The following is a 144,179-nucleotide window of genomic DNA, read 5'->3' on the forward strand; positions in this document are numbered from 1 at the left end:
TTTGAGTTTCACTTGGTCTTCATTGAGAGCTCTGTCTAGCAACATGTTGTCTGAAAGTTAAATGCTAAAAGGTGGCTGAGCATGACTTCTGTCCACCTTGAGAGCCAGACAGGGTGGCTCTCTCCAGGCAGTCTCTGAAGGCCTGGTAGAATGTGGTGGGGGCAGCTATTCCATGTCAGCTTCACCACAGATTCACTCCACTGTGGGTGTGGGGTTGTCTCCTGTCATATTAGTTCAAGCCTACTGGTCTATGCACTGTCCTTTTTAATGTCCAGATTGCCTCCAACCCCAGAGCAGCAAATTCATATCAATATTTTGCTTCATTTCCAATGATGAATTCTTGCTTTATTCTAGCACTAACCTGCTATGTGATACTGGGCAAAATATATTTTATATATATATATATTGTCTTGTGAAGACAATCACAACTATCCCACAGTGCTATAGAGCAGTTAGGCACTATCCTTCAACCAGCATTACAAAGGTGTCATTCCCTGTTCCTTCAGAAACATTTCTAAGATGCCTACTCGATTGGAATGATAACATCTGCACTACCTATCTCATCAGGTTATCTGGGGGTTGAAATAAGCTAATTCATGTCAAAGGCTTTTGAAAAAGTTAAAATTACTACACAACATCAAAATAAGACATATTTTTGACACTACCATTTTCAAAAGGATAAGTTTTTTCACACTTTCTAGAGATATTTAAATGGTATTACTTTGAACTATCTCTGAATATTTGACTGTCACAAAAGAAAACTTGATAAATGAAACCTCCTATTTATTTCTCTCTACAAAACTAAAAACTGTAAATACTGAGATGAAAATTAATGATGTGAAGATATTTGACTTTTAAATCCTTGATAGCAGGAATTGTCTTACATTGTCTTTGTCTCCCCAGGATCTAGCAAAGTGATGACCGCATAGAAATTACAACACCTTTACTGGCTTATTACCCCTGGTAACAGGTGGTCCAGTGCAGCGTGAAGGCCACCCCCAGGACAAAAAGAGCCAGAACCCACAATTTCTGGATCCTGAGAGCTAACTGATTGAGACCTTATGCCACTGCCAATGGCCTTGCTTTCTTCAGTGGAGTGGCCATGCACTACTCTTGTGGGCACAGAATCCTGCCACAGCTCCAGCAAACCTGCCAAGAGCCACTCACTCCAGCTGAGAAGCTGGAAAGCACCTCTGTACTTCTCTCAGATGCACATGTTTGCACTGTTTGCAGATGCAGTGAGTCAGCTCAGGGCCACCTGCCCCAGTTGGGGTGCTGCCAAGCTTTCCAGCATCTCTCTAAGGGGCACAGAGTCCTGCCCACAACCCCTACAATTTTGCCTGAAGTGGCAAACTTCAGCTGAGGAGCTACAAAGCAGCCCAGTGTCTCTCTTGGGGATGCAGGGCCCCACCCTAAACCCCAGTGACATTGCACAGAGTGGCAATGTCTCTCAAGCTGAGAGGCTGCAGAGTTACCCAGAATCTCTCATGAGGGCACAGGGCCCTGCCAGTGATTCCAGCAACCTCACTCAGAGTAGCCCACTCCAGATGAGGAGCTGCAGAACAACAGCGTCTCTCATTGAGGTCCATGACCCTAGACACCTCACCCAAAATCACTTACTCTAGCTGAGGAGCTGCAGACTGCCCTTTCATCCCTCTTGGGGGTACTGGGTTCCACCCAAGTTACCAACAGCCTTGCCCAGTGTTGCCCACTTCAGCTTAGGAGCTGCATTTCTCACAGGAGTCAGAGAGCCCAGCAGTGGCCCTATCTATCTCATCCGGGGTCACCAACTCCAGTTGGGAAGCTCCAGAAAGCTGCAGGGCCTCTCCTGGGGGTGCAGTGCCCCCAAAAGCCACAGTGATCCCATCCAGAGTCACCCACTTCAGCTGAGAAGCTGATGAGCACTTCACAGTTTTTCTTGAATTCCAAAGTCCTGGCCACAGCCCTAGAAATCCTGCCCAGAATCACCCATTTAAGCTGAGGAGCTGCAGAGCACCACAGAGCCGCTCTTGGGGTCACAGAATCCTGCTGCAGCAACAGTGAGCCCACCTAGGACCACCCACCCTGGCTGAGGAGCTATAGAACACCCCAATACTTCTCCCAAGATCCCATGAACTCATCCACAATCCTAGCACCCCAATCCAGTGTTGCCTTTCCCAGCTGAGAAGCCACAGAAGTCCCAGCACTTCTCTGGAGAGTCCGAGGTTCTGGCTGCAGCTCCAGTGATGTCCCCCTGGGTTGACCACTGTACCTGAGGAGCTTCAGAATGCCCCAGTTCTTCTCCCACAGGTCTGCAGTACCACCGTTATTCTGGCGACACCACCCTCTTTAACAAAGGAAGTGTCGATGTGTAAAAAAATCAATTAATGGAATACACTATATTAACAGAATAAAAGATAAAAAACAAAACAAAACAAAAATATTTAATCTTGTCCAAAGAGGTCTGGCTTTTCTTTGTTTTTGCTCTTAGTAATCTCTAAGTCCTTGGTATATTCTGCCTGATGAGAATGTTCTTTATCTGGGGGCTTTGGACCATATGAGAAAGTCTAACAAACTCATTTATTGTGGAGACTTTGCGATATCAGCTTTACCTCCACAGGGGCTGGAGACTGAGGTCTGCTATATGGGAAATTAATTGTGATATCTCAATAAAAAATTCTGGACCAAGCCTTGAGTGAGCCTTCCCGGTTGGCACTACACCATGCATCTTGTCATGCATCATTGCTGGGAGGGGTTGACATTGCCAGTGACTCCACAGGGAGAGGACAACTGGAATCTCCATTTTTAGAACCCTCCTCAACTTTGCCCCATGTGTATCTTCTCTTTGCAGATTTACAGATTTTGATCTGTATCCTTTCCCTGTAATAAACATGAGCGTAACAGCTTTAAGTGAGTTCTGTGAGACTTTTTAGCAAATTATCATATCTGAGGGTAGTCTTGGGACCCCATAAAATCTGCAGTTGGTGCTAGAAGTATGGGCAGTTTTGCAGACTGTCCTTTTAACTCTGTATGTCTAATTACATACATACTCGGTATGTAATTAGACAATTACCCTGTCTAATTTTGTATGTTTAAAATTTTCCATAATAAAAATTTTTAAAATATATTTTTAAAAATCTCTTATCTTACAGAGGTCAATTCAAATATATGATAATATTGTGGATGGGTGGTTTCTTACTGATGTGAATGAGATTGTTGTATCAGACTCACTAGTGAAGTTGAACTTTGTTCTCCAAAATTACATATGTCCAAATAATGTGTGTATATGTGTTTGGGTGTGCACATGCTTGTAATGTATGAAGGGCATCAAATACTAACAATGACTGGGACACTGTTCCAGATAAAGTTATTATCCTCACACCCTAATGTGTTCTCTTGAGTGAAAAATAGTCAGTAAAACAGTTCTTCAGGGATTAGAAATCACTAGGTATGCTTTTAGGAGTGAATGTCCCATCACTACCAAAATATCTTTGAGGTCTGCCATAGAATTTCTTCCTCCCATACCCGTTTCATTTCTACAGGGCCAAGTAACCATTGCTAAATTTCTCCACCATTGCTAAGACTTCCTTCTTGAGATTCCAAGAACTGCTGCAAAAATCAGGAAACTAGGCTGAGTAATCCCACCTTAAAGTTGTACTACCTAAACTCTAAACTTAGCCTTGATTCATTTCCAACCGATTCCTTACCATTTATTCCTATCTCAAACCTTTTCTGTCTTTTCAGTTGAAACTTCTTATCCCTTGGTTTCTTTTTGACCTTCTATTTACTTATAACAAAATACCTGGCCAGAATTAATCTCAACCTCTCTCCCCTCTCCATCAACATTTTCTTAAATTTTCTCTCCTACTTTCCTTCTCTCCAGGTTCAGAGGATGATATGTCTCTTTTAGTTAAAACTCTTGTCCTTGACAAATAATTATCTTCGATAAAAAGTCGCTTTTAAGAGGAAAAATATTTCAAGACATGGCAGGAACCAAGAGACATAAACTGGAAATAGGAATACAGGCCCAAGAATGAAAGCTCCAACTATTCCATGAGGAATTTTTTCATTGTTTGAGAGTTAATTTAGATGGTGCAAATGGTTCAGAATAGAATAATGGGCTGTGAAGTGGGACAGGTGAGTTGGTAATGGAAGCACAGCACTGGAAGTTTAGTGGTTTAAGAGTGTGGACCTCAGTTGGAATCTGCCTTTGCTATTTACTAGCCGTGGACCTTGGACAAATCACTTACTTCCTCCATGCCTCTATTTGTTCTTGTGTAAAGCAGAAATTACAATGATACCTACCTTTTAAGATTATGGATCCTCATGAAGATTAAATGAGTTAATTTACATTAAGAGTTTCAAACAGTGTCTATAATGAAGAAAGTACTAAATAAGTGTTGGCTGTTATTATTAATATTTTAGGTACCTGTAATGATCTCAGCAATGGACTATTGAAGTTTTGGTAATCATCCAAGGCAGAGCTGGTCTTTGTTTTTTTTTTACTTAAACTGGTGTGGTGCTATGGACAAGAGAGCGATTGAAAGCCCACTGCTAATTTGAAAGGAGAAATGCTCATAGAACATTGTCTTGAATTTAGAGGGTGGGTATATACAGTGCTCCTCAAATCTGGAATTCTCCACTTAACTGCAACTGGAATGTAGCATATGCAATGGACATACAAGTTGGAATATGTGACTAGACCATGACGATTATTGATTTTATCACTTGTGGGGAACAATATGTCCTAAAGAAAAAGGAGTTCATATTTTCTGATTACATTTTGGAAGAACTCAATAATACTGATAATGAGTAATATAGATTTGAGTAGGAAGAACTGAGAGCAAAAAAGAACCATTAGAAGACTATTGCAGTTCTAGATTGAGAGGCAATTAGCATCTCAAAAAATACTTTGATATTGACCATGAGGAATATGAGTTCATGTAACAAAACTATTAACTTCCATTCTTATTTTTATCAGGACTGAAATGATGAAGAGTGTACTATTTAATTTTTTACAGTTATAAATGTTAAATTTTAAAAAAGGATATCCAGAAGTTTGCCCTACATATTGCCCTCTCTTTTGCACCCTTGCTGGTTTTATTTTCCTGGCTCGCTCACTGAACTCAAGAGAATGCTCAAGTCTCACCTTCTTAGAAAAAAAATTTTTTCTGAAACAAGTCCCTATTCACACTCATACTACTGTCTGATTATAACTACCTCGCCTTTCAAGGCTACTCCTCCACCCACATTTCCTACAATCACCTACACTCAAAAGCTCATGTCCTTGTTTCATATAGGCAACAATTGTCTTTATAATTCACCTTCACAACCTCTGGAATTCACTTTTTCTTTTCCATTGCTACTATTCTAGTCTAGTCCCTGTTTACTATGAAGGCCTTCTAACTGATCTCCTGGTCTCCAATTTCATTCTATTAGGAACTGGCTGTAGAAAATGTCATCAATAATTTAATGCTTGCAAACTGCAAAATCTTAGCTTTTGCATTCTCTAATAATATGACCAATGTATAAGTCAATCTCAGTGTAGGCAGTATTTGATCAGCAAAAAAAAAAAAAAAAAAAAAAATTGAGTTAGAACTGGAAAGAAATGAATTAAAAAAAAAAAACTTCAACGTTTTTATCTTGCAAGAAGTTAGTAACCTGATAAACAAACAAAAATGTTCAAAAAGCTATAAGGCGTTATTTTAAAATGGTTTCACCATTTTGTTTCGTTTTGTTTTTTTTAGACTTAGAGTTGTTTCTTTCTGCTTTTATAATTTTCGTTTCCTGACTTACAGGGTCTAATTTTGTCACATAAACCTTCCAATTTTTGCCTTAACTCACAGCTTACTAATAAAATACCAGATTTACAATTTCCTCTACCCACAGGACAGGACTTTTTAAAATTATTATCACCTTAACTTGAATTACTTAGATAATTTGCCCCATTCAGAGGAGAAATGTGTAAGGAGACATCTAATCACTTGAGACTGAACTCTTGGTTCTAAGATCCAGGTTTCAATATCCCAGGCCTTTGACCATGATGTACCCGAAAAATATAAATTAACTAGACTACAATTCCAAGAAACATCAGATAAAATGTCTGTTTTAATATTTATATTCATAATGTCCTGAAAATACACACAAAGTTTCTGTGGCAGGGACAGATTTAATTATTACTTACTTATAGTAACTACACTGGTTCCCTACACCCCAATTCTCACCTGTGGGGTGACCAGTAAGAGCCAGACCAATAAGAGCTTATCAGACTGATAAGAGCCTACATCTACTGGAGTTTGTATCTTAGGTGAGGAACCTCCAAAATATGAATTTAGCTGGTTATATAGGACAGCTGTACAGAAGCCCTCCTCTCCTCTAGAGAAAAAGAAATGTTGTCTCCTTAGTGTAAATATATTCTCCTTGGAAAGGATCTTACCCTTTGGAATATAAACATGTCTCTAGGCGGAAGACAAGACTAGTGTCTCCAGATTTACAACCCAAAGATGTCTCCCAGTTCCCATGTCTCATCCTCCCTTGAAACGTTCATATTGGAGAAGTAAATATCTGTGTAATGGATTGAATTGTCCCCTCAAAATTCATCTGTTGAAGCCCTAACCCATACTATGACTGTATTTGAGATGGGGCCTTTAAGGAGGTAATTAAGATTAAGTCATAAAGGTAGGACCCTAATCTGACAGGACTGGTGTGCTTATAAGAGGAAGAAATACCAGGAATGAGTGCACACAGAGAAAGAGCCAAACAATAAACTCTGAATGGTTTCTCACTATCTATTCAGTCATAATTTAACTTCAAAGGCTTCTCTGTTGGCACAGGTCCCAAATTTCAGTAAAATTTGTTCAGAATGCTTTAACTGTACAGAAACATAAAATATTTTCTCCATAGTTCCACACTGTCCTTTAAAGAAATTCTTTGAAATTGTCATCACTGAAGAGGCCAATACCCAAATACAAAGGTTTCAAAAACGAGATTTTGTAATAAAAATTACCAGTGAAATTATTTATAATCCCAAACTATCCATATATCCTCTTAAAGGGAAAATGTCATGCCTCTACCTGCCCTCCCTTTTGCCCAGGTAACTACTAAAAGATACAAACAATAATTAGAGATGGCTTCATAAAAAAAGAAAAAGGTTTAGTAGAAAGTGTATGTCATTTGAAATTACTGTAACTGATTCTAATTATATAATGCCAATCTATTGTAATTTTAACAGGTGATTTGAAAGTAAGTTTGGATATTACTTCAAGATATTTCATTAATGTTTCATTTTTTAGAGATCAATTGTGTAACAATCATTTTGAGCATTTAATAATCCTTTATGTAAAAATCTAGAGAATTTATTTTAAATATATTCCAAATACTTTTATCATTGCATAAATATCAAGGTTTAACGCACATCTTTTAATAAATTAACCAAATAGAGTAGTCCCTCAGTATCCATGGGGGACTGGTTCCAGGATACCCATTGGATACCAAAATACATGGATGCTCAAGTCCCTTATATAAACTAGTATAGTACTTGCATATAACCTATTCACATCCTCCCGTATCTTTAAATCACCTCTAGATTACTTATAATACCCAAACAATGTAAATGCTATGTAAATAGTTGTTATATTCTATTACTTAGGGAATAATGACAAGAAAAAAAGTCTGTACATGTTAAGTACAGATGTAGCCATCTTCCCCACCCCCCCCTCGCTCGCCAAAATATTTTTGATCTGATCTGCAGTTGGTTGAATCCATGGATGCGGAACCCACAGATACGGAGGGCCAATATAAAACTAAACATTTCACATATGAGGGGTCTTCAAAAAGTTTATGGAAAGATTCGTATTGTCTCTTTTTCTTGTTTTTTTTTTTGTTTTGTTTTTGGCTCATAGGGGGATCTGAACCCTTGATCTTAGTGCTATAACACTATGCTCTAACCAACTGAGCTAACCAGCCAGCCTCATGTTATCTTTTAACTCTATTTTTCCAAGAACTTTTTGAAGTACCCTAATAATCTTCAAACACTTAAACAATGTGAAACTATCAAGGCTAATGCTAGATCTTCCAAAAATGACAATAGAAATGATTGTGTTGTGCGTTTTTAATTCAAACCTGTACATAAGTGCAATAATTTCATAAATAACAATGACAGCTTTCGACATTGAGTATCTTTTCAATTTTACATTAATTCTTGCAAAGACAGTATCTGAGAACAATAGATATATATTTACCAATATAACTTAACTGTGGTAACTTATCAATATACCAAATATGCCACGCTAACTTTTTAAAATATTAAATTTTGTTCCAATTTTATATTTTCCAAGTTATATAGATGAATGTGATAAAAAAATTTCAATTTCGTTAACTATGCCTATAAAATTAAACTTTTCCAACATTCAAGGAAAATAGGAATAGGCTTTAATATTTATATTTTATATTAGTGACTGATTGTGACTAGGGTACTACATTTTAGAAAGTAAGGACAATCCCTATGAATTATATTGGTACCTTGACCTTGTTCATTTGTCATGCTATTTAATCATTATTCTTTACACAAAATTGTTATAAAGTCGTATTGTCCATATTAACAATAAAAAATTATTAGAATGTAGTAACCTTTTTCTAAATGATTCAAGACTTCATATGAACTATGCAAATTAATATTGCTGATAATATGATCTCTTTGATTATACACTTCAGCAAAATTTTTTTAGAGTATGACTAATCATAGAATTTTCATTCGGCTACATAAAACTAGTTTCTCCTACAAAATGTCCACTCCACCCCCAATAAAACAAATAACCCTCCTTAAAAGCAATCTTTGTAATCCAATAGTCAAATAAAAGTTTCTATTCATTTAAGGAAAAAGCATGACTCCTGTACATTAAATTAGTCTGCTCTGATGTGGGACCTCTCTCCACCAAAATGGAAATCCAGGAAGGAAAATCAGCTGTCCATGACCATTTTACCTTAAGTTAGGGGAGTAAAAAGTAAAATGAACTCTCTAATAGCAGTTCTGCCTGGTAGGAAATGGAAGGGCTCTCAGTCCCAAACTAAAGGTGATTACATTAAAAATTTGGCACTGTCAAATCAGGCAGATATAAGATGAAGTGAAAAAGTACATGGTCTATAATAAGTATTTTAAAACGTCTAAGAGAAAATAAAATAATTATGCCTTGCTATCAACCAAAGACATTAGTTAAAAAGTCACAGCAGTTACAATGTACAATATCACCTTTCCTTCTGTAACTAAAATAGTTATTAAACATATTAATCTTAGTTGTAATGGAATTATTTTTATAAGTTTATTTTCTTTCTCTAATACTAAGATAAAATACATTTTTGAAATTTAAATGGAATGTTCCCAACAAATTGTTTATTTTTAGCAGGGTTTGTGTTATATAGCTTTGCTTGTTCTTTCAACTACTTGGAAAAACATGATCCCTCAAAATACAAAAACAAATTTTGTCATCTGTAATATTAAATAATCTCAGCCATTTTATACAAAACAACACACTTTCTTTGGTTTCTGTTAACAAGGCAAAATAAGTCATCCATACAGAAAAAAGGGTTAATTGACTCTGATATGATTTTTGTGGAATATAATTCACTCTTATGGTTTCTCTTCTACTGGTAATGTCTTACCTACTCTAATTCCTTCAAGGTTCAAATTCAATGACACAAATGCAGAGATTTTCCAGTTTTCATAATAGACTTTTCTTTTAACATTGCTTTCAGGTTGCTTTAAACAATTAATTTTGTAACTATTATTTCACATTTATGATTATGATTCATATAGCACAGCCCACATTCAAGGCCATGGATTTTACACTTTTTTGGATCACAACTCTTTCAAGATTTTAACAAGAGCTCTGTCCAGAAAAACAAAAAACTACATATACAGAATTTTGCAAGCAATTCAGGGGTTTCCAGGGCACACTGACATCTGTTTAGGATAAAAACCCTAGCAATAAAGGGATGAAATCCAACAATAGCTTTAGATGGTATATTTAGATTCCAAAGGTTTAATACTTGTATAAAAAATTCTAGAGAAATCTATTTAAGTTGTTGAATAAACTTTTTATGATTAATCAGGTGAAATTAAAATATTTATAATGGAGAGTCTGGGGTTTTAATTTTAGCTAATCTTATAAGAACTTTTCAAACTTGAATGTATACATGTTGCAACCAATGTGCATGTGAAGATACTGACATCAAGACACAAAGGTTCAATCTAATACTAGCCAGTGAATATATAATGCATTAACTGGAGGAGTTAATGTCCATTCTTGAAGGTAGAGTTTAATTTATCAGGATCAATCAATCAAGAAAAACACTCACACACAAAAATAGGGCAGTACTTTTTAGTATTACTTATTTACTATGAACTCAGATTCAGGTAGATCAGTTTTAAATGTCATAAGTGATCAATGTGTGCAACACAGTTGTACACAGCTATTATCAATTAAATTTTGGTATGCATTAAAACGTACTCAAATTACCAATGACTGCAATTCAAAATAATTTTTTGTTCATTTTTATACTTTTTTTTTTTTTTCTGGCATCTGGCCTATCCGGTTGTCTGAACCCTTCACTTTGGTGTTGTTAGCGCCACACTCTAACCAACTGAGCTAACTTACCAGCCCCAGTTTTTTGTTCATTTTTAGAGCAAATGCAATTAATGGCTTTCACTTTATTGTTAAAGGCTTTAAATATGTTGTAAAACTTCAAGTCATTAAAGATGTTCAGACTTGAAATTATGTTTGAAAATATAATTTGTAATATTATGAATGGGAAGAAATATAAGATTATGGCAATCTGAGCTTCTTAATCCCAAAATTAAAAAGTCAAAATACATTTCAGATATGAGAGTTATGTGGGTTTTTTCTTTATTCAAGTAAACATTTTGATTGTAATACATGATGATGGAAAACCTTGTGACAGAGTATTGTAGTCTCTTGTTTGGTGTAGCCTCCTTGCCTCTAGGACAGTTATCTTTCCAGGTGATTCTTCAGGATCTGACATCAATGCCCAACACATGCTTTCCAACGGCAATACATGAGTTCTAGAGGCCACTGCCCCATCTTTCTTCATATGCTGTGTGCCATTTTCTCCCACCCATTTTATCCTCCATTACTTATAAATACCCGACTCTAAAATTGAACCTATGTTATAAAATTAACAAAATCAGGAATTAGTATATATTTTCCCACAAAGATAAAATTATTAAGACTCATAACTTAATTCCTCTTTTTCTCTAACTTTTGAAAGATTTATATAATATCTGAAGAGTCAGTAATTCATAACACAAAATATGTAAAGAATCTTATTACCGGGTATACATAATATGCTGAAAATTGCTAAAATACTCAAAAGCTTAATTCTCCTAGAATAGCAATTTTCCACTGGAAACTATAGCTTATAAACAGAAGGTTGTGTTATAATAATGGAAATATAGTACCTGATTTGGCATAAAGTGATTGTGAGAGTTTTCCACCAGTAAAGTGCTTAATTAAAAAACATCCTTCTACCACATAATTTGTCAAAGGCATAAAATGTCTTTTGTTGTTCTCTTTAAAATATTAGTTTTTAAAATTATGATATTCCTCATTTAAATTTTACTTTAATCAGAAAGCTTTTCTGTTTCTTTCTCTTGGTAATTAAAAAAACACTACTTGTGGCTCACTCAGGAGAGTGTGGCGCTGGGAGCGCCGAGGCCGCAGGTTCGGATCCTATATAGGGATGGCCGGTGTGCTCACTGGCTGAGCGTGGTGCGGACGACACCAAGCCAAGGGTTTCAATCCCCTTGCCAGTCACAAAAAACAAAAAAACACTACTTGAAGAATAAAATTTAATTTTTATTTTCAAAACTTTTCCATGAACATACATACAGTACTAAATTTGATCCCTTTGTTAGCTGTCTGTGTGCGATGAAGCACTTGTGACAAAAACCAAAGGTAAGCTTTAAGGTAATAAAAGTTAACAAGGAATCAAAATATCTTCCAGAAAAAAGGAGGTAGGATGGGGGAAATCAATAAATTAAAAATCACAGCTTTCATTTTATAAAAAATAGTTTGAATAATCTTCTTATAAATCTTTAATACTTACAAAAGCAGGAAATACATTTATTTTTTATTTTTTATTTTTTTTTAGGAAATACATTTAAAATAGTCTTTTTAAAACAGATTCAATGTGGTTATGGTCAGAAAAACAACTAAAATGACATTTCAGTAGTCTACATTCTCTTTTCAGCAAATTCCACATAAAATTTAACCAATTTACAATTCAAAATAAGGTTTTAACTGCCAACAAGGTCAGCCTATCTGTAGTTAGTACCTGAATATCAAGCTCTCTACCATTTAATATACTGTACAAAAATTTTAAATACAGCTTAATTATAGGTAGATAACAATACTTGACTGCATGGTTACCACCAATGACTACTGCATTGCAGCTTAAAACATGCTTTGGTCAGTAAGTTAAAAAGATATAAATCAAATAACAAGGCCAGAAAAGTTGTTTTAGAAACAATTTCCTGACCTTAAGTAAACTTTAAATACATGGGCAAGGCAAGGAAAAATATGATCAAATGTACAGATTGAAAAATGTATTTTTCAATCATTTGGCATTTTTTATTAATAAACTCCTTGTTTAAAATAATATTTTATACTCCTGTTCACTGATTATCATAGATCTCTGAATTAAAACTAAACTAGTTACCTTTCTAGAATGTCAGGTAGTATATGCATTAATTGCTCCTTCTGCACTTCCATGAAGATGATCCTTCATCCTGTAACTTTTTAAATTTTGGACCAAGAAAGAACCACCAACCAAATCCAATAAAAACACAAATAATGGACTCCACATAATAACCATCCAGTGCTGTAACACACGAACCACCAAGTTTTTTGCAAAGCTGTAAAAATAAAATTATAATAAATATTTCACAATTTCAAAATGGAAGTATTCAGCAATTAACATGTTTCTACTTTGTTATTTAAAGGATTAATCAAGGGCCGAGCCCGTGGCACACTTGGGAGAGTGCGGCGCTGGGAGCGCAGCAACGCTCCCGCCGCGGGTTCGGATCCTATATAGGAATGGCTGGTGCAATGCCGGTGCACTCACTGGCTGAGTGCCGGTCACGAAAATGACAAAAAAAAAAAAAAAAAGGATTAATCAAAATATATTTTTGTTAAAACATTTCCACATTTCACTCACTTCCAATGGCAAAATACGTTAATGTATCAATCTCTCTAATGCTACTAAAAGGATTAAAAACAATTTTCAGCTCTGGCTATAAATAATGCTCATTTTCAAAATGCAGCATTTCATATCTGGAAATGTGAAGAAACTACTCTAGAAGTAGACTAGTGTTACTTTTAAATAATTACCAAAAAACCCACTCAACATTCAGTTTTAACTATAATTGTTAACTAGCCAAAGGAATTTCTCCTTTTCTATCATTATAAAACTTAGTTATTAATTATGCATTTATTCAGTGCCTACTGTGTAGGACAGTGATACTCAAGATGGGAGAGAAAGAGATTGCTCCTCCTTTGCTGAGAAGCACTTTAAAAGTGAACTAGTCTTCCTGACTTGAATGTGTTATAATCCTCAGTTATGATAGGAAAAAAAGAGATTTCTACACTAGAAACTATGGGAAAATATGATTTTAAAAAAGGATACAGTACTTCTAGAGGTGAAAGAAGGAAATTAATATGTTAATGTTAGCTTAATGTTATCTAAAATAAAAACATACCTCAACAGCATCAGGTGCTTGACAATTCTGGTTTGATGCTCCTACACATTCTTTCACTGTGAGGGGGTCTACCAACCAAAGAGCTACTGTAGAAGGCCAGTTTCCTCCCAGATTGGACACGGTATTTAAGAGAGTCATGTATGTTCCTCCAATAAGCGGGTCACTAACCTTTGCATTGAAAGCCATTATAGAAACATACATGCTGTACAATGTAACCTACAGGGAAAATGTAAAACATTTTCAGTATGACTAGAACTATAAAGTTATAGTCTAAATTAAGAACTATGAAATCATAAACCTGAAAATTAATTTTCATAATCTTTACTGAATTCAATTCAACAAACACTTATCGAGCACCTACTAAAGGCCAGACTTTAAGATCATGGCAATACAAAGATGAATGAGAAACAATCCCTTTGTGTCCTTGAAGAATTTATTCTAGGCTGGGAAAATAGGGAATAAGTAATTATGATAAAATGTAGTAAAGTGTACACATCGTGCTACTGGAGCATAAATAAATGAAAGACTGATTCTACCCTGAGGAGTCAGGAAGTCTCAATAGAGAAAGTGATAGATGAAGGATGCATATAGCAAAACGCAAAACCTCATATTTGTACTGTAACTAAATATATGTCATGAATTACGTGTATACATATTTATATGTATGTATGCATTATATATGTAAGCACTGAAATATTCAAACAAAAATATAAAATTACATTTTTTATTCTATATATACAGAAAAAAAATTTGACAAACTGAGGAGAAAAACCTCCTTAAGAGACAAAAAGTACTTAGGAGGCAAGAATTAACCCTCAATTTTGGAGTATGGGAAACAAATTGTGTTTCCAAAATAGCATTCCTTTGAGTACTTTTCCATGCGGTGTTCACAGAAAAAAGTTTCAAAGTTAAATAAGACTGAAAGACATTAAATTACACAAGATGTAAAAGATTCTTTTAACTGTAGGCCTTCTGAAAATCTTTAGTATATGAACTCCTTGTGGGCAGGGATTTTGGCATGATTTATTCAATTATACTTCAGTACTCAGAATGGTTTCTGGCATGGAACAGGTATTCATTTAATATTTATCAAAGGAATGATTATGGTGCTACTTACAGAGGAGTTATGTCATGTATCACTTGTGAAATTTACTTAGCCTTGTACCTTTTTCCCATAAACCATCTGGTTGTCTGAGTTTCACTGACTACACTTTGAGAAATTCTCTAATGAAATCTAAAGCCAAACAAATAATTTTTAGACTCTGACATCGTAATTTTTCTTTACCTACACAGACCGTGAAGCACTGATTAAGCTAAACCACTTCTTTCAACTTCTATTATGTGCCTAGCATTAAGTATGTTTGAAACAGAAAAAAAAAAAAAAAAAAAATTTTGACACCCTGGCCTCAATGATTTTTACAAATATATCATTTGGTCCAACATGAGCCACTACAAAATTCTCCTAAATAATTTGTCTGCAAAACACTATTGAGATTACCTGGCAGCCATATTTTTAAGTTTCAGTTAAAAACTAAGAAGTTAGTAAATATAATTTCTAAAGGGTTTAGACTAGGTTCCAGAGAAAAATCCAAAGTGACTCTGAAATATGCATTAGCAATAATTACAGTTGAGTCCCAAAGGTTATTGCTGGGCCTCTGCCATTTACTTGAATCCCTCTGCAACAGCAGCTTAGGTGAGGCTAGAGCAAAGTGGTGATCACTTTTTTTAGAGATTACAAACATATTTAACAAAGAAAGAAATACCAGCTTAATTAATACACAGCTTCCAAAATTATGAAGAGTAAGTCGTAACTTCCAATAGCTAATCTAAGCCAGAAACCTTGGATCTCTGATTCAGTAGCTGTTATCACATCACAATACTTTCAGAAAGAAAAGCTACTAGGAATTGAAGAAAGAAAGAACCCAAATCTAAGACAGGCTGAGGAATACTTAGAAAGAGTAGAATGGCTTTGGAATCAATTCTGAAATGTAACAAGACACTTGTTAAATGAATTGGGAAAAAAAAAAAAAAAATGAATGAGTGAGTAAGGAAACTTCTTTCCGTGAAGAGAACTCATTAAATCAAAAAGCCACAAGGTTTAAAGTTCATCATCAAATAATTTCCTCAGTGTCAGATTCATGCTTAAATCTCAAAATTTATTATTATTATTTTAAGGCAACTGTAGAAATTTTTTTCCTTATTTTACACAGAACAGTTTACTTCCTAAGAAAACCATGGCAAGCTTACCTGATGTAATGCATAACTCAGAAGCACTATAATATAGTAGTATATAGGGAATCCCCCTTGATGTTCTACTTTAGGAGTCCACCAAACCAGTAGGGCATATTCTAATCCAAGCAATAATCTATAGAAAAAGAAAGGAATGTTGAATTGACTTCCATCTTAGGTTAAAGAACAACAATAAAAACAGAAATCTATGTGCCTGCTATATAAAAGAAGCCTGTATCTAAAACCTGTTAAGAGGTTAAAAAGAGATAAAAGTGCATATAAATGATACTGAAATTAAAGATGATTTTCAAGCCTTTTTCTACACTGAGATATTAGTGAAACTGATGAATGTTCCTATTTTAACCTTTCTTATTTAGTAATGTTTAATTTTGTTTTTACCTGTAGGGCATGGCTTTGTAAAATATGTTTAGTGGCTGGGGACCTGCAGTGTATTTGCTGATAATCAGAGGCAATATTATCTGCAAAGGAACCATTGGAACTGCCAATAAGGCTAAGTGTTCTTTGGGTACTCCCTCTTCTATCAATTTCAGTCCTGTTACTGCATCTGCTGCTGAAAAACCAATCTGCAATTAAAAACAAAAAAGTATTTTAATTTGTGACTTACGAAATATTTTCTTCCAAGCATATTTAAGTTTTTCAAGAATCTCAATATCATTATTGACCCATGACAGTTATAAGTATCATATTATTATATCTGGCACAACAACCAAGCTATAGAAGGCACACTTTGCCCCCTATGGCTTACTAACAGTAATTAGTGGAAACAATGAAAAATCCAACTTGTAAGAACTGTGAATGGCTCTAATTACAACTACGCTTCAACTTCATAAAAGTCCAATCTGTTAAAATAAACAGTGTCAAAAATCCAAAATTTTAAGTTTCTGAGAAAAGCCTTCAATTGACCCCAAATTAATCTGGTTAAAATGAAGTATCACTACCATACATATACATTTTTGATGATTTCTGATTGACTATAATAAAATTTCCTAAAGTCATCTAATGTTTTAAAAGTAATTCTGAGAAAACATTACATTTGAGAGGATTAATGAAATGAGGGGGAAGAAAAAGTATAGTTAGATTGTTTCTTAAAAACAACAAAAAATGTCAGGACGCTAAAAGTAGTGGGTAAAAGTTTAAAGCAAAATAAGATATTTAAATAGTCTCAAAGTATCTCCCCATTAGTTTTCTTTGTTTTTTTGGCAGCTGGCCTGTACATGGATCCAAAGCCTTGACCTTGGTGTTGCCAGCACCACACTCACCCCAACCCTTCTCCCCATTAATTTTTAATTACAAAAGGAAAAATACTAACTTTACAATGAATTAACAAAGTAACAAAGTTAAAAACAATAGTTAAGGGGATAAAGAGATATGACGTAACTCCTGATATAATTCCCTGAAGACATCAAAATATTATATCTGTGATATTCCTACCTTATATGTGTAACCTGAACCCAACCAAACATGAACAAGGGACAAACCTAAATGGAAGGTCATTCTACAGAATAGGCCTGTATTCAAAAAGGTCAAGGTTATGAAGACAAAGAAAGGCTCATACCAACTAAATGCAATGTATGATCCTGGATTGGACCCCTGACCAGAAAAAAATAAAGTTATAAAGGCTATTATTGCAACAACTGGTAAAATACGGATGTGGACTGTGATGAGATAACATTGTATCAGTTTTAAATTTCCTGATTTTTTATTGAGTTGTGGTTCTGTAACAGAAAGTCTTGTTCTTAGAAGATACATAAATACATACTTAAGGTATTAATGGATAAAGGTGCATGATAGGTACAAATTGCTCTCAAATACTTTAGACAAAATATGTAATAGATATATACAGAAAGAGCAAATCTACAGAATAAAGAAAGTAGAGTTAAATGTTAACAATTAGAGAATCTGGATAAATTACAGGAGTTCTTTCTACTAGTAAATTTTCAATAAGTGTGAAATTATATCACATAAATACTTTTTTTTTTTTTTTGGTTTTTTTTTTTTTTTGGCAGCTGGCCAGTATTGGGATCTGAATCCTTGACCTTGGGGTTATCAGCACCATGCTCTAACCAAGTGAGTTAACTGACCAGCCCAACATAAATGTTTTTTAAAAAAGGAATTATAAATAGTGTATGCTTTAATTTCTTGGAATGGAGCCAAAGAGTATATTTCACCATAGAAAAATTAAGTCAAAAATATTTCACTTACATTTTATCCATTCTCTCTGTAAAAATGAGATATACAAACTGACTTCAACATTTACTCTTTGCTAAAAGTTGTATAGTGGTAGATATTTGTAATAAACATATCTAACTAAATATGTGTATGTAATACACATATCTAACTCATATCCAGAATATATAAAAAACAAAAACTTTACAAATTTAAAGCAAAAGGCAACTCTGGATATTCAAATGGCCAATAACCATATGAAAAGATGCTCAACTTGTTTAGTTATGAGTTACACAAATTATAACCCTAACAAGATGCCACTACACCTCCACCAGAAAGGCTAAAATGATAAAGTTGATTAATGTGTTTTCAAGGATGTACAACAATTAAAACTCTCCTACACAGCTGGTGATAGGGAAAATTGGAACAACCACTTTGGAAAACTCTTTGGCAGCATATACTATGCATTTCCTATAACTCCTACCTATTTAACCATCAGAAATGTGCACCTATGGTCACCAAAAGTCATGTACATGAATGTTCGTAGAAGCACTATTCCTAATAGCTCTGAACATCTGTTGACAGGTAAATAAATTGTAGCATTTTCACACAATGGAATATTATATAGCAACGAGATGAACAAACTATTGCTATTAAATATCAATATGGATAAATTGCACAAATATATTGTTGAGCTAAAGAATACAAGCACCAGACATAAAAATACATATTGTATAGTCGTCCACTTATATAAAACTCAAAAGCAAGGAAAATTAATTTATAGTATTAAAACCTGGTAGAGAAAGGTGGTGCTTTTGGGGAGGTTTACTTTAAAGACAACACAGGATTATGGACTGTTGAAGCACCTCCTTATACATTGCTGCAGACAGTATAAATCAGTATAGTCTACAGAAAAGCAATTTAGCAATCACATTCACTGATCCACTAATTGTCCATTTAAGAATATATTGGAAGGAAATACTCAGAACATTAAAGAAAGACTTATGTGCAAAAATGTTCACTAGTGCATATTTATAATTAAAAAACATGAGCAAATTATATACACAACAGAAAAATGACTGAGTAGATTGTGGCAAATTTACACACTATGATTATTATGTAGCTATTAAAAAGTGTGCTTTCAAATATTATTTAAAGATACAGGAATATGTTTGGAATAATAAAAGATAAAAATTATATACAGTTTGATCTAATTCCATTTTTAAAGTGTATGTGTAAATATATATACACACAAAGTATATGTATATACACATATAAGCACACACACACATATATATATATACATAGGGAAGAAAAGGAAGCTTGAGGGAAATGTACCAAAAATATCACTGTTTATTTCTAAAAGATATAATTTCATGATAATATTATCTTGCTTGAACTTTTCAGCATTTTCTGAACTTTCCCTTCTTATCATTAAAGATAAAGAAAAACTCAGTATTCAAAATGAAAACAACGTGATTCTAATGTTTCCTTCAGGGATGTCAAAAGGTAGCTATAAATAGTTTATGTAGATAAGTTTAAATAAATAAAATGAAAATCCTGTAAGATTCTAGATTTTAGGAATATTGCACTAACATTAGAAATAGCTCACTGTAACAAAATATACTTACCTTTATTCTAGCATAATGTCTTAAAAATGTTTTAGAACTATAATTGGAATATCTCTTTTTTTTTTTGGCGGCTGGCCAGTACAGGGATCCAAATCCTTGAGCCTGCTGTTACAATACTGTGTTCTAACCAACTGAGCTAAATGGCCAGCCCATGGAACATCCAAACACAGAAAAAGTACCAGCAATCCCCTTTGTTTTATGGCATATTTTTCTTCAGCGTTTAAAAAAATAATTCAATGGATTTTTAAATAGACTACTAATACTAATATACTTCCATATCTTTGTAAACTACATTCTAAATAAATAACTTTACTACCCCAACATTAAATGTATACTCATTATAACTGTAGAGAGCTATTATTTTTTCAAGGCACTCATTTCCATTCCGCACATTAATATCATTAATTAAACAAAATTTCACATTTATTAGCAGTTCTTCAAATTGACATAATTCTTTTCAAGATTGCAAGACATTTAGCTTACTTCAAAATTATAGTTGACATCACCACACTTTTTTAAATACATTTTTGTGTGTGTATGTGGCTAGCCAGTTTGAAAATCCAAACCCTTGACCTTGGTGTTATCAGCACCATGATCTAACTGAGTGAAATAACCTATCAGCCCCTTAAAATACATTTAGTAAACAGAAAATATTGTTTTTCATTGTTAAATTCTAATGGTAGTGGAAAGAGACTTGTGATATGAAAAGGCATTGAAAGTATTCCATGATATTGGTAATTATAACAGAATGGTAAATTTGCTTTATAAATTTCTTACCTTTGCAGTTAGAATTAGAAGGCAAAATGTCAGAACTGCTGGCATTTTTATAATGGCAAAAAGAAGCTTGTAAGTATCTGTGATTCCTTGTGTTTCTTCTTTTACTACTGATACTTCTTTGTTTTCTTTTTTCAGAAGGGCAACTAATGTCGTTGTTATTAAAAATACAGTTCCCCAGAAAAAAAGGAAATCTGAAATTAAGAATGTTTTAAATTTATTGTTAACTTTTGAAATGACATAAGTTCATTGATACTAAATAATTCTGTATACAGCTTCTCCTCAACTAAAATCTGTTATAAAAAAGAAAACCAACATTTAGGTGCCTATTATGTCCCAGGCACCATACAAGGCACAGCAGATGAACAAAACAGTCCTGACTGTGTTAAACATACATTATACATATCCAAATAGAAAGTGATACTTAACAAGAAAAAAAGGCTTATAGACATTTAGTGTACAATTGAGCTGAATGAAAGAAAAGCCTGTCACATCTTCTTATTCAAGCAAAGTGCTAGGGGCAGGAGATGATTTTTCGTATCCCATAAGATCCACAAGCTACACTTCTTTATGTACCCAAGCCATTTCAGTTCTTTATTAAATTAGGACAGCTTAGACAACAAACAGACAACTATTTTCATTAGATTTTCCACCTTTTATTTTTAAACTTTCTAATGTTTTTAATGCTTAAGAATGAACTTTTCTTTTAAATACTGTGATATAGAAGCAATTTCCTTACTCATGGGTGCAGAATGGCTACACATGAAGAATATTGTTTGGGTTTTTGCAGTGAAAGATAACTGGCCCATTTGTTATTACAAAAACAAATTTAGTGGTGGGAGTGAATAATGGCCTGGAAGATTCAGCTTAACAGCAAAAAATAACAGTAATAATAGAGGCATCATTATTGAGTTGCACATCATGTGCCATAAATGTGCTAAGCATCTTACCCATATCATCTCCTTTACTGTGACACCCCAATAGGTTATGTTATCACTAGCCCCAATTTACACATGAAGAAACTGAGGCTTATACAGAGGTTAAATTGCCCGAAGTTACATTCCAAGTCAGTGATAAATTGTGATTGGCGCCTTATACAACTAATATCAAAACCTATATCTCATTAACCACTACAGTGCTGTTTAGTTTTGCCACTACAAAATTAAATGGATAAGACACATGGGAGGCATTTCTCAAATGAAGACATATAAATGACCAACAGACGCATGAAAAAATGTTCATCATCACTAAGCATCAGGAAAATGCAAATGAAAACCACATTGAGATATCATCTCGCCCCAGTTAGATTGGCTATTACCAAAAGGACAGAGAATAACAAATGATGGTGAGGATGTGGAGAAAGGGGAACCCTCCTACACTGTTGGTGGAACTTAAATTGGTGCAGCCATTATGGAAAATGGTATGGAGCTTCCCCAAATAACTACAGATAGAACTGCCATATGACCCAGCAATCCCACTACTGGGTATATAATCAAAGGAATGGAAATCATCATGTCTAAGGGATATATGCACTCCTATGTTTATCACAGCTCTATTTACAATAGCCAACAGTTGGAACGAACCTAAATGTCCATCACTGGATGATTAGATAAGGAAAATGTGGTATATTTACACAATAGAATACTACTCTGTCATAAAAAAGAATGAAATTCTGCCATTTGCAGTAACATGGATGAAATTAACAAAAATTATGTTAAGTAAATAAGCCAGGAACAGAAAGAGAGATAACGCATGTCCTCACTCCTAAGTGGAGCTAAAAAAATAAATAAAAGAAAGAAAGAAAGATACAAAATAATCACAATAACATGTTGAACTTTCAAAAGGTGAGAACAGAACTGAGGTGACCAGAGGTGGGAAAGGGGGAAGGAGAGAGGGTTTGGGAGGAATTGGTAATGGGCCTGGAAAAATGCTTACACTGTATAATGTTGAATACACTAATTATCCTGATTTGAGCATTACAAACAGCGTTATGATATATAAATGTATAATCAAGATGTAAATGCCAATGTTTAAGTTTCAGAAACATGATTTTTGAGCAAAGACCTAAAAAACAGACTAAATATTCTGAAGTGGCTACAAGAAATTGTCCAGTGCTCCATGAATACAGAAATTAAGAGCATGTAACAATTCACCAGTAACCAATAAAGATATAATAGCCAGCACCTGAGTGCTGGTTATGGCCTATTATAAGCCCATGCAAAAACAAAGAACATTTCATAATCTCAAATCACTCTCTAAAATAGGCATTATTATTCCTACTTTACATACAATGAAACATGATCACAAGAGAGAAAGTGCCAGAAGTGAGATTCAAACTCAGTTCTGGTTCTAAGCAAGAATGTTTTCTACTATATTATCCAGATATTCAGATACATCCACAGCAAGTTGACTCTCTATTCTATCAACTAGACATACCTGAGAAAAAAGGTTCAACATATTTTAGCTCCAACCATGAGGTCTGGAACATAGACACCTGACCATACTTTTTAAAACTGGCTACTTGTATTCTCCATTTCCCCCTCCATTTCCCCCATGGTGATACGCCAATGGTTCGCAAACCAATAAGATAAACAAACTTAGTGCAACTTCTTCAAGAATTCACTTTACTCAATTTAAATGAGAATAAATACATGGTAAAGAAGGCAAAATTTCCCAAAATTTTAAAGATAAAATATTAGACTTCCAAAAAAATCAAGCTTTAAAGGCTTTCGTCTGGGCATTCAAACCCTTTTATGTTGGAGGTTCACTTTCTTCCACCATAGGAAGAGGTAAAAAAAAAAATAACCAAACATTAAGAAGCACTGCCTGATACAATCATCCAGGGCTCAGGTCAGATTCTCTCTCCCTCTAGCTCTCTCTCACAGTTTGGAAATTAACTTTAATCCTTTAGAAGTCAATGGCAGGGAAAACAAATTGTTACATTTTCTGTTCTAAATAACTATCAGGCCTTCCTTTCACTTTCTTGTTTTTGGCACAGTACTTTTACTTCACAAGTTAGAGCATGAAGGGACTTTAGACACCCACCATTTAGTCCTAGGCTTTTGCTTTCAGCACCACACTCTTCCGAGTGAGCCACGGGCCGGCCCTCCTAGGCTTTTGCTTTCAGAGAAGGAAACTACAACAGTAATATTATGTGTCTGGCCCTGGGTCACCAGCTGATTGTTAGCAGAAACAGACTTTTGTTCTATTCCACAGATTTCTCCCTTAAACATTTGCTCAAAATATCCAAGCTGTTGAAACTCCCAGAAAATTCTGTTTTGATTATGCATTGTAGTCATATCTTATTTGGGGATTAGGTTTTTAAAAAACAGCATATAATGCAAAAATAGAGTAAATATGAAGTTAATTTTGAAATCTTCCTAATTCCTTATTTTTTCTATCCCCTTAGGAAGGTGTCACGTTTGAGATCACATACCATTTCATGAACTCCAATAATGTCAAGTTTTCCTCCAGGGGTAGAAAAGACTGCTGTTCCTTCAATCAAGCACCAGATGAAGAAGCTGGCTTGTTATTATTAAGGGTCATGGCTGCCCCCAAACACTAGGCTCAAACTTAGCCCAACACACAAGACTGACGATAAGAAGCCAACAGATTCAGTACTCCCATCTCACACTAATTCTGGGGCTTATATCACTGAATAGATGGAAGTGAACTACTCTTTTTATTTTTTTAATACGTTCTGGCAAGGCACAAAGTTCCTTTTAATTAAACACATATGACATATTTCCATCCTGATGGGATGATAGGAGGTTCCTGCATTCAACTTTTGTACAACCTATATCCAGACACCCTCATATCTCCTTTTTTAAGCTGAATTCAGACTTTTATAAAACGGTTGACAATGAACATTCCAAACTATCACATGAAGATGCAAGGTACAAGCCACAAGGTGCATTTCAGCAAATTCCAACTTCTTTGTATAGTAGTATTCATATAATTATTCCAATACATTATCATAATTTATATTATGCTGAGTGAAAAAAGGCAATCTTCAAAGATATATACTGCATTATTCCATTTATGTAACATTTCTGAAATAACATAATTATAAGGATGGAAAATAGGTGAGTAGCTGTTTAGGGATGGAGAGGAAGAGATAGGTATAGCTATAGTGGCAACACAAAGGAATCTTATAGTAATGGTACAGTTGAGTACCCTTGATTGTGGTGCTGGTAATGAAAAGATACACGTGATGAAATTACATTGAACCACACACACACACACACACACACACACACACACACACACACACACGTACATGTATAACTGGTGAAATCTGAATAAGCTATATGGATTATACCTGCATCAATTTTTTGGTTTTGATATTATACTATAGTTATATAAGATGTTGACAATGAGAGGCTGGAAGAAGGGTACACGGGACTTCACAACATTTCCTTGCAATCTCCTGTTAATCTATAACCATTTTAAATAAAAAGTTCAAATAAATTAAAGAGAAATTTAAAAATGCAAAAGTTCTAAAATTGTGCTAGAATAAAAAATGTAGCCCTGAAACAGAAGATAGTACTACAAGAAAATCAAAAAAGTCAGAAATCTTTAGGCATGTTGGAATCACCTATTCTGTAGGTGATGACCACTGTACTTCAGCCACAGTGACAGAGTGCTCAACAGTGAAAATAAAGAATAAAATTAAAGAACATGTATAAAACGCAAGATTTATCTACAATTGTGTCTAAAAGAGCAGGTGAAATCAGGAATTTTATATTTTTATTTTTAATTCTCTAGGAACAGAATTGGCAATTAGGATAGGTTTCAGGTACTCTATAAGTCTGTTCTGCTTTCTCACATCATAGATTTTAGAAACATACTTGAAATGAAACTACTTATCATCAGTGAAGCTCTATGATTATCCCACTGATAACTTTACATAGTAAAAGCTAATACAAGGGTACTTCCAGAAGTTAGTGAAAAGATTCATATTATCTTTCAATTCTATTTTTCCATGAACTTTTTGAAGTACCCACATTCAACTGGCCTCTAAATAAATCTCAACAAAGTTAGAAGTGCAATTCAGAATAAGATATATGCCCAATAAAATCAAAAATAATTTTTAAGTGTATGGTGTATTTTGTAAATTGACTTTCCACATAAAAGCACTTCCACAGTTCCTTACTTGACAAAGAAAGCACATTTCTTTTTTTGTTTTGTTTTTAGAAAGAAAAAAGGCATTTATCTAATTCCCCTGAATCTACTAGTCCCAGTAGTTTCCCATTTACCTCACTTTACTACTGGGGCCCTGACACTTAAAAATTAAGTTCAAATTTGCTCCAATTTTCTATATTGATATATAAGATCCACCAGACTTATTAACTTATTCCATTTAAGGCAAAAGGGTAGCTAAACTCAAGGGTTTTACATCATATACTTTGAATCATATTTGTCCGGAGATTCGCTTTTAAGGTAATGAATTAGGTTTTTAAAAAAATTTTTTATAAATTTTACTTTTAAATTGTTATATGGTGAAACTGAATTTTTTTGGTGTACGGTTGTATGAATTTTAATGCATTTTAAATCACTACCAATATAATCAAGATACAGAAGAGTTTTATCACTCCCCACAAAACTCCCTCCTGCAATTCATTTATATCTCACTACCCACAACCCCTAGCAACTTCCAATCTGTTCTCCACCTCTATAGTTTTGTTTTTTTGAGAATGTAATGTTAATGTCTGAAACCTAGATATGGATGCTAAAGAATGTATCATAGCCTACATAAGAATAACTGGTCTATCTAGAAATGGGTCAATCAGTCCTGCCCAAACTCTAAAAAGAATTTCTAGTCACATAAAATGTTAATGAGTGCCTCTTCTGAAAACAAGACAGAAATTTATCACTAAGTAGGAATTAATGTTTTTATTACACAAGTTTGATCAGATTCATACTTAAAGCATCAGTTTTTTCAAAGCAATATTTCCTTTTTCTCTGACTCCTATAAAGGTATGCCTATCTATAAACAAACTGATTTATAAGCTCTAATATCTGTAGCTCTCTTCTCTGGTGGTCAGACTGTTCTCCCTGCCCCCAAATCCAAATATGCTTGCTCCTTATCCCAATTACTTTCTCTAATCATTATTATTACTGCTACTTCTAGAGGAGAGGGTCTTAATGACCAGTTCACAGGCTGGATCTGGCCAAAAGACATATTTTATATGAACCTAATAAGTGTTTTTAATGTTAGGAAATAAACAAAAGAGGAATCTCCAGCTTCTCTTGAATACTTATAAGATCCAGCAATCCTGGTATCCTATTGCCACAAGACAACTTATTGGAGTTGAAGCTCCTTGACTTTAGAGGGGCATGGATTTCTCAGGTCATCACTGTCCCCTCCAATTCCTACAGTCTTGCACCTACACAGTTCAGTTGTTTACATTATCCATCTACCCACTTCATTGTTTTGGTTTGTAAATCTCTATTATAGACTATAAGTTCCTTGGGAGCAGGGAATTTCCAGGTCTTATTACTTAAATCATAACACCTATCACATGGCTAGCACCAAATAGGCATTCAATGCTGAGTAAATGAATGGCACGGGTCAATTAAAAAATTAAAAGAACAGAAAAAAAACTTCAGTTTGTCACTTCTGGGAATCAGGCATTCCAGGAGTGGGCTGATGTTTTTTAGGCATCAGCAGTCACCGTGCTACTTTTCTCTGGCAGAAAAACCCAATTAGCACTTCAACAAAGCTGTAGGTTTTACTTCTTCTAACTAGTAGAAGTTTGACCTTCATTTGACCTCAGTTACCTCATCTATAAGAATGAAGAAGTAGAAATATATGATATTTTCAAGTAATAAAACTTTGTATTCTAATCTTTATGGCCTTCTGGGTTACTTTCATCATTTCTTGCAGCTTAAAAGGTCTCTCTTTGCTACTAGAGATCCTTGAAAAATAAAGAGGTCGAAAACAGAAAAAGTCTACTTCTGAGTTCACCAGTATCCTGAATACCTGAAGGTACCAAAAAGCCAACCTCAGCATGATCAAGGTTCTGTTTCTAATGGATTCTAGTCTCATCCCATCCTTCCTGTTCTACTTTTACTATTTCGATTACTGATTTCTAAATACCTAAAACTGTTCTTTCTCAATATATTCATCTCCACTTATCTGTAACACTCAAAACAGTGTCCATCACAGAACATATTTTAAAATCTTTAAAAATAATTATTCCTCATTTTCATACTGAGTTTTAAAGATTGCCTTGGTGTTTAGCTCCTCTTCAATTACCTTAAGCAACAGTATTTCCTTCACATGATTCTTTCTGTGCTCTTTAAATTCCTTGAAACCAGTGGTTTATTTCAGTTATACCAAGTTCCAGAAAGTACAGGGCTATAAATGTGATGTGTGCAGAAGGAGAGTGAAAACTCAGGAACTCTTTAACTCTCAGCTAAAATATTTGACCCCCAAACAGCAGTCCATTACAGATATGAAAAGTCACATAAAAAATTAAGCTATTTTTAGTTTCCTGGAGAACAAAGTTCAAATTCCACAGAAAAAACAACTGATCAAAATAACAAATCAGTCTAAATAAAAATCCAGTGGCATAATTTTGATCCATAGGGGAACAGTTGTGGGTAAGGGCATATAAATGTAATTATAATACCTCATAATGGTGTTCTTTGGAATGATGTTTTATCAATCACTCATATTACAGTTAAGAGAAAGCTCTAATTTACCTAATTTAGTTTCCATAGCCTCTTAGATCTTAATTTCTTGGAAACTTTCCCATCCTAAGTAACACATCATCTCATTTATCCTCCTTGGTGATATGAATAGCAGTTCCAGGACAAAATGAAAAGCAGACACATAAAAAGTAACCAGCTGCCAACAGTACGTATTCACAAAGTGTTTCTAGGCAGAGAATTATCTGCAGAGAAGCAGGAGTGGAAACCCAAAACATTCAGAGACAAATCTGCTGAAGTGCATGGCAATATCAGTCAGCTATTTTTTGACCTGAACAAAAAGAAGAAAAGTATAACCATCATTTCATTAGTAATAGTGGTTCACTAGTAGTTTGAGGAGGTAGACAAGTGTTAGGCATGTATGAGGATGTCTAAAATTCCAGGAGATGGATAGTACAGTTGTCACTGCCACCCCCCTCCCTTCCTGCCATATAACTTCCCTCACCACACACATCTCCCTAACATTTACCCTGCTGGGAATCTCCAAGACAGTACAGAAGCTGAGAGGAAGTTTAGCTGCTTAAATTTCAAAACAGAATCACCTAAATTCATTATCACTCACAGAATGAAGAATTCTACAATGTCCCTAATGTTGTTATTCCTGATTTTGGCCATTTCACTTTTGTTTCCCAGTTGTTAGGAAAGTTAAAACTAAACAAAAAAAGCCCTCAGAAAACCTTACATGTATTTAACTCATGCAGAGAAAAAGGGAAATTTTGTAGAACTTGCCCCAATTTCTTACAGGATGAGTTTTAATTTCCTTCCCATAGCAATTAAAGGAAATCATAGTAATTTGGTCACAACCTTTCTTTCAGCACCATTTCCTAAACCCAGTTCCACAATTAGTGCTTCAAGCACTTTGAGCATTATAGGCAATGTCCTGTACCTTTTTGTATTTTCCTGCCTCAGTGCATTTTCAGCTGGTGTTGTGCATTCTGAAATGCCACTTCTCCTACTGATGGAATGTTATCATTAAGAGCAAAGTCAAATGTTTTTTGTAATGTGAAGCCTAACTCCCTCAAGCAGTTAATGGCTGGCAACTCTGAGATCCCCTAAAATGTTCATCTCCCCCACTTCTTGTGAGCAGGACTCCACCTTATGCAAAGGAGGGCCTTAGGATCTTGTCACTTAGCTGACTCTACAAGTTTGAATAAATTAACCCTGTTCCATTCACCAGAAGGCTATGAGGACTCTTGGCATAAGAGTAGGGGTAGAAATGGATCAAAAAGCATGGAGCTAGAAATCTCAATCTGACAAAAGACAAAAAGAAAAATGTGAACCACGTGAGCCAGATTTTTTAAAAATGTGCATCTCTATATTAAGCAAGTGCCGAAGGATTCCTTGACTCAGTTTTGTTATCTGATAGGTTGCCTCTCCCTCTTCACTGCGGAGTACTGATCAATTATGACTGCTCTAATGTAGTCATTCTGGCTTTAATAACACTTCAAAGAAGCCCACGTCAACCAAAAAGAAAACTTGCCTCGGGTTATCTACTATAAAACGATTTCCAGTAAATTAAATAATGTGCTTCCCTCCAACTTCGCACATTCTGTCAAAAGGATTCGTAAACATAAAAAAAGCCCAACAGCATAATAGATTAAATATACTACCTGAAAGAGTAATGATTCCCCCGGGTTGAGGCTGAAACCGCAAATATTTGTTACAAAAGTCTGCAGATTCAAGGGCCAAAAACAAAACATTGCCCAAAAAGTAGCCCGCTGTCTGGCCCACCGAATTGCATGTAGAAGCATAACCCACATTTTCCCGGGATAACATAGTTAACGCCCAACCATCCACAGCGATGTCCTGAGTGGCGGCCAGGAATTCAAACAAAAAGAATGTCACAGTGAGAGCAACCACATCGGGTGCTCTGCCATCCGTATTCCCTAGCATACGGTCTACTTGTGTAGATAAATAGATCATGAAGAATCCTAGTACATACTGCGTAGGGACAAGCCAAGATTTGCGACGACCGAAGTTCTTAAAGTAGACCGCATCAACCAACGGTGCCCAGAGCAATTTGAGACTGAATGGCCAAAAAACAAAACTGAAGAAAGCTTGGTCAGTATAGCTAACATTTCTGCTCTGCAAAATGAGTGGGATGCTTCCCGCCAAGCCCAACGGAATGCCCTGAAGTACATAAAGGAAGAGCAGCAGCAAAATGCTGCTTATTTCGGCCCGGAAGCTCCGTGGGGCTTTGGAAAAGTCACCAGTGCTGGTATCACTCAGAAGAGCTTCCTGGTCCCCTTCCCTGCCCACCGGGTCCGGATGATTGTCATCCCAGCTGCCCGGCGGCAAAGGACCGCTCTTCATATCCAGAGAGTGGTTAAAAGTCCCTGGTCGCCGTTGCCGACTGCTGTCCTTGTGTGAGACAGTGGGTGACATGGAGACGATGCAAAGCCCCGTTTGTGGGGGACCGGGACTGAGCGTTTTGGATTCGTGAAATCCCAGGTCCAAGGCTGTCGCTCTGGACCAGGGTCTCTGTGGCTCAGGGAGGGGGGCAGGGCGCAGGACGACAAGGGCACTTCTTACTGCGGCTGGGAGTGCTGAAGCCGGGAGCCAGTCCTCTGGCTAGAGGCCCAGGCGATGCCTGGGTAGGCGCCTCTTGGAGCGGCGTCAAGGAGCCTGAAGGAGCCCCCCGAGCAGCCGCACCGGGCTCGGGGCTTGAGGAGGGGGCCGTGGTGCCGCGATGGAAACGAGCTCCTCGCTGCGGCGGTTCTGAACAGCCAGTCTCCCGACCCACCTCCAGCTCTCCCTACTACCAGTGCAGAGACAGCACTTCACAGGACTACGGAGTATCGGGTAACTTCCGGCCTCACACGTCAGGAAGTGGTCCCAGTCTCAAATAGGTCTCTTCCCGTTTCTAGAGCAAACCAATCACGACACGCTCCCGTGGCCGAGTTCAGGAAACAACGTTCGGTGGGAACCCGCAACCCGGCGGCCGGGACCTCGGGGGAGGATTAACTCCGGCGCACCCGGAGGCCGGGGCGGGGCGACGCAACAGGTCCGGCTCTGTGAGCGCATGCGGCCGTCTGGAAAGCGTGGGCCTGGGTCATTGGGCCCTTGCGGCCACGTGACCGCAGGTTGCGCCAGACCGTGCGAACTGTCGAGTGACCCTACGGTGCGGCTTCTGAAGCCGCAGTGGTTACGGGAATGCTTGTCGTCGTGCTGGGGGAGGGCGATACCCAAACTTCAGGCTGGGAATTGACCGATGCTGCTGCTTTCCTGGGACGGACAGAAACTGGGAGAAGGATTGAAGTTTCCGTATTGGGAGGCAAGGTCGCTTTGTGTCCCCAAAAGGCTAGGAGAACACCTGGCTAAGTGGAGGCGCGCGTGCATTACGGTGCCTACTATTTGTAGAACGAATGAAAATGCTGAAGAGGTGCTAGGTTTCTCTGCAGTCCTTTTTCCCAATGTGATGGGAAAACGCGTAGGGTAACTTGGTAACTAACTAGTTATATTGGGTGGATTGGATGAATTGTACAACTCAGTACATCTCTCTATTGTTGTTCTACTGTAAAAGGTCTTGTAAGCCACCATTCTGCTGGCATCATCGTTTTATTCATTTTAAGTGGGTCTCAGTGTTCTTGGCAACGTATTGCAAGCTCTCGGAGCTGGAAGTGCTGAGAAATCAGATGTTAATATTTCAGTGATGCTCACGAGAGGTTTTCCAAGAATTTTATAGAATCCCAGATTGCGTAGTGTTTTCAGGCATCACTGCTAACATGTTATGATATTAATAATAACACTTTTTTTCCCCTCCACTTAAAAAAAACCCTTGAATTTTGCCTTGATGATTGTTACTCTATGCTTAGGCTGCATTCATATTTACACTTCTTTCCACAGGGATTCCTCTAACCATTTCCCCATTTCCCTCCACAGGAATTTGAGAATCTGATCAGTTTTTTTTCCCTCTCAATCAGAAGACAGTTTAATCCCCAGAAAGTATTCTGGGTGAAATTCCCAAGAAGGGACATTCAGAGTAATGAATAGTGACTTAGGGGTGGAGGTACAAAATTACAACACTAGGCACTAACTGGTTGGGTGACCCTGGGACAATTTTATTACATTATCCCTGAACCTCAGTTGCCTCATCTATAAGATGGGGATAATTGCACACATTTCAATATTAAGATTAAATACATTAATGCAGGGAAAACACTTTAGTATGTGCTTAGCACATGCTAATCACCTAGCACATGTTAATTACTGTTATTTACACATGCTGATGTCTTCAGACAGGGATGCAATGTTTCACCTGGACAATGGTAGGTTTTAACCACTCGCTCTCTTGGCTCATGAAACATGAGCTACCCCCACCCCAGTTCGTCCAAGCCCATCAAGATAGTTGTCCTTAATCTTCACAGGTGTGTGGTTGGAGACAACTGTCGGGTGGGTGTCATCTCCACAACTGAATAAAAAAAGCAATTTTGACTGTTGTGGGGAAGAGGAGACTAGAGTTTAATCTTCCAACTTGATTGACTTGGAATGGTTCCTGTCGATATAAAAGATTTTGTCTGGGGCAGTAAAGAAGCTGAGGCTGGTCCCTCGGTTATACTTCCAGCTTGTGGCACGGTTGTAGTCCTGCTGTAGGTTTTGCTGCAGTGTGTCGGCTGCCGCCTTGTTGAGGGCCACTTTGGGCTTCCAGTCATGAGAGGGAGGAGGCTGAACAAAGGGGAGAGATTTTTAAAGCCGCCCATAAGTTTGAGAAATTTCAGTTTCTGTTCCTTGTTTTCAAAACCAGCAGCATTCCACTGGCCAAACCAGGTTCCTGTCCACTTCCTGCTTTCAGAAGCCTCCGTTTTGCCTGATTTATGATCTCTTCTTGCAAGGTCTTTGCCTCACTTGGGCTATGAGTACCTCCTGCATGTTGCCTTTCTTTTCCAATACCACCTCTAAGCTGTGTCTGGCTCCTCCTTCGAAGGGTCTCCTGCTACCCTGCTCTCGTTCCTCTTCTTCTTTTTCTTCCTTTTTAGAGCCAGTTCCTCAATGACTGGCTGCTCGACCTTTTATTGGACTTCATTTTCTTCTTCACTGGGGCTTTAGGGCCATCTGCAATTGGGATGTATTCTGGAGCCTCAACTTTGACGGCTTCTTTTTACTTCCTTTCCTAGGGCTGCTGTCCATGGGCCTAGAGAGCTTGGAGAAGCCTGGGAGGGTGTCTCCCTCATGGATTTTCTTCTTTTTCTTCATCTTCACACTGTGTTCCCTGGGGCTCCCCTGCTTCTGTTTCTGCCCCAAAGCTGCCTGCTCCTTGCCTTCCTTCCTCACTGAACAAGTGTACAGAGCATCCTTGGTCTCACAGAACCAAGGGTCCTGGACTGAAAAGGCTGCAGTGTCCTGGGCCTTTTTTCCTTCTTATGTTTTTTGAGCTTCTTGCCAGCTCTGGCCACCTCCTCACCCTGTCTGGGGAAATCTTCACCCCTGAACCATAAGACATGGTCAGAGATAACAGAGACTTTCTCTTCATTTTCTTCTCGCTGCTGAGGTACAGTGAGTGACCAACGACCTGCTTCCTGGGGCTGGGTGAATTTTCTGTCCCTCTGACACACAATGTGGTCTCAAATTCTAAGTGTTCCTCATAAAGGGTGCTGTGGCCCTTCTTTTTCTTCTTTTTCTTCAACAGAAGCATCTCAGATGCCTTCCCTTGGACTACATTCTTAGTAGAGGATGGGGCTTTTATAGGAGAAGCATCAGTGAAATAATCATCATTTCACTACTTAAATCATGGTTTAAAATTGAGTGTTGAATCTCTGGTTCTTTGAACACCTTCTTCTGCTTTTTTCCTCCAGGATCCCAAGGCCCAGGTCTACTTTGTGGGTCTTGGTGACCATTTCTGCAGGCCAAACTTCTCATTTTTTAAAAACAATGGAAAATGGCAACTGTAAAGTCCTCTAGTCTTTGTTAAAGAAAAGAATAGCTTACAGGAAAGAACAGTATCAGATAAGTGAGGCCAGTCAGGATTCAATCAAAACACCCAGGAGTGAGATTTAGATTGTCCTGGATTCAAACCCTGGCTCTAACAGTTGTGCCTTGGACAAATTAACCTAAGCCTCAATATCAATGAGTGTAAAATAGAGTTTATAACATCTATTTCAGAGAGTTGTGAGGGTTAAAGGAAGCAACCTATAAGGCCAGGCACAGTCAGTAGGTATTTGTACTTGTTGGATTTTACAGGACAGAACCATAGAGCTATTTACGATTGTTCTCTTTCTTCATTCCTTTCTTCACTACATGGCTGTCCAGAGCTGACATTCAATTGATAATAGTCCATCAAAAAGAGACCAAATTCCTGTTAGTTTATCTTCTTTAGGAGCTGAATTTTGACCAAAACTGGTTGGGGGTGAGGTATGGGTTGGGAAATTCTGATGTGGAATATGGTACAATCTTGGTTTAATTAAGGCACAGGTGGCAATATAATGTACTGCCAGAAATGTTATAGACAGTGAGCAAGGCAGTCATACATAATGTGTATTCCACATCTAAACTCTCAAGGCTTTTTAGAGAATCTATAAATAACTGAAATTGTCTTCCCTGAACTTGGTGTGGCAGTTTTAAACATGGCTCCTGATGTAGTTTGGATGTTTGCTCTCCAAAGCTCATGTTAAAATGAGATCCCCAGTGTGGCAGTGTTGGGATGTGTTTGGGTCATGGGGACAGATCCCTCATGAATAGATTAGTGCCCTCCCTGGGGGTAGGGGGTCTTGTGAGTAAGTTCTCGCTCTTTTAGTTCCCACAAGATCTGGTTGTTAGAAGGAGCCAGGCACTTCCCCTCCTTCTCTCTCTTGCTTCCTCACTCACTATGTGATCTCTCTGCACCCACTGGGTGCCTGCCACGAGTAGAAGCAGCCTGAGGCTCATGCTAGAGTCAGCTGTCCTAGAATTGTGAGCCAAATAAAGCTCTTTTCTTTATAAACTACCCAGTCTCAGGTATTTCTGTTATAGTAACACAAAAACAGACTAATACAGCTCCCAAAATCTTTATCACTTCTCCCTTTGGAAAGTGGAATCCATGCCCCTTCCCTTAATCTAGGCTTTATGACTGGCTAATAAAATACAGCTGAGGTGAGGTGATGCTGGGATAATTTCCAGGCCCAAGTCTTATGAAGTTTGCAGTTTCCACTCCCTGTCTATTGAGACACTCACTCTTGGAACTGAGTCCTATCCACTAAGGGGAGGACTGTCTGGAAAAGAACTAATGCCAGCAGCTCTCAGCACTGGCTGAACTCCCAGTCAACAGCAAAATTGCCAGCCATGTGTGTGAACTATCTTGGAACTGAGTCCTCCAGCAGTCCCAAGTTCAGCCACCATGACTGATGCCACATGAAAGAAAGCAGAGACAAGTGTTCACTGCTAAACCATGACAAAATTGCTGCTGCCTCCTCAGAAGACCTCGTGGTAATTTTCTTCTGAGACAGATTGATACTTTTCTACAACCTGGAAGCCCATCCCTACCAGGCCCTCAGAGTTCCTCAGCAAATGTGGAACAACTGTCATAACCACGGTGAAAACAAGACAGATACTGAATGGGGCCTTCAGCCAGTACTGTCATGCACAGCTGTTCTTTTTGCATATTCATGGCCCCTTACTCACTTCTTCGGTCAATATCATTCTTCCTTTTCTTCAATAAGCTGGTCTTCCCTAATTGATGTGTTCTAGTGTAGCTGGTGAAACTGCCAAACATAAAACCCTCCTGGTGGTAGCCACGATCCCATCTTGCTTTCAACTGCCTCACCCCCTACTCTCCCTGTCCTCTATTGTTCATACCTTATGAATGACCATAAGTATGAACACAGGGTCCACGTTTACCTACCAGTCTGTAGGGAAAGTGAAGATAAATGATCAGTGTCCCTCAGATGTCCAGAATCTTGCTGAGCATTTGATGTAAATATGCATGTGTGCCCAGGTGTCCCTTGGTTATTGTCTAATGTTATTGTGCATATGCACACAGGTGTCCTCGATTATCAGACTTAAGCATAAAGGACAAGTGACTCTGATCCATGGTCCCCCCTCTGTCCCCTGGGATACCCCCAGGGGGGCCACAGGGAGGCTGCTACTGCTGCTGGAGGCTGTTGCTGCAAGCTATTGCTGCCAGGGCCACTTGGACACCTGGGCCCTGGGAGGTCACTGCCTCTGCTGCTGGAGGCTGCCATAAGCTGCTGCTGAGGAAGTTGAGGACTGAGCTCGTGTTGTCTGCCAACAGCTCCCGGGATCTTTCCCAATTATCTAGCTCATGTACTTGTGTGTGAGGGGTCTGGTGGCCCAGCCAGGCATATGAGGGGTCTGGGGGCCAAGTCTGTAAATGAGGGGGTCTGTGAACCAGTCTGTACAATGGGTTTGAAAAGTCTGTGGGCCCTAGCCCTAGCAAGACAATTGCCCCAACCAAATAATTAGCATAACCCTACACAGTCCTATATGGATGCCCATTAAAGTTCTTTTTAGTTTAATGGTTGGTTTGTTTTGGCAGTGTATATAGAGAGATATCTGTATCTATATATATGGAATTGCTGAGTGAAGTGTACATTTAAAATGTGATATTAACAAAGAGCCCTCCAAAAAATTTTGTACCAATTTATACTTTCTTTAACTATGATAAGCTGCATCTGCTTGCACCTCATCACCCTTTGTATTAACAACTTGTTAGTCTACAACAATATGACAGGTAAGAGATGCGGTGTTGTTTTAATTTGTATTCCTTTAATGAGGACATATATTCATATTTATGATATATATGTTTAAAATTTTTTTCCTCTTCTTGTGACTTGAGACTATAGCTCTCAAAAATAAGATATGAATTATATCAAAGTTACTTATTATAATATGATTACTTAATATCAATCCAAATTTTGTTCCTTTGCAGATATCCTGTCCTTCCCATTTGGAAGCTTGTGAAATTTTGCTTTATCCTTGGAGTTCAGAATTTTCACCAGGATGAATGATGGTATGTACTTGTATATTTTTCTATTAATCTTATTCAATATTTATTAGGTCTTTTTGAACAAAGTTCCAAACTTTCTTAAACTTAAGGAAATTTTCTTTTATAATATATTTGATTTTTCTTTTCTTTCCTCTTCATTAAATCCTGGAAACCCTAGTAAACTTATATTTTGTTTCCTAGTTTACCTCCTAAGCTGCTTTCTCTCATAATTTTCTTTTTTCTTTTTGCTCTGTGTTCTTGGAAACTTCCAGACTAGGTCAAAAAAAAAAAAAATTGGAATTGTGCAGTTAAAATTTATGCATTTAAAAATACATAAGAGTTTTATCTCAAAAAATAAAGAAGTGTAAAAAACTATTTGCATGGGGGTTGGGGGTTGTGGAGTTCAGATGAAATAAGAATGGCAGTGATTCTGATTCTGTGATTGCTGAAGCTGGTGATGGGTTCAACAATCACTGGTAATTGTTCAGTGGGGGTTCATTATACCATTCTGCTTATTTTGTACATGTTCAAAATTCTACGTAATAGAAAATAACAACAACAACAACAAAAAATTTGGTTAATAGCCACTATTAGTTCTACTACAGTGTGTTTCAGAAACAAAACAAAAACAAAAATAGAGAGAATTTTACTGGAAGGATATCGATGGTTTCCCAAAATCAGTGGAAGGCTGGGACACCTAGCTTAGCAAAAACACGGAAACAAAGGCTGCTCAAGGCGAGGCAGCAGGAGTTACAGCAATAAACTTACAGAAAATTTTCTAAAAGACTATTGTACTGCCAGGCCTGTGGTCTTTGAGCTTCAGGTTTTTTTTTGTGGGCTCTATTACAAAAGTTAATACTACCATCTAGTGGTTCCTTCCTATACCTCTGTCTGATTGTAGATTTCTTCACTGGTTTTCCAGTCAGTTCCCTATCATCTGAACTGTATCTTCTATGTATTCCCCAACATTTTGAAATTTTTTGAGGGGGTCAGGGAGGTCAGGTTTATTGAGGTATAATTTATATCCAGTAAAATTGACTCTTTTTAGTGTATAGTTCTATGAGTTTTAACAAATGCGTCGTTGTGTAGCCACCACCACAATCAAGATAAGGAACAGTTCTATCACTCCAAAACATCCCTTGTGCCCATTTGAAGTTAGCCTCTCCACCTGTCCCCCAGCCTCTGGCAACCACAGATCTGTTTTCTCTCCAGCTATATACATCTTTACCTTTTTTAAATGCTGTGTAAAATGCTTACAAAATGTAGCCTTTGAGTGTGGCTCCTTGTAGTCAGCATAATGCATTGAGATGCATCCACACAGTTGTATGTACTGCTAGTTTGCCCCCTCCCCCTGCCTTTTTTTTCCCCTCAGGAGTAGCACATCCATTGTGTGAATGTACGAGTGTGTGTTATCCAGTCACCAGCTGAAGGGTATTTGGATTGTTTCCAGTTTCTGGTACATACAGGTTTTTGTATAAAAGTAACTTTTCATTTCTCTTGGGCAAATACCTAGAAGTAGGATTGGTGGATCTCATGGTATGTGTATATTAAACTTTAAAAGAAACTATCAAAATGTTTTCTAAAGTGGTTGTACTATTTTACACTCCCACCAGGAACATTTTCCTCTGCTTATGGCATCTACCTGGTTTTCCAATATTGCCATGTTTTACTTTTTAATTTTTTTCTGTCATTTCATGGGATTTCAGACAGTTGGGAAAATGACACCAAAATATTTTAAGTGGTATATCATGTTTATTAACTATTTGTATTGCCTAATTTGTGAATTTTATCTCCCCCTCTCTCTGTTGAGGTCTTGCTGGGTTTTTAAATTATTATTATAATGTGCTCCATATGTTCCAGAGATTAACATACCTATTCTTTTGCTGTAAAATTTTCCCTATCTCTTGTTATTTTCTAATATACATGGTTTTAATTTTAATTTTTTAATTTTTAAAAATTTGTTTTTGTCGGCTGCTCAGTACAGGAATCGAACCCTGGACCTTTATGTCCTAATTAAAATGGTTTCAAAAATAAGGACAGAATTCATAATGATTTACTAAGTCATTTGACAACCATATGTTGGGTACCCACAGTGTGCTGGTCATTGGATTACATTCTAAAAATTACTAATACGTTGTATAGTGCTTTATCATTGTATTAGTCAGGGTTTTCCAGAGAGACAGAATCAATAGGGTGTGTTATAATTATATGAGAGGGATTTATTAGGGGAATTAGCTCATGTGATTATGAGGAAAAGTTCCACGATAGGCCATCTATAAATTGGATGCAGGTAGCGTGGCTCAGTCCAAGTCCAAAAGCCAGGGAAGGTGATGGTGTCCTTGGTGTAAGTCCTGGAACCCAAAAGCTGTAGAGTCTCAAGCTCTGATGTCCACAGACAGGAGAGAAGAGTGTATCCCAGCTCCAGCGGATCGAGAGAGAGCTTCACCTCTTTCCTCTGTCTTTTGTTCTCTCCAGACCCCCAGTGGATTGGATGTTTCCCACCCACAGTGAGGGTGGGTCTTTCACACCCAGTCCACTCAGACTCTCTTACTAATCTCTGCTGGAAACACCTTCATGGACACACTTGAAAAGGTAGCTTTATCAGGTTTCTTAGCATTCCTTCATCTGAACAAGTTGACATCTAGAATTAACCTTCACAATCATTTACAAAGTATTTTCATATATATTATTTAATTCAATATAAGTTAAAAACACATACCCACAACTATCCACAACCATTCTTTTGATATATATATATGTTGTGGACAGTTAAAGAGCAGAGAGAAATATGAGAATGAGTTATAGAGGGATAGACAAAAGAAGATGTGTTGAGTTGGCTGAGAGACGGAGAAAGTTGGAGAAAGAAGAAACAAATGTGAGTGGTAGACTGGGAAGTAGAGAAAGGAATGGCATTCAGTGAGTGTTAGGAAAACATGTTTGTCCTTCCTGAAATTTCCTTGGGTATTTTCACAATTACAGTTTCATATTTTTTAATAGCGTTTTGAAATGCTAAATAACTGCTTACGTGCATCTTTCAACAAGTTCCCAGAGAAGGAATTTTTCTTCTAGTAACTAAAAAACACCACTAGGGAAAGAAATCTTAGATAAAATGGGAGTAAGTTTGGAAAAGCAGACTTTGTGAAGTTTCTCCTTTCAGAAAAAGCATTTAGTCTTGTAACAGTTCCTAAGTTAAGTTGTGTCATGCTACTGTTTTTTATCCCACTCAAATTGGTGGCATCTTGATTAAACTGAGGCTGTCTGAACACAGAGCTCATTACTAGGAAGATGTTGAAATTTAAAAACATCAAGCAATTGGTTACAAATTGAGCCCTGTACTTGTGTAAGTATTATGATGTCTATTGCCAAAATGCTAGATTCGTGGACATTATGTGAAGATAAGTGATTTTAATATATAAAAACAGCTTACATTCGTAAGTTTTAAAATTTCATATAAAATGTAATTATTACTCATACAAGAAGAGAAAGCATACTACATTTCAAAACCTAGGAAGCTTTGTTTTCTTCACCTTCACTGTAAGCTTTTTTTTATGAGTTATGTTTCATTCTTATACCTTCTGTTTTTAATTTTTTTTTTTTTTTTTTTAAGATGACCAGTAAGGGGATCTTAACCCTTGGCTTGCTGTTGTTAGCACCACACTCCCAAAGTGAGCTAATCAGCCATCTCTATATAGGGATCCGAACCTGTGGCCTTGGTGTTATCAGCACCACACTCTTCCAAGTGAGCCATGGGTTGGCCCTTGTTTTTAATATTTGAGCACCCCAATAGCAGCATTATTTACAGTGAGGTAGAAGCAACCCAAATGTCCACTGACAGATGAATGGATAAACAAAATGTGGTGTGTAGGTGTGTATATATGTATGTGTATACACATATAAGTATATAAAATGGAATATTGTTCAGCCTTAAAAGAAAATCCTGTCACATGCTACCATGTGGATAAAAGTTGAGGACATTATGCCAAATGAAATAAGCCAGTTACAAAAAGACAAATACAGTATTATTCCACTTATAAGATATCTAAAGTAGTCAAATTCACAGAAAAAGAAAATAGAATGGTGGTTACCAGGAGCTGTGGAGTGGTGAAAATAAGGAGTTGCTGTTTGATGGCTATAGAGTTTCGTTTTGCAAAATGAAAAAGTTAAGGAGATCTGTTGCACAACATGTTGATATACTTAACACTACTTAACTGTATACTTAAAGATGGTTAAGATGGTAAATTTTGTGTTTTAACCACAATTAAATACATACATACATATATATGGACATTATATTAAGATTAAGAGCACTTGAAAGAGTTCATGGAAATATTTGTAATTATCTTTCAATTCTACTTTTCCATGTGTGTGTGAATTTGTGCTGAGTTTTGTCAAGGATAACTTGGGAAAATAGAATAATTTAATCAGGCCCCCTCACCTTAGGTCTGCTTAGGGGTGGTGTGGCATATTCTTTGTAAGCAAATTGTGTGTGGGGGGGGTGGAGTTAGTGTGCATGCATGGTGCTGTGACTTGGCTGGCATCAACTGCCTCAGGTGTCTGCCCTGCGCAGCCATGCTCTCAGACCTATGGCTCCAAGGACCTTTCTGCTGCTTACCTAGCTCACAGACTTGCGTGTGAGGGGTCTGGGGACCCAGCCTGGTGTGTGAAGGGTTTGTGACCCAGTCTGGACAATGGGCTTGAGGGGTCTGTGATCTCCAGACCCAGCCCTAGCTCGACAATAACCAATTCAAAAGTCCATCAAAGTCATAGCACTGTCAACATACAGAAGAGACAATGGTAATAGGACAATAGCTCTGCTTTAAAATGTGCCCAGTGATACTTGTGCCTTTAGAGATTGTTTGGCAAAGTATATTTGGAATGTTTAATAAACTATTAAAAGTCTAGAGCCAGTTGGCCTGGTTTGAGTCTCAGTTCTGTGGGTTATTGGCTTTATGGCCTTAGGCTCGTTAATTTCTCTCTTTTCTCAATCCTAAAAGGATGACAAGAGGATAACAATAGTGTCAATCTCACAGGACTGTTGTGAGAATTAAATAAGTTAATATATGTAAAAAATTTAGAGAAGTGCTGTAAAGCTAGGGCTTACAGACTCCTCCGGTCTGTTGCACAGATTGGGTTACAAACTCTCCACATGCAGGTCTGTGAGCTAGTAATAGAAAAAAAAGGTTCTGGGAGCTGTAGGTATAGAAAAATGAATGGGTTTTAACCAGATCTAGGAGCAACTGTCCTAGTGGCTTCTCTTAAAGTTCTGAGAAGCACTATGGATCAGAGCTGTTAGTCTTTTATACTTAAGTCCACAACCCTGGGCACCTGGGTGCCCATAAGCAACTTACATTAAGCAGTAACAAGGAACACCTGAGGATATTTATAGCAACTGCTCAGCAAGTTTCTGAACATCGGAGGGGCCCTGACATTTTCCTATTTTTCCCAACAAGTGCCTTAGAAGATCAAATGCTATATAAGGTTTACTGCTACTGTTACTGCTACTGTTACTACCACTATCATCACTACTACCACCACCACGACTATTTCTATCATTGTTATTAAGGAATTTACATGTTATTAGGTTTATAAACTTTTCAAAGACAAGACACCAAAAATTGTATCCCTCTTTTTCCTAGATATGGCAAAGGGACTGGATTTGGCTGAATCATTTCTCACCAAGAGGATGTCAATTTGGCTCTAAGAGAAGGTGACCAAAATTTAAGAGCATAGTTAGGATAAAGCATACAACAGAGATAATCATTGAAAATATAATAATGTATAATAATGATGATAATATCCTGTGGTCTTCTACTTTAATAAAACATGATATTAAAATATGAATGCATCATATATGAAACTTGGCATGTCTTACACAACCATCTATTGCTTTCTGAAAGGATTAACCATAAGATTTTTAAACAATGAGCTTTTATGATTTATTTTTTAAATTTTGAAGTGATTTCAAACTTATAGCAGTTGCAATAACAATACAAACAGCTCCCATATACCCTTCACCTACAAAAGCCATTCAGATTTTTGCCTTATAGCAAAAGGATACAATCCAGAGTCGTGTACTTAACCCAGCTGTCATGCCTCTAGTCTCCTTTAATCTGGAATGGTTCCTCTGTCCTCTTTTGACCTTCAGGTTTTGAGATTACTGTAGCTAATTGTATTTTCCAAGCATTGAACCACACTTTCAGTTTCACATGTTTTTCCAGAGCCCTCTTCTTGAATCTGGGTGAGTTTTGTGATTCATTCAGTGAGTAGAATGCAGGGAAGTAAACCCATGTGATTTCTAAGCATAGATTAGAAAAGGCCATACTGGCTCTTGCTCTCCTGTAGGGAAAATACAGGAAAATGCTCAGGGCCCCTCAGATGTTCAGAATCTTGCCGAGTATTTCATATAATATGCACGTGCACCCAGGTGTTCCTTGGCTATTGACTAATGTAATTGCGTATGTGTGCCCAGGTATCCTGGGTTATGTATTTAAGTATACAGGACGAATGGCTCTGATCCATGGGGTCCCCCACTCCCGGGGGGAGGGCATGGGGAGGTCACTCTGCTGCTGGAGGCTGTTGCTGCCAGTGCCCCGGGGATGCCCCGAGAGGCCACTGCCAATGCCGCTGCTGCTGTAAGCTGCTGTTGCTGAGGACTGAGCTCGGGTCGTCTGCCAGTGGCACCCGGATCTTTCCCAATTACCTATAGCTTGTGGACCTGCATGTGACGGGTCTGGTAACCCAGCCTGGCATGTGAGGGGTTTGTGACCCAGTCTGTCCAGTGGATTTGAAGGCTCTGAGCCCTAGCCCTGACAATACAATGGAAACTTAGTATATATAACTAAAATAGTGAAATGTTTTGGCTTTAGTTATAAATTGCTTAACCAGACAATTAGCATAGTCATGTAGCTTTACATTTCCCATCGCCCACTCATTCCCTCTCCCTCATTCTCTCCCTGTCCTGCTCCCCTGGGAATCCTGAGCTGACATGTAGGAAATCAACTTATCCTGAAGCAGCTATGATAGACCACATAGAGGTATAGATGCCAGAAGGGCCACAGCTGTCCTAGTCCTTAGCTGTTTCAGTCACCCAGCCCAGGTGTCAGAGATGTGAGAAAGCCTTCAGATGATTTCAGCTCTCAGGCTTAGAGCCATTGTAGCTGAGACCTAGTGGTGCCTGGTTTGGGGCTGTAGCAGCTGACACAATAGGGCAGAGAAAAGTTGCCCTAGCTGAACCCTGTCCAAATTGCACCAAAATGAACAGGTGGTTGTTTTAAGCCACTAGGTTTTGGGGAGCTTGTTCCATAGCAATAGACTACTGGAACAATTATAGACCAGTTATTTTGTGGAATGTGCCTCCATTTGGGTTTCTCTGTTTATTCGAGATTAGATTCAGGTTATGCATTTTAGGCAGGATACCACTAAAGTAACACTGGCTTATCTCACTGCATCTAACAGGTGACAGGTGATATTGATTTATTACATCACTGGTGATGTTAACTTTCATCACTTGAGTGAGGTGGTGTCTTCAGGTTTCTCCAATTGTAAAGTTATTTTTTTCTTATATAATAATTTTGTGGGGAGATACTTTGAGACAATATAAATAAAACCTGTTCCTTATTCAACTTTCACCCACTAATTTTACTATTCATTGTTTCTTGACTGAATTTACTATTTTATGATGGTTGCAAAATGATTTTCTAATTTAATTATTCCTTATATCTTTATTAGTTAACATTCCATTATAAGAAACCTTTTTCTTATCACCATTTAATCATTCATTTATTTATATTGGCATAGACTGATGGATTCCTAATTGATTCAGTGTATACAATGTTTACTATCACTGTTTATTTCAAAATACTGTCCCAGATTTGACCAGTAAAAGCTCTTTCAAGCTAACTTCTGTGTCCTTCTGACATGTCTCCTTCAGTCCTTGAGCACTTCTTTACTTCCTAGTACAAGATGTTCCTTGTCCTCTTGTCGTTGCCTTGGTCCTGAAATCAGCCATTTCTCCAAGAAGTCCTGGTTCCTCTTACTGGAGAATGGTATTTAGAAATCAGTATCTGGGTGCTGTGTTTGCTTGTTTTTACCGGGGTAATACTGCTTCCAGGGCCTTTGTAGGTAAAATACAGGAAAATGGTCAGGGCCCCTGAGATGTTCAGAATCTTGCTGAGTATTTGATGTAAATTACACATGCACCCAGGTGTTCCTTGGTTATTGTCTAATGTAATTGCACATGTGTGCCCAAGTGTTCCTAGGCTGTCTGACTCGCACCCAGGTGTCCTGGGTTATCAGACTTAAGTATAAAGGACGAGTGGCTCTGATCCACAGTTCCCCCCCTCCCACCCATGCCTCTGGGTGGTGGGGGTCATGGAGAGGAGGCGGCTGCGGCGGCTGCGTCCGTGTTGTCTGCCAGTGGCTCCCGGGATCTTTCCCAATTACCTAGCTTGTTGACCTGTGTGTGAGGGGTCTGTGACCCAGTCTTTACAATGGGTTTGAAGAGTCTGTGAGCCCTAACCTGACAATACAATTGGAAAAGTTAGTGTAACTAAAATAATGAAACATTTTGGCTTTAGTTATGAACTTACCTAACCATACAATATTTAGAAACTAAATAACATGCTTTTAGGTAACCCATGGGTCAAAGAAGAAATCAAGTGGGAAATCAGACACTATTTTGAACTCAATGAAAATGAAAATAAAATATATCAGAATTTGTGGGATGTTGCTAAAGCAGTAGAGGGAAATTTATAGAGGTAAGTACCTATATTAGAACAGAAGAAAGGTCTCAAGTCAATGATATCAGATTCTAACTTAAAAAGAAGAGCAAATTAAGCACAAAGAAGAAAGGAAATAATAATTATCAAAGTGGAAATAAATGAAAAAGAAAGCAGAAAAATATAGAAAATGAATGAAACTAAAAGCTTATTCTTTGAGAACATCAATAAAATTGGTAAAAGTATAGCCAGAGTGATAAAGAATAGAGAGAAAACAGAAATGACCAATATCATAAATGAGAAAGTTGACATCACTTCAGATTCTAGATATTGAAAGAATGATAAAGGAATATTATGAACAACTTTATGCCTATGAATTAAAAAACATAGGTGAAACGGACAAATTCCTTAAAAGACAAATAGCCAAAGCTCACTGAAGAAAAAATAGATAACCTGAATAGCCCTATATTTATTTTCAAAAATGGAACTCAAAAACTTTAACATAAAGAAAACTCCAGGACCAGATAACCTCACTGGTAAATTCTACCAAATATTTAAAGAAGAAGTAAAACCAATTCTATACAAATACTTCTGGAAGTAATAACAATTCTACATAAGTTCTCAATTTATTCTTTGAGGGCAGCATTACCCTGATACCAAAACCAGTCAAAGAACAAGAAAATTACAAAGCAATACTCCTCATGAACATAGGATGCCAAAATTCAAAACCAAAATTTTAGCAAATTGAATTCAATATATAAAAAGGAACATACATCATGGTTACTTGAGGTTATCCCAAGAATGCAAGGCTGGTTTAGCATTCAACAATTAATCAATATAATTACCACATTAAGAAACTGAAAAAAGATGACATTGTCATCTCAATAGCCTCAGAAAAAGCATTTGATAAAACTCTCAGCAAAACAGGAATAGAAAGGAATTTCCTCAACTTTTAAAAGGTGTCTATGAAAAACATTTAGGTTACTGGTGAAAGGCTGAATGTTTTTCCCCCTAATATCACAGTGCCAATGAGATTGGGCACAGAAGCTTAGGAGAAAAAGTTTTGGACGTGTTGAGTTTGAAGCCCAACATGACATTGAACATATAATTGGGTTTATGCATAGTTATATGGATCTGGAGCTCAGAAGAGAGCTGTCAGGACATATAGCCTATTAAGGGTACTTTTGAAACAAGTATCTATTTTTGAAAAAATTCCCCAGAAGAGGGTTAGGGATGGAACTGAAGAAACCCAACACCTAAAACTCTTAAAGAATAGTTCTAGGAAAATGAACAAGCCAAAGCAACCAAAAGCAATCATAGATGAAAAGACATCTCTATGGTGAATTGTAAGGGAAATTCAGTTTCCAGAAAGAGGGAGGGGTCAAGAGAGTCAACAGCTGAAAAGGAACTTGCAATATAAGGATCCCTCTATCTAATATAAATGGGACTTAGCCAGTTCTTAAGGCCAGTACATCATATTTCATTCCATTCCATCACTAGGGAATGTTTATGCAAATTGAGGCTCTCCTATTGGTTACTACGCTCTTCCCTGGATTGTTCACACAGACCTACCAAGAGAATCCAGTATCCATGGCTGTGGAAAGTTCAAGTATTGATTTTTCAGCTCAAAAAAAGGTATGGGTAAGTAAAACACTTTGAGTCCCAGGCCCTATTTTACTAATGAACTGTCTCTTCTTTCCCAGACTGGGTAGCCCTAGAGGCACATTATTTCACTGAGCCTTAATTTCCTCATTTGTAAAAAATGGATAAGAACGTCAATAGTACACTCCTTTCATGAAGTTGGAATAAATAGGGTTTCTGGAAGTTAGGGTTGTCTCACTCTGGCTGCTTAATATCTGAACTAGAGCCTGACCCATAGCATAAGCGCCCCAAATGCTGGCTGCGTTATGATAACTGAATATTTGCTGAAAGGCTTTGTTAACCGGAAGTCGTTCTGTTATTTACTCTCCATTCCCGACTAAGGCCCCCAAATGGAGGTAACAAATTCAAAGTAATACTTCATCTTGACGGGTGCCAAAGTGTAGGTAGCCGGAGGGGCTGCAGTCCTTCCCCACGAACAATCCAAATGAAAACAGTTTGCTGTGCAAATAGAGCTTCACGACCAGTCTCTTGGCCCAGCTGCCCACCAGATTGCTGGTCCCAAACTCCCTTCTTTTTGGAAATATTGCACCCGCTCTACAACTTTTGAGGCACCTAAGTAATCAAATCCCATATTCACGTCCCTTGAGATGTGACAACAAAACTGTTCAAAGCAGCCTGGCTTTTCCTATGTCCCGCAGGCTGAGATAAGGCCCCGCCACAGACTAAGAGTTGCCGCAGGGGCCCAGCTCTGGGGAAGCCGTCCCCTCGGTGCCTCCAGCCTGGCGCAGCCGTCATAGCCCGCAGACAGGCCAACAGCAAGCAGCCCCAGCTTCGGGGTTTCTCGGGGCGGGCCTTAGCGGCGGGGGTGTGGCCGGGCGCCGCGAGCCCCTCTTCCCTGCGCGGGCTGCTCGGTGAGAGGCGTGCCCGGCGGAGCCAGGCTGAGTACTGCGGGCCCCTCCTTCCGAGGGCGGGCCGCCGGAGACCCGGGGGTTTCTTCGGCCGGGGGTGGACCTGCGGGGGCGGGCCTAGGAGCGGCGGCCCCTCCTCCCGAGGGCGGGCTGGCCGTGGCGGTGGCTCCGGGGTTATCTGCGGCTCCGCTGCCGAGCAGCGCGGGCTCTGGCTCCTCCCAGTGGCCGGCCGGGGCGGAAGCAGGAGGAGGGGGCAGCGTGCGCGCTGCTGGTCTCCTCTGCCAAGGCGCTGGGGCCCGCGCTCTGTGGCTGCAGCTCGGTTCGGCGCTTCGTAGGCGGTCGGCTTCTCTCTGCACCGTGTGCTCCGCGATCAGGCCTCCCTCTCAGCCTCGGCCCACGGCGCCGACCCTTCCGGCACCCTCCCGCCCCGTCTCGTACTCTCGCCGCCACCGCCGTGGCCCCGGTCCCGATGGCTCTGTGCAATGGAGACTCCAAGGTCAATCTCTGGCGTGGGGGTCCCTACTTCCCCGCCTCCCCGAGGAGGCGAGGCCCCGGGGTCGGGGAGCCACCGCGCGGGGCCCTTTCCCGCCCCCTTCCCCCAGTCCGTCCGCGCAGCCCTGCGGCCCGGGCTGAGGCTCGTCGGAGAGTCCCCGGTCGGGGCCTGTGGCGTGTTTTCTCCTCGGGAGCTGCGGTGCTTTGTTGATTTTTGTCTGCGTGTCGAGGTCCGGGCGTCGGGGAAGGCGTCAGCTGGCCGCGGCCGCCCGCTGGCCCCGGCCTCCCCCGCGCCGCTGTGGGGCGCAGAGCCCGCGGAGCGCGGCCCGCCGCGGGGGTGGACACCGAGCGGGTTTGTGTGGGGCTTCCTCGGCACTCACCGCCCCTTCGGGAGGCTGGGGGCCTGTTGTGGAGACCCCGGGGCCCACCGAAGGCAGGGCAGGGTGGGAGCTTCGCGTGCGGCGTTCGAGTCGGGCCGAGCTCTGGGCTTCTTCCCGCCACTCGGTTTCCCGCCTGTCCTCGGTGAGGCCCGCTCCGTTCCCCCCACGCCGACGTTGGGGTCCGCGGCGCCTGGGCCGGTTCTCGGCTCGACCCGCGTGGGTGCATCCCTTTTCCCCCTGCCCCCGGTCAGCCTCCCATCCGGGCCGGTGGCCCCTGGGTGACTCACTCCTTCCCTCCCCCCATCTTTCCTGGAGGGTACAGGGTGTAAGTGCGTCCAGGTCCCGCCCCCATCCAGCTTGCTCCTTGTTCTACGTGCTGGTTTGCGGGGGGACCCGCCTCCTGGCCATTGGGGTTCGTCCCCGGGGTACCGCCCGCTGCCGGCACGCCCGAGGGCTTGGGAGTCGGGAGTCCCGGGGTGCTGGGAAAGTGGCCACCTCGATGTGCCTGGCGGGGAGAGCACGCAGGGCCGCTGCCGCGCTCCTCCTCGCTTCCAACTCACATTTTTCTTTAGAAACCTCCTTCTTTCGTTCTGCTTCTGAATTGGGCACCTTTGCTTTCACTTCCGTTTTAAAATTTTCATTGGCCTGGTGCTTTTAGACCCTCACAAATTCACTTTTGTCCGCGGGAACTGCACAGCTTTGAATTGGGATTTACTTAAGCAAGATGTACCTCCTTCTATACGCTGTTTATGGCCTAGCTTTAGGAAATTACTTAATGAAGTTTCAATTGGGTGAGTGGAATTCCAACTTTGGGTGGGAATTAGTAGTAGTAACTTATTCGGGCATGATTTTAATATTCTCTTACAAAAGTGATGCCTGAAGTGTCACATCTTAATGGGTCCTCTGTATAAGTGGTAGCTTAGTGCCTAGTAATCATTCAAAAAGTATTTGTTGAACAAATGAGTAAAGATTGTAAAGTAGGTGATATAGTCTCTTAAACTAAGGCACCTGTGGTACTCAGATCAGCAGGAGCTCTGTCTCAGAATTGCAAAGCTGAAGACACTCAAACCTGTAGTTTTTGACCTCTGAAGTTAGTGTGAATTAGTGTACAGCTCTTTCCCGTATACGAGTTGACTTGCAAAACGTTTTTCTTTAATTTTGAACCTTACAACTCATTGGAAAGATTTGTCTGTATGCTAGTAGATGAAGCAACTGTGGTACTGGAAGGACTCAAGCCCAATTTACAGGCTTTGAAAAATACATAGTGCTTTGAGAAAAGTATGTTCACAAAATTGAAAGTAGAAAGTTCAAGATTTAGTTTCCAAGTTACTTTATCTGTCTCAGGAGTATATAATAATGGTTTTTTCTCCTTAACTGGTATGTTTTTTTGTTTTGTTCAACTTGGAATTTTAAAGAGAATCTTGATGTGTTATATTTGAGCCTAAGGTGAACTAATTTTTATTTAACAGTTCTTTTTGTTTTATAGCATAATTATTTTTAAAAACTACATTAACAATTAGATGTGGACCAAATTTGAAGCATTTTTAAGAGGAGCAATCCAGGGAATTAACATTCCATCAGATCTGTGATTGTTTTATATACTCCTAATGGGGAGAAAAAAACCCTGACAATTAAACCATGACATACCATTGCTCATAAGAAACATTTAAAGTAAAGAAATATTTAAATATGGGGAAACATGCATAGTAAAGTAGGTGAAGATATTTCTGAGAGGTACACCTGGAAATCTGAATAGGAGTCTTTTCCAAAGCCTGCCATGGAACTCTCTCTCCCTCAGGTGTAAAAACAAGTGTTGTACGTAGGCTTCCTTTGTACTTTGATTGTGCTCTGACTGTTGTGTGTAAATCCTAGTTCATAAACTAAAAGTTGGGAAAGAGATCGTTTTGATTTCTATTTCTGGTACATAGGAGTTATCAGGGTTTTCTAAAATGGCATTTTTGCATGATAGAAACTGGGGAGGGGCCTAAAAGCTGTTCGGGCTATCTTCATTAGTTTTATACACAGCATTTTAGAGCTGGAAAAGACCTTTATGTGTTCTAGCTTCCTAAACCAAAAAAAAAAAAAAAAAAAAAAAAAAAAAACCACATACCTGGGGTTTCTTTCTTTCCTTTTTTTCTTTCATGCTACTTTGTTTAAACATCTAAGGGAGAGACTGTTTTCTTAGTTAAGGAGTTGATGGGATATTATTTCAAGATTTTATTTAATATAAACTGAATCATTGATGATCACCTTTTCTTTAAAAACTTTTTACAACTATGGCAAGGTTGTATTTGATATAATAACTTGAAAAAAATTTTTTTAAAGGCAGCATTATCAGAATGTTGTTCTCTGGGTGGCTTGTCAAGATTCCCAGAGTTTATCCCTATCTAAGCTCAGAATGTTTTGATTGGAGTAGAAGTGGTACTTGTCCCACAGCCTTCAGAGACATGTTATGACTAGAGTATATCATACTTGGATTAAAGGTGTTTTATAAATACTCAGTTATTGATTGCATGTGATATAGAATTTTCTTTTTTTTTTGGTAGTTGGCTGGTAAGGGGATCTGAACACTTGACCTTGGTTATCAATCCTGTACTCTAATCAACTGAGCTAACCAGCCAGTCCTGATATCGAATCTTTAATGGCATCTAATAATGTTACTTTTAAATTTGGAATTCTGAAATTTAAGGTTTTTAATCGAATGGGAATATAACCTGGGATTTATATCTGGGATGCATTGAGAATTAAACAAGTAACTGTCAACTTTTGTAATAACTTAGTAAATTTTTTTCAAAGGTCAAAGATGGATTTTTTTCCTTCAGATTTTATTCCATCTGTTGAGATATTCAGCTAGAATAGAAAAGCTGCAACAGACAAAAGGAATGGTTTTCATTGTAGTATGTTCTTAGACTTGAAAGGTTTTGAAATTCCTGTAGGAACTTCAGATGACATTGCCTTTAGTGTGGGCCAGTTTGTCACTTAAGGAAAATAATTCAGTCTTTTAAGAATTTTTTAAAAGTATAGACTTGTCCTATACTTGTTCAAGAGTATTTGATACTTTTTTAAAGGTTAATGAGTTATGTATTCCAAAGGATGCTGTTTGAAGTAATAAAGAATTATTTGCTATCCAGAATGGTAAAATGTTCTTCTACTATGATACTTAAACTGTTTTCATGCCTCTTTCTAACCTAAATTCTGTTTAGATGTTTAAAATGAATGAAGGCTTCAGAGTTAATACATAATTCTGAAGTACTTTGTGAGTCAACAGAAAAGTAATTGTTTTATATAATTCTGGGTTGTGTAGGATATTCTTTTTTCTTTTTTTACTGTGGAATAGAGATGTTTATTTGCTCAAGAATCATAGTGTTTAAAAAAGAGCTTTACTATAGTAATAACTTGATAGTTGACATTCTTATTGGGGGAGACTTGCCATGGTTTCAGGGTTGTGGTTTTGAGGACCCAGGAGATACTTTATCTTTGAGGTGGTCCGTTATAGTAATGTGATAAGGAATAAGGTGTTTGATTATAGTAGTGACCATTTATTCTCTTTGTTCAAACTGGTGCACTTGAGCATAAAAGGAGTTGTGCAAAATAATTTACATTTAAAATTATTTTTAAAATTTAATTTAAAAATAATTTAAATTATATAAAAAGAAGATGCAAAATAAAATGTTACCAAACAAAATAAATTGTTGTTTTACACAATACAGAAAATGAGTGAATGACAAAATTCCTGTAACAAGGGTGTTCAGATTACTCTCTTCTGTACATTATGTATGATTCTTTTTTTTTTTGGTGGCGGGCTGGTTCAACCCTTGACCTTGGCGTTGCAAGGTGGCACTCTAACTAAGCTCTTCTGTACTTTATGCCCAGAAACACACAGCATCTCTCTTCTGCATCTATTTCACAAATACCTTACATTTTTCACTGACCCAGCTTATGATGGCCTGGAGGCTTTGTCCATCTTGCAAGCTGAGGAATGGATCTGGCACAGCTGGCTGGTACAAGTGGCTGGCAGGAATAGCAACTTCTGATATTTCTTTCATCATCACCCAAGACTGGATATCATTAACTATCGCTAGTTGCCAGTGTCCACGTGTATTTCATATTATAAGGAAAGGGTCAAGAAAGAGAGATGTGCTATCAGTGTTTTGCTTTTAGATTGAGTTAGAAGTTAAAGTGAGAGCTCTGTTCACTGCACCTGCCACTGTAGGCAAAGCCATGGCAGAACGTGGAAATATAAAGTGAAAAATCTAACAAACCCATCTTAACTTTAATGCAGTTACTCATAATAATACATTGTTAAATAAATGAAAAACCTGAGACAAATGTTAAGCTAGATGGGACACCAGAACAACAGATGTAAATCAGGACAGTCCTGGACAAACTGGGCCATATAGTCACTCCACTTAAAGAGCACATATTGTTCTAAGTTTGGATCTGATTTCTATAGTGATGTGTATTTAAAACTTCGCTAAAATACAAACCTAATGTATATACTTTAGAATTATTTTTCTCAGCTAATAACTATGCTGATGAGTTATTCTAAAATTTCTTTAACTGAGTGTCATAAATTACTTGTTTTTTAAAAGTCAAGAACCAGCAATGTTGAAACTAACCGAAAGGTAAAATAATCTGCTCTAATCTGCCGTAACATTTGCGCGGCATGTTTCCCAAACCTTTAAAGCTGTCTGGGTGTGTAAAGTAATCTGTTATTACTTGTTTGTCACTGGGAAAACAGAGCATTTTTATCTCTCAAAACTGATAGAGACCCATGTAATTTAAATTACCTCCACCTTTTCTGTAATTTGGAGAACTATTCTCAGTAATTCTCCTCTGGGTCTCATTATGAATGTACATCTAGAATGTCATATTTCTAAAGTTCTGCTTTGTTAAGGTCTTGGGTTCGATGCCTATACCAGCCAGCTGCCAAGGGAAACAAAAAATTCTGCTTTGGACAAATTTTAGATGAAGAATCCCTAATTAACTTGGGAAATTTTAGATGAGCAAGAATACTTGTAGATCGATCATTGTTTTGACATTATTGATAATGGATTTTTTTATGTGGTTTTTTTTTTTTTGGCAATCAAGTTATAAGAAATCTTAGTACCCATGTTTACCACCTAGATTCTACTGTTCACTTTTCTTAAATATTTATTGTTATAACAGCTTTATTGAGGTATAATTCACAAACCATGTGCACTTTGCCTATTTAAATTGTAAATTCAACAGTATGGGGAACCGGACCTATGATCTTGGCTGTGCTCTAACCAACCAACTAACCGGCCAGCCAATGGTTTTTAGTATATTCACCACAGCTATCACCACAGCCAATTTTAAAACATTCTCATCGTGCCAGAAAGAAACTCCATACCCTTTAACAATCAGTCTCATTTTCCTTCAGCCACTCCTCCCTCCCAACTTTAGGCAACCACAAACTTATTTTCTGTCTTCATAGACTTGCCTATTGTCTTAGTCCTTTGGGGCTGCTATAACAAAATACCGTAAACTGGTGGCATATAAACAACAAATTTATTTCTCACAATTCTGGAGACTGGGAAGTTCATGATCAAGGTACCAGCAGATTTGCTGTCTGGTAAGGGCCCACTTCCTGGTTCATAGAACAGCTTCTTGCTGTGTCCCCACCTTGGTGGAAGGAGCAAAACAGTGTTTGGGGCCTCTTTGGTAAGCACACTGATCTCATTCTTGTGGGTTCTACCCTTATGACTTAATCATCTCCTAGAGATGCCCACCTCCTACTATCATCACATTGGTGATTAGGTTTCAATCTATGAATTTGTTGGAGGGGCAGGCAGAAATATTCAGACCGTGGCACCTATTTTGCCTGTTTTGGATATTTCATGACTAGGATCTTACAATATGTAGTCTTTTGTGACTTTCACTTAGCAAAATGCTTTCAAAACTCATTTATCTTGCAGCATGTATAGATACTTTATTCCTTTTTATTTACTGAATAGTATTACATTGTATGTATACCACCTTTTGTGTATCCATTCATCAGTTGATGTACATTGGGTTTCACTTTGGATATTATGAATGCTGCAGCTATGAACATTTCTGTATAGTTCTCGTTTAGATACAAATTTTCTTTTGCGTGTGTACCTAGGAGTGGAATGGTGGATCATATAGTAACTGTGTTTAACCTTTTGGTGAACTATCAGACTGTTTTCCAAAGTAGCTGCAACATTTTACATCTTTTTCAGTAGTGGATAAGTGTATGAGTCAGGGTTCTCTAGAGAAACAATAGGGTATGTATAGATATATCAATATATGAGAGAGGATTTATTAGAGGAATTGGCTTACACAATTATGGCAGCTGAGAAATCCCACAATAGACCACCTGCAGGCTGGAGAACCAGGGAATCTGGTAGCATGGGTGGCTCTGTCCAAGTCTGAAGGTCTGAGAGCCAGGGGAGCTGGTGGTGTAATCATCAATTCAAGGTTGAGAGCCTGAGAATCTGGGGGGCTGCTGGGGCAAGTTCTGGAGTCTAAAGGCTGGAGAACCTGGAGTTCCGATCTCTAATGGTAGGTGAAGACGGGTGTCCGAGCTCCAGCAGAGAGAGGGAATTTGCCTTTCCTCTGCCTTTTTGTTTTATCTGGGCCCTCAGCCGAGTGAATGGTGTCCCACCCAATTGGGTGAGGGCAGATCTTCCTAATCCAGTGTTCAAATGCCAGTCTCTTCTGGAATCCCCTTTACTGACATACCGAGAAATAATGCGTTGCCAGCTATCTGAGTATCCCTTAATCTACTTAAGTTGACACCTGAAATTAACCATCACAGTGAGGTTCCAATTTCTCCACATCCTTGCCAACACTTGTCTTTTTTATTTTAGCTATCATAATAGTTGTGAAGTGGTATCTTATTCTGGTTTTGATTTGCGTTTCCCTAGTGACTGATGTTGTGCATGTTTTTATGTGCTAGTTAGCCATTCATGTATTTTCTTTGGAGAAATGTCTATTATAGTCTTCTGCCTTTTAAAAAATGTTTTAATTAAGAGTTTTGTTAGTCTAGAGACAAGTCTCTTACAGATGGCTTCCAAAGCCATTCTGAGGATTGTCTTTTTCACTTTTTTAATGGTGTCCTTTGAAGCACAAACAGCTTTTAATTTTGGAGTTTGATTTATCTGTTTCTTCTTTTGTCACTTGTGTTTTTGATGTCATAGCTAAGAAACCATTGCCTGATTCAAGATCACAAAGATTTGTGTAATTGTCTGTTTTCTTCTAAGAGTTTTAGCTCTTATATTTAGAACTTTATTCCATTTTAATGTAATTTTTTGTATATGCTGTAAGGTAAGGATCTAATTTCATTCTTTTGCATGTGGCTATTCAGTTATACTAGCACCATTTGTTGAAAAGACTATTATTTCCCTTTGAATGGTCTTGGCACTCTTGTTGGAAATCATTTTATTTTTGATCTCTTAATTTTATTCTGTTGATGTGTATGTCCATCCTTATGCCAGTACCACATTATTTTGATTCTGTAGCTTTGTAGTAAGTTTTGAGATAGGGAAGTTTAAGTACTCCAACTTTGTTCTTTTCCAAGATTGTTTTGGTTATTCTGGGTCCCTTGAATTTCTATGTGAAGCTTATCAATTTCTGCAAAGGAGCCAGCTGGGATTTTGATAGGGATTGTGTGGAATCTGTTGAGTAGTCTTGAGAATCTGGGGAGTAGTGTCATTTTAACAATTTTAAGTTTTCTGACCCATAAACATGGAATGTATTCCCATTTAACTCTTTACCTTTTAACAGTGTTAAGTAGCTTTTCAAATATAGATTTTGCACTTCTTTTGTTAAATTTATTCCTGTGTTATTCTTTTTGATGCTATTGTGAATGGAATCATCTTAATTTCTTACTTGGATTGTTAATTTCAGGTGTATAAAGATACAATTAATTATTATGTATTTATCTTGTATCATGTACCTTGCTGAACTTGTTTGTCAGCTCTAATAGTATTTTAGTGGAGCCTTTAGGATTTTCTTTATATATGACCATGTCATCTGCAAATAGAGTTTTCCTTTTTTCCCCCCTCTCTGGATGCCTTTTGTTTCATTTTCTTGTCTAATTGCCCTAGCTAATGCCTCTAGAACAATGTTGAATAGAAGTGCCTAGGGGAGAAATCCTTGTTCCTGATCTTGGAGGAAAAGCATTCAGTCTTTCACCATTAAGTATGATGATGTTATTGTGGGCTTTTTGTAGATGTCCTCTATTGGGTTGAAGAAGTTCCTTTCTGGGCTGGCCCCATGGCTCACTCGGGAGAGTCTGGCGCTGATAGTGCTGAGGCTGCAGGTTCAGATCCTATATAGGGATGGCCAGTGTGCTCACTGGCTGAGCGTGGTGCAGACAACACTAAGCCAGAGGTTATGATACCCTTACCAGTCACCAAAAAAAAAAAAAAAGTTTCTATTTCTAGTTTGAGTGTTTTTATTGTGAAAGAGTTTTGGATTTTGTCAGATGCTTTTTTCTACATTTATTCAGATGATTATGTGGTTTGTGTCCTTTATTCTACTGATTATATGGTATATTTTACTTTTTATTTATCTTTATTTTTCTTGCAGCTGTTTGGTAAGGGGATCTGAACCCTTGACCTTGGTGTTTTTGGCACTGCACTCTAAGTGAGTTAACTGGCCAGCTCCTGATTAATTGATTTTTGAATGTTAAACCAACCTTGCATTTCTGGGATAAATCTCACTTGGCCATGGTATATAATCTTTTTTATATGTTGCTGGATTTGGTTTGTTAGCAGTTCTGTTAAGGAGGTTTGTGTCTGTATTCATAAGAGATATTAGCTTTTTTTCTTGTTTTTAGTTTTCGTGTCAGGACCATACTGACCTCATAGAGTGAGTTGGGACACCATTCACTTTTCACTATACCTGTTTTATGTGATCAGTTTTAGTGTGAGACCCTAAGTTACATTTTGGTAGACCATGTTTATATTGCTGTATTGTTGTAATGAACTGTGAATTATGTTTCAACTCCAATATCTGGTTGGGTGAAATAGGGTAAAAACATAGCATTAGGCTGAGAAAGTAACTCTTTGCTAAAGGTAATTGGTATACTTTGAGTGGATATAGCTTGAGTTACACTGAAAATTCTTAGAGATAAAAGTTTAAGCTTTCTTAAAAGTGGATTTAACCTGATTTGTAGTTTTGTACAGACAGGCTCTTAGATCTGGGTGAGTGTTGGCCTTGTAATTGACACTGTGGCAGACCAGGGATTGACCATCCAGTGTCCTTGAAGGCTGAAGGTAACAGTTGCTCCTTGTGGCAGTATCTTATCTTTCAGTTTGTGGGGAGAGGTGGTAGCTTGAAAAAGTTCACTAATGGGTGTTTTGTTTTGCTTGTTTTTTTTTTTTTTTGAGGCAAAAAGTACATGTAGTGACGTGCACAGACCTTTAAGTGTACAGTTTGTTGGACACATATATGTACCCATGTAACCACCATCCCAGTCAAGTTGTAGACCATTTCCATCATTCCCAGAATTCCTTCATGCCCCTTGGCAGTCAATCCTTCCACCTTCCCAGTAGCAACCACTGTTTTGATTTCTATAACCATAGATTAGCTTTGCCTGTTTTTGAACTTCATATTATCATACAGTGATTCTGGCTTCTTTCACTTGACATAATGTTTTAGAGATTTATCTGTGTTATTGTATGTATTAGTAGTGCCATCTTATTACTGAGTGGTGTTGCAGTGTATAGATATACCAGAATTTGTTTATAGGTTTTAGTATTTCCCATTTTGGATTATTGATTACTTGATGCCTGGAACAGACAGATCTTGGTATAGTAAAACAAACTTTTAAAAAAAGGTTGCATTATAGTATTTTATCAATAAGGATATTTGTAAAAACACCTAATTCAGCTATATTTTAATGGAAGCAGTTTGTAGCTAAACAGGCTACTTTTAGATTGGCTTTATAAACAAAAACATGTACCAGCAGAAATGAGCCACTTTATTTGATAGCAGTCTGAATTAATTAAGTTAAAAAAATAATTTGACAATAAAGTTGATGAAAAATAGAATCAGAAACACTGTGGATTTAACAGGGTTGGGTTTCTAAAAAATGAAAACTTGGTATTAGTGTTGAATTGTCAAAAGCTACTTTCAGCTATTTAATAAGGAAATTTCTATCAGTTTGTCTGTTAGACGCATTGTCCTGTCTAATGTGGCACATCTTGGGTTTACCAGGCCTGGCTCTCTAGAGGTTAACTAGTAGTGCTTCTAAGTGATTTCTGTTCTCTAATATCTGTCTTTCATTAGTTACTCCTTATTTTTTTTAAAAAAGTGTGCATTTATATTTTAATATCTAAAGCAAAAGAATTAACGTGTATCATAAAGATAAGGTCACAGAGCTAACCATAATTATAGCCATTTTGTACAATTTGACTTATACATTCTTATATATTTCTGCTACATGTGTCCAGGGAAAGTAGAATCAAAAGTATATTATTATTTTATTGTATATATTTATGGGGTACAATGTGATGTTTTGACAAAATGTTATTGATACAGAACCTGCTATGGAGATTTGGTACTGTTTTTATTTAATGTACTTTAACTGGTGGTAGAAGCAGCTTCATAAAGTCATGTGATACTACTTTTTAAAATTTCACTATGGTAGATCAGTTAGCTATTGTTGCAGTAATGCTAATTAACAGTCACAAAATGTAAGTGGCATACAACCATGAGCATTTATTTCTTGCTCATGAGTTTGTGGGTCAGCTGGCATTGCTCAGTTCCAATTGGCATCATCCTTTTCCTGAGACTAGTAGGCTCATGATGTACTCATGATGATGGCGGAAGCACAGGAAGCAAGTGGAAACATCAAGACTGCTTAAGGCGTGGCGCACTGTCACTTCTGCTATCATTGTATCGGCCAAAGCAAGTTTCATGCTTGAGCCCAATGTCAAAAGTGAGGAAATATATTCTACCTATAGTAGGACCAATTGCAAAGTCAAATGACAAAAGACCTGGTTACAGTAGTCCACCCTTATCTGTGCATGATATGTTCCAAGACCCACAGTAGATGCCTGAAACTGTAGATAGTACCAAACCCTATATACTGTATACTGTGTTTTTCCCTATTACATAGATATCTATGGTAGAGTTTAATTTATAAATTTGGCATAGTAAGAGATTAACGATAACCAATAATTAGAGCATTATGACAGTATATTGTAATAAAAATTATGTGAATGTGGTCTCTTTTTCTCTCTCTCAAAATATCTTCTTGTACTGTACTCACCCTTTTGATTATTTGCGATGACACACCTTTGAAATCTGAAAAGGGTAACTGAAATCTTGGAAAGTGAAAGCACATATAAGGGGGTACTCCTGTACAGGGAATGGTGAAGAATTAGGGCCAGTGATACAGCCTCTTATGAATGGAAAGTTGAAAACATACACAAGTAGAGCAAGAATATAATGATCCCTCATGTCCCTATTATCCAGCTCCGCAGTTATCAATACGAGGTCACTCTTTCATTTATGTTTATTTAGTGCATCACACTAAGAGTTACATATGTCTGATTGTCTCTCTTTTTGTATGTTAAGCTCGACTAGTTGATTCAGGTGTTGCCAACTTATTCATCCATTAAGTTTCTCATCAGCCTTTCACCTAATGGTTTTAATAGCCAGTGTTTAGTGCTTCTCACACATCTGCAGTGAAGAACCAGTTTGTTTTTAAAATTTCCATCCCACTGGGGTCTGCTGCTTCTATAAAATACACTAAATTTCTAGACAAATGAAACTTAAAATCTAAGACATAAAAATAAAAATTGGGGGCTTTGTGGGGTTGGCCTGTGGCTCACTTGGGAGAGTGTGGTGCTGATAACACCAAGGCCATGGGTTCGGATCCCTATATAGGGATGGCTGGTTAGCTCACTTGGGAGAGCATGGTGCTGACAACACCAAGTCAAGGGTTAAGATCCCCTTACCAGTCATCTTTAAAAAAAAAAAAAAAAAAGATAATGGGGGCCTTTACTTTTTTTAAAAAATAGATTTAACAGAAATAAAATTACTTTGTCTTGTTACACAAGTTTCTGAATGCTTATGTAAAATTTATGTACTTATCATGAACTGGTAACAGTTTATAGATCACCAGTAGTCCTTTTGTGGACCATAGTAGCTTAGATACATTATTTCGTTAGGGATTGCCAAATTGTGAGACTCTAATTCTATTCTCTCTCTCTCTCTCTTTTTTTTTTTGGATGGCTGACTGGTAACAGGGATCATAGGGATTGAACCCTGGACTTTAGCGTTATGCACGCTAACCAACTGAGCTAATAGGCGAGCCCAAATTCTACTATTCTTTCTGGAATTGTTTTATAAAGAATTTTCCCCTTATCAACTATATGGTTACCCTGTGGTAAAGTTTGTACTAGAAAGGCAGATTGCATACTTGATTCCTTCCCATTATTATTACATTTTTAAAACCAATTTCATAAATAGTTTAAAAACTGTCATTTTATTAGTTCATTTCCAACAGAGTATAAATCAGGCATGCACTGTAGTAGAAAGGGCCACATGTAGAAAAGAGATTGGGTTTATGAAGTATAATAGTAACATCTTGGAAGATGGATCACATGCTAATAAAAACCCGTTAAATTGTAACATTCTGCTTAAAGTTTTCAGTTTTTCAAAAGGAGGAAATGTATATGTCTAAGCTAAAATTGTCTTAAAAGTATTTTAGGAATAGTGATCATATAAAAGGCAAAATTGAGACTATTCATAAACTCAGTATATTTAGGAAGACATAGCCTCACTGCTTCGTGAAAAGTGTCTCGTTTCTTGAGGTCATCTTTAGTATGCTGATAGTACAAGAAGATGAACTGGAGAGAGGAAGTGAAAATTTGGTTATAAATCTACTGTTTCTATTTCTTTGCTTGTTTTTGCAAACAGGCTACTCACATGTGCACACACTTGAAATTATCTTCAAAAGAAGTATTTGTTAACAATAGATTTCAGTCTGAGGAATGCAGAGTCAGTCAGGATAATAAGGGTCAACCTAAGAAAACTTGATGAATTTAATTGAATAGAACTAATCAGACTGAATATAGTCTAGAACTTTTCCTTCCAATATTTTAATAGTATGGCAACAGTTATTACTGACTGTTCAGCTTTTTTTATATGTATGCTGCCAACTTTTAGAAATAAGCAGGTTTATTTAGGCTGATTGATACAGGTTAAAATTTACCCAGAGATAACCTTGTTCCTAAGTTGGCCAGTGCTTATTACTGAATAGAAAAATGAGCTATAATAAACGTTTTAGGGATTTAAAAACCATGAAGCAAAGGACAGTGTAGTTTGATTTAAGCCAACAATGCCATATTTCCTTATTTAATTTAGAACTGGCACCATAAATATAGTTTATTGTGTCAACAAAATAATATTGCCTTAACTTTCTGGAAAGACATGTTTTAAGATAATTGAAACCTAAGGGGAAACTAGGTTGGTGAGTTCAGAAAGTTTAAAAATCAGATAATAAATTGTAACCCTGGGCTAACTTTCAATTTTCACTCAAAGTAGAAGGGAAAGATGATAGAATTGTAGTTTATTTTTTTTTTTTTTACCTAGTGTTCATAATGTATAGATTATACTTATTAGAACTGAGAAGATGGAATTCCTCAACCAATTTCATGGTTAGGGTTGTGTGTATGGAGGCCTGCATGTCTTTGTGTGGGTGCTAGAGCTAGTATCTGAATCAAAGCTAAACTGCTTTTTAATTCATTGTGTTAGATAGTACATTCAGACTGAGTTTTATACTCAGAAATGGAGCCCAAGTGAACGTGAAAGGAACTGTTGGCATTTTATAGGTAGGGTAGAAGAGGTTTGGATGACTTTTAATATCCAGAAGACATGGTTAGGCAAAAGAAGATGAAGCTCTAATCAAAAATACAGATTGGTTCCGTTAAGGAGGAAAAATAATTGAATTGGGTACAAAATGGAGATTGGTGGGTTGGTCCCACATAACGTGTAGAAACTAAGTAGGAGTCTTTCATGAATACCTACTGGCTTGAAATCTCATTAGAGAAAAGAATTTTCTCAGTGTATGAATTATTAACAAACCAAGAGCAATGAAAGTCTAGGATAATACTATACAGGTATGTCACTGAGAATGATATCTCCCAATCCTATTAAACTCTGAAAACTTAAACATAGTAATTTATTAAAGGAATTCCAATAGAAGCCTGTGTGTTGTGTACTCAGATTAAAAGAGAGAAAAAGGAACTAGGATGAATTGATAAAAATTTTTGTTTATAGTGTTTAATATCTACAAATGTTTTAAATTTTTAAGACAAATGGAAGAAAAGTCAGTAATTTAGGCAACATGAAACAGTTAATGATTGGTAAGCATTACTTATATGACTAAATATAGATCCAGTATTATTGCATTATGGGATGTCTCACGACTTCTAGATTTTTCTCAGGTATAAACAATATTTGCTAAAGGCCTTTTATACATTTATTATATGAAATGAACAACTGCGTAACTCAACTACACCTAGAATTTTTATACATATATATATAAGACTTATGTAGACAGACTTTTGAGTCATATTCCACATACATAGATTTAACCACTATGATGTCAACATTGCCATAGTCAGCCATTTCTTCTATAACTCCATTTACGTTGGATTCAAATTTTACCTCCAGCATAATCACTTTTCATTTCTTTGCTGCACTTTAATCTTTGTTGGCCAGTTTCCTCTTTGGATTATCCATATTTATTAAATGTTTTGTGGGTTTATCATGGGCGACAAAGAGGCAGCACAACTGCACTCTTGGCTCTTGTGGTACAGTGACCAATCACCAACAGACTCTGAAAGAAGGGATGTGATTGGTCACTGATCATATGTTGTTCATCTGTTATTTAGATGGTGATTTGTGGATTGAAGAGCTGGCCGTGAAGTTTGTACTTTACGTAATTACTCAGAGTTAATATATGATAACTGAAATTTGAGCCATGTTGGGGGCTGGTGTTAATTAATTAAACCTTGATATAAACCATGGTAATTGAATTTTGAGCATATTAGAACCTTGCAAAGATTGAGCTCTGCCTGTAATGTCAAAAAAACAAACAAAAAAAACCAGGTTGTACTTGTATTTGGTAAAAATTGCGAAGGTGGGGCCGGCCCCCGTGGCTCACTCCGGAGAGTGCGGCACTGGTAGCACTGAGGCCGCTGGTTCGGATCCTATATAGGGATGGTTGGTGCGCTCACTGGCTGAGCGTGGTGCGGAAGACACCAGGCCAAGGGTTGCGATCCCCTTACCGGTCAAAGAAAGAAAGAAAAAAAAAATTGCGAAGGTGGTAATGGGACTAACACTGAGAAATTTATACAATAACAGTGGTCATTCAAAAGTACTTTGTTCTTTAAAATTCCTTAATCTTTTTTTTTAAAGAGACGTTTCTTAAGGGGTGTGTCTGTATGCACCAAGTCTGTGGGTAAAGGTCTGAAAGGAAAAGTTTTAGCTTGTTTCTGTGATCTTAATTTTTCTACATTGATGAGTATTCATGTGATTAAAACCTTCATTTTTGTGACCTGAATAATTCTTTCTGGCCTATGGTTAGGTTCCTCTGACAAATCATCCTCTGTAGATAGCTGTGACTTCCTTTTTTATTAGTGCAGCAGAAAGGATAGTGATGTTGTAGGTGGAATCTGCGTTTATTTTTCACAGGTAAATGGACCATGAGGAGGGGTGAAAAGGGTTACAGAAGTGATTAAAGGACTGGCTTTTTTTTTTTTTTCTTAATGTGCAAATCGTACAACTGGGGGGGGGATAACTCCCAAAATATGTTTATTGCAAACATTTAGAGCATATTGAAGAATATAGAAAATTTTAAAATCACTTCCAGTTCCGTCATTAAGATATAACTTCCGTTAATATTTTGGTGTATATCCATTCATGCTTTTCTTTTTCATACATGCACACATATTTTTGCAGTTTTACATAAAATATATTAAATTGGGATTATATTGTATATGCTTCCCTTAAGTGGATTTCCAGGATACACAAACATTTTTAAAGCTTTTTGTTATGTAAAATTTAAAATATACAAAAAGAGAGGATAGAGACTAGGTTAGTACAGTGAACTTAATGTATCCATCACTGAACTTCAGTGATTTCAGTACTCTGGGCAATCCTGTTTCATCCATACTCATCTACTTTTGCATTATTTTGAAGCCAATTCTAGATAAATATTTCAGCACACATAATTAACAATTTTATGTTTTGCCAAACTGCTTATCAGAAAAAGTTAACTAATGTATATTTGACAGAGATAAGATTTTTAAAACCCCTTTTAGTGTTATGAGTTAGATACATATCATTTTCCTCAGGTAATACAAAAAAATCAAAGTGAATTTGGTTGTGCTAATACTTTAGCAGCAAAATTTTAGTTTCCTCATCAGTATATCTCTCAAGGGAATGCTGTGACTATTTAGAGTGACCAAATAATTTATTGTCCAAATTGAGATACTTGAGATTGAGAGGAGTCACTATTAATAATAATGCCACTATAATGGGCACTAACCAGGACTATATTTTGGCACAGCTGGACTGTATATTCATCTTACTATTAAATAATGCACGTAAGGTGTATATACATAAAGCACCTATGTCACATAGACGGGTAGCTTTTATTAAATCAAAGTGTTTGTGCATGCCTGTGTCTGGACATGTATTAAAGTCTTCCCTTTGAAAGAAGTGTTTTGAATTGGCAACTCAAAAAGTCGTAAGTTAACAGTTTTCATTTCTATGTGTTTTTGGAGCTGACAGTAATCTGCTGTCTTTTTTTTTTTTAAGTAGATCTAATTTTTTTTAAATTGTAAACTTTATTTTAATTTTTGGCTACAAAAGTCTTAGCACATTTAAAAAGACTAAGATCACAGAAAATATGTTATCACAATAACAGAATAAAATTTAGAAAATTCACAAATGTGTGGAAATTAAACAACACTCTCCTAAATAAACAAAAGGTAAAAAGAAAAGTAACAGGGAAATTAGAGAGTACTTTGAGATAAAAATCAAAGTGTAACATATCATGAGCCTGTAAGTGCCTAGAGGAAAATTTATACTTGTGAACACCTACATTAAAAATAAGAAAAATTTGGGCTGGCCCCGTGGCTCACTCGGGAGAGTGCAGCGTTGGTAATGCCGAGGCCGCGAGTTCGGATCCTATATGGGGATGGCCAGTGCGCTCACTGGCTGAGCGTGGTGCAGACAACACCAAGCCAAGGGTTAAAATCCCCTTACCGGTCAAAAAAAAAAAAAAAAAAAAGAAAAATCTCACATTAGTTATGCAAACTTCTACCTTAAGAAAAATAGAAAAAGAGCAAACTAAACCAAAAGCAAATATAAATAGGACATAAGAAGATAACAACAGAAATATATGAAATAGGGAATTAAAAACCAAAGGTTGTATCTTCAAAAAAAAAAATCAACAAAATTCATAAACCTTTATATAGACTGACAAGAAAAAAGAGGACAGAAATTACTAAAATCAGAAATAAAGCAGAGGCATTATTACATTGTCATTATGGTTTTTTGAGGTGGTGAGATTTAGTTTCTTTCTCTTTCTTGTTTGCATTTTTTGTTCTACCAGTGGGTTTTTTTCTTTCTTGTGTATTTGTGGTAGTGATTACCATTTTTGGATTCTAGATGCAGGACTCCCTTGAGGATATCTAGTAGGGCTGGTCCTGTGGTGGTGAACTTCCACAGTTTTTGTTTGTCTGGGAAAGATACTATTTTTCTCTCATTTCTGAAGGATAGCCTTGCTGGGTATAGTAATCTTGGCTGTCAGCTTTTTTCTTTAGTGTTTTGAATGTATCATCCCCTTCTCTTCTGGCCTTTAGAGTTTCTTTTGAGAAACTGTTAGACTGATAGGGGTTCCATTATAGGTACTTGATGCTTTTCTTTTAAGATTCTCTCTTTGTCTTTGAGCTTTACCAGTTTAATTAACTATAATATGTCTTGGAAAGGATATTTTTGGGTTGAATCTGGGGATCTTTGAACCTCTTGGAACTGAAGGTCCATGTCTCTTCCTACACTTGGGAAGTTTTCCATTATTATTTTGTCGAATAGGTTTTTCCATGCCTTTTCCTTTCTCCTCCCCTTCTGGAATACCCATAATTCGAATGTTTTTATGCTTAAGGTTGTCTGTTAGCTCTCTTAGATTTTCTTCATTTAAAAATTCTTTTCCTTTTTATTGTCCACCTGGATTATTTCAAAAAGACTGTCTTCAGGATCGGAAGTTATTTCTTCTGCTTGCTCCTAGCCTGCTGCTTCAGCTATCAGTTGTGTTTTTTTATTTTGTTGAGTGAATCTTTCAGTTCCTTGAGTTCTGCTATATTCTTTTTTAAGGTATTAATCTCTTTGTAAATTTCCTCCTTCATATCCTGGATCTTTTTTTCTCTTTTCATTATTATGTTGTCTGAATCTTCTTGTATCTCTCAGTAACTTTCTTTAAGATTGTTGCTTGGAATTCTTTTTCAGTCATTTCAAGGGTTTCCTGCTTTGTAGGGTCTGGTGTTTGATAATTACTGTATTATTTTGGTGGTGTCATGTTTTCTTGGGTTTTTGTATTTCTAGTATCTCTATGGTGATGTCTGGTCATCTGGTAGAGCAGTTGCTTTTTCTCTTATTCTAGAGTGGGCTTTGAGGAGACAGCCAGCCTCTTTTTTCATTCTTCTCTGGAGACTCACCTTGTGTCAGTACAGTAGAGTGGTGGGCCACCTCCTGGATGGTGGGTGGGGCTACTGCTGTGGTGTGAAGCTGCTTTTGCAACAGCCATGGCTGTGGTGGGCCACTTGGATGGAAGCAGTGTTTTTGGCATGCTCTCTTGCCTGCTTCTGGGCAGAGCTACCCTCAGCTCCGGCTTAGGACCCTGGGCCTACTCTCTTGCTTGTTTCCAGGTGGAACAGGCTGTCTTTGGCTCCTGCCCAGGACCCCGGGTATGTTCTCTTGCCTGTTTCTGGGTGGAGAGGGCTGCCCTTGGCTCCTCAGTAGCCCTAATTTTCATAATTAAGAATATGTTTTTGAAATAATATTTGTTTTAATCTTTGCAGCTAGAGAGTGCTGGAGGAGACCTTAAGGATGGCTGCCACCATGAAGGAGCCGTTGTCATTCTGGATGCTGGTGCTCAGTACGGGAAAGTCATAGACCGAAGAGTGAGGGAACTATTCGTGCAGTCTGAAATCTTCCCCTTGGAAACACCAGCATTTGCCATAAAAGAACAAGGATTCCGGTAGACTTTTCTCTAGTATTTTTATGAGGAGATTGGGCTTAGGTTGTGGAATATTTTATTATTAATTTACTTGGACACTGAATTTTTCTGTGAAAATAAGATATTAATGGAATGGTTTCACAAGATGTTCCCAAGGCTTTGATTGTGGAGGGGGGGAATTTAAGTTTCAGTTAAAATATTAATTTTAATTTTAATTTCACAGTTAAAAGAACTTATTATTTGAATATTTTATGTTTCTTTGGATTTGTGGGTCAGAGTTAGATGTAGCTATAATGGTAATTTATTTATTCATCCTAAATTATTCAAATCAGAGGAAAATACATAGGAAGGTGGATGGGATACTCCCAAGAGAAGAAATATGTGTACTATAAGTCTCTTTTGCTTCCTATCTCGAGACTAGTTTCTAAAGTATGAAAAAGATTTCTTAAGTCTAATATAAGTGCGGATTCCAATAACTTGTACTCTTAAAACTAGTCAAAACAACAGCCAATATGTATACAATTTCTTCCTTCAACAGCTACTTCTGTTTAATGCTATGCTTTTTCTCATGGAATTAATGTTCTTTATTAAGAGTTTTATCCAGAAGCAAAGCACCTTCAGTTTATGGCTTCGATTGGCTCTTGAGTCTTAATATTAGACAAACTATACTTCTCCCCAAATGTTTTATTTTTCTTAACCATTTTCTCATTGGAAAAAAAATGCCTCTAAAAGAACTTTTAAAGACGGCATAGACATGTGTACATTATCCTGTGATTTCTTGGTTCTGAAGTAGAGTGAATTGGAAATTAGAAAAGGTAGTTTTAAGTTGACCTCTGTTGTAATCTTAGGATACAAATTAAAAACAGCTGTAAACTAGAATTTGTACAGTTAAAAACTGTAGAATTTTAGAGTAAGAAAGGATTCTTGAGTTTGTCTAATTCAGCTGTCTTGATTTATCAGCAAAAACTAGTTTTAAAGGGGATCAAAAAACTGTGATATCTGAATAGCTCTCTGTCAAATCCAAGTTCCACCATTCCCCTCACCCAAAACAACCTCCTCAAACTAACCCAGACTAAATGTTTTAGAATAGAGTAGTCAGATTCTTGGCAATAGAATCTAATTGTGTTTCCTGTCACTTGATCATAATAAACACTTGCTAGGTCTAGCTTGTGCCTAGTACTTCTTTTCTGTAGTAGGGGAATAGAAACTGTGGCACTATAGCTTTTATTACTGTATTTTTTTCTGCCGAAATATCTATTTGACCATCCATTTTTTAGAATAAATGTTTTGTGACATGAGAGATATCTTAATGCACCTGTTTTATAACCTTTACCTGCCTGATACATAAAATTGGTATTTGGAATGACTTATGGCTTATTGGGTCTTGTGATTGCAAGTTAGTTTCAAAATAATGGGATAGAAATAGAAGACTCCGAGTGATTAGCTCTTCTCAAGGTTGATTGAGATAAGACTTTTCATAATTGGTTTAAGTACTACTTGAGTTTTATCCTTGACTAAGTCCATTATATGTATATTTTAATAGCACTAAGAATCTTATAACCTCAAGTCGTTTAGCAGATTAGTAAGGGAAGCTGGGCAGTCAGTCCCATGGTGGTTATTCTTTATAAAACTAAATATAACATACTGAGATTCTACAGGCCTTGATTATTGAGTATGTTTTATAGAATTTTAGCTTCTGTATTTTTAAGGAGCTGGGTTACAGTTCTGCCCTCAGGGCTAACCCCACACCTCTTTAGAATCATTATTGTAAAGATGTCACATTTATCTTTTGAGTAGGTTGTCTTCCGTCTCTCTTGCTGGAGATAGGCAAACAGACATTGAATACCATGTCTCATATACCCATACAAAGTTCAAAGGGTGCTTTTGAGCTCACTAAAATTATTGATATGTTTTTAAAAAAATTCCCTAACTTGCTGAGTGGTTTTTGTGAATTTGACTTTTGTTACATTATTCTTCTGGACATATTATAAGCCTAGCAATATATTTTATATATATTTTTACATGGCAGGCAGCCACTAATTAAAAAGTAAATTGTAACATAAATTTGTTCATAAGTACATTTTAGTTAGGTATTGGAAAGTATTTTGCTTTTAAATATAAACAGATTTATCTGCAGTTTCAAACTTAAAATGAGTTTGAGGGTACCTTAAACTGAGCAAAGGGCATAAGTATGCCTTATTGTGTGAGTGAGCATGTTAAGCAAACTGCAGAGCATGTGCATGCAGTCTGAAGGTACAAGCCTATCTCTATAGCCGTGTGGGAGTGAATGCCCAGTGCTGCCAAATTTTTTTCTTTTTTCTTCAAGAAAATACAGAAGTCTGAATTTTTATGTGAAATTCCTAAATTAAAATGTTTTAAGTTTTTTCAGTGAATGCTGAGGGCCAAATTAGTTGTGTCAGTGGCCAGGTGAACAGCATAGTTTGTAGTTCTCCTTTATATAATAGTAGTTCAAGTCCTGGGTTAACTCATGGAATGCTCTGCAAACTGTAATGTAGCTCAATTACAGTATTGGCCTGAGTTCTGAGAGCAAGGCATCTGGGGCAAAATTGGTGTTTGGTTGCTCTCTTGAATCTCGGAAAATTGTTGGGGATGTTGGACGGATTTTGAACAAGGAAAGGTAATCCATATTTCATATTCTGCAGGTCTTGCTGTAGAGTAGTTTGCTCTGAGCCATCCAGAGTCTTTATAATATTGTCAATTCTTACGTGAACTGATAGGCTCTCAGAAGACATGTTTTCTCCAACTCCCTTCAGAATTCTCATTTACTTCCTCCACTGATGAAACAATCAAACAAATTCATGCTTTTACAGATAAAAACATTGGTATTTTTATATTCGGAAATTTGTGCTTATTAACAAGTGAATGCTGAATTGATAGACTTATAAACATCACAATAAAGTATAGTAAAAATAATTAAGCTGTGTAGGACAACATTTATTAGCTGTAATATAATCTGGATCTGCTACAATGTACCAAAAACATAAAATCTCAATCTATATTGTCTTTCTCAGGGTACAAGGGAGAGAGCATAGGCTTTGTATAAAAATTAGCAGTTAGAGATTCTTCCCTGACTCTCTTCCTTTAATCCACAGTGCTATTATCATCTCTGGAGGGCCCAATTCTGTGTATGCAGAAGATGCTCCCTGGTTTGATCCAGCAATATTCACTCTTGGCAAGCCTGTTCTTGGAATTTGCTATGGCATGCAGGTACTTCCATAAATTTGCTTTGAGAGTTTACTTATATTTTATTCTGTTTGTTACTTATACTGTATTAGTATTTTCTCTCTTAAGGATATTTAGGATACTTAGTTGGATGAGAGAATTTGCATATTACAACTGAGTATGAATTGCTACAGAAAAATGGCAGAACCGACGTGATAGGGGAATCTATTTTCTGAAAAGTAACTGTAGTACTTCATGTAACAGAACACTCCATTTAAAAAAAAAAAAATGCAAATTTACATAAAAGCTGCAGAAGTAGTACACAGAGCACCTGTATATTTTTATCCAATTCTTCATTTGCTGACATTTTTGAACCATTTGAGAGTAAGTTGCTATGTAATGCCTTGTATTTCCTGAGGACTAGGACATTCTTCTGCATAACCACAGTGCAACTGTGAAAGTCAGGAAGTTAACTGATTTAGTTTTAACATCTTATCCACAAACTCCATTCACATTTCAGAGTTTGTCTCATTAATGTTCCTTATAGGTCATGGATCCAAGCTAGGACCATATGTTGTATTAAGTTGTCATATCTCTTTAGATTCCTTCAGTCTGGAACAGTTCCTTGGTCTTTCCTTCTCTTTTATGACCTTTTGTAAAAAGTTTTTGTAAAAAGTACATGCCAGTTACTTTGTAGACTGTCTTTCAATTTTGGTTTATCTGATGTTTCCTCATTGTTAGGTTCGGGTTATGCATTTTTGGCAGTGCCAACAGAAGTGATGCTGTGTCCTTTTAGGGGCTTCTCATCAGGAGTCACACAATGTTGCTTCGTGCCGTGACTGGTGATGTTAACTTTGATCATTTGGTTAAGATAGTGTCTGTCAGGTGTCTCCACTGTAATGTTAGTTAAAAATATATGTACCTTGGTAGTGAATCAAAAGCAAGAATAAATAGGGATGTATTAGGTCTTCAGAGACTCTTCTAAGAGTTAACGTTCATAAATCTATTTTGGCTGCTTTGATACCTTTTTTGTTTTACTTTTTCTATTTTATTTTAAAGACTTAATTTTTTTTAGAGCAGTTTTAGGTTCACAGGAAAGTTGAGAGGAAGAAACAGATATCACACAGACTCTCAGCCCCCACACATGCATAGCCTTTCCTATTACTGACATCCCACACCGAAGTGGTACCTATGTTACAATCAGTGAAACTATATTGACACATCATTATCACCCAGAGTCCATAGTTTACATTAGGGTTCACACCTGGTGTTGTTCATTCTATGCATTTGGACAAATGTATAATGACATGAATCCACCATTTATATAGTATCATACATAGTATTTTCACTGCCCTAAAAATCTTCTGTATTCTGCCTGTGTATCCTTTCCTCCTCCCAACCCCTGGCAACTGATGATCTTTTTTACTGTCTCCATAGTTTTACCTTTTCCAGAATGTCATATAGTTGGAATCATGAAATATGTAGCCTTTCATACTGGCTTCTTTCACTTAGTAATATTCATTTAGTTTCCTCCATGTCTTTTCATGGTTTCATAGCTCATTTCTTTTTAACACTGAATAATATTCCATTTTAGGTATGTCGCACAGTTTATTTATTCATTTACTAAAGGACATCTTGGTTGCTTCTTTGTTTTGGCAGTTATAAATAAAGCTGCTCTAAACATTTGTATGTAGGTTTTTGTGTGGACATAAGATTTCAACTCCTTTGGATAAATTCTAAAGAGAGCGATCACTGGATCATGTGAAAAGAATATATTTAGTTTTGTAAGAAACTGTTTCACTTTCTCCCAAAGTGGCTGTACCATTTTTCATTCCCACCAGCAGTGAATCAGAGAGTTCTTGTTGCTCCACATCCTCACAGGCGTTTGGTGGTGTCAGTGTTCTGGATTTTGGCCATTCTAGCTTACTTTAAATTTAAGTAGTATAGGTTCAACAGACAAGTAGAATGTCATTATTGAATAAGATGATGGAAGGATAATACTGAGCTAATAACGTTCTAAATTCTCACTTATTCAAAGAATGATGTAATTCAGTAAGATCTATTTACTAAGGAGGTAGCAATATAAATAGATACATTTAAGAAAACATCACTGGTGGTTGTAAGCAAAATGATTACAGAATTGAGAATTTTTAACGTTTTTTATTTAACTAGATCATCTGAAAATTGAATTAGCTAGGAAACGATTCCTGAATAATAATATATTAGTTAATAGGTTATGGTATTTTGCCTTTTCTAGTGTCAGAAGCAAAGTACTTTTGTTGTTATTGTTTTTAACAGAATTTTCTGTTATGGTAAGAACAGCCAAACAGATATAGATGTCTATGGATGAATTTGTTCAGTTTGTGAATTGTCTTGAGCTCTTTTCCCTTTTGCTGCCTTTTGGCATTAGTGCATACTAAAGTGGAAGGGAAGGAATAGAATAGAAGTGGAATTAATCTAATTGTGAGACCTTAATAGACCAAAATGGAATTGTTGTTAATTAAAGGATCAAGTTTTTAATTTTCTTATGATATTCTGATTCTCCCTAATTGATTGGGAATTACCTGTTAATTTTCAGTTTTTTGCATGTATGGCTTAATAAAGATGTATTTATTTCTCTCAGTGACTCAGGTGAGTCCTTGGATTGAAGATAATTTGAAATTTTAGTAATTGGGCAAAATAGAGGGTGTGTGTGTTTTTTTTAATCATCTGATTGAAACTGTTGTGCTTAAATATGAATAGTACAAAAGGGAAGCTGTTTAAAAAGTAGAAAGTGACCAGATTGATACATTTTCTTCTAGCCAGCTCTGGAGCTTTCAGTGAAGGAAGAAAATATAAATCAATGTTCACATGAGAATGTTGAATGTTTATATTATTTCAATTCTTGATATAAGAGCAGAATGTTAGAAAGAAGCTGGTCAGTTAAATAGCTGTACCAGATTTGGTTTCTTCTAATTGTTTATTATTGTTTTCTGCTTTGATTTAGAGGAAATACAGGTCACTAAGAATATGTGCAGTACAAAATCTACAATAACAGATATTTTCTTCTGCAGGCAGCAAGAATTTTATAGTGAAAGGCTCTTTTTCCCTTTTCAGTGTCCTCTGAGAAGCCTAAATGGTGACTATGAATTTGACTTAGAAAAGATTTTTCCATCTTGTAGTCATAGAAGAGCCTATATTCTAATGGAGTTGAATATTGGAAATTGGCTGTCTTTGTCTTAAATGTACCTTTGTCTCATGATGTAATATATTGACATAATTTATTGATCTCCCTTGCCAGAGTAGTCAACGTTAATCATAGAGCACAACCTACACTTAAGTGGTTACTAGTATATTGAAAGGCATTATAGCATTCCATAAGGAAGAGTCTCATAAGATATATTTTTAGGACCTACGTATAGTGAAATAGATCTGAAAAATTCTCCTTTAATTTAAGAAACAGAGGCTTAGTATTTCCTCAGTATGTCAGATCCCAATATAATTATAAGGCCACATTTTTCTTTCAGTTACTGAGGGTATCTAATGATAACCAGAGCCAAGCATACTGATGTTAAATGCATAAAAAATTTTGTCTTTATTATCATCTGAACTTTTAAAGTAGGCTGACAATAAGCTGATCTTAGTCCTTTGGGCAGAAATTGTCCTTTCATAAAATATTTATGTAGACGATGCCATCTAGTTAATCTGCTGTGTGTAAAGGACTGCACTTTTTAGTGATTATGTTGGGTAATTTTAGCACCAAAGTGTGTACCTTTGCCTTCCATGACATTCTGAAATTTTAGTAATTTCAATGTCTTGTGTACCATCTTTTCTCATTAATTGGGCTCTCCTGTCAGAGTCTCTCTGATTGCTTCCTGATAATGCTTTGCCCTAGAGGAAAACATCTGTCCTGCCCCTTGCTCCCTTTCTCTCTGTTACTAATTTACGCCCCACCCATTGTAACAAAATAGAATATTGGTAGAACTTTTGAAACTCCCTTTATACCTTTCCCCATTCATTTTCCTCTCTCTTCCTATCAGAGGTAACCATTTTTCCTAAATTTTATTATTTACTCCCTTTCTTTTTAGCTTTATGTGTTAATATCCCTAAATAATATATTATTTAGTTTTGCCCATTGACCTTTATATAAATGAAATTATACTGCCTGTATTATTTTCAGCTTTGGTTTTGAGATTTATGCATGTTAATACATTTAATTGTAAGTTATTTATTTTCGCTATTGAATTTGTTGTTTGAATATTGCACAAGTTATTTCTACATTCTAATGTTAGTGTTGCTAGTCTTTTTCCAGTTTTTTGCTATTACAGACAATACGACTATGAATACTTTTGTAATTGACTTTTGGTGTTGTACATATGCAAAATTTCTCAAGGGTTACCTGGAATAGAATGCTGGATCATTATGTCCATTTTCAGCTTCACTAAGTAATGATATTTTTTCCCTCAATTTACATTCCAACAGCAGTGTATAAAAATATCTTGTGCTTTATATCTCTGCCACCCCTTGACATGGTCAGATTTTGTGTGTGTGTGTATATATATATATATATATATTTGTATATCTGGGGAGATATTAGATGGGATCATATTGTAGTCTGTGTGGCAACGGCTAATGTCAGAATCCTGTTATCATCGCCAATTGCAGCACTCTTAATCCTGTTCATGATGCCAATTGTAAAGCGAAGTGACCACGCCAGTTGTCAGGCTCTTTACCTGCCAGTAATCCTGCACCGACTGGGCTGATTGCTAAGGCTGGGTCTGGAGCCCACAGACCCCTCAAGCCCATTCACAGACAGGGTCAGAAACCCTTTATATGCCAGGCTGGGTCCCCAGGCCCCTCACATGCCAGACTGGGTCACCAGACCCCTTCACACGGGTCTGTGAGCTAGGTAACTGGCCAAAAGGTCCTTTGAGCCATAGGTTGGAAAGCGTGGCTGCGTGGGCAGATGCCTGCCTGCTTCACTAAAACTCCTCTCTCTCTCTCTCTCTCTCTCTCTCTCTCTCTCTCTCTCTCTCTCTCTCTCTCTCTCTCTCACACAAGAATAGCAGCAAGACTAAAAAGATACATTGGCTCACATGCACACAAACTCCACACATGCACTCAATTTACTTACAAAGGATGTGCTAAAACCACACCCAGCTGGACCCTAGGTGAGGGTCCTGACCAAACTATTCTATTTTCCCAACATAGTCTTAATGTTCATTTTCCTTATTATTGTAAGATTTGTATGTTTTTTTTTTTTTTTTTGCCATTTGTATCTGCTTTACTCTAAAAGCTTGTTCATGATTTTTGCCCATTTTTCTATTGATTTGTCTTTTTTATTGTGTTGTAAGAATTCTTAATATTTGCTGGATTCTAAACTTTTGCCAATTACATATATTACAGATACCTTCTAGATTGTGGCTTGTCTCTTCACTCTTTATAATTTAACTTGGCTTCTTTACGTACTCCCACAAAGTTTTGTCAAGTTATTTTTATTGGCAGAATTTTCTTCCCTTTCACCCTTCCCAGTCTAAACTTATTGTAAAATTTGAGACAGATAAAAGAAGAGCTGATTTGTTTGGGTGGTAGACCTGGAGTACTATATGGGTTTCTTTGAGGCAGTTAGGATCTTGGTGTTATCAGGAATACATACTGAAAACCATTTCCTGAAGTCAAGGTAGAATATTAAAATAAAAATTTAACAAGAAAGTAAATTGTCTTTTTATACATAAAGTTATCCCCTTCTTCCCCAAATACACACTTAGCTGATTGCTGAACACCTTGTACCTTCAACCTTAAGTAACTTTAAGTGTCTTCCAAGCAGGTGAGATAGCTTTAAATTTTACTATAAGCCCTTCAGACTTTTAAATCCTATAGAGTTGCAACAGCTTTGGTTATCTTGATCTTTCATCTGTCTTTGAATTATGAATTGCAAATTAGGGAATGCAGAGTACACAGGCTCTTTGAGAATAAAGAAAGATTTATTTTTCATTCAACAAATTTGAATGGCTGCTCTGGGCCACATGCTTTGCTAGGCACCTAGGGCTATAAAGAGATGTGCAGACATAGGGGAGAGAACATGGTCTGTTTTGACGGTTACACTAATTTGAATGACTGGAGTGGAGAATGAGGGGAAAGATGACTCGTGAGACCAAAAATTACACAAGAACCATGTAATGAAAAGTCTTGTGTTTGATAGAAGGGAGTTGGATTTTATCTTGTATACCAGTGGTCGGCAAACTACAGCCTGTAGGCCATATCTGGCTCATTGCCTGTTTTTGTATCTGCATGCAGAGAATGATTTTTACATTTTTAAGTGGCTGGGAAAAAATTCTTTTTAAAGGGTTATATTTTGTGACACATGAAAATGAAATGAAATTCAAATTTCAGTGTCCATAAGTAAAGTTTTCTTGGAACACAGTCACATTTGTTCTTTTAAGTACTATCTGTGACTGCTTTTGGGCCATGATGACAAGAGTTGAATAGTTGCTACAGACACAGTAGGGCCTGCAAAGGCTAAAATATTTACTCTCTGGCCCTTTAGCAATAGTTTACCAACGCCTGCTGTAGATGCTAGAGAGCCAATGAAGAGAACTAACACAATCATATTTACATTTTAGTAGCTATCTTTGATAGATCTAAAAAATGTAGACTGGAAGATGGGCAAGACTAGAGGCAAGGGGACTGATTAGACTGCAACAGTGTTTCCTAAATTCCATGTTAGTTAATGTGCTTCAAAAAAAGTTTTATATCTGAGTCTTCAGTTTGGGAAATATTGTATTACACAAAGATTAACAAGTTTTTTTTTTTTAATGCTGGACTTAACCCAAACCTTTATTTGCTAATGGTTTTGAAGAATATGTTACTGAATTATAAGAATAAACAGTTATTTAGCCCTCTGCCTGTTTTTCTGTCAGGGTTTGCATCATACATTGTTATGGCAGATGTCTTATGACACCTGTTATGGAACAAACATACTAAGATGAGTATTATATTAATGCAGATTTAATGTCTGCAAAAATCTTGTGTGTATTTATCTGATGTGGGAGGATTTGGGGCATATGTAAATGAAAAATTAAGTAAAGAGGATTGATTAACAAAGTATACCAGCATATGGGATTTGAACAGATAAGTTTAATCCATATTTTCTTGTTTATCCCATCTCTACAGCACTGCCTTCTGCATGCTTTCAGACTGTTCCTTTGAGGGTATAAATAGCTTGGAGGAATTTTTTTTACCTGTCTAGATTCTTGTTTTGGTACCACAGTTGTTCTGCTCTAGAGTTGTCTGCTCTAGCTTTTTCTAAGCTCAACCCAAAGTACCTTTTAAATGCTTTTGAACTAAACTTGGACATAAGTATTAATCTCATTTTTAACAGATGAATTAATTAAGTAAACTAAATGGAAAGTTTGCCAGTGTTTAACAGAAATTAACCTTAGGTCAAATTTCTAATCTAATTTTGTTTTATGATCATACCTCTTAATAACTGTGTAGTTGTACATATTTGATACCAAGTTATTTATATTAATTGATTTAAGTAAATTTAAATTATTATTTTGGGGGTATAAACATAATCGGTTTTCTAAAAATCAGTAATATGAATTATTAAACTAGCATAACAAAATGACTAGGTATTTTTGTTTTTGTTTATATTAACATCAATTTATTTTCTCTTTGAACAGATGATGAATAAGGTATTTGGAGGTACTGTACACAAAAAAAGTGTTAGAGAAGATGGAGTCTTCAACATTAGTGTGGATAATACATGCTCTTTATTCAGGTATTAAATTTTTAGATGAATAAGAACTGTAGTAGATTGAAGTTGGTACTGTTATTCTTCAAAATTGGAAGTTTTATAATTCATAAACAAGATTAGTGCCATAGTAGTGGCCACAGGTGTAATGATCATATTTGCCTTCCAGATGAGAATCAAGACAGCAGAGGATGATGGCGATGCTAATTAGGAATAAGGAAGGCCTTTAGGAAATAACTTGAAAGCCCCTGTGCAGTCTTGGAACCCTGTTTAGAATTGCCTATTATGCCAACATTTGTAGTAGTAGTTTTCCTTTTTCTCTCTTTGAAGTATAATTGTATTCATTACTGTGCCAGGTGTGGCACATAGATGTTTTAAACTGTCATGTGTCTACTATGTGCATGTACATACCTCTTTCACCACCACATTCTTGCTAGGAAGTTACAGGCCATCGTTTGCTGGACTCATTACTAAAGATGTGTTCCTCCTCACTTCTCTACACTGAGGCAGAACTGTGCCTAGTGTACGGTCTTTTTAATACAGTCAGTATGTTATTTGATTTTGTTGTAGGTAATAAAAATGCTGTAGATGTAATCTGTTTAAAAATTGATGATAAGCTATTCACTAACTTCCTAGAATCATTGATCTTCTGCTTTGCTTAAAGAAAAAAAAAATCTCCTGAGTTTTCATTATGTTTTCTGAAAGACCAGAAAACTAATGTTTTAGTCACTTGATCTCTCTTTGGGGCTTTTCCATGCTTTGCATAAAGCCAATTTGGCAGACTATTAGTAGTGTTCTTCACTTTTTTTTTTGTCCTAAATTTCAGTTTTATTTTAGAACCACATTTCTCTTTCACTGTATTAAATCTGTAAAATGCAGGCTGATGTCAGTTAGTGAGCATGTGAAGTTACTTTTTAATATCATTTCTTCATTTCTTTTAACTGTGCTGATTTTTATAGGTTTATTTTGTTTATTAATGTATATTCTTAAAGGCTACATTATCTTGTGCCGAAATTAATTCTTAATGAATAGTTTGCTCCAAATTGGACAGATCAGAAATTTTAAAATTCAAGTCATGAACTTATTTTTATCTGAAATAGAGATATTTCAGATAAAATAAAACTGTCAGTGGCTGACTCTTTATAGTAATGAGGAAAGGCAAAAATAAATAGGTCTGTTTTCAAAGATTCCTATTTTTCAAAGGAATATTAATAATGCCAAGGTTGCTCAAAGTAATTTTACAAACTGAAGCTACTCTTGCCAAAATGTGTTTGGAATCCAGTGCTTGCTCTGCTTTGTAATGGAGAGGCGTTGCTACTTACATTCATCCTTATTTCAAGTGACTAGTCTTGAGAACTGCTTCAGGGGTCTTGTTTGTGATACAAGAGGCATTAAACAGAAAGATATGGTTAAGATTTAACATTTTTCTTTCTGTCTTATCTAGTTTTAAAATACTGGGAGTCCGTCATATCCTACACTATTCCTTTTTTTTTTTTTTTTTTTTTTTTTAAAAGACGACCAGTAAGGGGATCTTAACCCTTGACTTGGTGTTGTCAGCACCACGGTCTCCCAAGTGAGCTAACTGGCCATCCCTATATAGGGATCCGAACCCATGGCCTTGGTGTTATCAGCACCACAGTCTCCCAAGTGAGCCACGGGCTGGCCTTCCTACACTATTCCTAAACAACAACAAAACCCCCAAACACCTTTTTGTCATTAATGTACTTTACCTTCTTGCTTTATTTTTAATTTACGTTTTTAGGTCTTAATATTATTTAATGTCCTCATTCAGATTTTTCGCCTAATGTAAATAGTATCTTTCTATGGTTGTAGTGTTTGAATCATGGTCCAGAGAAAGTCCACACATAACGTTTGATTAATGTTACTTAAGTCTCTTTTAACCTATAAATACCTCTCCCTTCTCTTCCCCTTTCTAATTAAATGTCATTAATTTGTTTGGCACTAGAAGTCCACGTCGCTACTGAGTTGTCATCATTTCTAGGACTTTTCAGTTAACAGAGTTAGGCAATATGTATTCTTTTAGAAAGAGAAAACAAAATTTCTGTTGTATACCGTTATTTCCAATTAAAATGAAAGATTATAAGTTTTTCATGTAACTTTTGATTTCGTATCTCCTTACTCTTAAGCTGAAAAACTACTAATTACACTGATTATTATTTCTTTTAACCTACAGTACACATACTACATATCTATACTATAATATAGCTGCAGAATAATATCAGTATTAGTACTGTTACTACTGACATAAGACTACTAACTGAAGCGTTACAGTCTTTGAAATCTCTGTTCTTAAGATAAATCCCAATAGAAATATAATGTTGACATTATTGTTTCATAATCTTGAAATTATTCTTTTTGTGTGTGTGGTTATACTACCAATTTCATATATTTATTTGAGTTTTCAACTTTTACAAATTGCCTTTTTTTTTTTTTTTTTTTATTTTGTGGGGTGGCAGGGGTGGATGGCTGGTAGAGGGATTGAACCTTGGACCTTGATGTTTTGATATCAGCACCACACTCTAACCAATTGAGCAAACCGGCCAGCCATAGTTGCCTATTTTGAGATTTAATATTTTTTTCGTAGGCTTTATTTATAATGGAAAGAATAAATTTTAAATTGTAACAGTATTGCACTATTAAATACTTTTTTCTATTTTCTAAATCTATACATATGAGAAGCTTGTAATTTCTAAAGCAAAAGAACCCATTAGTCATGTTTTTAACTAAGATATTTGTGTTGCATTTTATTTTTTATGTGTTTAGGGGCCTTCAGAAGGAAGAAATTGTTTTGCTTACACATGGAGATAGTGTAGACAAAGTAGCTGATGGATTCAAGGTTGTGGCGCGTTCTGGGAACATTGTAGCAGGTGAAAATTCTAAAAATTTTGCAGATTTCGTTTTAAAAAATTTATTTGAAGAGTAAACATACGTTTCTGTGAGGCATGCTTCGATTTTTCTTATTTTTTAAAGATATTGTAAATGTGGTATGATCAATTATTAACTGATGAAGTGAATTTAATATTAAAAAGATTAACTAGAAGTCACTTACTGGTTTGCTTTGAAATACTTTTTAAAATGCGCATTCTAATATAAGCTTTTCAAGTAAAGAACACTACACTTTTACAACTCAAAAAATTTTAAAACTGTCCATCTTCTTATTATACCATATTCATAGTTGCCTGTTTTTTGATGCCTTTCTTAGGTATACTTAGGCATGTGTGCTGTACGTCCATAAAACATCAGCACTTAACGACATTTCTCTGAACCAGAGTTGGCATCAGGGTTGTGGGTCACATCCAGCCTGTAGCCTGATTTTGTATGTCCAGGAGCTAAGAATGATTTTTACATCATTAAAGGGTTGTTATAAAACCTGGGGACTGTATATGCTACACAAAGCTTAAAATATTAACTATCTGGCCCTTTGCAGAAAGTTTGATGACAGATCCTGTAAATCGTTTTTGTTCTCTACTTTTTTGAAGAAGAGGAATTAATTTTCTGGAAATTTAAGGTTTTGACTTGCTTGCCTGAATAACTGTAATGTAAATAATCACTAATGGTCTTGAAAAATCAGTAAAAGAAATAAGTGGGTTTATCAAGAAAGCCTTTTTTTTTTTGAGAGAACACACCTAAATAAGTTGGAAAAAAAAAATTGTCATGGATAAGCTGAATCAAGTAATCTGCCAGCAGTTACTTAACAGACTAATACATTAGCACAGGAATTAAGAATGGTTTTTATACTGAAAGGTTTTTACTTCATATAAAAGAAGTAAAAGATGGCCCACAGTAATAGATGGGCCAATGTCTTATTTATTCAGCAAATATTTGAGTACCTGTTATGTATCAGGCACAATTCTAGGTGTCAAGGATACAGTAATGAACTAAATAGGCAAAATCTCTGTTCATGGGGGCATCAAGGATAGATAATACACAAATACAGACTATGTTAGTGTTTACATTGAAAAAATAAGCGGAGGGGAGAGAGCATGTTGCAGAATGTGTATAATTAGGGTTGTTACAATTTTATATAGGATATTCAGGGAAGATATTCCTATAACATGGCATTGGACCTTGAGAAAGTGGCTGCTGATCTCTGGATATTTGGGGGAAGAGGAAATAGCAGTACAGAGGTCCTGGGATGGGACCGTATTTGAGGAGCAGCAAGGAGACCACATGGTTGAAGCAGAGTAAACATGGGAGAGAGTAGGAGAAGATGAAGTTAGAGAGATAGTTGGGGGTAAGAACACAGGACCTTTGAGCCACTGCAAAACTTTGGTTTTACTCATAGTGAGGCGAGGTTTTGAACAAAAGAGATGTGATCTAATTTCAGGATTAGGTTACAGTGACATGAAAAGGGACAGAGTCAAAAAAAAATAAGAAGACCAGCTAGGAATTTGTTGTAGTAATCAGGAGAGAGACAGTGTTGTCTGGACCAGGGAGGTAGAGGTGGAAATAATCAGGAGTGATTGGATTCTGATCTGAAAGGAGATAGAAAGGATTTGCTGTTGGATGGGGTGCAGAGTGGGGAAGAGAGAATAGCATTGAATTTAACTCCTAAGTTTTGGGGCCTGAGTGACCAGAAGGGTGAAGTTTCTATTTACCTGACGAGAAAGACCTCAGGAATTTAGGTTTGCATATTAAATTCACGATGCCTTATTAAACATCAAAATGAAGGTGTCAAGTAAGCGATTGTATATGAGTCTGGACTTCAGAGGAGAAAATTTTGCTGGAGGTATAAATTTGGGAGTTTACCAGCATATGGGTGGAATTTTAAGGTATGACAGTATGAGACCTCTCACAATGTATAGAGAAGAAATTTAAACTGAGTGACTTGAATGTGTAGAGATGAGCAAGATGGGAAGGAACTAACAAACAAGATTCAGAAGGAGCAGCCAGTGAAATTATAATTGAACCAAGAGAGCCAAATATAAAGAAAGGTTGAGGTGCCCTGGTGTAGTAGAATGAGAATGAGTTTGGGAGTCTGCCAGGCCTGATTTTGTTACTTAATTAGCAGAGAGTTCCAGCAAGTTTCTTGATATGGCTTTGAGATAAAGGGGTGATATATGCACATGTAAAATATCTGTCTAGCCTAACATCTGCTTAGTAGATGACTTATGTGTTTCTGACAAATTATTAAGTAGGTGAAGTTATATTTGTGGTTAATAGTATCCAAAAAAGAAACATTTAGAATATTTTGACAAGTCTGATATGAGATTCTTTTCACCTAGGAAATAGGTATCTGCACATTGTATGTGAAAGCCATGTGGGACCAAGAACCAAAATTGAGTTATTGTTGCATTAAATAGACAAGATAATTGAAGTTACTTGGGTGAAGAAGTGAGGATACTGTGAAATCTCTGTGTAGATTTATTGTACTGTTTATAGCTTATTAGTTCCTATTATCAAGAAAGACTTTTATAAAGAAAGACTGTGACAATGTAGTTTTTATTTGTGTTATGTACTGTCTTTCTCTGTAGCTAAAAAATCCATTAAACCGTATCAATATTAACATTTATGGAGAAAGAAATTGTGAGGAATTAATTATGGGTATTGGTTGAGTCTTTCCAACATGAAAATAATTTAATTTGTGATTATTTTCTCTACAAAGGTATCGCAAATGAATCTAAAAAATTATATGGAGTACAATTCCACCCTGAAGTTGGCCTTACAGAAAATGGGAAAATAATACTGAAGAATTTCCTTTATGATATAGCTGGGTGCAGTGGGAACTTTACTGTGCAGAACAGAGAACTTGAATGCATTAGAGAGATCAAAGAGAGAGTAGGCACGTCAAAAGTTTTGGTAAGCAATTTATCATCTGGAAGTTTACAAATTTATGTCAATAATGTTGGAACCAGAGCTGGATTTCTCAATACAGCCCTTAGATGTTGACTTTGCGAACACATACTTTGTGTGTTGCACTGTTCCAGAGTGCTTTTTCAGTTGTCATATGTACCTTTGATACAGACAATGCTTTTAGGTCATGATTTCAGCTGATAGTGTTTATTTTCTTTTTGCTTATTCCACTCAGTTTGATTTTTTTTTTTTTTTTTTTTTTTTTTTTACACTCTGTAGGTTTTACTCAGTGGTGGAGTGGACTCAACAGTTTGTACAGCTTTGCTAAATCGTGCTTTGAACCAAGATCAAGTCATTGCTGTGCACATTGATAATGGCTTTATGAGAAAACGAGAAAGCCAGTCTGTTGAAGAGGCCCTCAAAAAGCTTGGAATTCAGGTCAAAGGTATTGATGAACTCCAGAAAAATTAATTCATGTGATAGGCACTAATTAATCAAATCTAGCCTTGTGGTTTAAATGAGCACATTGCCCTAACTAATTAGTTTTTTCAATAAACTCAAGGCTGAAAATGTTTTATTTTTACATTGTAGCTACTTCTAGTTCAAGAGGGGTTCCAGCATAAATTTTATTTTTATTTTTTTAAGTTTGTTAATGTTATTTTTTTACATACTAAGATGTTGTTGCAGAGCAGTTGCTGGGAGTTAGGTGGAAACAGGGAAGGAAATAGGGTGGGAGAAGGAGAAAGGAGTGGGGGTGTGGTTGAGGCCCATGGCATCCCCCTCTTTCCTTCAGGAGAGACCAGGGGGCTTCCAGCAGTGGTTGGTCGTTGCTGGGCTGGATGCACATGTCAGGGGAGTGTGGCTGAAGCCCTCAGCTCCCTGCTGCCCCGGTTCAGGGGACCAGGGGGCTTCCAGCAGTGGCTTGGTGGTTGTCGCTGGGCTGGTTGCGGATGTCAGGGGGGCATGGCTGAGGCCCTGGCCCTCCCCCATCCCTGGCATGGGAGTCCAGGGGGCTTCCGATCCTTCTAGGTTTTATAGGTGTTATTTGGTGATGTGAGACCTTTACTAGTTAATATCAAACTTTGTCTCTGATCTGTGGGTACTTTGTTTTTTCTTTCAGTTCTGTATTGGATTATTTGCTGTTCCCACCACTTAAACTCTGCACTGGAACTAATTTGTTGGCCTTTGCTTACTTCTAAAATGGGGGAACTTCCTAAGGGAAACAGTACTTGAGCCCTGTAGTTGAGCTAAATTGCTGCTTTGCTGCTGGTTCCCTGGGGAAGCCTTTTTGTGCAGCTCAGGTTTTAATGGTTGACCTTATATGTACTTCTGGGTCTTGAGAGTTCCAGTGCATCTGGGTTGTGTGGAAACTCTGGTCTAGGCCTGAGTCTTTTCAGTAAACTGCACCCCCAGCAGACCTGTATTCCTGACCAGTCTCCACTGAGTGGTCCTGTGCTGTTTGGGGGGCAGATTAGCTGTCCCTGCTGTGCCCCAGTGTTCCCTGGTGGTCACATCTTTTCCACCACCCACACTCCAAACACTTCCCATGGGATGGGCCATGTGCCGGTCCCTTGCGATAACTCACCGGCCTCTGAGCAGCTCCTTTTTTCAGTTGTTGTGGCTCCTCCTATGTGGGTCCATGGGAACCCTGTTAGTGATCTTGCTGACCTGAGGGCCACTAAGGCCCTCTTCTCCCCTGCCACCTCTAAGCAACTTCGTACGAATGACACAGCTGTTGTGGCTTTTGCCAGCTCTTGCTCCATGCGCTCAGCAGCTCTAGCCTTGAAGCGGCCAGGATTTGAAATGGTGGGAATGATCCTTTCTTTTCTCATCGTAGCTTCTTCTGCCTTCATTAACTCTGTAGTTCCCTCCTCCTCTTCCCCTGAGCTCTAGTGGCCCCAGCTTGGCTGTTGTTGCTTTTTTTTTTTTTTTTTTTTTTTGTCGTTTTTTCGTGACCGGCACTCAGCCAGTGAGTGCACCGGTCAGTCCTATATAGGATCCGAACCCGCGGCGGGAGGGTCGCCGTGCTCCCAGCGCAGCACTCTACCAGGTGCGCCACGGGCTCGGCCCTGTTGTTGCTTTTTAATAGTTGTAAGTTGATTTGTGGGAGAGAGTGACACTGGGGACTGTCTATTCCTCCATCTTGACCTGAAGCCCCAGTATAAATTTTAAAACTATGGATGACTACTAATGTTATACTTAGATTGATAAGTTACCATTTTCCAGCTACCATTCTGTTCTCCTCTAGTCTCTTTTAAAATTAACTTTTCCCACCCTATTTTACAATATTATTTATGCACAAGAATACTGAAGCCCACTGATAGCAGGTATGGATATACAGATTATTTTGCAAACAAGCCTATACAGAGAAGGGTGGTCACTTTTTATTTTGAAAGGCAACTAGTAAACCTCATAGTCTTTTTTTTTTTTTCTTTTTTAAACAACGTAGTCATTTTTCGTGTCCCTTTACCAATTCCTCCCTTACCTCCCCTTCCCTTTCCCACCTCTGGTAACCACGGTCGTAGTTGTTAACGACATTTACATTTGTGGATATCTTTTATATTTTTTAAAAACAAGGTGATCAATAGTTACAGTGAAATGAGGTCAGTAGTTTAATGATACAAATTTTAAATATTATTGAATTGATTGGAATAATTTGGAGTTGATGCTAAAAGGCTGAACATAAGATGACAACTTGTAGGTAAACATGAAGTGAATAAGAGTCCATTTCTTTCTCTTTTTGAAACTTCACTAAAATAACAGTAAAGGCGTAAAACAAGTATATTGCCACAAGGATAAGGAATAGAGGAGATGACAGCAGATAAATGATTTTAACAAGACTTTGGAAGGTGGAAAGCAGATAGATAAGGTAGATTTTCTCTGATAGGCTAATGGTATTTAATCTTCAAGGGCCCCTTAGGGGCCAGACCTCTTCCAAAGTCCTGGGATGAACCCTAGCAGCATCGTCACATGGTCATATGTTTTTGTGAAATTTGCAAGTAAGATATTTTAATAGTTTGTAGTTGTTTATTTTCTCTTCCCACTCTAAGTTGTTATCTGTTGGATGGTGTTGGAGTGGCTTTGAGCATTTCAGGATCAAGCTAACAAAAAGTTGAGCTGGGGTCACATTTAGTTTGGATTTAGTGGTATATATGTGATTTGTGAGTATTTCTGTGTGTAATTAAGGTCTTGCTAGCCATCCCAGTATAACTTATGATTTTTGAAATATCTTATTTGTTCTGTTTCTTGAAGGGGAGCTTCAAATTATAAACATTTTATCCCCACAAAAATCTGGATCTGTCCCTGGTAACTGACATAGTAGGATGGAGGAATTCAAAACCTTGTGGTGTTGGGGGGAAGAAAGCCAACAAAAAGCAAAGTGGTTTGTGCTGTAAGCTTCTGGGGAGGCTTAGGGATTGGAAGCATTGGGTTTCTTTTGGGGTACGGGTCTCTGGGTGAGTCTGAAACAGAGACTGGTTGAAAATTTGAGAAGCATATACTTTTCCTTAACACAGGAGCACTGTGGGGTTTATTCTCTAGAGAGGCTAAACAAGAGAATATTGGGCATACTAATACCAAGCATAGTTGAGGGTGAAGGTAAGACTCTATGTTAAGAACAGGATTAAGTAAAAATCTATGTATTAAGTGGTGACTCCCTCCCCTCACCACTTCTGTTTAAATACTAGAATGCTGATAGGCAGGAGACTGGAGTTATTTTCTCTATGATAATTGGCCAGCTTAAGGGAAAGACCTACAGTTTCACTAGCAGTCCCCCAGTGAAAGAGTCAGCTGCCTTGTCATCTTATGGTGAAGCCCACCAGTAGTTAAGACTTCTTGCCAAATAAAGATCTTAGTCAGTGTTTAGTTCCTTAAATATAAAAGGACAACCTACGATTGCTAAATATATGTTCATAAATTTCAGTGTTTCAAGAGATTCATCAGTGTGTAGTTCTGAGGACTTTGATTCTCTGTATGTGAACCACTGCTTTTGACTCCCTTGGGACTGTGGTGGAGCACTGAACAGAGGGAAAGCCACCAGTATAATTCATGATATGGCCCTAGATCACGAAATGCCACAGGATTCTCACAAGAACAAAATGTAATGACTGCTTGCATCTGGACTCTGTTTCTTGTGGTTTATTGATAGTTCTTCAATTTGTAGGCAGGTTAGGGGAGATGAGAAGATCCATCTAGGTATTCTTTCTGTAGTTTGACTTTTTATTTGTGACCTAAAAAAAAAATCTGTTATTTTAAAACACATGTCTCCTCTCCCCAGTGATAAATGCTGCTCATTCTTTCTACAATGGAACAACAACTCTACCAATATCAGATGAAGACAGGACCCCACGAAAAAGAATTAGCAAGACATTAAATATGACTACAAGTCCTGAGGAGAAAAGAAAAATCATTGGGGATACTTTTGTTAAGGTACCTTTCTTTTTAATATTCCAATGTGAATCTTAGTATTTTTTTTTTCTTATCATTGTATCAGGTAACCAAATTTGCTGACCAGTTTTGATTTTTTCTTTATTGGATGAGAATTTTACTGTATACAAGTGTAGTTTTAAAAGTTCATGGAAAAATATGATTAAAAAAGATAATACGAATCTTTCCATGAACTTTTTGAAATGCCCTCATATTATTACTCTATTAACCGGTAGAAACTGCTTTATGTTTTAAAAACATTTATACTTATGTTGCCAGACTGTTGTTTTAACTGCTTAAGAATAGATGTTTTCAGTTGATTTTGGACTTTAATTCATTGGTTATCTCAATGGCTAGATTTCAGGCTCTTGAAGGGAATGTTCATATACCTTTTTGAATCATGTTAAAGGACATGTTCCTAAAAGAGTTTATTTTGGTGGTTGGTGAATTTCATGTCCTGATCAGTATTGCAAAAGGACTCTGAGAAATTTAGCTAAAAGTATAAAATTTTGCTGTCTTAAAAAGATTCATCTCTTATAAGGCTATTTTACTTGTTGGTTATAGATTGCTAATGAAGTAATTGGAGAAATGAACCTGAAACCAGAGGAGGTTTTCCTTGCCCAAGGTACTTTACGGCCTGATCTAATTGAAAGTGCATCTCTTGTTGCAAGTGGCAAAGCTGAACTCATCAAAACCCATCACAATGACACAGAACTTATCAGAAAGTTGAGAGAAGAGGTAAAAGCTTATGATGACTTTTCCATAAATTAGACACATGGAGAGTCTGTCTCCCTCTTTTCCTTCTTCTATCTGAATATTCACAGGGTTGTACAACCATCACCATGGTGTAATTTTAGAACATTTTTATTACCCCAGAAAGGAACCTCATACTTGTTAGTAGTCACTCCTCAGTCTACCTGTTTGCAACCACCTCCTCTTGTCCTGGTATCCCTAGGCAACCATTAACCACTGATTTATTTTCTGTGTTTATAGACTTGCCCATTCAGAACATTTCATATAAATGGAATCATACAATATGTGGTTTATGACTGGTTTCTTATACTTACCATAATGTTTCCAAGGTTCACCCATTTTGTAGCATGTATCAAAACTTTATATTCCTTTTTATTGCCAAATAATATTTTATTGTATGGATATATCTTATCCATTCATCAGTGATGGACATTAAGGTTGTTTTGACTTTTTAGCTATTATAAGTAATGCTGCTGTGAACATTGGTTGAATGTTTTTGTGGATGTGTGTTTTTGTTTGTTTTGGTATATACCTAGGAGTAGAATTGCTAGGTCTTATGGTAACTCTCTATTTAACATTTTGATGAACTGCCAGACTGTTATCCAAAATGACTGCACCATTTTACATTCCCAGCAATGTATGAGGGTTCCAATTTCCCACATCCTCACCAAGACTTACCCGTTTTTTAGTTGTGGTAGTGGTGGTGGTAGTAAAAACACAAAACAAAATTTACCATTTTAACCATTTTTAAGTGTACTGTTCAGTAGTGAGTATATTCACATTGTTGTGAAACAGATCTCCAGAACTACTTCTTACAAAACTGAAACTTTATACCCATTACACAACTCTCCTTTTCTCCCTTCTCCAAACCCTTGGTAACCACCATTCTGCTTTCTGTTTCTATGAATATTTTAAATATTTCATACAAGTGGAATCATGCGGTATTCTCTTCATGACTGGCTTATTGCACTTAGCATAATGTTCTCAAAGTTCATCTGTGTTGTAGCATGTGACAGAATTTGCTTCCTTTTTAAGGCTGAGTATTATACCATTGTATGTATGTACTACATTTTGTTTATCCATCTATTTATTGATGGACGTTGGGGTTGCTTCTATCTGTTGGATATTGTGAAAAGTGTTGCTGTGAACATGTGTACACAGACATTTCTGCAAGGTCCTCCTAATTGCTGGACCGTACAGTAGTTTTATTTTTAAATTTTTTGAGGAACCTTCATAATTATTTTTCATAGCAGTTGTACCATTTTACAAAGTGCACTACAGTTCTGATTTCTCCGCATTTTTACCAACATTTTTTATTTTCTTTTTTTTTTTAATAGTAGCCATCCTAATGGGTGTGAATTTTCTGTTTATTTTAGTCATCCTAGTGGATGTGAAGTGGTATCTGATTGTAGTTTTGATTTGTCCTTCCATAATGGGTAATGACGTTGAGACTCTTTTCGTGTGCTTCTTGGCCATTTGTATATCTTGGAGAAATGTCTGTTCATATTCTTTGGTCATTTTTAAATTAGCTTATTTATCTTTTTATTATTGAATTGTATTCTTTATATATTCCGGTTACAAGTCTTTTATCAGATATACGACTTGCAAATATTTTCTCCTGCTCTGTGGGTTGTCTTTTCACTCTCTTGATATCGTTTGAATAGTTTTAATTTTGAAACAACAATATAATATTTTGTAATTGCCTTGTGTCCTAATGAGAGCTAGATCAGAGACGGTGGGTTGGTTTACCTTGATTTATTTACATTTAAAAGATTTACGTATAAAATGTTTCATGGAGAAATAAGAATACCACTGAAATATTCATCTACATCCTTAAACCGCATAGGAGGAAATACTTAACTTTTAAATTTTATTTTATTTTTTTTTTGGCAGCTGGCTGGTATAGGGATCCAACCCTTGACCTTAGGAGGAAATACTTTAAAGATGCATTTTTAAAAACAGTTTTTTAATCTAAGGAAAATAACAACAGGAGAAGCCAATAATTTGTTACCCTTTGTTTTTCACGTCATTTTAGCAACTAATTTGTATTGATTGGGTTTTTTTCCTCCATGTAGGGAAAAGTAATAGAACCTCTGAAAGATTTTCATAAAGATGAAGTGAGAATTTTAGGCAGAGAACTTGGACTTCCAGAAGAGTTAGTTTCCAGGCATCCATTTCCAGGTAAAAAAAAAAAAAAAAAAAAAAAAACCAAAAAACCCCCCCAAAAAACCTGAATTTTGTTTGATTTGTTTTTAGACCTTCATGATGAAGAAAAATCAGTTCAGACAATCTGAAACAGTTTTTCATCTTAGGTAATATTGTGACAGAGAAAGGAAAGGATGTGTAGGGAACAAACACATTACATTTTTTTTAGTATCTACTGTCTATTTTATTAAATACTCATTTTCTGTTGTCTTTGTATTTTAATATTACATGATCCCCGGGAGTTTGGCATATGTTACCATCAGATGAGAAAACAAAGGCATAGAGATATTTTAATAACATTGCCACGTAATTCTTAGTAGTAGAGCTAGGGTTTGTATGTTCTTTGTACCCTGGTGCATTCCATGGTAGAGGTGAGGATTACAACTTGGTTCCCTAAAATCCTTATCCTATGTCTGGCTCGTCTGAATGGATGAGCCATTTCATTCATATGCAGAGCATTCTTTGCACTATGTTCTATGTAAGTAATTCATGAACAAATACAAATTCTCAATTTTTAAATAGTTGTCTTTCATATAGAAAATATTAGAGGTGATATTTGTTTAAAGTTAGGACTGAGAGTCTTAACCTGTTTTTTTGTTGTTGTTTTTTAAACCTGTTTTTGTTACTATTTTTTGAGCTTGGGCAAGTTTTTTTTTGGCTGGCCGGTAAGGGGATCTGAGCCCTTTGACCTTGGTGTTATAACATCGTGTTCTAACCAGCTGAGCCAATGGGCCAGCCAAGCTTGGGCAAGTCTTGTACCTGAGTTTCTAGCTTCCTATAGTAGTGATTAGGCGATAAGTTGGAAGAATGGTCTAATTAAATTAAAAAACATTATAATAGTTAATATTTCTTAAGCACTTGCTATGTGCTAGTCATTCTGCTAAATACTTTAAACATATTGTCTTATTTGATCTTTAAGTAGAAATTAGTATTATCCTGTTTTAAGATGAGGACATTTAGGGACAGAAGCTAATTTGCTGCAAGTTTAGCAGATGAGAAGGTGTGAAGCCAGGATTATAACCCCAATAACCTCTACCTCAAAGTTTATACTTTTATTTTTTTATTTTTATTTATTTATTTATTTTTTTTGTCGTTTTTTCGTGACCGGCACTCAGCCAGTGAGTGCACTGGTCAGTCCTATATAGGATCCGAACCCGCGGCGGGAGCGTTGCCGCGCTCCCAGCGCAGCACTCTACCAAGTGCGCCATGGGCTCGGCCCAAAGTTTATACTTTTAACTACTATATTGCCTCCATAAACATTGTTAACAAATGTATGACTATGTGGTGATTAGCACTTTTTATCACATCTAGTAATCAAATCTAGTAATTTAAGATCTTCAGTCCCTAACTTGTATGCTGGCAAAGGATGGTCTGTGAATGTAATGGAGGGAGACCAAGCAGTCCTGTGAGCCTGGTCATCATTTCAGCTAGACTCACTTGATTTTTTTATAGTCTATTTTATATATTGGGTTTTTTTTAATCATGTAAGATTTCATCGGGGAAAAAAAGGTTTTGCTTTAAACACTACTTATGTTAAACAAGCTATTTATTCTAAAGATGAGGAGTGAGACTGAGGAATTAATGGGCATTTCTTAGATTTTTGCCTTTAACTAGGCATCTCAAGTCATCTTTTCTGTTGCAGTAAAGCAGCAGAGTTCATTTTTCTTAGATCCTTGCATAACTTGTATTTTTTTTTATCAGCTTTTCCGTATTTGGTAAAATAGAAATATCAGTTTACATTCTTTGGAATTAAACACACTCTTTTATAATTTGCTTGAATTTTTTTAACAGCATACTACTTTTCCTAAAATTAGATTGTAGTTGAAGCTGGATAATGAATATAAGATGGTTCTTTATACTGTCCTCTTTACTTTTGTGTATGTTGGGAAATTCCCTTAATAAAACTTTTTTAAATTGGCACATATATTGTGAGTTAAAAACATTTACTGGAGAATTTTCAGACACTTAATATATGGACTGTAAAAATAAGAGATAGAAATCTTTGATATGGAGAGAATTGAAGCATTCTAAAAAATGATGAGTTGGGTGAGAAACTAATTTGAAATTAAATACTTTAAGAAACTTAACCTATCATGGCAGATGAGTTTTAGTTTTGGAAGGATTTTATATTTTGGAAATAGTGGCACTTTATATTTTTTATATTAAACATAAAATTTATATCAAGTACTGTTGTTACTCTTATCTTTAGGTCCTGGCCTGGCAATCAGAGTAATATGTGCTGAAGAACCTTATATTTGTAAGGACTTCCCTGAAACCAACAATATTTTGAAAATAGTAGCTGATTTTTCTGCAAGTGTTAAAAAGGTAATATTTGACACAGCCAATTAGTATAAGGAATTGAGCGGATTCTTGTGAATTTCTTAGTGTTTCATTATTTGATAATTTAGGGTAAAATAACCTTTGAAATGACTTATGAGGAAAGTATTCCACAGAGACTTGTAGATGCAGACTTTTCTTTCTAGCCAAATAAGACTGGATATCTTGAAACCCTAAAAATATTCGATTAAGTTTTTAAAATACTCTTTCATATGTATTTCAAGAAAGTAAGGGATATCCTTTGAATCAGGAATGAATTGGAAGCATCAGTTCTAGATGCTTCTCTTGATCAGTTTAAAGTTATTTGTTCCTTTGCGGGCAGCTACTAATCCCATGTGGTCTAGGGCTTTGGTTTTAGCAATTCTACTCATGCGTAGGTTTCTGAATATGAGACCTTGGGTTCATGAAAGACTTGGAATTGGATCAGAGATCTTCACACTGAACAACACTTTAGCTCCAAATTGAGGATGCATGGAAAAGTCTCCAAGTCCTGTAGAGTTGGGGCCTCAATTCATAATCTGTGTGGTTTGAAAACTGCAAGCTAAGAATAATAATTTAAATTGGACCTGGGTTAGCAGTGCTTCCAGGAGTTGGGCAAGAAACAATGTAAATTCTCTTTGGACTGTCTTTAACTAGGCCCCAAAGAATTCCCATAGAGTTCCAACAAATATGAGCTTACAGTAAAAAATTACAAAACACATACAGAAGTAAGGCACCATGATGAGAGTGGAAGCAACTAGCAGAACAAGGTCCTCAAAGACTTTAGATACTGGAATTAACAAACAAAAGATAAAGTTAGTATAAATAAAAGAGGCTGTTGATAATAAGAATAAGGTATACAAGACTGCTAAAAATGAATGGGCAGACTAGGGCAAAAATCTAAATTCTAGAAATTAAAATAGTAATTGATATTAAAAATAACTAAAGAGAGAATTAGTAAACTCAAAGATGGATGTCATGAAATTATCCAGAAATTGGGACAAATCATCAGAAAAAGTATTGGTAGAGGTTAAGACAGAATTGAGAAGGTCATTTCTAACATATGTCCAGACCAAGATAATAGACAAAAAATATATTCCTTCACACTGGTGAAAGACATGGCGCCTCAGACTCGGTAAACAACACATCCGGAGCAGGATAAAGAAAAGGAATTTGAAACATAGTAGGCATTTCTAAGTAAAATTACAGACTGCCAAAGACAACAGTGCAAAGAAAAGATTGATTACCTACAAAGGAAAAACTGTTATACTGAAAGCAACAGTAAAAGCAAGACTTTAATGTGCTTAGAGAAAATAATTAACTGGGGTGAACAGTTAAAGAACTGAGCAAAATCTAGTTAAGAACTAGAGCAAAATAAAGTCATTTTCAGATAAATAGAAATTACTGCTAAACAGCCCTTGACTAAAGGAACTAAAGGCAGTGATTTTCAACACTGACTGTGTATTAGAGTCAGCTGGGGGAGCTTTCAAACTATTCTATTCTTGGCCCATCTTCCTAGAATTTCTTATTTAATTGGTGTGGGATGGGACCTGAGCATCCCAAGTAACTGTGCATTTGAGAACCACTGTTTTAAAGAACTAACTTCAGGAGAAGCAAAAGGAATTCAGGAGGAGGTTCTGAGATACAAGAAAGAATGGTAAGCAAAGAAATTGGTAAATTGAAACACAAACATGGACTGCATAAAATAGTAAAAATAATAATTTCTACTTTTTGGTTTTTATTAAAAAAGTAAAAAACAATATATAACTAAAGTAGCATGTTAGCCACAAAGGGCTTGATTCAAGTTAGAGTATTGCAAGATGTTTGTATTGTTTGCTGGAAGGACAGAGAGACTGATTCTCTTTTGTTAAATATCTATGCTAACACTTAGAGGGACTACTAAAAGAATGGAAATAGAGGGTTTAACTTCAAAACCAGCAAAGGGAATATAAATGAGCTGGGAGAAATCACCAGTTCAAAAAATGTCAAAGAAGAAACATAAAAAATGGGGCAAACAGAAACTATAGAATAAGAGTGTAGAGTGAAATTCAAGCATATTATTAACCCACAATTAATTAAAAGGACTAACATCTCCAATTAAGACATAGATTGTCAAACTAGATTTGAAAACTAAAATCTATTTAGAACAATAAATCTGAAAAGTATAACCTGTTCACAAAAGACATTACTAATATCTAGGGATAGGAGGAGTGAATGTAAAAGAATGAAAAAACACACACCAGGCAAATAAACCCAAAAAAGGAAGTGAGAGGAGCTGTATTACTTTCAGGCAAAATTGACTGAATGGCAAAAGGTATCATTAGAGATAAGGAAGTTTGACTCAGGTGAGGTGTGTCACTTTCTGGTTACAGGGAAATAAAGCCTTGATGTATGTAAACCTAATCTGTATTTCTTATCCTGAGATTTAATTTCTTCATAGTCCTAGCCCTCAGAAATTAACTTCTGGTATAGTGCATAGCACACACAAGTCAAGATGATACCAAGTACAATCTATTGCTATAAACCAGTAAGTATAGATATATAAGATAGTAGTAGATAGGAAAAGATTAAATACCCTATTACTTGAAACCTGAAAAGGTATCTCTGGTTTTTTCAGCCACATACACTATTACAAAGAGTCAAAGCCTGCACGACGGAAGAGGATCAGGAGAAGCTGATGCACATTACAAGTCTGCATTCACTGAATGCCTTCTTGCTGCCAATTAAAACCGTAGGTGTGCAGGTGAGTTGTGTGAATTCATTGACCTGTCTGTGACATAACTTTGTGCAATTTGCTCTTGTCACTGATATTGAAGTAGGAATTACTTACGAAATGAAATATGAAAGTACTCGTATACACCAAGTTTAGAAAAGTAAAAAGGCAACATTTTATAAGAATGTGTATGGAGTGAATGAGATTATATGAGGGTACTTCAAAAAGTTTGTGGAAAAATAGGATTGAAAGATAATATGAATCTTTCCATGAACTTTTTGAAGTCCCCTTGTAGGAATGAAATATTCAGGCTGAGATTTTGTAGTTTGGGAATATCTGTCAACTCTAACCAAAAGTAAAAATTAAAAGTTACAGGATTGGCTTACTTGCTTTTGCCTTAAGGAGCAGGTACCATTTATCCTTCTAGGTTTGAAATATACTGTGGCTCTAGAAGTCTTAACTGCAAGAAGACCCTCAGATGAATATATTACGCTATTTAGGTCATTTTCTCAACTTGTGTATTCCCTAGATCAGTGTTCTCTCTCAACATGTCACCTCTCTTCCTTGGCTGTGATGATGAACAACTAATGTCTTTTGTATTTTTTATTCTGCCTTTCTAGTTGTAAAAGCATGTGAGAATAATATAGTTCTTAACTTTAAAATGCTATTTATAAATGATTACATTTAAGTTCTTTATTTATATGATTCTAAACTGACTTTCTAGGGAAAAAAAGCTAGGGAGGGTAGGGAAGAAGGTTTCTTTTCTGTTATTTAGAGTTTTAGTGGTTAAATGAAGACTGGAAAATTCACACTGTTATTAACTCAAAATAGTATGAGTGCCAGTTATTGGGTTAATGTGGTTATAATGTCCTCATAGTAGAATTATTTGTGGAAAGAAATTAACTATACTGTTTTAGAGATTATTCATCTAAAACTTAATAAGTGTATTCTTTTTCCTAAATATGTGAATCAAGCAGTTTAAATTTCTCCTTGCTCTGAATTCATATAGTTCTGTCTGTAAACAAGATAACAATTCATTGTCACTTTTAAGTTAAACTAAAATATTTTAGTTCGTGGAAGTGATAGAGCCAGTTATTTTGGTTACAGAACTCTTGCTCTATATTCCCCCCCGCCCCCTTTTAAAAGCTGAGTTGTAAGCTGCTTATATTATTTTTAAAGCACTATTGAAATAACCCTTCTTGCAACTGTAGAAACAATTTTCTTTCAGTGGTTTATGGGTTATCTCATTTATCATTCATTTTGAGATTTGCTGTGATATTTCAGGCAGATATTACCCTACTGTCTAAAAATAGAAGTGTAGATAGGTTATTTAATTCTTTAAAAATGTTCCCTGTCCTAAGTAAATCTATTATAGAAAACTCCCACCTCTGTATGCTAACTCCTGCTAGACAGTGAGTGAGTTGAAATAGTTCCCCACTCTCCTTTTCGGGGAAGTGTTGTAGGTAATGGTGTTATAGATAGATGCTTGAGATAATATAATTTGTTGGATGAGTGATTTCTTTTCTGAAAATGAAACTTTTTCAGGCTCTACTACTCTTTTCACCAAAATAAGTTTCTTTTGTTGTTAAATACCTAAATTTACTTTAGTCTCTTAGGTCTTCGCAAACCCAGATAAAAATTGTAATTCATGGTTAATATAGCAGTGAGGTTTATTTTCTAAATACCAAAGTAAACCATACCTGTAAAAAAAATCAAAATATATTAAAAGAAAATTCACCTTATTTCTACTCTCCAGTTGTTTTGTATGTGTCCTTCCAGAAACATTTATTTGTTTGTTTATTTATTTATTTTGTCTTTTTCGTGACCAGCACTCAGCCAGTGAGTGCACTGGCCATTCCTATATAGGATCCGAACCCGCGGCGGGAGCGTTGCTGCGCTCCCAGCGCCGCGCTCTCCAGAGTGTGCCACGGGCTCGGCCCCAGAAACATTTATTTTAAACTTACTTAAAAATGTTAAAAGATGATAGATACACGTTGTCAACATTTTTCTTTTAGATGGATATAATATACTTTTGATCTTTCAATGTCTTTACAAGTAGATTATTCTTCTTAGCTGCTGCCTCATATTCCATGTATACCACAATTTATTTAAAGGTTCTTCTATCAGTGGGCTTTTTTTCATTATTATACGCATTTCAGCAGTTACTTATGTATTTCTGTAGGTTCATTTCCTAAATTAAAGAGCATGTATCGAAACTATCAAATTAGCATTCAAATACTTTAAGTTCTCATATTCTCAGTATCTGACATTCTGGGTATTAGATAGTTATCTAATGAATCTGTTACCTTTTTAAATGGCTTTTTTAATTTGATTTTTTAAAAAAAGCAAATTACTTGGATTAAACAGGCCAAAGAAAAAGGGAATCAATCATTACCAGTTTTATTCACCTATTTTTAAATTAACTTTTTTAGCTCATGTTTAAACAAATTAATAAGTAAATCTTTATGAATTGTTTTTGTCTCCCACTTAAGAATCCCATATCTACCCAATAAACATGGGCAGAACCTGTCTGCCAAATTAAGTATGAGGGCTACCCGCAGTTGGGCACACATTCAGAATGAAATCTCAGTGGCCCTCAGGTATAAGTTGAATAAATTTTTGAAATTACCATGACGCTTTCATTATGTCTGAACCAATTCAGATATGGGATTTTAATTAGGTTTTATTTATATCATTAGAGAAGCGTCTAGTATATGCTTTTATTCAAACAATATGTTATTGTTAAAAAAAAATTACTATTAATAGTGTTACCATGCATAAGCTATTTTCCAACCCATCTTTTGACTTCTGTAAAGCTATTAAAAATCATTGATCGTATTTCTGTTTTTAGGGTGACTGTCGTTCCTACAGTTATGTTTGTGGAATCTCCAGTAAAGATGATCCTGACTGGGAATCTCTTATTTTCCTGGCTAGGCTTATACCTCGTATGTGTCACAACATTAACAGGTGTGTTCTGCAGGAGGTGGTGGGGTTGGGTGGGGGTGTGTGTGTGAGAGAGGTGTGATGGAAAAAGGATGTGTTTTTTAAGGTATTCCCATTAATGAATGACCCAAAGGCTCAAGTATAGGTGTAGGTAGGTGATAGCAGATAAGAGTGAATGGCTCTGTTTAGAGTTCAGATATGCATGTAGATTGTAGTTAAGCAGATATTTAATATTATCTTATGTTTTGGTCCTTCATTACAATGTAATTATAAAAGTTGTTTAAAGGAGAAGTAGAGATTTTTATTTTAGTACAAAATATTAAAGACAGCTCTAAAACATATCTTCTAAATTAGCAGCCTATGCTAGCTGTTGGTTTTATGGCAGCATGTTTTGTTCCAGAAGAATAGAAAAAATACATATACAGGTTATAGAATTACAAATAGGGATTGGTTAATTTAATAGTAATCCCAAGGAAAATTAAAGAAAAGAAATAGTCACATGTCAGATATCGTTAAAATAGCTGCATTTAAATGTACTATTTATATCTTTCAGCTCTGGTTTCTTTAATTTGCACATTAATCTTTTTGGATATATCAACAGCTGATTTATGATTTATTCCTAATACTTGGTTGCATTCTTTCATATATATATATATATACACACACACACACACACACAGTTCAAAAATCCCACTTATTTAGTACCAGATTGCTAATTAAATGTTCTTATTTCACTCCCTTTAATTTTCTTCCTGTATGTTAACTGGTTAACAACCAAAAAGAATTACTTTAGGTTTCATTTTACTCAAATTTGCTGCAGAAATTAGAAACCTACCTGTTAGTGTTAACTTAGCAGAGTCTGTATAGTTAAGAGTTAAGGAGTCACAGAGAAGCCACATTTTTCTGATGGGAACATGTCCATTAAAAGGCTTACCATATGAACCAAAGGTCTGTAAATACAAAATCACCTTTAATATAGTGGAAAAAAAGAATTATTAATAGCTTAAATAATGGTAAATTTGTAATTGCCTGTTTTGAATGGAGATAATTGTTTTCATTAAAGCAGTGTTTCATAATTCATCTTCTGAAGAATGCTAACATCTATATAAAATTTATATATCATACATAAAATTTCCTTTCCCTAAGTTTAACTCCACTGCTTTTACTATATAATTAGTATGTTTTTTATTTCACAGCATTCTTTTTTTTTTTGTCTTTTTCGTGACCGGCACTCAGCCAGTGAGTGCACCGGCCATTCTTATATAGGATCTGAACCCGTGGTGGGAGCGTCGCTGCGCTCCCAGCGCCGCACTCTCCCGAGTGCGCCACTGGGCTTGGCCCCACAGCATTCTTATAATTCTCTCTCTGTCTTTTTTGCCAAAGGGCACTTACTCAATATTTAAACATTATATCCATCCTTTTAAATGCTGTCCTCTCCCCCTGACCCCCACTTGTCTCTCCTTTTTCACTCAACTCTTTTTCCCTCCTCAAAAAAGAAAAAAAAAAAAAGCCTAACAAGCAAACAAAAAAACCTAGATTTTAAAATATGAACCTAAATATGAGCCTTTAAAAGAACCTTGGCAGATTTTAGATTTCTTTGCCATGGTCCTTTTTGAGAACTAAAATAAAAAAATTTAAAAAAAAATTTTGCCAGTTTTCCTAATTTGGATGAGGGAATCTTTGTACAGTGCAGGACTGTTACAGTTTTATTGTTCTGTATACAATGTAGATGATTACCTGTCCTTGTACACTTGTGATCACTCTCGTTTGTAAGAAATGAGAAGGCAAAAAGAGCAGGTTTATGGCATCACTTTCTTCTTTATTATTTATGAGCTCTAGGAGCTGTATTGTTTAGAAGTGTGATTTACTTTCTTTGCATGAGACAAAAACCTGCTAAAGTACGCTTAGAGAAGGAGACAGTGAAGTAGTTCGTGATGGTGATTTTGATCTCAGGACTATTTTCTTTTGTGTATTTTACTCCAAGTACATATTAAGAAAAAAAAAGTTATTAAAAATTTTACCATGGTAGTCGCCATGGGGAGATTTGTTTTCTTTGCTAAAGACAGACAGGGCTAAGGAAAAGGGACAGTTGTCTATTGGCTGGAGTTGAAGTCTGTCTACCCTGACTCCCTCTTGTTTTCTGGGTGAAGATTGTGAAATAAATCCCTCCGAATTAGTGACAATTAGACCTCGAGTTGTTATAGTTGTCTGATCCTAATTTCCTCAAGTTATGTTCCAAACCCCACTTTTATTAACACTTGCAGTGTATCTTCTTGTCTTTCAAAAAGGCATTTACTTAAAGCAGTAGTGAGTTATTCCTTTTGGAAGCAAGTAGTAAGTAATACTAAGTCCTGTTTCAGTGGCATTTTTAATACAGTGGAAATGAGAATCTCTCTTTAGGATTACTGTTTCTCAAAGTGGAAAAGAAAAAAAGACTGAGCGGTCAATTAAGTTTGGGAAGTTCATTGTAGCCTCATCTTGGAGATTTGCAGTGCATGTTAGTGTACTACAGTTTCTGAAGTCTTGTCATAAAGAAACCTGTTTAAACTATGTGTATTAGTTTCCTGGAGCTACTCATAACAAATCACCATAATTTGAGAGTCTTAAAACAACAGGAATTTATTGTCTCACAGTCGTAGAGGCCAGAAGTCTGAAATCAAGGTGTTGGCAGGGCCATGCTCTCTCTTAAGCTTTGGGGAGGGTCCTTCCTTGCCTCATATTAGTATCTAGTCTTTGCTGGCAATCCTTGGTTTGTGGCAGCTTAATTTCAATCTCTGCCTCTGTCTTCACATGGCCCTCTTCTGTGTTTATCTGTGCTTCCAGATTTCTCTATCCTTGGAAGGACACCAGTCATTGAATTAGGCTCCACCCTAATCCAGCATAACTTCATCTTAACTTGATTACATCTGCAAAGACCCTATTTCCACCTGCAGATTCTGGGTGGACATGAATTTTGGGGGACATTCTTCTAACCAGTACATTACTCGAAAAGATTGTTGTGTTAATCATATATCTTTAAACATTCTGAGATGATATTCCAGAGAACCCACCTTGAGGAAAGTACATAGAACATAGATCCACCTATAATTTTATATTCTAAAAATAAATGGAAAGAATGTTACCATTCTATTTGCATTACTTCTCATGCTAAAATGTAATTTCTCTTTTACCTTTTTCCTTCTAGAGTTGTCTATATATTTGGTCCACCAGTAAAAGAACCTCCTACAGATGTTACTCCCACTTTCCTGACAACAGGCGTGCTCAGTACTTTACGCCAAGCTGATTTTGAGGCCCATAACATTCTCAGGGAGTCTGGTAGGTTGCTCATTTTATCTATCATTGCATGTTGCAACTAGTTTTTGGAAGGTTAACATTATGATTTCTAGCAGGAGGTGTAGCTTTTGCTATTTAGACGCTTTTATTTTTATTATTTAATTCTATGGATGATTCCATGATGTTGCTTTCTAAATAAAATTTATTCACCTTTGTGACCATTGACAAACGTGCAGAGCTGCAAGAAGTTGGAGTTGTCCTACTGACATGTTTCTAGCTGAGGTTGAACAAGGTTAGCACTCTGCCTTCTTGTTTCAGCTCTCCTACTGTAAATAAATGTCCTTTTCAAGATCTACTTGGTGACATACTTTTTACATTTTCATGCTTTTTGTTGGTGATTTGGCTGTTTAAAATGGCCCTCAAGCGTAGTGCTGAAGTGTTGTTTGGGTTCCTAAGCACAAAAAGACTGTAGTGTATCTTACGGAAAAAACCTGTGTTAGATAAGGTTCCTTCTAGATCGGCATTGTTAATTGTGAGTTCATGTTAATGAATCTACAATAAATATTAAATAAGGGGTCTTTAAACAGAAACTCACATAAAACAAGGTTATATATTGATCAGTTGATGAAAATGTTGTGACCAAAGGCTTGCAGGAACCTAACCCTGTATTTCCCCTAGGAGAAATAGTTTAATATTGCTAATTCAGCATTTGTGGTATAGAATAGAACTACTGCGAATAATAAGAATCAACTCTCCCTCTATATAGGTTAAGTATACTGTTTTTGAAATGCTTGGGACTGAAGTGTTTTGGATTTTGAATTTTGTTGGTTTTGGAATATTTGTAGTGTACATACTAGTGGAGCATCCCTAATCTGAAAATTCAAAATCCAAAATGCTCCAGTGAGTTTTTCCCTTTGAGCGTCGTGTCGGCACTCAAAAAGTTTTGGATTTTGGAGCATTTTGGATTTTTGGATTAGGGATGCTCAAGCTGTATATATCACATCACTGCAATGATCAATTTCTATTTGTTGTTGAATCCACTTACAATACTGTGGGAGTAGCTGAAATCAGTGCATGATGACAGTCTTAACTTTGTGTGTGTATGTGATTTTATATATTGTATGGGAAGATTTAATTGAACTGGGTTAGAGTGCTCTTCCATGGTGTAGTGATTGGTTCTACATATTCCTTTCTCTAGGATATGCTGGGAAAATCAGCCAGATGCCAGTGATTTTGACACCATTACATTTTGATCGGGACCCACTTCAGAAGCAGCCTTCATGCCAGAGATCTGTGGTTATTCGAACCTTTATTACTAGTGATTTCATGACGGGTATACCTGCAACACCTGGCAATGAGGTCCCAGTAGAGGTAATTTATATATTTTTTTCTAATGTACATTTTCAGTACCTCATACATTTTATAGTATGTTGGAGTAGGCTGTGACATTGTTGATCTTTCTGGGGTTTGTTTTCTGTTCATAAGATGTGCTCTTATTTATTTTTTTTACTTCCACATATTTGACATTTTATACACTGTAGCAGAAAAAGGCCTTAAATTGAATAAACCTTCCAGGTGTTTGTTTACTATAGAAAGTTACCAACTGTAATCTTTAATTGAATCTAATCCTCCCAACCTCAATTTTATAAATAGTATTACCCAAATAAAGAAGAAAACCCTAGGAGTAAAGAGTTAGAAATAAAGGTGATATTTGATGGCATTATGACCAGCCACTGTGGATTGCCTAATGTTCTGCTACTACCAGTCCCATTACCATTTTTGATCACCTTTTCCCCATCCTTCTATCCCTCCAAAGTGTTACAGAGGACTTGTTTACATAATAGCAAGTGAAAATCAAAGTGAGACTTTATTAGTTGGGCCACTGTTCCAGTACACTAATGTGAGGCTCTGGTTATAGCTAGATAGCTAGAGAACGTGGCTTAGAGTCTGTTTTCCCTTATGCTCAAATTTGCTAAATGTCTGGCCAGTTAAGTGGCCAAGCCATTCTCTTCTCCTATATACTTGACAGTGATTATTATTATAGTATACTATGTGCTACCTTGTTGCCCTCAGAGTTGTATGTTTAAGCCACAGATAATTTGCAAAGCATGGGCTTAAACACATAAAATCATATGCTTGGATGCCACAGCAATGTCAAATTGCTATAAGTGTTTTTAAGTACTTGTTGTGGACCAGTAACAAATACAACTTGCAGACTAGCACCTGTTTGTGGACCACACTTTGAGTAGTGCTGAGTTTAAGTTACTAATATCTGTTTTAGAAGGAAAGAGTTTCACTATATATGATTAATCAGAGACCATCCAGTGTACATGGAAGACAATGGTGAAAGTAGATCACTTTTTAATTTTAAATTGCAAAATGTAAGCTGTCTAAGACTTTGGACATGCAGTGGATTCTGGCTCTTCTGTTTATATTCTTTGTTTTTATAACAGGTGGTGTTAAAGATGGTCACTGAGATTAAGAAGATTCCTGGCATTTCTCGAATTATGTATGACTTAACATCAAAGCCCCCAGGAACTACTGAGTGGGAGTAATAAACTTCTTATTCTGTTAAAGTACTGTGTGCAGTTTAAATTGATTAGAAATCATTCCCAATATTGACATGCAGTACTGTGAAGAGTTAGTGAAGCAGCTACATCACACCTGAGTTCTCCACAACAAAAATCTATAGCTTTAAGAGCTGAACTGGGATAACTAAAAGGCACTGCAGAGTTGTACGGGTCAATAATCAAAGCACCATTGTCTACACTTAGATTGATACTGCTTTGACCTTTGCCTCACTTGTTCTTTAATTATAAACTCACCATTGCTATCAATGTCTGTCTATGAAGGTGTATGAAGGTTGGTGAATTTGGGAGTAGTAAGTGGGCTTCTATCTCCTTTCTAAGAGCTGTTAGAAATGTTCATTATTTACCAGTGTGACTTACTATGTATACCTTTTGGAGATTCTGAGTTTTCTTATAAGTAACCTTATTTCTGCAAAGGGTGAGGGAGAAAATATAGCTGGGCTATTCTGGCCACTTTTGCAGGACACTGGGGTTATAAAGGTAAGATACCTTAAGATGGAAAAGCACTTGGAATTTGTATTTTTAGAATTTTATGATATCGCAGCCATGGGAAGAAGAAACTATGATTGATCTCAAATGTCTATGAATGTTCTTAAAATGTTTTCAGACCATGTTCCACATAGGTACCATGTCACTCACTGTCAGCTTGTTCATTAGTAAGGAGCTTTGTCCTCCCAGCCTTATATTACCAGCTCCGACAGCCTTCCATAGAGTTACTGTTCTCTTCCCAGAAGAGGCTGTCTCAGTGATGTATGTGGTGTAGTGCAGATAGAGTTCAAGAGGAGACTTTTAATCTCATGTGGCTAGTCAGAGGAGCAGCTCTGAGATCTCGAAGCTATGATGCATGCCCACAACTTATAAAAGGCAGAGGAAGAGTGCTTCTATCATTTAGTAAAGAGTTGTAAAATGAACTCTTAGATTTAATCTATAGACAGATTTAGTACTCACTGCTCAGAAGTCTGTGACCAGTCTTGATCCATGCAAGGTATTTGCCAAACCTTTTAATGCTTTCTAACAGTTATGAGAGAGGATCTAAGAAATAGTGCAGGACTTTTTGCTATTGCCACCAGTTTCTAACAAATCCTTTATAACATTCATATAAGCACTATAAAAATAGACAGTAGTAGACTTCAGTTCTGCAGCCGATTTATTATTTCTCTCAGTATTTTAGCTAAGAATATTACTGTGTGTTTCTCTTACCAATTCCATCTCAGGTTGCTGCCTCTTACCTAGTATAAAAAGTCTTTTCTATTAATCAGTTACAAAATTTTATTTGGGATTCACTGTTAGATAAACAACAAAATGATGCATGTCAGAAGTCATCTTTTCATTCCGGCTGGTCCAGAGAACCAGAAAACTGCTGCTGGACCAGCAAAGGAAGAGCTTCTGTCTATTGTTAACAGACATCTGTACTCGAGACAAAGGAGTACTTGACTTCAGCAAAACTTGAAGGGTTTATTCTCTACCCTGATGAGAAGGTACTCATAGTGACCTTCAGTAAAAGAGGATATGTTAGTGATTTAGTCTTAGCAGATTTAGGGTCATGTTATTTTAGAGCTAGAATAGCCTATAAGATGCTTACTAACGTGTCAATACATAATTATGTGATGTGAAAAAATTCCTCTTCTAACAAAAGTGTTTTATGATTTTGTATTCAAGCAGATAGTACAAATATAGGAGAAACAGAATCTTTTTCCCTTAAGTATGTCCTATGGAACATCATTTCTCTGAGATATAGTCCATGTTAAAAAAGAAAAAAAAAGGTCAGGTGGTCATATAAGTTTGGGAAGTGCTGCTCACTTGTCCTCCTGCCTTGGAGATTCATGGCATACATTATATTTAAAGCTCTGAGAAATTTTAAAGTTAAAAGCAATTGTTAAATTTTGCTTAACTTAGTGTTTTCTTGATATTTGTCCATTAAACACCTTTTTATGTCATCCTTCTTAATACTGGAAAAATGGTTTCTCCAGAACACACCTTGACATGATATAGTTTTTTAAAAAAAACTTAATTTTCTGGAATTCAGCAATTTCCCAATATCTAGTCCCCTGTCTTTTTTGCACAGCAGTTTTTGCTTCGTGACTCTATACTTTGACAGTATTTGATGTGAGCCACAGAGAAAAGTTATTAAGGTTGTAGTTCCGTTTCATAGTTAAGGAAATAAGCTTAGCTTAAGATGGTTGCCTAATGAGTTTCAGAATTAAATGTCAGGTTTTATTAGTCTGAATTGTCCTTTCATTAAACGTATTCTGGCATTTAAAATTACATAAATTTATGGGATGGTTATTTCTGACCAAGACTAGAATGGTGGCTACCTGGCTAATATTTATCATTGGTTATCCTGGGCAGAGTATGACTTCATTCCTATCACTTACCACCTACCTGGGCCACCTCTCTATTTAATTAAGTATATTTTGTTTCTTTATAGCTATTGGATAGGAGGAAGGTAGATCAGTGAAAGCATCATTTATTCCTAGGTTTAGGAGGCACAAAAGAATTTTCAAGAACCAAATGTCTAGTTCTGCCTTAATGGCCCTATCTGTATGATCATCAGCGCTGTTAGAAATAATATAGCCTGGCATAATTTCTGAGTACAAGTCTTTAAAGACGTATCCAGGAGATAAGGTTACACTATTTTCTGATCTTTTTTTGCCCCTTAATCTTGAGATAGCCACATGTGTGTAGCTGAACAAGCATAGAAGTTTGTTACCTTATTCTATTTGGGCTTGCCTCTTGACAGCCTGTTTTACTGAATAACTTGACTGTAACTTCTAGAGAATGAAGGCATTCTAATTAGATAAACAGGACTGTCCATCTTTAGCGCTTTGCAATGCTATTAAACAGCTGTATGAACTTGGTCAAGTCGTTTCTGTTTATCTGTAAGGTGAGGCAACTGGATTAAATTTTCAACAAACTCAGCCTTAAATTCTTTCATAAATAATAAGGGAAAGCATAGCAGGAGACAGAATGGAGAAACTGAGTAGTTTTTTAAAAAATTCCTTTAACGTCAGATATGACCCAGTCAAAGGTAAACACCAAAATGCATTTAAAGTTAAATATTAATTTTTTTGAAGCTTTGATATAGATCAGTGAGGTTTGACCACTTGAGAATCTTCTGCTGTGAGATGACACTTGAAAAATACCCATCAAAGTGTTATTGGTGGCATTCTCTTTACTGTGTGTTTTTGGAAAAACTAACAGAGTATGCTTGGCTCTGAGACTAATGAAAAGTATCTCATCATCAGTTATATATAGCTAATTGCTGGCAGAGCTGGAGCTAGAATCCAGGCTTTCTGATTCTCTGCATTGAAGAGTTAATGCTCTAAGTTCCTTCAAGGCAAGATTTAAAAGGAAGTTCTCCATGTGTAATTGCCCATCAGAACTAAATGTAATTCCAAAGTGTTAATCATCTCCTGAGTTACAGTAAGTGAGTTTCTGGAGATAGCACTATCTTTCAGAAATTCTGACATCTCATGCACAGTGTTATAACCCTGCTTCTTTTTACCTTTCTGTGTAACTCCTTTCCACTACTCCCCATACTCCTCCTCTCCCCAGAATTTTCATTGGAATGTGACGAAGACACAACTTAGCTGTTACTTCAATGATTGGTCCTTTCATTGGCCCAAATCCAGAATGTAATGGGAAACAATACGGGTTGGATGTCTCCTTGGAAAGCACCCCTTTTGTCCTTATGGAGGTAGTTTTTAACTACACCAGGTGATAGAGGGAACCAGGGTACCTTTTTCATTATTGTAGGGCTTTCGTGGCTCTTACATTTCTGAACATTTCATGTAATGACAAGTGAGATTTGGAATCTCTCAAGTGTCAGGATGCCAACTCCCAACCATAGTCTTATATACTGAAGATGCCCACGTATTCCACTGTTAGCCTTTTTGTCAGTGGATCTAAACCCTGGATGTTTGTTAGTACCTGAGAAGTTTAAGACACACGCACACACACACAATGCTCAGACCTCCAACTAATAAAGTTAGAATTTGGGTGTGTAACACGAGAATTTACAGTTTTAAATCTACCAGCCAGAATAAATTGTTATTGAGGGACAGTCCTGATCTATCTAGTTACAGTTTAAAATCTTAGTCAAACCTATAGGTGAGGAATGTGGGCCACAGAAACTGTCTTGCTAAAGGTTTCATAGCTAAATTAGGTCAGATCTGGGGATCAAATTCTGGAACTGATTTTTACCTATACTTTGTTGTAGGTTGGATGCTCCAAGGGCCTGTTTGGTAATATAAATATAACAGCTGTTGTAATCATTGCAGGTGTTGAAGTCTGCAACAACTGCACAGGCCTTTTCTCTCTTCCAACCTCTTCCTATTCCTTTTGCTCTTTCTTTAAAGAGGATAAATCTGCTCCTGTGCTGCAGCCACCTTTACAATTCTGACTATAGCTAGATCAGTAAGACTGAGCTGTTACTGCACCAACTCAGAAATCCTTCTGGGGGCTGTGTCATTTGAGTATCATTCTTTAAAGAACTAGAGATTATCTACCTGCAACCTGAATTTCCTGAATTAGAATCATTTGAGCAGCACATCTTAATTTACCTATCAGAGTCTTTGTTCACTGGTGACCCTGTGGTGTCTTTCAACTTTAAGTTCCTTTGCTTAGCAAAATCATGAGACCTTAGGGAGTTAGTTCATTTCTTGGATATATTAAATGCAATAGCTCCCAAATCCTCGAGTTGTTTAGGAAGCCTGAACCTTGAATGATCCAAGTAAGAGAATATATACCTTTGGAGGATACAGATTTTTAAGCTAAGTAAGTTTCTGCCTTTGCATCTGCTGTGGTCATTGTTACAACCCTCGCATTAAATGAAGAAGTAAACGTAAACCTCCTTTTGAACATACTTATTATAAAGAAATATTTTGTTTATTAGAGTAAGTAGTACAGTGTAAAGTCACTATGTAATTGTTCATGGTATACTGCAATGTCTATTTTATGTTGTGGTAACAATGTTGGCATAAAATAGCTTTGCTAAACGTGAAATGACTTTAATCCCTTTTGTCTTCAGTATACTTCATAAAGGAGGAAACAGCTTTCATAATTTGTCATGAAGCTTCAGTGTTTATGAGAAGTCTGAGAAGCAGGAGCAAAGAGGACAGACATTATCATGATATGGAAAATGAGAAATTGCATCGGGGGTTCTGGGTAATAATCTGTTCCCCTTATGTATGTATATAGGAGGATGTCAGCATTTTGCCCAGTGTTAACAGTGGACATAATGGACATAAACATTGGGTAGCTTTTTAGTTAAAGGTGTGTGCGTTCACGTGTGCTTCTAAAATTAAAGTCGTATGTGTATGTACACACAAATTTGTGTGATTTCTTGCATATTCATTTGTTTGATCAATTTCTCAAAACATAAATTACTTTTATTAATTTGATACATAACCTGAGTCCTTTTAGTTGTTTGGAACTATGTTCTCAGACTTGATCAAACCATCAGAGTGTTTGTATTAGTGAGTCACCAATATGAAGATAAGAGAAAATAGCCATGTTCAGAAACTGAATTCACTGGTTATTTCCAGCGGCCACATTGCTTGGGTTTGTTTCCTTTCAGATCAATAACCTGATCTGGTGTTCTCCTATCTGAAAAGACTATTTGATTCAACTTTATTTTGAAAAGTTTTTACTGTTTTAATATAGCTTAAGACAAAAATATTACTGAGTTTATATCTTGAACTCCTACAAATCAAACTGTCATTCTACCTTTTTAAAAATACTTTTATCAAAAGCTTTTTAACACCACAGCTAAGTTTTGTTTGTTTGTAGATTATTATTGAGTTATTCTAATGAGTGTATATAGATTAGATCCTAAGAAGCAGTTAAGAATCCCAATCTAACCTCAATGTGATCAATTAGTGTGTCAAATTCTAATTATTAAATGCTTTTTTTCTATTTCAGAGTGCTATTCCACATGCATATGCTACCATTCTTTTAGACAATGTGTAACCTGCCAAAACATTTTTTTTTAAATTAACATGGTTAGAGAAAACTTTACTTCCCACTTAATGTGGCTACATAAAATGGTGGAAAACATGAGAGCCTTTTGTCAAGATGCCTTTATCTGATTGCATTAGGATGACTGGTACTTAATTAAAAGAAAAGTTTCAATGGACTAAAAAAATATAGCAAAGTGCAAGAAAACTCATCCCTTTTTGCGGCGGTGGGGGGGTGCGGAACGGGGAAGAATCTTTGATTGTGAGTGGTGAGGATGTAATGAGTTGAACTATTTATAGTGCTTATTTTATTAGGAGGGATACCAAGAATTATGTATATCATGACTATTGTGTGTTCAATAATCTTCTTAAAAAATATTGTGAAAAATTACGTAAAGGTAGAATAGAGGAATTAGCAATCCATCATATTCCTGTTACTTAGCTTCAAGAATTAGAATAATACTTTTCTTTAATGACCGAGTGAACCATATAGCACGCAATCGAGATTTTCAAAAAGTTGGTAGTAAGTACCCAGATATTCTACAATAAATGAGATGGCTTGGAGTATTTTTTCATATTAATAATTCAAAGGTTATTCTGATGTCCTTGCCTACTTTCTGTCAGATTTTTGCTTAAAGAGGAACTGTTAAGGATTCACCATTGAATAGGAAACATTTTGAATGATCTCTTTTCCTTTTTTTCTTTTTCTGGTCAGCCTTGTAAAGTACCTGATGTGAATTTAGTACAGAGGTTTCCAAACTTTTTTTCATGGTTTCCTTAGTATTTTTATAGTGCCCCTAGGCAAAAATATGTAATAGTACCATTTATTAAGTAACAGTTATGTTCAAACAACTTAAAAAGTATTTATGTCCTAACAACATAGTAGCTGTTTGAAAAAAGATTATTTATACATTGAGATTTTTAAAAAAGTATTCTTTTTGTTCTTAAATAGAGTTAATTACTGATGCGCTATGTGTACCTGTTGGGTACTGTACAGCTCATCAAACCACTGTCATCATTTCTTATTCCCTGATGATTTTTGCATAGTCCTTTTTTTTTTTTTTTTTATCACAGCAGCCCTTGAAAACTCAGCTTTATAAAGAAATGACCTTTTGAAAGGAATGTGGCATGATCCTGTGTTAAAACTGACCTACCGCAAGCTAGTAGTTCACCTTGTGTCTGTGTGTTTATTACATTGGCTTAAAGTGCCTTGGCATGCAGTTTGAGAACTATAGAGTCTTTAGTATTGTGATTTTTTTCCTTTTTTTCTTTCGTTAACTTTGAAGAATATAAAAATATACTTGTGTCCTTAATATTGAAAGAGTTGTCTTTTCTGGTTTTGAATTTAAGAGTTGGAAGTTTTTTAAAATTTATTTTTTATTGGAACATAGTTGATTACACATATCTGTATGGTAAGGAGTTGGAATATTTTGCAAAAAGTATTAGATATTTAAGAATCTCATTGCATCTTCCTAGAAGTGGAGAAACAGATATCCCATATACTTTATGAAGTATACATGTACAGAATGTGCCTAGATCCAAGTTTGATGCATACTTACATTCACTTTGGAGCTAACTTTGTCAGGTAAGTGCTGTTACTATGGAGATTTAAAACTGTTCCTTACTTTTTAGACCTATACTATAGAAGTAAATAATTTACTGGATTTAGAAAATACCAAATGTGGTATCTATAGATTTGTTACTACATTGATTTCTTTGTAAAACAAAGGGAACTAGTCACATTCCACACATTAAAAAAAATTTTTTTTTCTGGTTAAATGACAATGATGGCCATCTTTTGAATGTGTTTTTAGAGTTTAGGGATGTCATTCAATAAGGCGCTGCTCATATTAGTTTGTAACTAAGTTGAGCGTAAAAAGCTTACTCAAGAAGCATAGCTATCTCTATACATTCACCTTTGTATAATTTCTTTATGCTGAATCTCAGAAGAGGACCATTGTAGGAAAGGTAAACATTTTTTCTCTGAGAAACAGAAATAAGAGTCTGCCGTTAAATCTTTAAAGTACAATGACACAGTAGAATTCTGGGTTGAGTGGTTAGGTGTAATTTTGGGAACCTATTTTGTAAATACTTGTTCCGAATTCTGTTGATGAAATATCAGCCTGAAATCCAATAAACTTGACTAATTTCCAACTCTAACTCCATGTAGCTGTGTAACCTTGGGCAAGGCACCAGTCCCCTCAGCACCAGGTAAGTCACATGTAATGTAGGAATAATATTTCTGGTGTGGGTTAAGTGAAAGAATGTATGAGAAATTGTTTTATCTGTATGTTATGTATAAAAATGTATTTCTGAGAATATGCTTTATGTGTAAAATGCTAGTGTTAGCATGGTCTTTTAAAACAGATGGTGGTGTAGATGACATGAGTGATGTAGGATTAATAATCCCATTGTGCTCAATTAGCTGGGGCAAGTCAGCTAAATTTACACTGTTCCAGATACCTGGATTTTGAGGGTGGGGTGGGGTAACTTTTGTTACCAGATGGCAGTTCCAGGTTCTTTGTCAAACCGTGAAGGAGAACCTTTCACAGGTACGAGGGAAGTCCACAACACAGTGAGCACCCGCTCAGCAAAAGTAAAGGAAGAGGAACAGACAGAACATTCAAACAATAGAACTTTATTGTAAAGTAAAAGTACGTGCAGAAGGGTGTGTGGGTGTCTCCGTGAGGGAGGAACAACACCCTTGGATTCTTAGGGGGATGATTTGTATGCTGTTCTGGGATAGGGTGTTCCTTTATATACTAAGAGGAGGAATATTTGGCCACAGGGGAGGATCTAGGGTAATTAAGGCTTAACAGGTTGATGCGATGTTGCATCAGCTTCCTGTCATGTATCCCTGAGTTTCTGAAGTTTTTGGTCATGCTCAGTGGGGTCACCTTTGCCTTAACTTTGTCCTTTCTGGTCTAGAGTCATGGTGGAAGGTCATAGCATTGTCTGCACTTTTGTTCCTCCTAGTGTGCAGATGCTGTGGTTTTTGTAACCTGCAAAGTTCCAGGTGTAACATTCTGATTGGTAGGGTGGTTAAGCTGTTGTCAGCTCATTATGGGTTCATTAAATGCAAAACAAGAAAGTGGCTAGTGCCGATCCAGTCTCTATGTATGAGCAGCTTCCCTGGGGCGTGTCCCTTTTCTGTCCTGCCTCACTTTGAACTATATGAGGGCTGTGAATACATCTTTATGAAATTTATGCCACACAATATGAACTCTAACAGAACAGAGCTCACTCCTGTCTCCTAATTTCTAATCTTGCAGTTGAAAATTGCAAAAATTGGATGTCCCATTTCCTTTCTGTTCAGATTCTAGTGGTGTCTACAAAAGTGAAACATTTGTTTTCTCTATCAATCTCATAGTTGGGGAAAGAGGAGTTTGGGACCGTAATAGATAAAATAAGTTAGTGTTCTAGTAATTGCAGAATAAAATATTCAGGCAATAATTTCTGTATAATCTTCAGAGGTTGGGGAGAACTCTTAGGCAACACCACATGATATTCAAGTACTTTATTTTTGCTCTTGGGATTGGAGCTGAGTCTTGGAAGTCAGCTACAAAGAAGTAGAAGGTATGGCATATTCCAGGTAGGTGGAGGCCAGAAGGAGCCAAAAGTGAATAAACTTTGACTAGCCTGGGTGGTTTGAGAAAATAGGACAAGAAAGTTGGTGCAAAATTGTGGAGGGCTGTGACTCAGCCAAGGGATTGAATTGTGTCCGGTTGGGATGTATGTACTGGAGAAGCCAAAAGAACTAGAGAAGCTCTACTCTGTCAGCATAGCTACCTTGTAAGAAAGTGCCACCAGACCTTTTCCCTTGCTGTAAATAAGGTCACTGTGATAAACTATGGTGAGTCCAGTCAGTCACACTAAACTTTTTGCATGCCATTTTTACGGGAGACTGGTTCAAGGGACATGGTGTATGTTGGAAAGAAAAGTCTTTAGTATGGCTTTTAAGGCCCTCCACAGCCTACCACTTGCTCACCAATCTAGCCTTACTTTGCTCTCTGCATCCATGTTGATACACTTGTGGATTCATCATGCCCCTTTCTTTCACTTCTCATCTTTGCCACCACATGCCCCCTGCCTGGAGTGCCAGCCCCAGGGCCCTCATTCCCCACATCATCAGCTTTCAGGAGGAAAGCCTCTCTATGAAAACCTCCAGTCCATCCTCATGCCTATAGGATGGACTGTTCCTTTCCAAGCTCCCAGTGCACGCTGAGGAATTTTATGACTATTTTGTGTTTTTTTGTTAATTTTGTTTATATTTTCTTTAGACTTTTTGAAGGCAGGGTCAATGATTTACTCAACTTCAAACACTCAGAGCCTGGTTCATAAAATGTAAAAGCAATGAATGAGTGAGATTATTTATAGTGAGATACTAGTGATCAAATTCATTTTCTCTTTAAGGTGTTTTTGCTTTTTAGAAAAGACCTGCAAGAAGAGGACACGGCTTGCTTCAGAGAAATAAATGTCTAATAGAATTCCAAGTATCAGACACGTAAGTGAAGAATCTAAACTTGGACAAGACCTAGTCTGCATCCCACCTTCACACTTCAGATCACCTAATAGGGAACCACTTAACATTCTTTGATTGTAGCTTTGGCCTTTTGTCTTACAGCCCTAAGTGCAATGCTGATTTTTGTTTTTTAAAACTAGGCAGATAGTTTGGTTCTCTGGCAAATTCTGTTTGAATTGTATATCAAAATATGATTATATGGAGAATAGCATGCCGTTATTGGGGATTTGTTTAATCTTTTAGTGAGTTTGGGTGGTTAAGGGCTTCCCTGCCTGGGAAACAGAACACCACAGAATTCAAAGAAGTGGGGTGGTGGTCCTGACCTCAGGTAGTCTGAACAATTTTCATGGTGCTTATGTCTAGACTGGTCCATTGGCAGTTCAGGTTTCATTTAGAAACTGACCTCTTTAATCCTTCTCTGGACATCTGGTAAGTAGTATTCTTTGTCACAAATATAAACAGCGTTTTAGAAAAGAAGGTTAGGCAATTAAATCTCAGGATTTCAATGTTTTTTTAGCTTTTGTTGCAGCAGGGGAACACGAGTTCATTACAACAGTAAAGAATAATGCTGTTTGCTGTTTGAGGTTTTTTTTTGTTTGTTTGTTTTTTCTTCCAAATGCTGATATGCTGCTGAGTGGCCTGGTAAATGCTGGTAAATGTGAGGCAGCCATATGCTGTATTAATTTTGTGGTTTAATGGTAGAAGAGCAAGGGAGTTTTATTCATTGTAATACTTACTGAATACCAAGTGCAAAATGTTTGAAGTAAGGAGAAGTTATATGTAACTTGACATTTGTCATCCTTCAGGCTACTGTGAAGTCATTCATGGCAGTAGCTATTGGTGGTGTACCTTTTCTGTGCCAGCACTGAGCTAGACTCCAGAGGGAAAAAGGCTTTGAGCCTGGATCGTGGCATGTCCTGTTTTATTCCTCTGGCTCCCTCACCATTAACATACATTTACACACACATCTCATTTGTTTTTAAATGACTTTTCTTCCTCCCAAGATGTCTCATTAGTCTGCTTCTTTTCAGTCTCAGCTTGCGTCACAGTCCAGGCCCTTAGTTGTCTCTGATTTATCTAATTGCAATGGCAACTTCGGGGTTTTCTCTTTTCCTAGTTTCTTCCTTTTCCAAGCTAGTATCACAGAACACAGATCATGGACTCGTAGAAGGTTCTGGTCGCCTCATTTCTCTGCTCTAAACACATCGGTAACTTCCCATTGTCCATGAATATGCCTAGTCTGCTTTACCTGGGACATACCTATTTTTCTAGCTCCATCTTATAACCCACTATGTTCCAGCCACTGACTCCCTCAAACTTTAGGTATCTTTCTGCCCCAGTGTGTGTGTGTCCAGGCTGTGCTCTATCCAAGCTGTTGTGACAACCCCCACCCCTTGTCCTAAGTGACATGAAGCCAGCTTGTGCTTTAAAGTCCAGTGCAAAAGCTCTTCCTAGAAGCCTCCCTCAGTTGCTTTGAGTCAGAGCATTCGCGCTCTCCACTGCATTTCCCCGGCACATTATATACATCTTATGGCATTTATTTCGTTCTGCCTGGCTTTGTAGTTGTTTGCATATTTCTTGTACTCAGTAGTGATTATCTCCGTGTTCAGTTAACTCCTACAGCAGTGCCTGGCCTATAACAGGTGCTTAGCAAATACTTGACAAGTGTTATGTTCTATACTTTATATGTGTTTTTAATTGCTTGACTTTTGGTCAGCAAACTCTTAGTTTTTATAAACTACCAGTATCAGTGCTTAAAAGGGAAATTGGACTCTTGTCATCTAACATGGGGGTTGGATAAGAAACACCAAAGATAGTCTGTACATGGCAGGCAGGTGGCCTGTGACGTGGGATTTGAAGTCAGAGATTCCTTGAGGCGACTTCTCCAGCTTCACTGGCTGTGTCATCTTGAACAAATTTAACACTTCTGAAACTTTTCTTCACTTATAATGTGATGAAAATAATACCCTCCTATTAGGGTTATTGTGAGAACTAAATAAGGTAATATTTTAGATGTATCACCTGTCATGTAACAGTTATTGAGTAAGTATTAGTCACATGTATACGTTGCCTTCTCTGCTCGTTGCTGCCTCAGTAGACTGTTCTTGTTTTATATGGGCCTGATGGAGTTTGGATGTGTTGTCCCCGCCAAAACTCATGTGGATATCTGATCCCCAGTGTGGCAGTGCTGGAAGCTGTTTGGGTCATGGGGGCAGAATGTAGTGGATTGAATTATGTCCCCCCAAAACTCATTGAAGCTTGAATTGTATCCCCCACATTTTATGTATTAGAAACTTAGCCCCCACTGTGACTATTAAGAGGGTGGGTTGTAGGACCGTGCAGTAGTGAATGGATTAATAATGGGGGTCAAGGGCTAGGTTCTGATCCCTCATGAATGGATTAATGCTCTCCCTGGGGGAGGGGATTAATGAGTGAGTCCTCTCTCTCTCTCTCTCCCTCCCCCCTCTCTCCCTCTTTTCCTCTCTCTCGCACACTATGTGATCTGCTTGTACCCGTAGGCTGCCTACCACTTTTCCGCCATGAGTAGAAGCAGCCTGAGGCCCATGCTAAGCCAAATAAACCTCTGTTCTTTATAAATTACCCAGTCTTGGATAATTCTGTTATAGCAACACAAAATGGACTAATACAGGGCCTAACATACTGAGCTACAATGACAGGAACAGACAAAGGCAGGCTGTCCATAGACTCACCAGTGACCTGAGGCATGGCTGGCCTGAAGGGTTCTGCTCAGGTAGAGATGATCATCATTTCCTGCCTTGGGAGTTTAAACTAGAGGATTCTGAAAGGCTGAGTTACATAAGGGTATAGGAACTAAAAACAACGTAAATCAGAGTAGGCCTTGAGAGGCTGTGTTGGCCCTGTGCAAGGTGAAGTGGTCAAGTGAGAGCAGAAGAGATGCACAGAAATGAGCAGGCATGCTTGCAGGAGTGGGACAGGAGAGGCAGGGGAAAAGAGCGATTTCTTGCTACCAGAAGACAGGAGGTGTCATTGTGAGATATGCGGGCTTTGTTGCTCCTAACTCTCCTTCTCTTAAGGTTGTGACCCCAACTAGTCAGGCAGGCTCAGAGTGTCTGTGAAGTTGGTGCCTGGTGGGCTGCTCCACGCAGGATTGCTGAGCAACTGTCTGCATTGTGATCTCCGGGTCCACTTATTTCTGGGACTCTGGGCCTTTTTAGCACTAGAGAAGCATGACAGGAGCAATGTTTGTTCTCCCTAGGAGACTCAAATATAGTCACTTGGAGCACCAGGATACGGGATGCCAGGCTGGTAGATCCCAATGATGTCTCATGATGGATAGAAACTTGGCTTTACTACCCCAAAGAAGCAAGCCCCAGAGAGCAGGGAACCTCAGATTATACAATTTACAGTCAACATTAAATGAGCAAAATGAGATTGCGAGTGTTGAAAACTTGAGTGACAGAAGGAAAAATCTTAGCTCAGTTTTGCAGTTTAGGCCATGAAACTCTGGGCCAATAAAATCCATCATTCTGGCGTAATGTTAAGGTTTACCTAAGAGACCTCTTTGCGTAACAAGGGCTAAACACTCCCCAAATTAAACACTCCCCAAATCCTAGCTCCTCCCCACCAACCCCAGTGAGGCACAAAACTCTTTATCAGCTTTGTTTCTCATTTGGCCTGGAAAGGAGTTCCTATTTAAATTGGTTTCTTTTCTTCATCTTTTAGTACCAAAAGTCGGCCTGCCTCAGCTTAAAACACATTTGCAGCCAGATATCTGGAAAAAAGTGTGAAGTCAGTTTTTCTTTGCATTAAACGATTATTTGTTACTCTTTTGTGGTTTCCTAAGAAAAAATGGAAATGAGGTGTACAAATTGGTGGGTGCAAGCTGTTGACATTCATGTAGTGCGACTTGGTCCAATTATAATTAAAGTTGTTTTTTTAAAAAAATATTGAATCATAATTGATTATACATGTTTTTGGGGTTCAACGTTGACATATGTTGATCAAATCAGTATTACTAGCATATATATTGTTATGAATCGTAATTATTCTTTATGCCCCTTGTCCAATCTCTCCCCATCCCCTCTCCCTCCCTCTTCCCCCTTCTAATTACCCTAGATTTCTTCTCTCCTTCTGAAAGAATAATGGTTACTCTTTTGATTTGTTGCCTAGATGATCTGTCCAATGCTGAGTGGTGTGATCAGGTCCTCCAATATTATCGTAGAGCAGATGCTTCTTCTGTCACTCTGGAATGGGCTTTGTGGATAGAGACATCCTCTTTTCTTTGGTCTCTGCTGGTGACTCTCCTTGTGTCAATACACTTCAGTGGCTGGCGGACCATCTGCTTGGTGGTTGTGGTGTCTAGCTGCTCTCATGGCAGCCGTGATTATTGTGGTGGCTGTGGTGGGCCACCCACATGGAGGTGATGATCCTTGGCGCTGGCATGCTCCTTGGCGCTGATGGTGTGCCTAGTTGTGTGGGGGGGCTGTCCAGTCCTCAGCTCCAAGCCTCAGGACCCCGAGTGGGCCCTGAAGCACTGGTGGTGTGCCTAGTTGTGGGGGGAGGGTCTGGTCCCTGGATCTATGCCTCAGGTCTCTGGGTGGTCCCCGAGGCACTGGTTGTGTGCCTGGGCTAGAACTAATTTTTTGTCCTTTGTTTACTTCTAAGATGGGGGAACTTCCTGTAGGGATCAGCATTTGAGCTGTGTGGTTTACTAAATTGCTGCTTTGCTGCTGATTCCTTAGGGAAGGCTTTTTGTGCAGCTTAGATTTTAATGGTTGACTTTATAGGTACTTCTGACTCTCCAGGGACCCAGTACACCTGGGTTGTATAGAAACTCTGATCTGGGCCTAAGTCTTTTCATCAAACTGTACCCCATGCAATTCTATATTGCTGACCCATATCCTCTGAGTGGTTCTTCACTGATTGGGATGCTAGTCAGCTGTCCTTGCTGTGCCACAGTGTGCTCCCAGTGGGCCCATCTACCCCACCGCCCATGCTGCAAACACTTTCCATGGGATGGGCTATATGCTGGTCCCTTGTGATGACTCACCGGCCTCTGAGTGGCTCCTTTTTTCAGTTGTTGTGGCTTCTTGCTCCTATGTGGGTCCATGGGAAACCTATTAGTGGTCTTGCTGGCTGGGGGGTCACCAAGGCCCTCTTCTCACCTGCTGCCTCCAAGAAACTTCATCCAAAGGGTACAGCTGCAGCTTATGCAGGCTCCTGCTCCGTGCACTCAGCAGCTCCAGCCTTAAAGTGGCCATGGCACGAAATGGTTGGAGTGGTTTTTTCTTTCTCTCATTGTTGCTTCTCCTGTCTTCATGCACTCCGTAGGTCTCTCCTCCTCTTCCCCTGAGCTCTAGGGTCCCCAGCTTGGCTGTTGTTGCTTTTTTATAGTTGTAAATTGGTTGATTTGTGGGAGAGAGAGATGCTGGGGACTGTCTATTCCACCTCTTCACCATATAATTGAAGTTTGAAATGCTTTTTGATATCTTCTACCCCTCAGCTATGCAAGCCCAATTGTTTATGCCCTCTGTTCCCTGTCTTCTTACTGTCTGACTTTAGCTATTGAACTGTTATTTATCTTTGTCACTGATTAGGAAAGGTGTGTAAACACAAACTAGTTAATTTTATTTTTTGGTAACTTCAGCCTGGACAGAGGTTGAGTGGGGGAGGGAATACTATTGGCTTCAAGGTTATTTGAGGCTAATCTCTAGTTCATTCAGATTTCTAGAAGATGAGAATTGGTAAGGACCCAGAAAAACAGTTTTACTTTATCCCATAGGGCAACTAAGGCTCCAGCAGTAGGAAGACTGCACAGCAGGTTAAAGCTAAAGCTTCATGGAGAACTTCCATCTGTGGACTCCCATCTGGGAGCACTTCTCACCACATCAGATTACCTGTCTGCCCTGAAGATCCTAATGGTTAGGGACAGATCCCCTATCCTTCTCCCACCACACTTGAGAGCAAGTGTCCCTTTGCAATGGTCAGTCTTATCTACGTCTTGGGACACTGTGATATCATTTATATGCCACCCCCCACATCCCCGTCAATTTTAGTTTAAAACTAAGAAACCTGTCTTGCTTCCTTAGAAAGCAAGACCAGAGTCCTTTTAACAGAGAGAGAACCACTACCTGCAAGAGCTTTTCTTCCTCCTTCAGGCTAATTTGTATCGGATTATAGGGACTGACTTTTCAATCTTAGAAGTCTTTTTGGAAAGTATAGTTTAACTTTTTAAGTCTTTGAAGAAAAGACAAATTTAATGCCTTCAAAAACTAAATAATTTATTCAACCAACATTTGAATGTGTACTTCATGCTTCAGTCACCTTATGATACTGAAACAGAAGAGAATCATAACATGGTTCTTATATACTTTGATTCTGCTTTATATTTTAATCTCTAGACAGCTATGAAGGAAGTGATGCTTTTTTAATTCATGCAGCTTTTTTGAAGAGGCCTCCTGGCATCTCAGTGGCAGGCCTGGATGAGACAGAGATAAGCCTCCAATATGAAGGCAAGAGTGAGGACACCGAACTTGGTTTAGAACTACCCCCAACCCCGACATGTTCATAAATCCAAACCCTAGTATAGGAGGAGATCGCAGACTGAAGTAGCACCCAAGCAGGAACAAGAATCAGCTCCTATAAGTAGCGCTACAGAGAAGCAGGGTGTGTGGTGGTTAAAAACATGTACTCTGGAGTCAGACTGACCTGGGTGCATTACTGTGTGGTGCATTTATCACAGTGAAGGAGCCAACATTGGTGCATTGTTATTAACTAAATATATCTAGTCATAGTTCACTAGATTTCCCCTAATGTCCTTTTTGTGTTCAGGGTCCTGTCTGGGATACAACATTATGTTTAATCATGTCTCCTCAATTTCCTCTTGTCTGTGATGATTTCTAAGACTTGTTTACGATTTCCTTGACAGTACTGGTCAGGAATTTTGTTGAATGTGCTTCAAGAATTTGTTTTTTCTTTTTAATAGTTTTATTGTGATAGAATTCACATACCATAGAACCCACCCATTTAAATTGTACAGTTCAGTGGTTTTAAGTATATTCAGAGTTGTACAACTATTAGCACAATCAATTGTAGAACATTTTCATCACCCCAAAAGGAACTTCATACCCACTAGTGGTCTCTCCCAATTTCCCCCCAAACTCCTCTGCCCTAGGCAACCCCCAGTCTACTCTCTGTCTGTGTATCTGTCTATTCTAGACATTTCATATAGATAGAATCAGACAATATGTAGTCTTTTGTTACTGCTTTCACTGAGCATAATGTTTTCAAGGTTCATCCACATCGTAGACTGTCAGTATTTCATTTCCTTTTATTGCCAAATAATATTCCCTCAATTTGAATTTGTGTGATGTTTCTCTCATACTTAGAATGGGGTTTTTGTTGTTGTTTTTTTGTTGTTTTTTGTGAGGAAGACCACCGTGGTAAGTGCTCTCATGACATCATTTTAGGTGGCAAATGCTATTTCTGTGACATCATTGGTGATGTTAACTTTGATTACCTGACTTGAGGTAGTGTTTGCCAGGCTTCTCCACTGTAAAGTTATTTTCTTCCTCCTTTTCATATGGTATTCTTTGGAAGCAATTGAGGGAGGCTAATGGAAGGTGGGAGTATCTACATAAATTATTTAGAGTTCTGTACAGGAGATTTGGCTCTTCTCCTATTTATTCAATCATTTATATCAATATGTACTCATGGATATTTATCTTATTCTTTGGGACTGTATTATATATTTTGTTGCTCAGAGTGTTCCAGCTTTGACCATTGGGATCTATGTTTCTTTGACATGTCCCATCTTTTTTTTTTTTCCTGGCACTACAAAATATTCCAGGTTCATCTTGTATGTTTTCTGTCCCAGCCCTAGGATCAGCCATTTCTTCAAGGAGCTCTGATTTCTTTTTGAGTATAGTATTAGAAACGAAGATCTGGGTGCTGTGTGTCACTGTTTTCAAGCCCTCTCAGTGGACAAAGCTAGGAAACATATGAGTGTATACTAGCCCATGTTACACATGTCTATAATTGTTTTGGTATCTAATCTTTTTTTAGTGTCTATCTATCCTAAGCTACATATGGCTTTGAAGTAACATCACTTTAAATAAACACATTGTGAGTTGGGCAGGCTCCTCAAGAAACTTCTAGTGTTTAAACACTATTACCTTTTAGCCCAGAATGGGGCGGTTTGTTTCATAAATGGAAACACATTTCCAAAAAATCCTGCACCTGGCATAATCTGCCTATTCCATATTCAGCCATAAATGCACATTCTTCCTCCCCATCAGAAGATAACTCCTATCACACTGGGGTGGGGGTGGGGCTCCCATTTTCAGGGTCTGTGGTTGGTGTCCCTTCTCTTCTAGGTGCAAGTCCTCAGAGTCTGGTAACCTGAGAGAACTGCCTGTTGGTTAAATGATCTAAAGCATATCTGTAATAAATCGTTAAAATTGATATTATCAAAAGCTGCAATCACAAGAAAATATTTTTGTATGCAAAGCATTATGTACCTAACTGAATTTATTTCTGCAAAAATATGCATGTGGAAAAAATTATAAGGATATTCACTAAAAAGTTATTGGTGAGTTATCTCAGGATGATGCAATTAGAGAGTATTCTAATTTTTCCCCTTTTTTTGTTTGTATTTTCTAAATTCACCACCACACATGCTGCTTTTATAAGAGGAAAAAAAATTCTTCCCCAAAGTAGATATTCCTCTGAGAGGAAGGCCTAATGGTACTTTAATTAGATCCTAATTTTGCTTAATCACTAGCTGAAGAAACCATGACTTTTAGATGAGAGAAATGGATTAAAAGTCATCCGTAGAGCCTAGGGAATATGGGAGAGAACAGATCTTGATAAAAACAAAACTTCTTGATATGTGGCAAGGGAGCATTAATTCCTTAAAATCTCAGCCCAAGAAAAAGTGAAAAGACTACAGAACAGCAGTAGTCTAACAGGAAACCTCCAGCCTGTGGGCTTATGCCCTTGTTGGACTGGGTGTTTCAAACTGAGTATGCCTAGGAAAACTGGGCACCTTGTGCGATAAAATGAGCTCCGTGTTATTTAACATTTGTAAGTTTAAATCCGTAATTAGAAGCCATGCAACTGAGGGCTTGCAGTATACAGAGGAAAACCATAAATTATCTTCCTGTGGGTGAGACTGCCCAGGCCTCCAGGGGACTAGAATGTCCATTCCATAGAAGATAAACAGTAATCCTTGAGAGGTGCATGTAAGGAGGAGTGGGGGTGGGGTGGGGGTGGGGGTGAGGTACTTACATGTAATGATGTACTTTGACATGCACTGTTTTTATATTTAGTTTGTTTCTTGACATTTAATATTGGGTCACTGTCACTAATGAACACATGGTTAATAGTTACACTAACCAGGGACATTTATTTAGAAAGACACAAATTGGTTTACAATTGATCCAAATCAACCTAAGCCTGGGAAAACTCATTTTCGATCTCAGATATCAAATTTTGTTATCAGATAAGAGTTAAAGGGAAGGAAAGAAGTTTTCATAATTTCTCAAAATTATTTTAAAATAGTTCTCAAAATTATTTTTCAATTCCTTAGTTTCTTTTTCTGACCCTTCTAACTCATTTAGGTTTTATATTCATGATGAGATATTAAATCAAAATTTAAAGAATATTTAAAAATATTTTTCTCTATCATAAATTTCATCTGAGCCATAATTAAGAACAAGAACTAGCAAACTTGCAGACTAGTAAAGATGGTATTGGATAGAAATTTTAGGGCCCATCTCATCTTCGTCATTCTTTGCAGTAATCTGAGAGACTGAATAAACCAGTTAAGAGAAGCAGAAGAGGTTGAACCAATTGTAAAGAAGATGAAGCATGTGTAAGTGACTTTACCATGCAGTAGATATATGGCCTCAAAATTACTTAACCTCATATAACCTCACAACTCTATGAAGTAGGTATCATTATTATCACCAGTTTTCAGATGAGGGACAGGCACCGAATGCAAAGCCTGTAGAATAGACCCTGGGCAATAGGAAATTATCTATAAGTGTTGGTTAAATAAACATACATAAAAAAGACTGAAAGACGTAATGAGCCAATTGAGACCTTATTGGGTCTATGACCTTGTCTGTGCTTTGAAACCATGCTTCTGAATCTCAGCCATGAAGGAACCAAAGTTGGCTAATGTCAAGTTACTTTCCAGACTAATAACAGATCCTCAACTGCTTCTTGATCACTGGCTACTGCACATTTTTCATAAATACAGTCTTAAAAGAATTCCAAGGTTGGCAACTAGTACTGCAGAAGAAGGGAAGAGAACATAAACTGTCCTCCATATCTGATTTCTACTTTGGCTTAATATAAACTGCCCCATATATCCAGACAAAAATGCTATGTACTTTCCAAAGTATTTTGTAACAATATTCTAGAAGTTAGGGGATTGGAAGACAAGAATATTATTCTATGAAATTTAACTTCTGATTCCTAAAATCTGTAAAGCCATTTTCTCTAATCCACAGAGCTAATATATTTTTCACTGAAAATTAAGAAAATGGTATCTGAGGAAAGTTTCTGCTGCTATATTTTAAGTAGGAATTTTTAGACTTGGCAAATATACCCATATTTTTGAACTTTCAAAAGCTGAGATGCTTTGTTTTAGAAAATGTATTGACAAGTATATTATTAATACTATGCCCACTGAGCTTTAAAAAGTGTAAAGATACTATCTGTCTCTTCTCCCTTGTGGAGTATGCATAATGCAAATGTACTTCACAGGGCCTGGTTTTCCAAAGCCTTGCAGTTTCAAATATTGACCTTGCAAAGGACAGGAAATTTTTCCCAGGCTATAGTCTCTGTTGTAAGATAAAGAATTGTAACACAGCAAGGTTGCTGGCTGAAAGACAGACAGGTTACTGATTGATATGTAAAGATACTGGGAAATTGCTGTAAGAAGAGAATGTTCGCTAAAATCAAGCTTTTGTTAATGAATAGACTTAAAGGCTTTATGGAATGTCACCTTGCTTGTCTTACTGAATGTTACCAGCTTCTATTGTTAAACTTGTTGAACTGTACTTAGCAGAACCCCCACCAATGTTCTCTTCCTGTAACTTCCTGGTCTGGAGAATAAATGCAGGAAGAGAACCCCAATTCATGGTTAATTTCCCAAATGGAAGGAATGCCTCTCTCTTGAGGGTTCTGGGAGATTAACCCCTTTTTGGGGCTTCTCACTGCTCAGAAGAGATGGACTTTGAGTAATCTTTGGTGGCTCCATCACCCAGGGGAAAAGGGGTGACAAATCGGTGGGAGGCAAAGCAACACTCCCTCACTATTATTCCCTATTTCTCCCTTCCTGTACTGTATTTCCTACGCATACTAGAGAAATGATGCCTACTTTGAAAATTACTTTCATATATTTATTAAAAACTGTGTTTTCTTAGTCTTAATTCAATTGGGACATTTCATAATTCTCTTTGTTAAGGAAAACATTATTAAATTGACTTTAATTCCACATCTCCCTTTAAGTTTATGCAATGGATATACAGATCCTTGACTTGCATAAGGAAAGTCATGAAAGAATGTTTTTAATTAACAGTATAGGAAAAAAAAACCTTATTTATTAGGAAGAGAATGGTCAAATAAAATAGGGCTTATGTATAATCTAGTACACACGTAACTGTTTAAAAGAATGTTTTATGTGCTGAAATGAAAAACAGCATAATCATATTTATGTTTGAAAAAAGTATATAATTCTGTAAATGCATAGATAAACTGTAAACTTTCTCAAGTAGTTATCTTTGGAGTACGTGAGTGGAAGGGGGAGGAGAATTAGCTTTCAACATTTGACTGTATTCTGTATGCTAGACCCTTTCAGAAGAATAAGTTAAGATATTATTTCTATTTCTGAATTATTTTTAAAGTCCACACTGAGGATACAATGTTTCTTACCTCTTGTGTGGGTGGATAGGATATTGCAAAACAAGAAAATTTCGTCTTCCTCTTGAAATCCTTTCTCCCACTCTTTCTGAACAGTCCTCTGGTACATATGCCACTATTCTCTAGCCACCTGTAGCCTCCTGCATTGTGATTTATTGCCGCATTTTTCTCCCATCAAAACTTACCTGCGCTGTCTCTTTTTCCTGGAGCTTTCCATCCTATTAAATGAAAATGTGAGCTTAGTACCAACAAAAAGCTATTTCAAAAGCTTTTTGGAAGCAGAGCATCAATCAATATACTGAGGAATAGCTTTATGTATTAACTGGTAATGTTAACCAATTTAAAAATTCCATATAAGCCCAGGCAGCCCTTCCACTGCCTTCACAGAAGGCAGGACCCAGTGCTGCCCACTGCAACTTGGGAGGCTCAGGCAGGCAAAAGCCCCAGGCAGCCCTCCTACCACCTGCACAAGAGATAGGACCCAGCCCTGTCCACTATGACTGGGAGGCCCAGGCAGCCTCCCCCTGCTCACATAGAAGGCAGGAGTGAGTGCTGTGGTGACTTGGGGCCCTGTATCACTACCACAGAGGTGGTCCAAAATAGCTACCACCACAATTCTACCACTGCAAGGCTGGCTTGCTGCCAAAGTAGCAGCCACAACCACCATGCAGGTGGTCTGCTGCATATTTGACTACATTGACACAAGGTGAGTCACCAGAGGAGCCTGGAAAAAAGAGGAAATCTTTTTCCTCAAAGTCCACTGCAGATAATAGAAGCAACTGATTTACCAGATGACCAGATATCAATGTACAGATACTAGAAATATGGGGGGTGGGGGGCAACACATACACAAAATATAACACCACCAAAGGGATATAGTAATTCTCAAGTACCAGACCCTATAGAAGAGGAAACCCTTGAAATGACTGAAAAGGAGTTCCGAGTAACAATCTTAAGAAAACTCAATAAGAGAAGACTCAGACAATACAATGAAATGAGAAAAAGACATCCAGGATATGAATGAGGAAATTTACAAAGAGATTAATATCTTAAAAAAGAATATAGCAGAACTCGTGGAACTGAAGGACTCGCTTAGTGAAATAAACATAACCAACAGCTTAAGCAGCAGATTAGAGCAAGCAAAAGAAAGAATTTCTGATCTCAGAGATGGTCTTTACAAAGTAATCCAGGTGAATATAAAAAAAAGGAAACAAGAATTTTAAAAAATGAAAGTCTAAGAGAGCCAGCAGACAACCTTAAGTGCACAAACATCCAAATCATGAAGGGGAGGAGAAAGATAAAAGGGTTAAAAATCTATTCAATGAAATAATTGGAAACTTCCCAGGTATAGGGAGAGATACAGACCTCTTATTCAAGAAGCTCAAAGATCCCCAAATAGATATGATCTAGAAGGATCCTCTCCAGGACACTTTATAGTTAAACTGGCAAAGCTCAAAGACAAAGAGAATCCTAAAAGCAACAAGAGAAAAGCATCAAGTCGTTTATAAGGAAGCCCCCATCAGACTAACAGCAGGCTCAACTGAAACTCTACAGGTGAGAAGAAAATGTGATTGCATATTCAAAATACTAAAAGAAAAAAACTGCCAGCCAAGAATACTATACCAATCAAGGCTATCCTTTAGAAATGGGAAAATATTGTATTTCCCAGACAAAGAAAACCTGCTGGAGGTCATCATCATGTGACCAGCCCTGAAAGAAATCCTCAATGGAGTCCTGCGTCTGGAGTCTGAAAAACAATAATCACTACCACAAAGACACAAGAACAAACCCACTGGTAAAAACAAATGCAAATGAGAAAGAAAAAATAAAATAAATCTCACCATGAAAAAGCCAACAAACATTGATGATGAGTAATAAAAGGGAAAGAAAGGAACAAAACATATTTAAAATATCTAAACAAAAAGAGATAAAATGGCAGGAATAAAACAGTACCTCTCCATAACAACCCTAAATATAAATGGGTTAAACTCACCACTGAAAATACACAGACTGATGGATTGAATTAAAAAGCTAGACCGAACTATATGCTGTTTTCAAGAGACTCACTTCACCTATAAAGACACACACAGACTAATAGTGAAGGGATGGAAAAAGATGCACCGTGCAAATGGAAACCAAAAATGGGCAGGAGTAGTTAAATTGGATAAAGTAGACTTTAAACCAAAAACCATAAAAAGAGACGAAGGCCACTATATAATGATAAAGGGATCTATCCAGCAAGAAGATATAGCAGTCATAAATATATATTCACCCAACACTGGAACACCCGGATACGTAAAGCAAACACTATTAGACCTAAAGAAAGAGACCCCAATATGATAATAGTGGGGGACCCAAATACCCCTCTGTCAGCACTTAACAGATCATCCAGGCAACAAATCAACAGAGAAATACAGGATTTAAACTACACTTTAGACCAATGGCACCTGGCAGATATCTACAGAACATTTCATCCAACAACTGCATAATATACATTCTTCTCATCAGCATGTGGAACATTCTGTATGATAGACCACATGTTAGGTCACAAATCAAGTCTCAACAAATTTAAAAAAATATTGAAATTGTCTCAAGTATCATCTAAGAACACAACAGATTAAAACTAGAAATTAATAACTATCAAAACTCAGGGCACTATACAAATACATGGAAATTAAACAACAGGCTTCCAAATGAGCTATGAGTACAAGAAGAAATTAAACAGGAAATAAAAAAAATTCTTGAAACCAACAGAAATAGACATATTATCAAAACCTTTGGTATACTGCAAAAGCAGTACTAAGAGGGAGGTTTATTACAAAAAATGCTGACATAAAAAGAATAGAAATGTTTCAAATAAACAACCTAATGCTACACTTCAAAGAACTAGAAAAACAAGGACAATCCAGTCCCAAAGTTTGTAGATAGAAAGAAATCATTAAGATCAGAGCAAAACTGAATGATATAGAAACCCCAAAAGTGATACAAAAGCTCAAAGAAACAGAATATTGGTTTCTTGAGAAGATAAACAACTAGACAGATCATTAGCTAGGTAAACAAAGGAGAAGACCCAAATAACGAAAGTCAGAAATGAAAAAGGAGACATTACAACCAATACCACAGAAATACAAAGAATCATTAGAGACTATTACAAAAAACTATATGCCAACAAATTTGAAAACCTGGGGGAAATGGATACATACAAACTACCAAGACTGAACCAAGAAGAAATAGAAAATCTGAACAGACTGATACCACACAATCAGATTGAAGTGGTAATCAGCAGTCTCCCAACAAAGAAAAGCCCAGGGATGGATGGCTTTACTGTTGAATTTTACCAGTCTTTAAAGAGGAATTAATACCAATTGTCTTCAAACTATTCTAAAAACTTAAAACAGAGGCCACTCTCCCATCTCATTCTATGTGGCCAGCATCACCTTGATACTAAAACCAGACAAAGATACAACAACAAAAACAAACTAGGTGAATATCTCTGATGAACATAGATGTAAAAATCCTCAACAAAATATTGGCAAACAGAATACAGCAACACATGAAAAAAAAAAATTACACACCATGATCAAATGGGATTTATCCCAGGGATGCAAAGACGGTTCCACATGCACAAGTCAATAAATGTGTACATATCAACAAAATCAAGGACAGAAACTATATGATTACCTCAATTGACACAGAAAAAGCATTCAATGAAATTCAACATCCCTTCATGATAAAGGTTTTCAGCAAATTAGGTATTGAAGGAAATTATCTCAACACAATAAAAGCCATATATGACAAACCTACCACCAATATCATCCTGAATAGGAACAAGACTAGGATGCCCAATATTAACACTCCTATTTAACATAGTGTTAGGAGTACTAGCCAGAGCAATCGAGCAAGAGAAAGAAAAAGGGCATCCAGATTGGAAAAGATGAAGTCACACTGTCCTTGTTTGCAGATGACATGATCCTATATATAAAAAACCTAAAGACTCTACCAAAAAACTCTTAGAGCTGATTAACAATTTCAGTAATGTTGCAGGATGCAAAATCAACACCCCAAAATCAAAAGCTTTTTGTTCTTCAATAACTAGCAGAAAAAGAAATCAAGAAAGCCCAGTTACAATAGTCACCAAAAAAAAAAAATAATAAATAAAATAATAATAATAAATACCTAGGAATAAATTTAACCAAGGAGGTGAAAGATCTCTACAAAAACTAAAAATCACTACTGAGAGAAATTAAAGATGACAGAAAAAGGTGGAAAGATGTTCCATTCTCCTGGATTGGAAGAATTAACATCATGAAAATGTCCATAGTAGCTAAAGCAATCTACAGATTCAATGCAGTCCCCATCAAAATACCAATGACATTCTTCACAGAAATAGAAAAAACAATCCAAACAGTCATATGGAACAACAAGAGACCCTGAATAGCCAAAGTAATTCTGAGCAAAAATAAATTAATAAAAATAAAGCCAGAGACCTAACACTACCTGATGTTGATTTGTCCCCCAAGTTTTATGTATTAGTAGCTTGATCCCCACTGTGACTGTTAAGGTGGGAAATCCTATTATGGCAATTGCAATGTGGGTCCTTGAAGAGGTGATTAGATTATAGGACCATGCCTAGTGATGAATTAAAAATGGTGGTCATAGGCATGGTTTTGAGGGCTTTAAAAGGAGAGTGTGAGGAATTCTCTCTCTCTCGTAGGTTGGGGGGTAGGGAAGGAATGGAGGGTTGGGGAAAGCTTGGTTGGGTAGGGACATGGGGAATAATTGCAATTTGAGGTGGTGGGCATGCTGATAGTATTGATTTGATTGCCACATCTTGGGCACAGGTGTTGACGGTCAGCTCTGTGCCCCATGAGTATATATAATCAATAAAAATTAAAAATTAAAAAAATATATTTAAAAGAAAATATTCCATGTGACATGAATGTTTGCTTCAGGTTACTCCAAGTTGGGGTTGGTGATGTTCTAACTGACCCAGTCCAAACCCAAAACGTAAGTACGAATATGGGATCTCTCCTTGCCCCCGACCCCCATCACCACAGTGTTTGAGTGATCCTCTTGAAGTTCCCCATATATAGTAAGAGCTTCCTGAGATAGCCAAGCCACGTGATGTGGGATGACGTGATTCATTTGCACCTGTGATGACTCAAAGGTTTGTGGCCGGGTCTCTGAGCACAGGCAGTTCAACATTTTACTCGAGGAATGTCATCCACAGGCAAGTTGACCTTTGGGTGTGGGGTGGGAGTTGAGTCTGTGGCTTGTCAGAGCCCCTGGGCACTGGGGAGTGGCTCTCACAGCTGCCCACCTGCCCTGCTCACCTTGACCCTTCTCCATAGCAGGAGGAATCTTCATCAGGGATGAGATTCCTGCTAGCCAAATTCTTGGCTGTATGATCCCTCCTCACCTTGCCATTTAACTCTTCTTAAAAGCTCAATGTCCACCTTACTAGCAATTTACTGTTAGACTCTCCTGAGCGTTAGTCTCTTAAACAATGACTCACAGAGCAGAGAGTGAGTCTTATTTATATTTGAATTTTAGTACTTAGCTTGATACATGGTAGGCACTGCATGATTGTGAAAAGAGGGGAAAAAAGGAAGGCATGAGTGAATAAGAAAGAAAAATGTATTTTGATTTCTTTGGTTCTTTCATGTCTTACTCTGTTTTTCTCTTGTGTCCTTGCCCTTACTCATTTCATTTTCAATGCCATTAATCTTTATCCTAGTCTTCTCTTTCCTTATGTCTACATTTCTTTCTTTTTCTGTTGTCAATGTCTAATCCATGTGTTTGAAGCTTCTTTCTATGTAACAAACTTGGTATGTCTCACCCTAGTATCTTAAACAAATTTTTTAAACTATATGAATCAAACCACATGGGAAACCTCATCATTTGACTCACCAGAGCGGTAGGGCCCACTGACTCAATAGGTTAAAGAAATTAGTCCTTTCCTAACCTTGTCCTCTTGAATCCGAATTGGCCATCTAGGTTTTATCCTAGCCCAATTTCTCTCTAGGCGCCTCTGTAGTCACCCTAAAACTTTTCCAATTACCATCAACAAAAGGACCAACATTTTCTGGTATCTTGTTCCTCATTCAGTGTGGATACGGCCAGGCTTATCCTGTGGATAAAAAACGATCAAGTTTTGTCTTACCAAATATTTCATTGTAGGCCCCTCCATAGTTACCCTAAAGCATTCTCAGTGACCATCATCAAAGGAACTAACATTTTCTGGCTTGTCCCTACTAACTAAGATTGGCCAACCCAATTCTGTCCTACCACAATTTCACTCTACGTTCCTCAGTGGTCTCTTTTACACTTCTGCAATGATCTGTAGTAGGAAACCCAGCATTTTCCAGGGTCCTGTCCTCACTAAGATGGGCCCCACCTAGCTGTCTGGATTCAAGCATATATTTTAAAGAGACAACCCCAGGACCCAGTTCTTAGCCCAATTAAGACCCTAGTTGTCTACAAGCTGAAGAGGGTTCTCTCTCCAACACTGCAGCTTCTGTCCTTGTATTCCTACCCATAAGTTTCACTGAATATGGGGTAAAACTAGGACCCTTGTTAGGTACCTGTTGTCTGGTAGCGTCTCCCTTTCCTCATTATTTCTTCATTGTCTTTTGACACTCCCATTGTCTTCCCTCCCTTTGTCTCCCACGGGTTTCAGAAGTGACACCAGAAAATCTCTCCCAGTAGAGTGAAGGGAGTGCTGATTCCCTCAGAAGGAACAGAACGTTCCTGATGTTCTGACGCCCGCCTTGGTAGGAAGTAGCATGCCCTCCAGAAGTTAGTCTGGGACTGCCTTATGCTTCAGCTGTTTCTTGTGGTCTCTGACAGCCATACGCCTTATTCCATCCCCCACTCTCCCATCCCCTTTACCTTCTCTTTATTATGAGCGAAGAAAATATTCAGACACTCTATTCCCCCTTTCCAACCCAGCGTACTGCTGCTGAGTCTGCAGTTATCCTATGGCCTTCCATTCCACAAAGCTCCCTCAGACGCTTGTGAAGCTCTTCCTTCTTAGGGAGAAACCTTAAGATTCTGAAGCACCAGTCCCTGTGCCTTGTACTAAGACTGGCAACACTTTTCCTTTTGGGGAGAGGGGAGCTTTTTAACTACACCACGTGTGGTGGTTTATTTTTGTTTATGTCTCAATATCCAGCTCAGGCCTCAGAATTTTTATTCCCTGCAGAGAAGATGCACCTAGAAATCTCAGATCTCAGAGCCAAAGCAGGTAGTTACACTCCAGATTATAGACATACCCCTGATTATGAAGTGAATTGATATTAGAGTATTTTGCAGTGAATTTGATATTTTCCATGAATCCCCTTCCCCCAGAATAGTCTTCACTGCACCATGTGGGTCTGAGCCAGCCACACACACCACACCTATTTCTAACCACCTTTATTAGCTCAAACTCCATAATGTTTTTTGGTTGGATATGTGGCTCTCCACCCATCCCATTAACTGTTGGTTTTAAAAAAAAAATCAGTCTCTCCCCTTTCTATTATCCTATGGGAAAGACAGCTAAGAAGCTCACTGGAGATTTAAAGACCTGCGCTGCTTCAGTCCTGAAGCCTATAGCACCAAGTGCAGTTCCAGAAGATGATTATGGGACATGGTATCAGCCCCCAAACACCTTACAGTCCCCTCTGAGAGGAATGTCTCTTAGAGAAGTTGGTTTTTAACATATGGGCCTGTTTTTGGTTCCCAGGGTGCAACTCTTTTTCTGGCTACTGGGTGCCAGCAGACCCACAACTCTGTACTGCACTTTTATTCTCACAGCCAGGCAACTCAACAGTTTTCCCGCCAATGGTCCTAGTCCAGACTCTCTCAGAGAGTTTATTCAGTTTCTTCTGGATTGGTGTAGGGTAGCAGTCATCTTTTAGGTTTTCCTTTTGCTGTTCTCTGAGCCGGGAGAAGAGAATCCCAGATTATCCTTGCCTCTAGGGAACTCATATTCCTAAAGACATGCTCTAGGGTTCTTAGGGGAGGACTCAAGAAAACAATCATGGGGTAAAGGGTCCTCAGGGGTCTCCAAGTGTGGGAATTTGGAGGTCATTCAGCCAATCACCAGCTCTACTTAGCCCTACCCACTAAATTTCTGGGTTTTTTTTTTCATGCTGGGTATGCAGTCCCATTGGCAGCCACCCAAACCGAATGGATTCTTTGAAAGGACGCACTTTGTTTTTCAAAGCTGTTCTTCGTTATGCTATGAAATTTTGTAATAGCGTGAAAAGAAGGTGGTTATATAGCATTAAATGAAAAAAAATACAAAACTATATTTACTCTATAATCATATCTGGATAAAAGTGTGGATGCTGGTGGACCAGATTTAGAAAGGGATACAAAACTGAACCAGGTGGTGTGTTAGGAAGGTGGGTTCCTGAGTAATTATATTGTACAAATTGATTGTGTTTTTCCTTTTGTGATTACAATTTTCATGAATGTATACAAAGCTATATACAACATAGGAAATAAAATGAAATTGTGGAAGAAGGAACTAGAACAGGAAGAAAAGGAGGTGGGAATTGTCAGGTGAGGTCTTGTAACTACTGCAGATCTACAGATCCCAGAGCCATGAAGTAGGAATAGTAAGGGTCCTGGCATCGGAAGAGATGAGTTTGAGTCTCAGCTAAGTGAGAGAGAAGAACGCAGCCCCTGGTAGCCCAGCTGGGAGCTGGCCTGTAATGGCATGGTGTTCTCCTGTTGAATGAAAACAATTTCGCAGAACACCAACATCTGTTGAGGTCACTCTGTGTCCATGATGGAGGGAGACAAAAATAAGAACACTCTGTAATTATGTCTGAGCACATACAAAACTAAGAACATTGTGTAAAATGCAAAAATATCAAACATCCTCTCACCTGCCTCACAAGAGTGACCACTGTTTCTCTACCAATTCCAGAATTAGCTTCTACCTGCTAAATAAAAATCATCAAGATATCAAAGCATAGAATTGCCCCCACTATGTGAGAGCACTCAATGCAGAACAAAACCATGCTTATCAAATCCTCTTGAAAGCATCGAACACAAGCCCAAATTGTAAAATAAGCACTTGCTAAGAAACTCATTAAGAGGTCTCATGTCTTACCATTCTCACAAATACACCATAAACCCAGCTTTGTTCAATTACAGTTGTGTTCTTGGCTGTCTTTGGCTTGCTCTGGGTTCTTGAGCAAGGTGTTCCCCACTTGTCATACTTTGATGTCTTCAGTAGAGAAGATGATGATCTCTGGAAGATAAAATGAGAAATTGCATGTGAAAGTGCACCATACACCATGCAATGTCATGCACCCTTTACTTCCAGCTCTGTGAAAGCATGACATGCTTTCACTTCCATGGTTTGGCACATCCTGTTCCCTCTGCCTGGAAAAACCTTCCTCCAGCTGCTTTTGAGACTCCTATTCATGAGTACCTTTGGCTCTAGGTGTTGGGAATATTAGTGTGTTCATTTCTCATTGCTGCTCTAATAAGTTACTACAAATTTAGTGTCTTAGAGCAACACAGATTTATTATCTTACAGTTGTGGAGGTCAGAAGTCTGAAATGGGTTTCACTGGGATAAAATGAAGGTACTGGCAAGGCTTCTGGAGACTCTAGGGGAGAATCCAATCCCTTGCCTATTCTAGCTTCTAGAGGTCGCCTGCAGTCCTTGGATCATGGTCCCATCCTGCATTGTCTAAACCAGCAACAGCCAGTTAAATCTTTCTCACATCACATCACTCTGGCCTCTGCTTGTATCATCACAACTCCTCTCTAGCTTTTCTGCCTTCCTTGTTCACTTATATGGAATGTTATGATTATATTGGACTTACCAGGATAATCTCCCCATCTCAGGATCTGGAACTTAATCATATCTGCAAAGTCTCTTTTGCCATATAAGGTTACATATTCACAGGTTCTGGGGATTAGGATGTGACCATCTTTGGAGGCCATTATTCTGTCTACCTCAATTAGCAATGAAGAAAACACAGCTACATTCTAGTAGTGAGAGATTGGCAATAAACAAATGAGAAAATTTGTGGTGGCAGATGGTCTTGCTTTGAAGAAAAATAAAGCAGAATGAGAGACTAGAACATTGCTGAGGGGGCTATTTTTTATAGGGTGGTGAGACAAGTCCTCTCTGATTGGGTGATATGTGAGCCAGGACCTGAATGAAGTGAGGGGAAGACAGCCATGTGCATATCTTGGGAGGAAAGATTCCAGGCAAGGAGGGTGGGGAGAGCTGGAGGAGTCAGATTAGATGAGTAGCAGAGGACAGGTTAACGTGGGGCCCTGTAGGCCACGTGCAAGTACATTGCTCATTCCTGAGTGCTTACTAGCAAGCTGACTGGAGGTCAGTTTCTCAGGATCAGTTTCCCTGGTGCACACTTCTAGCAAAGGAAAGCTTTACACCTTGAAATCTGTACCTCCAACCCCCAGCCAGACTGGAAGCCCCCAGAAGTAGGGACTGTCTTGTTCACTGTTGCATCCATAAAGGTCAGCATGATTCCTAGGCACTCAATAAATATCTGTTTTACAAATGGGGGGCTATGCTGTTTCAATTTAGGGCAATCAGGCTTAAGGCAGGAATGGAGCTGCTTTGGACAGGTTTGGATTTGAGATAGGTGTGTACCTCCTGGTGTTTGGGGGACCAACTTTGTTGTGTCTGGGTAAGGAGAAGGGCCACATGACTTAGGTAGAAGAGGTTGGGTAGGCCTGAGGAGTCCTATGGCTAGAAGCACTGCTAAGTAACTACCAGTCCAGTGGTGCCCAGGATGGTAGTGCTATAGCAGCATTGATTGACAGAGGCAGGGGGAATGGTGCAGCTGGGTAGATGGTGGCTACCCAGCCGTGGGAGGCAGTGCTGGCAGCTGGAAGCTCCATCCCAGACTCAAGTCAGAAAAAGTAAGAGATGGTACCAGGTATAAAGGGCTGGAGCAAGGAGTAGCCTGATTCCCCCATTAGGGAAGGAAGAGCCTGGGGGTGGGATCCAGCATTCAGGCTAGCAGAAGTCAGTCAAAAGAAATGGATTTTGTCATCATGTCCTAGTTACCCCCTAACACTGCCATTTCTCAGGCTGATAGTGAGAACGCTGGCAGAAGTCAGTCAAAAGAAATGGATTTTGTCATCATGTCCTAGTTACCCCCTAACACTGCCATTTCTCAGGCTGATAGTGAGAAAGAATCCATTACATGAATAAGATACATCAGAACTAAACTCAACAATGGGATCCTCCCTGTGATAGCCTGCAAATTCCCCAGCGTTAAGGCTGGGAGAGGTCGTATGGTGAACACATGTTTTATTTTTCTAGTCTCCCTCTCTTTCCTCTCTGCCTCCCTCTCTTCCTCCCTCCCTTCTTTCTTTCCTTTCTTCCTTTTTTTCTTCCCTCCTTCTCACTCAACTCACTGGTCTGCTGGAGCTGGCGCTCACTAGCTGGCAAGAGCTGATTGTGTATATCTCAACTCCATGTTCAGTGATACCATGTTGGTAGCTTGAAATTGGCCACAGTGGGAGTATTTAAACCATGGAAATGGGCAAATGCTATAGATCACAGCTTTTCCTCCCCTTAGAGAAGTGGTAGTTGAACATTTACCAGTGCACCACTGGGTGTGGTAGACATGTGAGTTGGTAGAAATGCAGTGCAGAGTGTGCATCCTGGAGCCAGGTTGCCTCTGGTTGAGTCCTCATTCTGCCACTGATAGCTCTGGTATGTCAGGCACCTCAATTTCTTCATCAGCTTAACAGGGATGATAATAATAATACTTACTTCAGGGAAGAGTTTTAGTGAGTAAATGAGTTAAAATATGTGAAGTGCTTGGAACATAGAAAGCATAGATACTGTTCTAGGTGCTGTTGGAGGTAGGGATTTGTTAGTGGTCGTTTCATGTTTTCATCTTACAGTGAATACATGTCAGGATCTCAGCTGCTGGAAGCCTAGTCCCAAGAATGGCTGGAGATGAAGCGTTCTGCTTGCATGCGTGTCTTCCTTCCCCTGGCCCTTCCTTGACTCATTTCTTTCCCCAACCCTAAGGACAGTGCGTGGCATGGGCACTTTCAAGCCCTGCCACTGGTCTGTGCATCCTTTAGTTGCCCTGGCACTCCTGGAGCATAGCAGCTTTGGCCTCAGAACTCTAACAAAGGAACAGATGGCTGCCAACATCTATATGAACATCTGCCAAACATTTGCTTCCTGTTGTCATTCTAACAGGCTAAGATAGAATTAGCTGTTGGTTTCAAAGGAAGGAGCCTATATATTCTGTTTAGTAGGGCAAGTTCAGCATCCAGGTTGACCCTATTGAATTGTGGAACCCAGATTATTTTATTGTTATGAAATTACAGGGAGTGAATGATATATGGGAAGAAACACTGTATGAGAAGTCAGTATAAAACCAAATGCTTAATTATTGAGTCTTGGTTCTGTTATTCCTTGTGTTCCTAACCAGAATTTGACCAAACTTGAAGTATTTGGTAGTTGAGTTAACCCAGATTATCTTCAAGGGCTTTTTCTTTTAGGAAATGTTTTTAGGAAAATCATGTAAGTGGATATTCTACTTCCTTCAAGCAGACCTACACATTTGAATTCAACGTATTAGAGCAATTTACAACAAAAACAAATAAGAAGTATTTTTTGTAGGAAAACCTTAGATGACAGTCCATTATTTATGTGGCCAGTGAGTTGTGAAGATTTGAAAGTATTATGGAGTGATAAAGGGTGGTTGGGCCTCTGGGTCTGTAGGGAAGGGAGATACTTGCTGGGAGATTGTTTTGGGCAAAGTTTGGTGACAGTGGTTAGAAGATGGTTTTATGAAGTGGAATTGAGTAGAGACCTCCCTCCGCTGAAGAAATTCTGACATGAAATAAGAAGCACGTGAAATAAGGTCGCATTCTGTAGTACTGGGGATTAGGACTTAAACATATCTTTTTGGGAGGATACAATTTAACCCATAACAGCATCTAAGGGGATATATGTGCAGCCAACAGGTATCTAAATGGTTCAATAAAGTAGTTACAAATGTTATTGAGCATTTACTATGGACTGGGCACTTTATACACGTTATCTCATTTACTTCTTGAAATAACAAGATAGGCGCTACTACCATCCCCATTTTACAGATGAGGAAAGTGAGGCTTAGAATAAATGATCTGCCCAAGGCCACACAGGCAGTACCTCCCAACACCGTGTTTCAGGCTCAGGACTTGTTTAACTTCAGTATCTGAACATGTAACCACTATGAATACTGCCTTAGGATAGGCCACTGGGCCTATGAAAGAAAACTGTTCCATGATTCTTATTTTGTTTTTAATAAATAAAATCTAGTTATGCCTTCCTCCATTTCTGCTTATAAAATTGAGCTCTACAAGTCTGTTTCCCCGCCTCTTTTTGTTCATTAAGGTATTCTTTTGATGAATTTTGGTAACTGTACAAAATCATGTAACCACCACCACAATCTAGACACAGAACAGGTCCCTTACCCTAAAAAATTTCCTCTTGGCCCTTTACAATCAGTGCCCACCCCTTGGCTCAGGCAACCACTGATCTGTGTTTTGTCATTATAGTTTTGTACAGGCTTGGTTTGGGTTTATAGTGCTAAGATCCTAAAAAGAGCAAGTCTTCATTATTCACTGGAGAAGTCTGAGAAAGAGAAATATAGGAAATTCCTTTCCCCTGCAGTGAGGAATAACTTTTGTGTATGAAAACTTGTTAAAGTAATCTGGTTTTGTAAGAGTTAATTTGATAACATTCACAAGATTATTAACTTTCTTCTCTAGTGTACAGTGGAGACTTGCAAGAACAGTCCTTATTTTTCATTGTTCTGACCTTACTGCTTAAATACAGTGTCTGCACATGAAAGATACTCCGTAAACATTAATTGAATGGAAATTAATGTTGAAGGCATCTACATCTTTAAAGGAGCCAGGCTTCAGGAATTTGTCACTAGATTCTCTAAAGCTTTTTTTTCTTTATTTTTTTTCCTGTGAAGAACTGGTAGTTCACAGACAGTAAGCAAGTTCAATTTATCAAATAAGCCATTTGCCCCAAAATTGAAGATACATACTTTGTTTTACGTCAGCAGCTCTCAAACTTCTTTGGTCTCAGCACAAATTTGCATTCTTAGAAATCAGTGAGGGCTGCAAAACGATTTTGTTTAAGTGGTTATAGCCAGCAATATTTACTCTAACAGAAATTAAAATTGAGAAGTTACAAAAAGATTTAGCTGTTAATTCACTTAAAAACAACAATAATAAACCCACTACATGTTCATATAAACATTTTTTTTAAAAAAAGTAATGATATTTTACAAAGTAAAAAGAAATTTAGCAAGAAGAGTGATATTGTTTTATGTTTTTACAAATCTCTTTAATTTCTGGAGTAATAGAACACAGTTGGATTCTCACCTCTTCTGCATTTAATTTGTTGTGATGTGTTGTTTTGGTTGAAGTATGTGGTGAAAATCCAACCTAACAGAAATATGGGAAAAGGAGTATTTTAATAGCCTTTCCAGATAATTGTGGCTATTGTTCTTTGATACTACACCAAAACTTGGCAAGTGGTAATTTCTTAAAGGTTGGTTGCAATGTAGAAACTGAAACCATATCAATGATTTTTTCCTACTCTTACTTTAAAATTAATAGATCTATTTTGCAATTTGGATTGACCTTTTTCACATATTTGATTTTGTAACATTGTGCATTGGTCATTTGGAAATATTGGTTTGCTGAGTTATACAGATCATCCAAATGAGTCATATTTTTATTTTAAAATATAAAAAAAAAATCACATTGTTAATATCACCACCAATCTCATTAGAAAAGTTGTTGAGTATTGGGGAACTGTCAAGTTCATGACGGTGGTTACAAGTTTTTAAAAATTCTAATTTCAGTTGTTTTCCTTGAAGTGACAGATCCACTTTGTTTATTCTTGAGAAAATGTCTACCAAATACCTAAATCTGAATAACCTAGTTTATCTGTCAGTTATTCTCTGAAGTAAAAATGGCATTCCATGTGTAGAGCAGTTCAGCTTGCAAGTCAAACAATTGCTCAGTGCTTTTCGTCGACACAACTCTCAGACTCGGGTATGAAGCAGAAGCGCTCTGTGTGTAGTTTCCATTTCATCTCACAGAGTATTAAAGGGACATGTACTCATGGGGTGAGATGTAATAAAATGTGATAGTTTTTACTGCTTCATCAAAGACATTTATCAGTGAAACTGGCTCCTGTGAACCATGCCAAACCACTGCATGTGCATGGTGGTGAAGAATGCAATGACTACTGGCATAGTTTGCTGTCAT

At 37.3% G+C, this 144,179-nt stretch overlaps 2 protein-coding genes and 1 pseudogene across 2 annotated transcripts; 1 reads left to right on the forward strand and 2 right to left on the reverse strand.

Annotated features, from left to right (window-relative positions):
* Positions 1 to 9,357: 9,357 nt before the first annotated feature.
* Positions 9,358 to 31,054, reverse strand: SLC33A1 (solute carrier family 33 member 1). Its single transcript, XM_063099293.1, has 7 exons — positions 29,898 to 31,054; positions 20,575 to 20,765; positions 16,379 to 16,563; positions 15,998 to 16,115; positions 13,751 to 13,966; positions 12,712 to 12,907; positions 9,358 to 11,156 (listed from the first exon to the last, which is right to left on the reverse strand). Exons 1-6 carry the CDS (start codon positions 30,670 to 30,672, stop codon positions 12,740 to 12,742), a joined length of 1,653 nt encoding a protein of 550 aa, XP_062955363.1. The 5' UTR covers positions 30,673 to 31,054; the 3' UTR covers positions 9,358 to 11,156; positions 12,712 to 12,739.
* A 339-nt stretch (positions 31,055 to 31,393) lies between these two features.
* On the forward strand, positions 31,394 to 106,749 carry GMPS (guanine monophosphate synthase). Its single transcript, XM_063097382.1, has 18 exons — positions 31,394 to 31,566; positions 37,148 to 37,228; positions 47,422 to 47,556; positions 68,395 to 68,573; positions 71,666 to 71,780; positions 79,400 to 79,497; positions 82,255 to 82,358; positions 85,097 to 85,290; positions 85,564 to 85,729; positions 89,561 to 89,712; positions 90,274 to 90,447; positions 92,538 to 92,643; positions 94,877 to 94,992; positions 97,601 to 97,726; positions 100,548 to 100,663; positions 103,824 to 103,954; positions 105,111 to 105,283; positions 106,366 to 106,749. Exons 2-18 carry the CDS (start codon positions 37,223 to 37,225, stop codon positions 106,465 to 106,467), a joined length of 2,193 nt encoding a protein of 730 aa, XP_062953452.1. The 5' UTR covers positions 31,394 to 31,566; positions 37,148 to 37,222; the 3' UTR covers positions 106,468 to 106,749.
* Positions 32,749 to 34,121, reverse strand: LOC134386539 (lysine-rich nucleolar protein 1-like; annotated as a pseudogene).
* Positions 106,750 to 144,179: the final 37,430 nt, after the last annotated feature.

This window comes from Cynocephalus volans, chromosome 1 (assembly GCF_027409185.1).
Source record: "Cynocephalus volans isolate mCynVol1 chromosome 1, mCynVol1.pri, whole genome shotgun sequence".
NCBI lineage: Eukaryota > Metazoa > Chordata > Mammalia > Dermoptera > Cynocephalidae > Cynocephalus > Cynocephalus volans.

Excerpts from the sequence above, each read along its gene's own strand:
- SLC33A1 (XM_063099293.1), bottom strand. The coding sequence starts at position 30,672 with ATGTCACCCACTGTCTCACACAAGGACAGCAGTCGGCAACGGCGACCA. Across the intron at positions 16,116-16,378 it reads TACAAAGCCATGCCCTACAG|ATTATTGCTTGGATTAGAAT; the intron begins GTAAAAACAAAA and ends CTTTTTCTATAG. Across the intron at positions 13,967-15,997 it reads TGAGTTATGCATTACATCAG|GTTACATTGTACAGCATGTA; the intron begins GTAAGCTTGCCA and ends TTTTCCCTGTAG.
- GMPS (XM_063097382.1), top strand. Across the intron at positions 82,359-85,096 it reads TTCTGGGAACATTGTAGCAG|GTATCGCAAATGAATCTAAA; the intron begins GTGAAAATTCTA and ends TTCTCTACAAAG. Across the intron at positions 103,955-105,110 it reads TAACATTCTCAGGGAGTCTG|GATATGCTGGGAAAATCAGC; the intron begins GTAGGTTGCTCA and ends TCCTTTCTCTAG.